This window comes from Anguilla anguilla, chromosome 10 (assembly GCF_013347855.1).
Source record: "Anguilla anguilla isolate fAngAng1 chromosome 10, fAngAng1.pri, whole genome shotgun sequence".
NCBI lineage: Eukaryota > Metazoa > Chordata > Actinopteri > Anguilliformes > Anguillidae > Anguilla > Anguilla anguilla.
Genome location: NC_049210.1, coordinates 31,199,917 through 31,321,812, shown reverse-complemented (window position 1 = coordinate 31,321,812; position 121,896 = coordinate 31,199,917). Strand labels below are relative to the sequence as shown.

The following is a 121,896-nucleotide window of genomic DNA, read 5'->3' as shown; positions in this document are numbered from 1 at the left end:
TGTGACAACTGCTGTAAAATACGCTATACAAATAAAATTTGATTGATTTGATTGATACACTGTTTACCAAAACAAATGTTGTTGAACCACAACATTTTCTATCATGTGTATTTAATATCCTTGACATCATATCAATGTAGTGAAGGGTTGTATGCAGTAAAATGTCCAGTGTTAATTCAACTCTTAACAGATGACATTTTGGTCTCACTCACATTTGGAATGTGGGACCAAATGTTATCTATTAAAGAGTTGAATAAACACTGCACATTTCAATGTGTACTTATTCAAAATACATCCATATCATTGGGACACTATGTCATGTATTCACTTTCACAAATTACTAATGGGTCCGTACCAATTTGATGCTTCATACAGGGGAAGCAAGAGACCAGTATATATTCGATGCATTTATCAAGCATTAGGGACTTAATTGTTATAATTTTCCTCCCATAGAATTGTTGAAACCCAGGCAACAATGGCAGATGTTTCTTTAATTTAACAATATAATATCTGATTTTCAACAATGTTCAATGTGGTAGAAAGTCTTAGGTAATCAGAATGCAGTTCTTCTGTATCCATAATCTTTTCAGATGATACAAGCATGATATACGTTTAATTTTCGTAGCACTAGGCAAAAATAGTACATTACTCATGCCCACTTTGACACTCCATTGTTAAACCCAAGCCACATAGCCTACCGGCTAATTGTTAAATGATACATTATCATATATAGAGTTGTTAGAACACCTCAGTAGTAATATGACCTGTTAATTATGACAAATATGTTGGAATCAGTTTTATATTCTCCAAAAACATGATGATGGTATTTCATATTTAGAGTTACTGCATTTCTAAGACACAACAGGGTAGAAAGTGTAGTAAAAAGCTTTAAAAAAATACATAGCCTTTACATGTTAACGTTACTCCAGAAACGTAATTGGCATTGTGATTATAACGAAGGAGTATTTTTAAATGTCAAAACGTCGCTAGATTTGAAAGCAAACTTTGAGCTGCGTGTTTTTCGCTTTCGCGCAAGCGGACTTTTATTTTGAACGATTTCCGAACAATCTGCCGTCCCGCTGTCTCTCACGGTCGGTCATTTCACGGTATTAGCTGAATTTCCTGCTGGACCATTCTTTGAAAATACAGTTGCAGCCACGGAACCATTATTCAGTTGCACCAAATCCTCTTCAACTACACACGTGTGTTTTTAAACATCAGAGGGTACGACAAGACACACTGGTTGCTTACCTTAGGTTTGAACAGTTTTTTATTTTACTTACTGCTAAAAGGCGGGATATGTCGAAAATGCGTTTTATGTAGGTTACATAATTCAACCGTAACGTTATTAAAAACTGAAACTTTTTGTTGTCGGTTGTTACCGAAACCTTAGATTGGTAGCTAGCTAGCCATCTCTAGAAATATTCAAGTGGTAGCCGTTTGATTAAAATGTTCAAGATACTAACTGTTGGCGTTTTATGTTTATATTTGAGTGCTTAAAACACACATAGCGTAATTCCGTGAGGTAAATTCACTTTAAATGGTGGGATACGCAGATTTGTTAGGCAGTCTGATTGCACAGTCTTATTGAATCTAGAGTATTTAGAGTTCGAGCACATATTATCGACCGGGTTCGTCGAAAGGCAGTGAAATGTAAATTTATTTGCATCGGTATAGGCGAAATCGATAACCACCTAGTTATGTAGTGAAAATGTCCTTGTTATCCTCCGGAGGTTATTTTTTCAGTACTTTCAAAGAGCTGGTGACAGTAAGATGGTTTCTTTTGTTGATAAAAATGTATTCCAGCCCTCAAGGACTAGAATCAAAACCAATGTAAGGAAAGTTAGGTGTGTGAAGCTATATCAGGACGGTGCACTAGTTAATTGTCGTAGGTCTAAAAGTTGTAAAGGTGGTATTAATATAAGCAAATGTTTATGTATTTAGTTGGAATTTTGTCATTTAGACTGTTTATTGTGTGTATTTTTACCCAACTTGCATTTTAATATATTACACTGTCTAGCCCTCTTGAATAAATATGAAATGAGTATTTTAACGTTTGAAGTAGTTGATACACGTCCCTCTCTCCCCAAAGCCAGTCGATAGTAGGTGCTCGAGTGCTAATCCATGACATTTGGAAGAAGATCTCCAAATTTAATGCAATACTGTTTTCATACAAGCATTGGCGCAGATGTAATCAGAAAATTATCTAATTCATCCATTTACAGAGACCGTTAAAACTGAATAAGTGTTATCAATTTTTTAATCTAGAGATATTACAATGGATAAACAGCATCGATTTCCTGGAATAAATTTTCACTTTAAATTAGATGAGTAATTTAAATGGGCGCTAAAACTCTGGAGAATTGGCACCCGTTATATACTTAGCCACTGTTGCTAACTATAAGGTTTTGTGGCTCTCCTGTGCGGCTGCACTTGCTGTACACTTATTCAGTTATCATGTACAACTGATGGGCAGTTCCATGCTAACTGACGTTACAACTGCAGGATATCTGTGTGGTGAAGTTACATATTAGAGACTGGTGGGGTTCTGTTCTCCTGATGGTTATAAGAGCATACATCGGTTTCTATTATGTCATTGCTGGATTGATTATAAGATATGTCATTTATCAAGGAGCACCATGATGCTGCATGTTGTAAAATTAAATGTGCGTTTTTCAGATTTGGCAGTGCATAGCCTGCTTGGGTTCCAGCGTGTGATACAGAGATGGGCAGGTTGAGGAAGAAACACAACTGGAAGGGAAGAACACAGAATGATGCACAGCCTCCACCAGAGGAACAGAAGAGCGAGGCGGTGTTGGTGGAGCTCAAAGGTGAGTCTATTACTTGTGCCAATACTCAGAGTGGACCTACCGTACAAGGAAAGATGCACGGGGCTACATACAGTATGTCATGGACTCAGTGACTGCTATTCCACATCCATATTCTTTAACAGTAGTATAACTGGTACCATGATAGTGCCCAGTATAGCATTGTGTGCTGTTAAATCTTTAATGATATTCAAAGATATTGAATTTCTTTAACTGGGAAAAAAGTGTAGGTTTTTGGCGCTACAAATCAGGATATGTTTTAGATACTGTCATGTACCTATCAGTCAATGGAATCTGTGGTTCTGTTTCATCTTTTTATCAGTGAAAAGTGGACACGTGGCAAGAGCGAATTTGGAATACGATGGTTTGGTTTTCTCAGCTTAGGTACCATTGCGTTTGTTTTATTGTGCTGCTTCCTTGCACACACTTCTCCCCTCAAAAACCTGTTGATTTCAGATGGATGCCAACACGTTGTATTGGGAAGGTGTACAGGTTCTCTTTAATGGACATGTTTTTCCATCAGTGGTTATAACAAAGACAATCTATGACTTAAAATAAGGTGCTTGAAAATGTGTAATTGCTTATGCAGCGTTTGGGATTCACATGCTGTTTGATTGACCTGTCAGTCCACAAATAATAGAGGTTCTGTTTATCAAGTGTTTTATGACTGCTTGTCATTACATTAATGAAGAATGCATATCAGATAGCAATCCTAAATTTCTCTGGGTATTTGGTTGTATAAGTTGCCCAGAACTGAGTCAAAAATGGTTAATCTCAAGACTAAGGAGAAAAGATTACATGTTCTTATTTTAGCACAGAAAGTTTTAACAGATTAGAGTCTCTCAGTCAAGGGGTTGGTGGGGTTCAGAACCTAGAGCGGGTGTAAAAGTACAGCACTCTCTGTATCTCAGGGATCTCAAACTCAAATCCTGGAGGGCTGCTGTGTCTGCTGGTTTTTGATGTGTTCCTACACTTAAGTGCTTAGTTTAAGCCATTGATTGGCTAAAGAGTCTGCACACCTTCTTCCCAAGGCCATGATTGGCTGCTGATTGAAAGGAATTCACAAAAACCAGCAGAGACTGCAGCCCACTGGGACTGGAGTTTGAGACCCCTGCTGTATCTAATAGTCCAAGATGATTGAAAATTCCTGATTCGGACTATCAACACAGAGACTTGATTAACCACAAATAGTTTATGGAAAACATTTATGTTTATACTGGCAGTAGAATTGCAATTGTAATTGATGTATTAGACCCAAGCTGTAAAAATGTGTCATTAAATATGAACTGATCAGAAAACCTAGTGATGGAAACACTTCATTTTTGACTGGTAGTACTGCAGACCCCACACTTCTATCTTTCTTCTGCTAAAGACAGGCAATATACAATGGCACAAAATGTGTGCGTAGTGGAGTGGCTATACATGAATGGCGTGCAGGAGACCATATTAACAAGTCCCCTCGTACCATTTCACTTTTCCCCTTATATAACCAGGGGTCAAAGAAAAAACCCCAAGTCATCAAATAAAGACACAATCATAGCATAACATAACAGTTCATCAATGATCCTGCTTTTGCTATCTTTGTAAGCCTATCACACCGGGTTAACCTTTATAGCTGGCTGGGCGCTGACCCATACATATCTTTAGTCAGCACCAAGACTTCACATTAACTCCCGCCACCCACCAAGTGCAGGTAGAACTTGGCAGTGGCATGTAACTTCATCATTTTGTCTTATATGTTAACAGTTATACCCAAAGCAACACATTTGTCAGAGAGTTTATTGAAATTTGGTCAGGTTTTATCCAATAGATGTATGTGGTGAACATGCCGATCTTGATGCCGTGTCTTTTGGTTAACCTTGTGTGGGTTAAGCTGACAGCCATACACCATACACCATTTCAAAGACAATGAATTTCAAAGAAAATAATACTTTATTGCAGTTAAACCTATAAGGTGACCTATACTGGAGAAAAGATGAATGAAAAATGTGGACCAGTAAATTAAGGATCATCTGGTTCCTTTTTCATAACTGCATACTTTTTGTTGCCTGTTTTAAAAAGAATGAGGCCTTTCTTTATAAATGCAGAGTGCGGAGTAATGAACTACGGCTTTGCTGGAGCTGAGTTTCGGCATCACGAGGTGTGGTTTTCACAGTCGCTGATTTGATTTGCAACCAAGCATTCAGTTGGATGCAAATTCATTAATGCAAAGCAACGACCATGAAAATCACAAAAAAACATTTCTTGTTAATTCAGTGCGCAATAATGAGAAACCCTGCAGGACTTTTGGCCACTGTGAGCAATGCTATGGTCTGAGTTCAGTGGAAACTGTATGACATGTTTGAATAATAGCTTCACTGGCTGTTCTATTCAGGAGCCCTATAGATTTGAAATCATTGTATATTATGGCTAATACCAGATAAAAGAGTGCAATCCCTTTTACACAGACAGTGACACCTTGAAGGGAGTTGATGAGAGCAACGTTCTGGTCCTCCCATCCACTAAAGTGAAGAAGAAAAAAGTCATTGAAAAACCCGTCACAAAAAAGCAGCCGCTGACCAAGAAGCAGAAGAAGCACCTACAGAAAGTTCTGGAGCTTAAAAAGAAGAAATCTCAGGTAATTTAATCCTTACTTCCCAACCTGTCCACCAAGCATACTACATAAAACAAAGGCAAGATCCTCTTTTTTGTTTTAGTTGTTTCACTGAATTTTCAGTCGTTAATATGGATAGAATACTGTATATGTGGGCAACACATTCTCAATGGTAAATGGAGTGCATTTATGAAATGTTTCTGGTTGTCTCACTCAATTCCAAGTGTGATGCTCTTCTGACAAACATTTTGATTGAAATAACTGTCTTTCCCTACAGCGTGCAGACATTCTGACCAAATTGGCGGAGGTGCAGCTGCCTGACTCTGAGATGAAGATGCTGTACACCACCTCTAAACTGGGCACTGGGGACAAACTGTACCAGGGCAAAAAGTATGGCCTATTCTACAGAGCTCTCAAATACTTCATGCTTTGCTAAACTCTGGTAAAGCATTGGTCATTGGAATTTACATTTCGAGTTTAGGCATGTGGCAGGTACTTGTAGCTGAATTGATGTGAAGACACATGTTTTGTATGTCCTGTAGGTAAAGCACATAATGTATTTCTGATTTGAATGCTACGCATGGTGTTATTACATCCTAAAATTTTGATCCAGGGGGTTGGGCACCTCCAAAACCTTACGCATTTGCACATCAAAGTGTCATTACTCTAAATTGCACAAAAAAGGTGGCCTTTCGTTGGCCGCGTTGGAGTTTTTGACACCGCTGGTTAAGAATAGGAGCGGGTCCAGTCCTGATACAAAGCAAAGATGTTTGCCCCTTTCATAAAGTTATGACTTTCAGAGCCGATGTAATGCGATTTAGTGAGATACCTCCTCCCTCCCTCCCTCCCCTGAGTCCCCCCTTATTCACTCCATCACCCACTGGTTATTGTTGCGGTTCCGCCTCAAGTTGGCAGCTCTCCATGCTTCTCTGTACTGAGGTGAATGGGATTGTAAAGCTGAGAAAGAGCAGCTTGTTTAATATATCTACACCTGAAATAAAACATTATGATGTTTTATGCATTATGAAGCGCTTAATGACATGGCGTAGTAGTCAGAAAGCTGATGGTAAGCTAGCCTACTGGCTAACACACAGTAGCATTCCAACTGTTAGGCAAACTTCTCTGTTCACCAGACACTAGTAGCATTACTACTAACTTGTAGTTGTTAATTTTCTGAAGGTTGACAGGTGAGGTGGATACGTGACAGATTGGATAAACCCGTTAAAATGAAAATAAGCATGACAGCTTATGCAATTTCAAAATGTGAATATGCAAAAATGAATTCATTCTACAAACCGTTTTGTAAAGGCTCAGAATTATCGAAATGTTTGATTTCACTGGGTACAGTATGAAATGTAATTTTTCAGTGTGAAACTTGCCATTAAGTGAACACTGACCAACAATAAATCAAATAATAGACAAATCTGTTTAACTGATCAATGGCAATGTTTTAGAATTTGCCTATGCGAAACGTAATGGACAGGAAACATTGCAGACTGTAAAGTTACAGTTGCAGAATACAAGGTGAAATTGTGCACTGGAAGTCACATTGGGGTACTGGAATGAGAAATAAATCAATCTTTGTCAATGTTTTTTTTGCATTAAGAGCGCAAGTAGGGACATACCTGTACTATACTGCGCTCACATAAGAGTTGGCACATCGCCAGGCTGTCAATTTCAATGAGAAATTTACATCGCCATTTAAATAAGGGCGTCACCGCTTTATGTGGGAAACAGTTATGCGGAGATTACAATATGATTGTAGTTTGCTTGTAGTCATATGAATACACACCAAGGTTATTGTAGTTTTGTCTTATCCATTAGCTGTTTTTTTCTGTACTTTGTCAAATTTTCATTTCCAATTTAGTTTCAGTTCAGGTCAGTGTTTTTATTTTGGAGATCCATGCCTATGTAGTTCTCATGTTATTTAGTTCTAGTTTTGGGGAGAATATATTTTCCATTGAAAGTGCTGAAAGAATCACAGACCTTTCCTTCAACAGTGAGTGATAACAACAGCAGATGGACTCATTAGAGACTGTAATTTGCACAAATGAATTACATATTTTTAAAACGTCTGGTACTATTCATAGACTGTTTGTAATAACGAAGGGGGGAGAAAATGTCCGCCCCCTGCCAAACAATATTATGAGGACACCCCCCCACCACCTCTTTGGCTTATGCTTCTGTGGTACAGGGCTGGCAAGTGTTGGGTTGGTTTGGTTTGGTTTGGTTGATTTCTTCAGAGATGAACTTTCTTAAGAGAAAATAATTGTCCATACTCACCTCATAGGGGAGAAAAGTTGATGTTTTTTTTTTTTGAAAGAATGTCAGAACCGAACAGCACTGCCATTACATTAACATTACATTTATTTAACAGACACTTTTATCCAAAGCGACGTACAAAGGTGCATATCATGGTCATTGGAACAACTACAAAACACAGGTTCGATAAGGTACAATACTCATTTCGTACAACTATTTATAGCCAAGAACACAGTTCAGTTCACGCAGTGAACATTATTTTGACCTAACTTATGTTAAGTCAAACTAGCAGGAAGAACAAGCTATAATATTAGGACGAAAATACAAATTACTATAAGTGCTGGAATGGGGATACGTTATCATATCTACCATTTGTGAGAAGCAATGTTGCAGGACTCCTGCTCACTTTTTCCCTCTCAAGCATGGCTTTTTGTCTTTAGGAATGTGGATGAGGTGGATGAAGGGGTACCAAGCATTGGGAAGATCAACAGTCTGAGTGGAGCCAACCGCAAAAGGAAGAGGTGGAAAGAGGAGGAGGAGGTAGAGGAAGAAGAAGAAGAGGCGCCTGAAGACAGTGACAGCACTGATTCATCCTCGGATGAAGAGGAACAGAAGGGTGGAGTGATGGAAGACTCCAAAATCCACACACCTGAGGTGCCAACTGGTCCTCCTCTGGAGAAAATGGCAAAGCCAGCCGAGAAGCTGGCAGCCGAAAAGGAGGCAGTTCCATCCCCATGCCCCAGGAAAGAGGACTCCCAGCCTGCAGTCTTCATACCTGTGGACAGGCTACCAGAGATTCAGGTGGGCACTCCTCATTCAGTGGGATTCTCCACTTCAATTTGGATGGTGTGGTTTGGGGTTGCTGAACAAAGCATTTTGGCCTCTATCATTTTGAGTCATATCCGGAAGAAAATTACTCAAATGTGTTTAGCTTTCTACATCACTACAGAATGACAGTAGGTACTTGGGGGGGGGGGGGGGGGGGGGGGGGTCAGGTATTGTCTTTGGATGTCAGACAATATATTTGGACCAATATATTTGGCTTTGTAGTTACTTATTTGGCCAAGTAAGGATATGTGGTCAGTAATGTCTACCTATGCTAGAATGGTAGTATACAGAGAATGTGTAGGAATTATTGTTTACTGTGGCAACTCCTCCATTGTTGGCTGTATGTTATTTCATGTTCAAGGGACAACGAGTATCTGTCACAGGTGGACCATGCGGTGGCTCATTCTGTACGGCACTGCTGTAGTGTATGGATTTTGTATTGAATCTGGAAAGTACCAGTGCTCACATTGACCAGTAGCTCTTGCGTCACCCAGGAGCGGGTGGGTTTCAGTCGGCCAGGATTGGCATTGCATGCTTATGGAGGTCACAGGCTTGTCTATACTCTCTCTGATCAATAGCATAGGTTGAGGCAGTGCATGCTGAATAATATGATTCCAAATTGAGGGGAAAAAAGCATCAGTCGCCGGATGCTGGCTCATGATGGGGTTGAGGGCTTGAGAACGTGAGGCTGGCGCTGTGTGTTCCAGGAAGCTCGTCTGAAGCTGCCAGTGCTGGCGGAGGAGCAGGTGATCATGGAGGCAGTGAGGGAGCATCCGTGCACGGTGCTGTGTGGTGAAACGGGTAGCGGAAAGACCACTCAGGTCCCGCAGTTCTTGTACGAGGCCGGCTATGCCAGGTAAACCAGACTGGTACACAATGTGCCACTACACGGGGCAAGTCTTTTATAAGAGCATCTGTTAAATGCCTGTGATGTGTTTTAATGAGTCCTGCTAATTGCTGCACTAGATAAGACAGTTAAGGCCAGCCCTTAAATATATGAGGATTTTTCATACAATCAGCTGGAGTATGTTGGGTAGCCATACTTAAAGGTGTAGCATGTCAATAGCAGATTCTCTTATGAAAGCTAAGTGTGTAAGACCCTGCAATGCGCAATTCACTGCTTCTTCCTTCCTCCCAATCGTTGGTTCTTTGTGAAGTGGGAGCGGCATCATTGGCATCACGGAGCCGAGACGAGTGGCTGCAGTCAGCATGTCTCAGCGAGTGGCCAAAGAGATGAACCTGTCTACAAGGTAAGCATTAAAAACTCGTCAGGCAAATGGGGTCTTGTCCAATTTATGGGGGATGACAAATCTGAATCCAGCTGTGGTCTACTGACACGGCTCCATTTTTAAATAGCTGCTACCGTGAGACTAAAGATGGCGTACACTTTTTTTTCTCCTTCCCATTATTAAGTAGCAAATATACTTCATTACTGGTAAGTTTTTAATTATGCAGTAAGTGATGTTATCTAGACTTGCTAGCTCATGTTGACATTTAATTATGGGCTGTTCACGATCAATCTGACTCATTTTTGTGACTTTATAAAATGGTTTCTGACAGGTTATCGGATGTACAGTAACACTTTAATGTCACGAATGGGGCAAGCACGTAGCTCCAGATAACGCATGTTATAGTCTGGTAGGCTATGGAAATCTTTGCCACCAGCTAACTGAACACATAGTCGTATGTTGAACCTCATTAAGTACAAAGTAGCTTCATTGTAGCTAGAGCTTTGAAGTTACATGTAGAGTAGCATTTCAGTGTAGTTAAGCTGCTTTTATGAAGAGTAGCTAGTAGTTTAGTTAGCTACATTTTTTAAGCAGCTTCCCCCATACAGGGAACTAGGTTAGTTAACAGGGTACTTTCTAACGTGCTTTACATACAACTTTGAGTAACATTTGCTGTTTGATAGCGAACAGTCGCTAACTAAACGTCAACATGATCTAGCTAGTTTGCTAACTTATGTTCATTTTGTTTAAAGAAAATACACGCAGCTGTAGCTGTCATCCTATGTATTTATATAGCTAGCTAGTTGATTAACATTAGTTAACTGGATAATTTAAAAAATCCCATTAATGAAGCGAGTGCTACAGACCCTGGAATTTACAGCTGGTTGTCCAACCACCACCGCGATTCACTGCAGCAATCCATGCAGCTCTCCAGTGCTTCTTTAGCTAGGCTTGTCACAGTGTTTGATTTAACGAGTGGCATGTAATGCACCAGCCTGCGCCAGGGTATTTGTCTGCACGCTGTCCATGCCAATATCTCAGCGTTATCTCCAATAACAATGAGGAAAAACACGTTTTCAACGTACAAAAATGCAAATTTACTCACAAATACAAAGCCCTATCTATAAGTCATTAATTCAGACTTGTGAAATCTAGGCCTGCCGTTGAAGTATTGATATCAAAATTATGCCAAGTTACAAGAAACAATAATCTTAAAGGTATCAAGATCTTTAGTGGGCACCCCACCACCAAAGACACCAACTTGTTACCCATGACATCAGCTTTCCAACGATACCAAACATGATTACACTGCATTATGGAGAACCTAAGGTTCACGTAATGGTGATCCAGAAGGATGTTTTGCAGCTGACCACTATCTCTTTATAACACCCTGCTGGCTCCCTGTCAACACAATTAAACAGTCTGTTTTTCTTGGGGATCTGATAAGGTGGACACTTCTTTAAACTGCCCTGCACTAACATTAGCTATGAAGCATGACAAAGAAATGGTTTCAGCAATTAGCTAATTTTATATTCAGTGTGAATGGCCAGATTGTGAATTATGGGTAATCTTGCTACAAAGGAGAGCCCAGCCTGTTATTTGTCAAAAAATTGAATGGAAGTCCATTGGGAACTTCATTAAGGGCGCTACTTAAACCCTGATAAGAATTATTTAAAATCTTCTATTCCCATTTTTTCTTCTTTATGCATGAAAGAAAAGTTTATCTTCCTCAATGATTGGTGAATCCAGAATCCTAATATTATCCATTGATAATACTGCTCCTGCTGTCTTATCAAACAATCTTTGATAAAAGGGAAGTTTGCTACTGGTAATACCACTATCAGTGGTGTTTTAGATGGGTGTAGCTAACACCAGTGTCAAACTAGTAGCATCGAGAAAAGCCTGTTATTTAGAGGAAACCAGTTCAGTTTAATTATCTGACAATAAGTTCGTTCCAGGTCACAGAGAGAAATCTACCACTAAACAATACGGCACTGGTGTTAAGACTTAATAGTTACAGATAACATTGCCTCTGAAAATACACAGACACCAAGTTGTTGTCCCAGTTCTTGGGTAACAGCTGAAGCAACTGTATATTCCCTCTATAGTCCCACATCAATGCTGTCAGGCTGAAAATAGTGAGAGGAAATGTACTCTTTGAAATCACATTCCTCTTTAAAGTCAATAATATGCCTGCCCTGCCATTTTTACCTGAAGTGATGGGTAATGTGCAAGCTAGCCAGTCAAATATATTGTTCTATTTGCTTCCCTGTTTCTGGGGGTGGGGAGAAGAGGTTTTTATGTCTTTGCATAGGCTTGTAATAATGGGTGTGGTACCCCCAGTGGTAGGAAAGTGGCATGTCTCTCAGACAGACATTTTCTCAAAAATGTGTTTTTTGTAAATGCAGAAATTTCCAGACCATTTTATTGGACGGATAGGTTTCTCACCAAAATATGATTTCAGGATGAAGTTTCCCTTTAAATGATTAACACTCCTGGCATTTGTTTGGGACAGTGAATCATCAAGCCATTTCTGTCTTTCGACAGGGTGGTATCGTACCAAATCAGATACGAGGGAAACGTGACAAGCAACACCAAGATCAAGTTCATGACAGACGGTGTACTGCTCAAAGAGATACAGAAGGTAACCCCTCCCCCTATCTCGGAGCTGCAGCCGTGGTTCAGGGGGGCGTGAGAACATGATATTGATGCAGGAAGTGTTCATTCCTGGTTGTGCCTGATTTGGCTGTCTGTGGTCTGGCCTCCCCCTAAGGATTTCCTGCTACAGAAGTATAGTGTGATCATCATTGATGAGGCCCACGAACGCAGCGTGTACACCGACATTTTGATAGGCCTTCTGTCTCGCATTGTGCCACTTCGGAACAAGGTGAGGGTGGGGCAGGTCATTTTAATCGCTAAGGTCTGGGGCAGATATGAGCTTTTGTGCAGCTGTGTAATTTCGTATTTTTTTTTTTTCTTCTGACATTTGAAGGAGATTTTTATGTAAATTATAGAAATGTATGGTAATGGTTTATATTTGCATGTTCTACAAACATGCATTTATTTGACAGTGTCCATTTCTGACTTGTGGGAGTTTAATTACTGATTGTAACTGGACATACAATGACTGGGTGTCCATTGATCCCGCTCTACAGAAAGGCCTCCCCATGAAGCTGCTGGTGATGTCGGCCACTCTGCGTGTTGAGGACTTCACGGAAAACCGGAAGCTGTTCCCTGTCCCCCCACCAGTGATCAAGGTCAAATATCAGTTAATTCTGTTTACCTCGGTATTCTGAAAGTGCTTTTTGTTGTATGTCAAACCAGAACAGGGTGTTGCCTTATAGCAGAAAGGGGGTTTGGTTGCCATAACCCACTGTACCTTTAGGACCCCAGCTTGAAGGGAGTCTGCTAAGATGCTGTGCTGCATGCGTAGACGAAAGCATGTGCTACCGGTAGAAGGGTATAAAGCCAGTCCCATTACATTACATTACAGGCATTTGGCAGACGCTCTTATCCAGAGCGACGTACAACAAAGTGTATAACCATAACCAGGAACAAGTATGACGAAAACCCTAGAGAGAAGTACCGGTCCAAGTGCAGGGAACAACCGCATAGTTCAGCTTGGACCCTGAAAGTTAAACTGATTAACACTAACACAAACGAGAACAGCAACAACGCAGTGTATGGAAAAATACAAGCAGTAGTTAAGACAGTTAATGCACCTAAGTCAGCTATGAAACAGCTACCTAGTTACAACCCTAAGCTTACAGTCATTTAAGAGATTACAGGGAGGTAGGGAGGGATGGGGAGAGGTGCAGCCTGAAGAGGTGAGTCTTCAGTCGTCGCTTGAAATGGGTCAGTGTCTCAGCTGTTCTGACTTCCACGGGGAGGTCATTCCACCATCGTGGGGCCAGAACAGACAGGAGACGTGTTCTGGAAGCGCAGGTGCGAAGAGGGGGAGGTGCCAGGCATCCTGAGGTAGCAGAACGGAGGGATCTGGCTGGCATGTAGGGTTTGAATATCTTGTGGAGGTATGCTGGGGCTGATCCCTTGACTGCCTGGTATGCTAGGACCAATGTTTTAAATTTGATGCGAGCTATAACAGGCAGCCAGTGGAGGGTAGTGAGCAGGGGAGTGACGTGGGAGTGTCTGGGGAGGTTGAAGATCAGATGAGCTGCAGCGTTCTGAATGAGTTGCAAGGGTCTGATGGCAGATGCCGGTAGTCCAGCCAGAAGAGAGTTGCAGTAGTCCAGGCGGGATAGAACCATTGCTTGGACCAGGAGCTGGGTTGAGTAGGTGGTGAGAAAGGGGCGGATTCTCCGGATGTTTTACAGGAAAAATCTGCATGCCCGGCTTACTGCTGCGATGTTCTTGGAGAGGGACAGCCTGTTGTCCATCACCACTCCAAGATTCTTGGCACAGGGTGATGATGTCACTAAGGTGTCCCCTAGGGAAATGGAAAAATCGAGGAGGGGAGAGGATAGAGCAGGAATAAAGATTAGGGTTAGGGTTGGGGTTGAGGGCCCTATTTAAGGTTGTCTGGGGGATCCAGACGATTAGTTTTCAAGAGGCCCTCGGCTTAACACGAGAGATAAAAACCTAGCATGTGATGCTAGGCTTAGGGTGATTTGGTCTGCTTTTTTATTTTGTTAATTTATTTTTGCAGTGGTTATGGTTCTGCGCTGGGAAGCCGTTCCTGATAGCATTTGTGTCACCCTTCAGGTGGATGCTCGTCAGTTTCCTGTCACCGTCCACTTTAACAAGCGCACCCCCGTGGAGGACTACACTGGGGAGGCCTTCCGCAAGGTCTGCAAGATCCACCGCATGTTACCCCCTGGTGAGCTGCACTCCAAGCCTGAAATGAGGGAGCATGAATAGGCTAGTCAAATGGGTTTCGCTCATTTTCATTTGTGCTTTTCAATTATGAATTAAATGTTTGTGACCCAAAGTATTAATGTACAACATCTATCTGGTTTTTGGCCGTAATTGCTGAAAAAGTGAAAAAAATTGTGAAAAGTTAAAACATCTAAATAGCACACTTTTCTCCATGCATTGAAAGAGTATTTTTAGGTGAGAAGCGCCAGCATGTTTTGGCCATACGCCTTCATCAGGGTGTAGAAATGGTATCAGTTCAACTGATCATTATATCACTAAAGGTGGAAGCCTAAAACACACCTGTAAGCAATCATCTCACCACTAAAACCAATTTTATTTAAACATGCTTATCCTTTAAGCAGATGATTAAAATTAAACATTTGTATGGAGACCAACCCAAAATAGCCTTTAAAGGCATGCTAAGCAGGATTTTAGTTTGAAAATGTTATAAACATGGTGTGTTCAGTTTAGATTTTTTCACTTCGATTAATGGGCCTTTCATCAGCACCTTGTTTTTGGTTGTGTTTTCTTACTACGTTATAAACTCACAATTACTGTCTTGCCTGTCTGAAGATACGGTAACCTTTGTGTTTTGTTACATGTTTATATTTGTATTATGCCGTTTTTTAAGTGTGAATTCTTGTCCTTTTTTTGTCGTTATTGTTTAACGAAGCCTGAAATATTTCTGTGTTCAGGGGGGATTTTGCTGTTTCTCACTGGCCAAGCAGAGGTTCATTCTGTCTGCTGGAGGCTGAGGAAAGCCTTTCCCTTCCGGCCCAACAGCACTGAGACAGGTCAGGCTGGCTCTGGCATCACCACTTCAGTTTGGGGGCCCGCAGTGAAAAGACATGCCTTTTATTCCTCCCTTTTTATAAAAAAACATTCAAAAATGTTTCCACTGGTTTATCTTTACTTAATATTGTGTTGTACATGAGGAATTCTAAATTGCAGGAGTGATTCTGAGTGCCTCCTTATATGCGAATGTGAACTGTCATTGTAAGAGCTAAGCAAAAAAACTTGTGAGGGGATATTGTAGTTCAACATTGTGATATATTGTTTTCTGTTCAGAGAAAAACGAGCAGGACAATTCTGAGGAGATGAGGCAGTTCAAGAAGGCCAAACAGAAGAAGACTGTGGTGTGTACTAGTATCTGGATGTCTTTTAAATGCCTGTGTAATGGCTTGCAGCATCAACCATTTGACATGGCTGAACTCTCTTGAGTGAGCTGCCTTGTATGGATGTTTTTCTTCTCTAGTCCCTGCCCCGTATTGACCTGGACAATTACTCGGCACTGCCAGTGGACGAGGGGGATGAGGATCGGCAAGCTGGGATTGGTGATGAGGAGGAAGGCTCCGACCTGGACCTGGAGTTGGGGGACGACCCAGGAGACTCAGGTGAGACAATACTGAAGGACATGTTGATGTTTTGGACAACACTCATTGAAACGATGGAACGGCTATTCCAAGTCCCTTAATTTGGGCAACAGAGGTTGAGAGTTGAAATTAATTTATTTTCTCGTTGTATTTCTCTTGGATATACCATTTACTCATCTGCCACTAGGGTAGCTATTTTACTCAGGGCTACCATTTTGATTATTAGTTCATTTCTTTCCAGTACTTGCCTGTAACAGGCATTTCAGCTTGCACTTGTGAATGAAGGACTGGGCAAGCTCAGTCAGTGAAGGTGCTCTCCACAGCCTGAGGCCTTGAAACTAGTATTTCAAAGCGGGTCATTTAAATACTTGGTGGGTTTGGATGCCAGGACGATTCATTTGGAGTGGGTTCATCAATAACACTGCTAGCGTGAGACAGGTAAAATAACCAAGACAAAAAATTTAAATACTTGGTGGGTTTGGATGCCAGGACGATTCATTTGGAGCGGGTTCATCAATAACACTGCTAGCGTGAGACAGGTAAAATAACCAAGACAAAAAATAGGACAGACAAAAATAAGGGAAAGGATCTAACAGAGTATTAGTTATTAATCCCTTTTCATCTTTGAGGGCTTTGTTGATTGATTGGCTGTTGTACGCTGTTAGTTTCATTAATAAGTTGGCTGATACACCCTCAGTTTCACTTTATTAAGTGCTTGTTGTTTCCCTTGTCTTGCCTTGTGGTCAGAAGAGAAACCCGACTCTTCACTTCCCCTCTACGTCCTCCCACTGTACTCTCTCCTGGCTCCTGAACAGCAGGCCAAGGTGAGTGTGGCATTGCTCTTTCCCGCCTATTAACATTAAAGCTTTTGTAGTTTGTGACATGGAATCGGACATCCTTTTCAGTTCAGAGAAGTTAGCTTTGAGCGCAGAACACACCATGCAATGCAATCTTAGAAAGCAACCAGTTGGTGTTGAAGTGGAGAGAACGGCTTCAAGCAAAGAGTTTGCACGCACAGGTCTTTCGTCCGCCACCGACCGGCACCCGACTGTGTGTGGTGTCCACCAACGTGGCCGAGACCTCCCTGACCATCCCAGGCATCAAGTACATAGTGGACTGCGGCCGCGTCAAGAAGCGTTACTACGACCGCGTCACCGGCGTCTCCTACTTCAAAGTCACCTGGACTTCCCAGGCCTCAGCCAATCAGAGAGCAGGGCGAGCAGGCCGCACGGAGCCTGGCCACTGCTACAGGTAAGGAGTCTAATGGTGTCACAGAGAGCTCTGTCACCGGCTGCGGCAGCACTCATATTTAACATGTACTCAGTCCACAAACACTCTTCCCCCTCTGGTAACAAGTTTTAGCAAGTCGCGTTAGCGGCTAACTATTCCCCTCATACACACCAACACAGCCACGTCAACATACTACAAATGTGCTGCGCATCCAAAAATAAAATATGTCACACACGCACACATAATTTTTCAGTTTAAAATTTTTATTTACATATGTGTCATGTCATGGTAGCGTGCTGTTTGTCATTCGGGGAAGGGATTTGGCAGACGTAAGGAATAGACCACCACACATTATGCACAAAAGGTCTAAATGGTTACTTTGACTGCTGATTTAAAAAATTTTAAAATAGGTAGACTGAATTGTTATGTAATCAGCAGTGGTTCTATGTTCGCCCAGTGGCTTTATGTGGTAATAAAATGCGAATGGGGTAATTAATTTGTTATTGATGAGGCTGTTTGTGTGTGTGTGTGTCTGTCTGTCTGTCTGTCTGTCTGCCCGCCCGTCTGTGCATTTGTGTGTCAGGCTGTACTCCTCTGCAGTTTTTGGGGATTTTGAGGAATTCTCTGCTGCAGAGATCACACGTCGACCCGTAGATGACCTGGTCCTGCAGATGAAAGATCTTAACATTGAAAAGGTGAATGTTGCTTTTTCCAATCGCTTTTTTAAAACAATCTAAATCTTCCGGATACGTGCTATTTGTCTTTAGGTCTATCTGATCCTTCCCTTTATTTTTCTATAAATTCAGACTTCTGAAGAGGCACATTACTGAAGCAAATTAAAACCAGCTGAATCCATTCATTCCTCATATTTTATATTGTCACATTTCAGATGAATTGTTCATCTAGCTCTTGATGGTTAATGAGCCAATAAGTCATTTTCAGCATTCAACTTAAACCTGTTAAAGTGGTGTTTGAAAAAGAAATTGAACCACGTGACATAATTTGATGGCTTTTATTGATAAGCTTTTCCTTATAAAATGAAAATTAGACTAGGCCAAATTTTTGCCAAGGGACTGAGATAATAGCAAGTAGGGATGTAAGTAAGTTGCTCGTTATTATTCGGATTTGGGAAAGAAAAAAAAAGTCAGCTCCATGTCGAGTTCTCATAGCCTCCATCTAACGTTATATGGAGGTAGGGAGGGAGGGTTGAGCGAGCGAGCGGCGGCGGCACCAGTTACACACACCAATAAACTTTGAGCCACTGCGCTGCAAAACGTGTAATAAATAAGTTCTATGCGTCAGCCATTATGTTTCTTCAAATCGATTCATGTCATTATGGATGGCCACTAGATAAAAATGCCCATTCTGTTTGCAACATAGGACTTTGATTTCACTAACTAGTTGTTTCATTTACTACACATTATTGAAAAGTGATCGGTATATTCTATAGTCGCCCCCACCAAGTCAGCGCACAGCAGGCAGCGGGCTGAGAGCTGACTGTTCCCGGGTATCACTCAGGGAAACTCTCGCATCGAGGAAGAGGTGTGGGAGCTAGCGAGACACAAGCCTGGTGTGGCAATGCCCGCAACCTATACATCAAAATCAAGCGTAGAACCTGTAGTTTTTAGCTGTATGTGTTCATTTCCTCCATTAAAAAAACCCAGTCGAAATATTGAAAAAAACAACGTTTTACCTTGTATTTCAGTCAATATTCATCCGTTTAAGATGTAACATGCTGTATGTATCAGTTATAGGTCTTGGCTATAATGAACATGAAATCCATTCATGGTAACAGAATTTTCCACCAAGGGAAAATATGAGGACATCAGATGGTTTTCAGTCTATCCAAACTTAGTTCAGTAGGGGAAATAAATAAATAAATAATAAAACACTGTTCATGTATGCTATTACTGTTACTGTCTCCCTAGCGAACTGCAGTAACGTTAACACAGAAATGCGAACGCAGCATCATTGAAATTTAAAATTATTCCCTTCAACTGAAGGATATGTTTCTATATATCTTTACTGTAAATAGTTTCGATTTCCAATGCAAAACAGAATCTTTCGATTTATAAAACATTTTTTCTTTTTCCGATTGTTCAATGTACCCCAGTTAAAGGGGGGGTGCTGTGGTTCAGACAGCTCATAAAACTTAGTTTAGTTAAAAATAAAAAGAGAGAGATGAAAAGTACAGTATGAGGATGTAGAAATATATTTCATAATTAATTATATGCCATTGCATTGCCAATGAATATTAGGTTAGGAAATACAACGTTTGCCTGATTTAACGTGACTTCCGGTATAAACCACGCCCACTTCCTGTCTTCTTTCCGAATACAGATACAGATAATTTTGTTGGTTGAACAGATACAGATACAGATAATGACGTCTCTGCACACCCCTAATAGCAAGAGTCTTGCAACATGTGCTGGTATCGTATTGCAGGTAAAGTTTTTGGTGTCATAATGCTTCGGCACAGTGTGTGTGATGTCGTGCTTCATTTCCGCTCAGGTGGTGAACTTTCCTTTTCCCACGCCTCCCTCTGGCGAGGCCCTGATTGCTGCGGAGCAGCTGCTGCTGGCCCTGGGTGCGCTGGAGGAGCCGCTGCAGACGGGACGGTGGGCTTGGGCTGGGAACCGTCCCTTTCGTTTCTCGTCGCCATTTTGCAGTTTTGTATTGACTCTTTGCGGATTCATAAATTGTCGATTCAGTCGAGGAATTGAACGAGACCGTCGGTCCACTGCTTTGTGGCTGTCAGGTCCGCATGTGATTATCTACAGACCCTTGTTTGCCTGTTTTCTGCACATTTAGGATTGCACTGCTTTGCAAAGCTTCAGACATCTAGTGCAGGGAAGCTCAAAATGTGGTCCAGGTCCTTAAAGATGCCCAATGTGATTCAAGCCAGCTTGATAAAAGCCAGCTGGCCCAAACTAAGGAACACTGGAGCACATGGAATAAGTCCAGTTAGGCTAATTCAGAACATGACTTTCTTTTAAAATAATAGATGTACTAGATAGAAGCTTCATACACCGGTGATATGGCCTTTCTGAAGCTGTGTTTACATTAGCCTAATTGGTTATGAAAGGCCACACTCAAACAGTATTCATTACATTACATTACAGGCATTTCATGCGCTAAGCATTGAAATATTTGTTGCAGAAGTACAGTATGTATTTTGCATCTGGGCATTTTAATGTTATATCGGTGGCTAAACACTCTCAAGCACAAAACCATGGGCATGCCTGCTGTAGTGACACCGCCATGAGAGTATCTGATCTCTCTTCTGCAGGCTGAAGGCAATGGAAAAGGCACGCCTCAGCTGTCCCATAACCCCTCTGGGCCGGGCCATGGCCTCCTTCCCCGTAGCGCCCCGCTACGCCAAAATGCTGGCGCTGGGGAAACAGCAGGACTGTCTGCCCTATGTCATCACCTTGGTGGCGGCCATGACGGTCAGGGAGCTCTTCGAGGACTTGGAGAGGTTGGTGGTGCTCAGGTTCTCGCTGAAGGGTTCATGCTGTAAAGAATGTAATGATGAATTTTTGTTAGCACTTACCGCTCTTCTCATTTCCTCTGTTCCTCTCCTCATTATTAAGAATTCTAAACTAGCCTCACTCTCTCCTCCTCTCTTCCTCTCCCCCCCCCCCCCAGGCCTGCAGGGAGCGAGGAGGAGAACTCCAAACTGGCCCAGAGGAGAGCTCGTCTGGCCCAGATGAGGCGGCTGTGGGCAGGGCAGGGGGCCTCGCTGCAGCTGGGGGACCTCATGGTCATGCTTGGTAAGATACTGGGACCAGAAGCCATGGGAAAGGTTTCCTACATCATCCATGGAATCCTCCGTGAAATTATTATGGAAAGCGTATTATTGTTGGTAACTGTCCACAGCAATTAAATACAACTTAATTTGTACAAGTTGTAAAATTTGTTAACTTAACTTGTACTAATTGCACTATAAATATGACAAATTGACCATGAATTTGTGTATTATGGTAATAATAGCTTGACATCCAGAATGCTGAACACTTAGAGGGGAGTATAGGTTCAAGGTGTGGCGTAATGGAGGGATGTGTCCCCCTGTCTGCACAGGTGCAGTAGGAGCCTGTGAGTTCTCTGGCTGCACCCCCAAGTTCTGCGAGCAGAACGGGCTACGCTACAAAGCCATGCTGGAGATCCGTCGCCTGAGGGGACAGCTCACCACAGCAGGTGACCACCCAGGCAAACCGTTTCACAACATTGCCAGTTATCTTTGGTTTTCTTCACTGTCACCCTTTCTCACAGTAAGGTGAAAAACAGGAAGCATACTGTTATGGTGGAACATTTAGTGTTGTTAGTGATTCAGTGCAACCACTTTTTAAAAGCCACACTCCTCCAGTGCAATGGAATTATTAAAAGCAGCTTATTTTCTCTGGAGAAGCTATTTGAGCTTTTGGATTAAGTCTTATGATTTATATGAATGTTATACACGATTCTATAAACTGCTTTGCAGAGGCAGAATTAACGGGGGTGTCGTGGGTGTGGCACACTCATATGAGCAGCCGTGGGGGTCGCCGAAGTGCCCAAACATAGCCACGAACTTAGGCCTAATTCATGAAAAACATTGTTCAATGAATGCTGACAGCATTGTGTATCCTCTCACATTAGATCCTGCATTAAAATTGTAGTTGTAATATGTAGTTGCAAGAAAAGGTTTGTTAACCCTTAGGACTTACTTGGATTTCTGCCTTAATTAGTCATACTGTGGTCTGATATTCATCTCAGTCACAATAATAGACAACAATCTGCTTACACTCATAGCAAGCAAATAATTGTACTTCTTGTTTAGTTTGGAAAAAGTATGTGAATCCCCAGTCTAATGACAAAGCTAATTGGAGTCTGATGGTTCCAACCAATGAGGTGAGGTTGGAGGTGCCTTGCTCTTTAAAAAGACCCACAAATTTTGCCTACTGACTGATTCTGCTGTTCTCAAGAAACATCTGTTCAAGTAAACCATGCCCTCAAAACATTTTTCACAGGACCTTTAAAGAAGAACAGTAAAGAATGCATAAAGCTGGCAAAGGCTACAAAAGTATTTCTGAAGGCCTGGGGGTCTTTATCAGTCCACAATAAGCAAGTTGTCTACAAATGGGGGAAATTCTGATACTCTCCCTAGTAGTGGGCATCCTGGAAAGATCACAGAAAGAGTGCAGTGTGTAATGCTGAAGGAGGTCAAAAAGAACCCTAGGGTAACAGCAGGACCTGCAGAAATTTCTTGAACTAGCTAAAGTCTCTGTTCATTTGTCCACTATAAGAAAAACTGAACAAGAATGGTATTGAAGGGAGGACTCTTCAGAGGAATCCTCTACTCTCCAAAAGGCCATTGCTGCAAGCCTCAAGTTTGCAAAACGTTCCACATCGCTTCTGGGACTTCTATGGATGGAGGAAACAAAAGTTAAACTTTTTTGCAGAAATGTACAACACTATGTTTGGAGGAGAAAAGCACTGCTAACCTACACTGAAACTTCATCCCAATTGTGAAGCATGATGGAGGGAGCATCATGGTTTGGGGCTGCTTAGCTGCCTCTGCGCCTGAACAGCTTGCAGTCATTGAGGGAACAAAGAATCCAAAATTGTACCCAGAAATTTGACTGGACTGTGTCAGGGTAGCAGTCCCTTCACCAAAAGCTTAATAGAAGTTAGGTGATACCACAAGACAGTGAACCAAAACACATGAGTAAATCAACAACAGAATGGTTTAAACATTCATGTTTAAGAATGGCCAAGTCAGAGTCCTGACCTTAATCCAAGTGAGATGCTGTGGAATGACCTGAAAGGGGCTGTTGCAAGAGATCCAAGAAGTATCAACTGAAGCAGTTTTGTAAAGAGGAATGGTCTGAAGTTTCTCCTAACCATTGTGCAAGTCTGATCAGCAGCTGTAGGAAACATTTGGTGGAGGTTATTGCTGCTAAAGAGATCCTACCAGTTACTAGATAAGAGGGTTCACATACTTTTTCAATAAAGACATGAAAAGTACAATTGATTGTGTGTTATTAGTTTAAGCAGAATGTGTTTGTCTATTATTGTTACTTAAATGAAGATCAGACCACATGTAATGAGTAATTAATGCAAAAATCCAGCTAATTCCAAAGGGTTCACAAATCAGAGTTGACGTTGAAACAGTTTATTGCATCTTTAAAAAAGACTTGTCTTCCTTTGCCTTGTTCTAAGTGTGATACTCTATTTCTCATTATGCCTCGCACCCGTATGTATGACAGGTTAGCTCTGCACCTGCTCCAGAGTCCAGTGAACTCCTGTGGTAACCGTCTCTCCCACCCATTATTTTTTAGTAAACGCTATTTGCCCCGAGGCAGCAGTGTTCCTGGATGCCAAAATGGCACCCCCTACAGAGGGGCAGGTGAGGTACCTGCGACAGATCGTGTTGGCTGGGCTTGGCGATCACCTAGCACGCCGGGTTCAAGTTGAAGAGCTGCTGGACCCTAAGTGGAGGAACGGGTACAAGGTGAGGGCAGCTAATCACATCCTGAGACAGGGCATTCTTTCACCTGGCAACCTCACTTTCAGCAAGCGGGAGAAATTCTATTGTCTGATCTTAAAACCATTATGAAACATTAAATTGTTGATTAGTTATCACTGTTGAACTAATAAAAGGGTATTTCAGCGCTAATAATAAACTCTGAAAATTAACCTTGTAGATTTTTTTTTAGATTCATCTATTTATATAACTTCAAACATGGCATCTCAAACTTGGGTTTAAAGGGGTATTCCACAGCAAGACAACCTTCATTTAACAGATCAAGGGTTAACTGATTAAGTCTGTCTTTGTGACTGCCCACAACAATCTCTGAACAGAGATTGGCAGCAAAAGTGAATGTGAATTTGCTTGAGGTATTCATCATAATAGCATGCACCTCTACCCTTTCTCATTTTTAAAGAACTAAAATTGGTGGTTAGATGTAGGAGAAGGGGGCACTAACCAAATTAACGTCAGAGTGATTTGGGGTGGCTGTTGTTCCAACTGTCAGCAGTATTAGCTTGCGATTGTGAGCTAGCTTGCTCTTATTATTAATTATATTTAAGTACTTATTATATAGCCTATAATGATTAAGAAATGATAATGACGTAGAGATAACTACGACGTGATATTGTTCAACAAGAAGGCCTACTGCATGTTTGGTTCAGCCATCTTTCTCAAATGCTTCTCTGTATTCAGACCCCACTATTGGACGAGCCAGTGTTCATTCACCCCTCATCAGCTCTGTTCAAGACTCTGCCAGAGTTTGTGGTGTACCAAGAAGTGATGGAGACCTCCAAGATGTACATGAGAGGTATCTGATTCTGATTCTGATGGCACACTGAAACACTCATTCCTTTGCTTTGAACTGGTGGATGGCCACTGCGGGAGTTTGTATGTTCCTTGAAAATTCTTATAAGTTAAAAAAAGAAGAAATTCTCCAATGAAAAGGTTCAGTTCTTGAAAATAACCATGTTTGGACAGTGATGTGAAGTGTATGTGACCTGTCTGTAATTTAGATAAGAATCCAGATATAGCTCAAAATGGTTGGAGTTTAGATTAGGACTGCAGGACCTGACACGGGGACAGCATTCCTTTTCAGGCATCTCAAAGCCATTTTTATTGATTTGCTGATGCAAACGACGCTAACAATATAGCCTTCTGCACAGTCTTCAGTGGTTCTTGAATTTGTTTACTTGACAGAATAAAGGGAGGAGGAAGGGATCCTAAAATGATGTGGTCGTGGAATTGGTGGCATAGATAATTGCTGGCATCCTGTGGAGCAAATTTGGTAAATTATTTGTCTTGTCCTGTTCAGTGGTGTCTGCGGTGGACCGTGACTGGATCCCTCAACTTCTGCCCATGTACTGCCATTTTGGGAAACCTCTGGAGACCCCTGCCCCAAGAATCTGCCCTGACAGTGGAAGAGTCCGGTGCCACCGTGAAAGCACCTTCTGTACGTTAGCACAGCCACAGCCATTTATTCTCAGCTGTGTTGCACTTATGACATCATCCCCGACGTATGGGTTGTCTGCATTGCAGTAGCTGTGACTCACGCAGCTGTCGATTTTTTTAAACCTAGTTTCACGTTAAAATGATATTAACTCACAATCTGAAATGCTGCAAACCCAGCATAGTAGTTTCCTTTTTATTTAAATAGTTGAAATGCATGAGATGTTGGAATCTTGGTGTGTGAGTCAGAGATTGCTCCACAGTGTGTGAGTTTAACATCTGATGCATGACACTTAAGGGCTCTGTGTTTTAAATGAACTATCCAGTTTAATCTCGGAGATATGGACCTCTGAATTATGGACTGAATGAGCAACCTAATTGCTATGAAATGGGTATTCATTATAACTTGATAAATGGATGCTTGCTATTTTCAATTGAGAGACATACTAGAAAACTTGTATGTCAAGTTTTCTGAAAGCAAAGAACCATTCTATGCCCTGTTTGGTGCATCCATGTTTTGTGAATTTAGCATATGATAATAGCGCTGCTATTAATGAGTTAACATGGCAGGTAACTGTCTTTGCCTGCACTGGTGGTTCATATTTTCAGTGACCGCCATGTTATTTGTATGTTGCCAACCCTTGAGACACTCAAACCTTTGTTTTCCATCCACAGTTCGAGTTGGCTGGCAGCTCCCTGCTGTAGAGGTGGATTACCCAGAAGGCCTTGAGCGCTACAAATTGTTTGCCAAGTTCCTGCTGGAGGGACAGGTACTGTAAAGGAATGGTGGTGCTAATTAATGTATGTATGGGCAACTGCTGATCTGTTCCTAACAAACAATGAATAATGCATTTGAATTTGAATTTTGGATACTAACCTGTCAAACCACTTGCTTGGTTATGGCATGAAATTGTGAAAGGATTTATGACAGGGTTCAAATTCCGTGTATAACACTAAGTAACTAATCTGACTAAAAATAATGGAATTGAATAGGCTTAACCATATAAGATACCAGCACAGGATGAGGTATTAACTTGTGCTGTTTGTTTTAGGTATGTCCAAAGCTGGGGTCTCATGCCAGTTGTTTGCTCTCGAGTCCCTCTACTATGCTGAAGACCTGGGCTAAGTAAGGATGCTCCCAGAAGTCAGAGATTTGTTTGTGCAGTACTCAGTGGACCCATTTCCTTGGCTCTGAGGCCCATCTGAACGCCAGCCCTGCCCTGACTGCAGTGTCCCTTGCTGTTTTTCAGGCTGCAGCCCCGTACTGAGGCCCTGCTGGGGGCACTGGTGTCTGAGAAGGCAGACTGCAAAGCAGCTCTGCTGTCAGCATGGAAGAAGAATGAGAAGTGTAAGTGACACCTTCTGTCACAGGTTTTAGTTTATGCTGCATCCCTACACCTTACAAGCTCTGAAGAGATTCTGTCTTCTATTCCCAAAGACTAAAGTGACTTGCCAGAGACTTCCGAATGTACAACTCGAAACCAGATGAAGAAATGTATCAAGTTACAACAAATATTCACGTCTAATCGAAAGACAAGGCTCAACTCCCTTAATGAAAATAACAAAGATTACAGACATGGACAAGTTGCAGTCACACAAGAAAGGAATGAAAGAAAACCAAACCACAGCGTGTGGGCGGCAGTGTAGTATAATGGTTAAGGAGTTGGTCTTGTAACCTAAAGGACACAGGTTTGATTCCCTGCTGTTGTACCCTTGAGCAAGGTGTCTTAACCTGCATTGCTCCAGTATATATCCAGCTGTACAACTGGATACGATGTAAGTCGCTCTGGATAAGAGCGTCTGCTAAATGCCTGTAAACTAAAATAAACAGCGTGTTTGTCCCAAAGTAATCCAAGGATATGTCAAGACCAAATTTCAAAAACCAAAAGCCAGCATAATATTCCAAAAGAACCAGAGGTGAAATGTAGAATGCCAGATCTAGATGGAAGACTCGGATGCCATCTTCCAGCTAACAGTTAACATCTGACTTGCCAAGTTGCTTAAACTAAAATAAAGGTGCACGTTTTATCTACTGAAAGAGAGGGGGACTCACAACCCCCTCTTCTCTTGGCTTGTGCATGCTTAATTAATGATCTGAGAGGATGTAAGTAGTACAGGTTTCTTCCCTTTTATATAAATTACTGGTTCGGGTCAATTTACAATACAGTACATCTTTTTAAGGTTATAGGTCAATGAACCCTCTCCCAGTGAGCATTATGTTGACGTTACTTATTAAGGATTTTCTAATCTTTTTGGGAAGGTCAACTTTGGCTATTATGGGAATGTTTGTGAGCCACTATGTGGAGACACGAAATCAAGCAATAATTAAACCACATTACAAATCAGCAGTGACCATGTGACTTCCACTCTGTTCTTGTATGGCCTACCAAGAATGCCCAACATAGTGACTGTAGGTATATTAACCAATTTTTAAGGTATAGAATTGTATGAGTATGAGGACTGCCAACATGGGGTTTCCCAGGCCCACACTCACACACACATTCACACTTCAAATGGCTACCCCCACAGTGCCTGCTTTGTGTCTTATCTCTAGGCCACTATAGCTGCTTTTCCACTGCATGGTACCGGCTCGACTCGACTCGACTCTACTCAATTTTTTTGGTTTTTCATTGGGCAAAAGTTGTGGATAGTACCTGGTACCTGGTACTTTTTTGGTATCACCTGTCGAGGTTCCAAGTGAGCTGAGGCGATACCAAAAGGTGATGTAAAAACACTGCAGACCACCGATTGATCAGAGCAACGCATTTCATGCGGCGCCGCCAATGACGACTAGCTACATTGACGGGGGTACTATCTGCAGTGGAAAACGAAGTACCTGGTACCAAAAGCGAGTAGAGTCGAGTCGAGTGGAGGCGAGCCAGTACCATGCGGTGGAAAAGCGGCTTATGGCTGACTGCTTTGAAGCTTCCCAGGGCTGAGAACAAGTCAAATGGTGAATTCAGTGTCTGATGTACATTCATTTAAAATACCCCCCATTCAAAACTATAAAGAGCAGCTCAGAATAATGAGCTCACTTGCATATTTGATCTCCAGGCTTTTTGTGGCTCATCATCACTGCTGTTAATGCCACCAACTAGCAGATGTTTAGAGTTGAAAGGAAGGCTTTGTCTCATTTGTCAGTTTGTATATCTGTGGATTACTGATCACCCTGAAGCATTGCTCTCATTTGTCTTTGCAGATTTGCTGGCACCTTACTGCCAATGGCTTCCTGAAGCCAAACACCAGGAAGTGGCTAAGAACTGGCCACCTGTCTGACCAGGTGGCTAACTGACCACGTCCAGCGAGTCACCTGCCGGCATCTCTTCAACTGCTCATCTCCCGAGTGGCCACACATCCTGTTGGGAAATGAGGCCAAAGTCGTCCATGCATTCTGGCTTTTTGTACTGTTGTTTTCAGCAGTTTGTGGGGGCTCAGTGTATAGAACTGTACTGCTGATCAGCTGGCTCCTTTTGCATTGTTGCCTGAAGGGTTTGTAGTATCGCTCTTTTGTTACTACCTTTTTAACCATTGAAAATTGCAATGATCCTGCCAGCACCATCTTAATGAGAATTTCTGAATGTTTGGTCTTTGTAAGACGTTTTACCATCTGTAAATAGAATGTATTCTGCTTAAAAATAATGATGAAATTTGCATTAAGTGCATTGATTTCAGGTTATACTAAAATAATGAGCATTTACATTCCAATTAGGAATTTATCAGATGCTCTTGTCCAGATCTACTTGCACAGCTTACATTTTTACATACAGTCCATTCATACAGCTTGATATTTAGTGGTGCATTTCAGGTTAAATTCCTTGTTCAAGAATACAACAGCAGTGCCCCATCTGGAAATGGAACATGCATGTTCACTTGCATGTTCCAGCTTGATATTAGAAAGTAAAACCGCTCAGTATGCGGAAGTCCTCATAAATTCACTTTACATAAACTGCTTTAGTTAGTGGATGATACAGAAGTTAACACATTGCATCATATTTTAATTAATCCATTGAAACAAAGTGTATTGCAGTTGTGTAAGCAGGGGATACGTTGGGCTAGAATCATCCACAACAGCTGTCCAACCTCTTCAGTAAATAAAATTGTCCTTGAATTTGACCAGTCGCTTTACAGATGATAAAAATTTGCAACATGACTTCCAAACTAATCTATTTGAATCTCCTGTCATTCTGTACTTTTTGGATACGTTGTTTCACCAAAACACTGAGTTGTATAAAGCAGTGCTTTAAGCAAGGAATTAGTCACACCGCTCCAGTTCCCAGGCATTACAGATTTCTGCCTTCTTAGGTGACACTAAGACACTTAGGTGTCTTCATTTCACAGATTTTGAGCCAGAATTCAATGTATCCTTATTTAAGACCATTCCATAAATCCGTGTGATCAAAAACGTCTTGGGTTGATTAAAAAGGGACACCAACTGAGAGATGCATTGGTGTTTGTGATTAAATGTAAGGGCAACCATTGTAAAGGTTTTCTTTTGTGGCTTTTTAATTGGCTAATTACGCAGTGACTAAATATTTAATTCACAAGATACTGAGCAAGCGGATCAAACGACCCATCACAAAACGACCACTGACTCCATAGGCAGTGCTACCTGGGTAACAAGGCAGCTGCCCAAGTTGGAGTCAAATGAATCCAGTTTTAAAACTTGTGGTCTCACTCTGTTGAAAGGGTAGTTCACTTTCTATATTTTTATTATTTCTGTTTTAGTGTAAATTTTCAGTTGGGCCAGACAGTTTGTGTGTGTGACAAAGGATATTTTAGATCAACTACATGGCCAAAAGTATATGGACACTCAGACATCATACCCATATGTGCTTGTTGAACATCTCATTCCAAAACCATGGGCATTAATATAGAGTTGGTCCCCACCTTTGCTGCTATAACTGCCTCCACTCTTCTAGGCTTTCCACCAAATTTTGGAGCATAGCTTTGGGGATTTACTTCCATTCAGCCACAAGGGCATTAGTGATGTTGGGCTTTAATATTATTACTATTCATTTATCCCTGTACTGTCCATGGGAGGGTTTAATTGGGAGGGGTGAGGGGAAATATATTTTGTGTTCAATGCATGTTTGCACAATTATTCATCCAGAAAACACAATACGAATATTGTTTAAACAAAGGGATCCCCTACCTCTCAAATTCCAGTTCAGTGTTGCTTAGAAGTGATGTCAGGATGTACACTGAAAAATGCTTCAACTACAATGCTGTCCTATGCATTTTTAGTTTGAAGGCCATTCATAAACTATAATCTTCACTTCTAGGATGGGGAATATCCTAATATTCCACACAATATTAAACATATTAAAAGCATCTTGCAATAAAGGGTCTCTTTTATTGAGAAAGTTGACAGCTAACGTGTTATTGATTGATGGCCTCCTCTATTTAATGACCCGTTTTAAATACCATTTATTTTATCCCAGTTATTTCCCCAGTTTGGACTGTCCAACTGCATTTGTAAGCCTGTTGCGTTGCAGATTGGTCTTTTCCCCCATAAATGTGGGAGAAAAAAAACCCATTTGCACATCCTTTGTTGGAAGTTGTTGCTGCTTTAATGTTTGCAGCCCGCCAGCTGACCTGTGCAGCCATTGCCACTGAAGGACTGTGTTTCTTTTATGCAACTGAAGCAGGAAGACTATCCTACAGCTAAGACCCTCCCTCCCAGTGCAACACAGGTCTCTGATATTTCTTGGTAGGACTGACCAGACTAAGCACTAGAGTGTCTGGATTTGTTTCCAGGCTGTGAGGTGAATCTCTGCAGCAAGTGGCAATGTTTTTGCTTGATATGCCGTCAAAAAGATCCCTCAGAACATTTGATTTGAGATTTGTTTTTTAAATTATATACCTATATGTTCAGATCAGATAAGACTATGGGAAAAAACAAGGTTTTCATGTGACAGTTGTTTAGGGTCATGACCACTCATTTATAGCAGGTAGTTTGAGGACAGTCACACTGAAAGATGTACCTTGAATTGTAGAAGCCATGTTTTACCCTTTATCATGACAATTATTTTCCCTTTTATAAGTTGGAGAACACGGGTACGCTTCTAGTTATGACATTTCCACGAACATGTTGTACTTAAGCAGCCTTTCATCCGTTTCTTCACTTTGTCCCAAGGGATTTGGTTTTGAAATATCGCCGCGTTTGCAATATCACTCGTAAATAACTCACTTTTGTGACCGTTGCCCTCATTTGCCTATTGCGCATCTGCATTCCAAACGAAAAGGCGATGAGCTAAGCGCATTCATTTAGGTCTAATATATGGAGTGGATATTCGATCGTACGATCAGATTCATAATCCCATGTACGTATATAAATATTTTGTACTAGTAGGCAAATGTGGTTTCTGATCAACTCTAGTGTAGGCTATTGCTGTACTGCCAGCTTATTTTTGCACTAGGTCTAACATACAGGCCTTTCAACTACATTGGCACATTTTCCTTGGTAACTCATTTATCTTATACTCGTAGTGAAATTCCACGTGTAGTATCCACGAGCCAACGACTTCCGTCAGTGAAGCGTAGAATATACTTATTAAAGGGAATTCTTTTAAAGGATAGTTCGATTTGTGAGATGTAAAACAAAACATTGTAGTTGTAATGTATGTTTTCGAATGATCCCGACTGTTTACAATGGTTGTAATTCCAAAGCAGCTCCAGGGGTTTTTTATGACTATTATGCGAGATTATTGTGCAGAAAAATTTGGCGAAGCGTGTGTTTTGCTACATCGAAGTATTAAACATGATTTCAACACGTAAGCAATCAGGAAGGGGATGTAGCTCAGTGGTAGAGCGCATGCTTTGCATGTATGAGGCCCCGGGTTCAATCCCCGGCATCTCCAGTGGACTGTTTTTTTCCCTCCAGTTGTGGGGGAGCGTTATATTGATTTAAAATTTCAGCAGTTGACGATAAAACCATAAGCACATTAGACCATAAGCATTTCCTCTAAATAGGAGGAACGATTTCTCTAAACTTGTTTCAGACCATTGGTAATCATTTTGAGTGAACATGTCATTTAAAGGCTGATCATTGCAAACCGTTTGGCATCTTTAAATTTATAACTAAAATTTATTGAAGTGTTAATGTAAAACCCAATATGTAATTATTATGTAATTGTGTAATTTGTAATGATTTAATCTGTATATGTTCAGTGTGCATTCAGCACGGTGTGGAACTCATTGTACGAGTGTGCACTCTATTCTGGGTGCCTCCCGTTACTTTTCACTCCTCAGCTCCTTTACTCTGTTACTGCAAAACCTGCTGCCCACTGCAATAACGCTTGCCTTCCTCTTCCGGTTGGTTCCGGAACTGGTGTCATGTGTACATATCAACATTTTATTGGAAACAACGCTAAGTATGTGGTTATTCTTGAAGGATCTGACATAGAACAGTAGTTGGTGTGAAAAGCTTGCATACAATGACCCTCTGGGAGCAGTTTGCTGTAAGGTGTTCTGGTTTTGAAGTAGAATTGGAGGCCCACCTACATTAGGTTGTGGTCCATAAAAAGTATTAACTCTCATCTCTCATTGATTTCTTATCAAAACACATCCCTGAAGTTATGGGAAACTACACCACCGGCATGCTAACCCTGAGCACTACCCACTGTGTATTTCCAAATGCGTCTGCACACCTGTTCGGATGTCCAAGGTTTTTCAGCCGTTTCCGGAATTTACTTTCTAATTTCAGTCACTCCATAAAAGGAGGTCTAGAGGTCAATGTTGCTGTAACTAAAATGTACAAGCTCTAATAGAGTAAGGTGTCTGCAGGTTACAGCAGGAGAGTAAATGTTTTACACTGTAGATTGTGTACATTTTTTCAGTGTTAAACATGGAGCTAATCTTTAGAATGTGTATCTATGGTAAAACTGTCACCTGTAGAACGTAATAATTGTTTTATAGAATTAACTTGCACTAAATGGCTGAAACTGAGGGGCGTCTTGTAAAAAATTTGATGTAGCACAATTAACATTTGGTGTAGAAATGTGTGTGTGCTATGTGTATAGCTTCTCTGCCCTCTGCCTTCCTTAATCAACTGAACAATAAATACAGCTATGGCAGCTAACCTTAACAGTCTTGAATACAGTCAGGAAACAGGTCATACAGTCAGTAAACAATAGTAAAAGCCTATAACAGCAACAAGAACTTGGAAGTTAATAGAAAAGCTATGCCTATCTTAACAGGCAAACAACTGTTTTATGAGTGCACTTGAATTGATTCAGTTGTTTATCTTTACAAACTTATGTTTAACCCTAAGTACATATTATTTCACTGAACATTTGTCCGGAATATTGGGAGGGACAGTGCCCCATTGTCCCCAGACCTGGTGCCAGTGCATGTGTATATGTATTCCCTTCACACCTGGTTTGTTTAGTTGCCACTTTAAAAATGTTTTTGTTGAAAATATTTGCACACTGTGCTTAACATAAAGATAACAACTTCAGTCTAATTTATTCTATGTATAGTGGTTTGGTAAATACAGGATTAAACAAAAGAAATGTCAGATATTCTTGTTCCGGTGTGTACAACTCTTCCCTGTTAGTGGCAGTAAATTGTGACATTTATGCCTGCTTTTATGCAGTTATAACTGTTGCACATGGATTCATTGCACTGCCGAATGTGTCATGTCTCCTAAGTAGAGTAGAGCAAAGTTTACCACATTTCACCACTGGAGTTGCTATCAAGCTGGGATTAGGGAAAGTGAAACATTATGTGTTGAGCCACACCCTACCTGCTCGGAGCTGAGAGTGAGAAGCGGGGGAGGGTAGTAAACAAACTGAACAGTACGAGGGGAGGGTACAAGAATAGGCTGGTGCGCCACGCCCAGTCCACAACCCAGGTGTGGCCGAGAGAGCTGCTGTGTAAAGCAGTCAGGCAGAAGGAGACAGAACACATTGAGCAAGAAGAAGGTGTGGTGGAGGCACACAAGAAAACAAGGCAGATATTTGGAGAGAGTCAGGGTCACAGCTAAGACAGCAACACCAGGAGCCAAATAACCAAGCCATTTCGGTCAATATCACGGACACACACACTGTAGCAGTGAGAGAGAGACAGAGAGAAAGAGAGAAGAGGAAAGACAACAAAAGTAGCTGACAGAGAGTGATGAAGGACAGAGCAAAAAGAGAAGGAGGGGACCTTGCTGCCAGGGGTAAGTTGTGTCCTTTTTATCGGAACTTAAGAGGGGCATTTAATGCCTTTTACTATCAGTTTATTCATGCACTTTGAGTTCTTTCAAGGCTACAGTACAGTGGATTTGGTCAGTTTCATAAAATCAGAATTTTAAAATCATAAAGTCAAATTAACCTTAGCCTAGCCTCTTTGCAATTGATTTTCAAAAAGCCTTGCAGAGTAAATAACACCGATTACAATTAAATGGAGAATAAGACAATCTTTATATTTTAAAGGTGAAGACGAGAGTTAAACTCATTGCATCTAAGTTAAAAAGCATGGTAAGCACAATGCTTTCAGAACTCCAGGAGCATAATTGTGCTTCTTCTCTGCCTTCCTTCTCTTGCTCCCTCTCCCCGTTTCACTGTTCTTGTCCTGTTCTGTACTTTGTACAACTACATACCAAATAATCAAATAATCTGCATTCATTGCATTCAAGGCTCTCATGATAGTGTCTCAGCTTGGCATTAAAGCATGCATCTAGAACCATAAGGTTCAAGACATCAATAGCATCTTGTTGATCTTCCTTATAATTGGATTAACAGTCAAATCACAGAAAGGGGGCTGGTAGGGGAAAGTTTAGATTTAAGATATGCTATGAACTAACCACAAAGAAATTTGTAAACCGTAAATAGCTTCTCAGTCACCAGATCTAAACCCAGACAGGCATTTGTGGAATTCTTTTTTTTTTTTTCTTCAGTGCTTGTGGAATTGGCCTTAACATACTCTGTAAAACACAAGGGGACTGTCTGGTTCCTGAGGCATTTGGTCTAGAAGAATTTTCAGCTCCCTTTAAATGGCATTCAAGTCTTACAGCTTTGGAAAGAGTCATTTTTTCATTTGAAACGGGTTATTTTAGAGCCTGACTGAAGCATATTTTGCATGTGCAACCGAACTCTTAAATGGCCCTTAAATGGCTACATGCGTTTGCTCCTGGGAGCAAATTCTCACATTTTCCTTTGTTCACTGTGTGAATATGACAGAGCAAGTGTAATTGCCAAACTCATTCAGTCAAAGGAGTGACTCATGCAGTATGTCAGTACAGCAGGTGAGAGGATGCTTCTCCTTGGTGAATACCCCATTGAATGGAATGGTGGTTTGCACTGGAGACATGGCAGGTGGCTGGCAGGAGCTGATGGAATTGGCGGTTAAATCGTTGTGTACCTCTGTACTTCTGCCAGAACAGGGTGGAGTTTGCTTTCAGTGCTTGGGGTGAGATCGCTGCCAGTAGGCAAATTCCCCAGGTGTCATGTTCAAACGGGTTCCCCACGGATTCAAGACGGGTCTTGTGCTGTTGGGGATTAATCCTGGTGACAGGATTTGCAGGAGAGAACAGGCCTTGCTGCTTACTTGATAACAGCCCTCATTGATTGTAAGGAAAACTTTGGGATGTTTCTTTACAATCTTGAATTCCTTGAATGTGAAAACAAAAAATAAAATATAAATATAATTTTTTTTCTGTGAGTACATTTTCAAGTGAATCATCAGGTTTTTGTCCAACCTGTGGCATGTTTTAACAGTGATCTTGTCTGCCATTTATGCAGGCTGTTCTTAAAAAAGAAGGTATTTTGGGTTGCGGACTGGAGCAATAAAATAATGAGGTTCTTCAGTGGTAAATGTTAGCTTGCAGAATTTGTATAATTCTCTCCCATCTCACCCTCAGGTGTGGTTAAATAACCAGCTGGATACCCTAAGGACTTTTCATTGCTCTATGTCAACCTGTTGAGCTCTATTTTTTATTATCCTTTTAGTTCTTCCTGGATTTGACTGGTTCAGCTACTAATTATTTTGCTCTGCTAATTCACCCTATGCAGTATTTCTCTGTTTATTTATTCCTGTTGTACACACTGTTTGCTCATGGGCACACAAACTGTGGCTTACTTTGATGTGGAATTTATGTTTGTTGTGATGTGAAAGTTCACCTTAAACCTCGTTTTGAAAAAATAAAAAATAAAAATCTGTCCATACTTTTTATCTATTTTCATACATTGTATCACTAGATCAAAGTCATTAATTCCCATGACCAGGTGTCCAACCCCTGATGAATGGAAAAAAAGCCGTAAACACAGCCATGGGAACGAAGGAAGATGCGGGGCAGTTGGAGGATACTTCATTTCCTGTGAAGATTCAAGGGGCAGGCATTGAGCCCTTTGAGCTAGAGGTGAAGAACTAGAAGTTAGCATTATCTAATCATGGTCAGGCTTTTTCAAATTCAGTCATTGCTCAACGTAATTATGATTTGTTAGATGGCTCATGCAATTCATTGGAGGAACTTTATTAGTTTAGTTCTCTCTATGAGTGTGGGAACACTACCGTTATAATGTGAATGTGATCCTGTTTTGCATAGTGTACAAGCATTCATTTGTAACACTGCAGCATGTGCTGTTCCATTGTGAGTGAGTATGCTTTGTGTGGGACTGCTCTGCCTGTACAGGTACATGGATTCTGGCTGGTCCAGGACACCATTCTGGCTGTGCTGGCAAGGGAGGAGGTGGTACCTCGGACTTCCCTCTCCCTGTCATTCTCTGGTATCATGTTGGACCCCCTCACTGAATTGCAGACTGTCAAGGGCCTAAAAGCAGGGGCCACACTCAGGCTGGTTGAGGGTAAGAATAATTTCCTAATCTTTCACCAACTGCAACACAATTTGAACATGATAATAGACCTGCAGTGAACTAAAACTGCTCACCATTTCATGAGCATATTAATTGAGTGAATGTAATGATATGTTTTTTATTCTCAGATTCTCAGATTATATTCATAGATGATATGAGTGGGGATTACTTGCCAATAAAAATTTTTATGAAGTTGAATGAATGGGTGATTTTATTCTTAATCACAATTTTTTGCTGAGGGATAAGCATGCAGTTTGAAGAATGTTTCTTCTTATTCCTGAATGGATTTGCAATATTCTCTCCCCCTTCCCCGCCCACAGAGCCCTACAACCCAAGAACAGCCCGTGCCCACCTGGCCCGACTGCAGGAGCTCCTCAGGGCCTCAGGGCCCCACGATGCCCTGAGAGAAGGCCTGTCACCCAGCCTGCTGGACACACTCTGTCCAACTCACAGTTCAGGTAGGAAATTGCGCTCAGTGGGCATCTCTGAAGGCAATTGCTCTTACGTGCTGTGGGGAGATGGGCGAATGCATGGTGGTGGCTGAAAATATGGAAATACCCCAGTGTGAGCACTCAAGAACTCTGAGTAAGAGTTTAAACTGAAGTTTACTCTTAGTCTATTTTCTTTCATCAGAATCCTCTTCAGGTGTTCCCAGTGGGAGAGGGACGAGGCGCTCAGTCAGTGACACAAAGCCAGATCAAACACCTTTGGAAGGCCCTCCACCTGACTTCATCCTTCCTGGTTCCCAAGAGCACCCCCTGTTGCCCCTGCTGCCCAATGGCACACACAGTGAGGTGTGAAACATAAAAAACCTATGAAAACAATGCATGGTTCTGGACAAGCACATGATAAAGCTCATGGATCTCTATACCCTAGGCCCCAAGCCTCCTCTTGGACCTGTCACTCAGCTGTTGGAACCCACCTCCTGGGCCCAGAAAGCTTCAAGGTGACTTCCTGTACATAAGTGTGTGCACCTTAGAGGGGCGCAACTGTGACATCACATCCAGTCCACGAGGATTCTATCTGAACAGGTTAAAATTTTGTTTTGTTTCTTACAAGTTTGCATTTACCCACTCACAAGCCAATCAGTCAATCATGGTGTGCCTATACAGATGCAGCTGACAGCCATTGAATAGCACATATACCTTTGAACAGAACCTGAACTGTATTATTTCTTTCTCTCAGGTCCACTGTGGATGTGTTTGACCCACGCCCTGCCACCACCCACCAAGTCTCTCACTGTCTGACAGACCTACTGTCTCAGATCAGCCCAGGATTCAAAATGGGTTTCACTGCACTCAGAAACCGGTAAAAAGTACTATAATATACCAAAGCAAACAAAAGGTTCATGCACATTAAATAGAAAACTTTGAACACTAAAAATATTTAACCGTCACATTGCAAATCATTAAATATGCTTTTGAACTGCCTAAGAATGCAATTTGTTCCTTCTGCATCCGCGTTAACTTTTTTTTGACGGTTTAAACAGTTGGCTGTTTCATGTAATGTCTCTCATTTGTGTCTTAAATGTGAACCATTTGTATCTCCTGTTTGTGGACCTATGTCCACGCCTGTACCCCTTGAGATCCTGAGAACTGTAGTGATCAAAGTTCATTGGCATGCATACATGATTTACAGAAATTGAATGGTTAATTAGACATTGAATATTTATTTTCTATTATTATTCATGCCACTTATGATGTGCATCGACTCAATTCTGAAAGGACAGAGTAGATTTTGTGGCATACGAAAAGGGGTCCTCTTGCTTCAAACAATATCACAGAAAACCCAATTTGATCGATGCGAAGCTACTGGTTAGTGTATCATGTTATCGGGGTTACATTTGTTGGAGAAATGTTTGTACCTGGGCGGTTGAGTGTGTATGTTGGTTTTACATGTTTTCTTACTGTGGCTATCAGTGCCCGGCCACCACCGCTAGAGTCTATGCCCACGCCCTACCGCACCCTGAGCTGGCTCGGTCCCTCCTCTGTGGTGCGCTCCCACCGGAACCCTTTCAACAGCCGGCTGGGCCTGGAGGAGCACGTTGGCTCACAGGTGGGCTGTTTGCGCTTTTGTGCTCCCATCAATTGCATACTTTATATGAAGTGAGAGTTCTGAGTCATACGTGTGCTTCTGCACAGCTACACACCTCTGCGTGTTGCTCTCGTGTCGGCGTGTGTCTGGACACGTCCGTTGTGGGGCTGTGCCCGGCGGTGCTCAGTCTCATGGTGTGGTTGTTCGTAGGCTCCTGACTGGAACGATGAACTGCAGGCAGCCAGGGATCTTCCCCAGGGCACTATAGAGGAGAGGTTACTGAGGGACAGAGCCTTACTGCAGGTACCCACCAGTAATAACTCTGACCTATGCAAAGGACCTTAAAAATGCTCTCTGTTTAGGTGGATTTTTGCAGTATTATCTTGTATTCTCAGGTGGTATTGCTGAATAGAGCATTGTGCTGAATGCTATTGCTTTTTAATTGGTTTAAATTGTACTGGTTGTATTTCCTCAATTTAATTTTCTCACATCTGCTCAAATAAAAACAACAATCATTATATGTTATTATCGAAGTATTTGTAAATTAGAAGACAGTTTTGAGTCTTAATTCTTGAATCTATGGCACCTAACTAGTCTTCATTTGTCAACAATTTGTCAAAAATGTAGAGCAGATGAATATTGAATGACTACATGTAAATATTATGTGAGTATGCAAACACAACCTCACAGCTTAATCATGTACATTCCCACGATAGTAAATCTCTGACAGATAGATGATTAATCATACCTGTGTGTGAATCTTTTCAGGTTAACAGTGCCTTTGTGTGGGCTGCCGCACAAGGAGCCGAATCTGTGATTGACGGGTGCGTGTCCCCAATCAATGGGGGGACAGAGGACCCCGCCTTTCTCTGGGGGGGGCTCTTCTTCAGTCGTGGGGGTGACGGAGGAGGAACCCAGGGCGGGGAGCGAGGCAAGAGGGCTGGCCAGCGGCTGGAGCTCAAGGGGGTACAGGCCTACAGTGATTTAGAGGGGCCGCTGCAGAACCTGCACACCCTACCCACTGCCGTGGTGGACTACCGAGGGGTCCGCCTCTCTGCCCAGGGGCTGGCTCCAGGACTGGAAGGGACCGACCGGGGGCCGGATAGTTTGGGCCCCTACAGGGGTCTCCTGTACGGCTACGCGGCCGGAGTGCAAGAGGGCCCACACCGTCGCAAGCTGCTGGAGCTGCTGGCCCAGGCCGCCAAGAGCCTGGCCATCCAGAGGCACGCTGTGCTGGGCCCCAACGGCCACCAGGTGCCGCTCTTCAGCTCCGTGGACGTCCAGGGCCTGCTGGGAGCCGACGGTCGCTTCTACCTGCTGGATCTCTTCCGCATACAGCCGGCCGACGCCAACTTCCATGTCGTGGAAAAGGAGGGCCAAGAGGACGAGGAGAGGGAGGAGGGCTGGCCCACCTCTTACTCTGCCTCCACAGGCCTCCCCAGGCCCTTCCCCCATGGGCTGTGCAGGCTGCGCTCTGAGCTTCTGCGGGCCTTCATCCAGCACAAGTGAGCCTGGGCCTGTTCGGCACACCTAAAGCCTGCAGCCTTTCCTGCCTACCGCTTGTCAGGTCTGTTCTTGAAATGGTGATCTTTTCCCTCTCTCTGCCCCTCCCAGGATGTCCCAGTTCTCTCAGCGAGTGAAGGAAAGAATGGAGGAGAGTGGAGGGGCAGAGGAGTGCATGAAGGATGGTGAGGAGGGGATGCAGATGTTTTAATTTGCTGAAGTTCTATTGCGTGAATGACCTATTTATGACCTGCCTATCTACTGTAACTGTCTGTGTGTGTGTGTTTGTGTGTGTGTGTGTGTGTGTGTGTGTGTGTCTTGTGTGCGGCACTGGCAGGAGATCCACGTGGGACAGACGCAGTAAGAGGGGCCTGCAAAGACGTGGGCTCTGTCAGCGACATCATCTTCGAGATGCGCTTCAATCCAGACATATTCTCCCAAGGTATGTGTCCTCGTCATCAGCAGTGGTGTATCTTTCTGTTTTAGATTTCCATCTGCATTTATTTCCAAGCCTGCAAACATCTCCTTATCTGTATGACTATCACTAAACACTTCCTGGGCCTTGATGCCTCGTTGTGCTAGAGCATGCATGCGGGTGTGTTAGTGTAGTGGTAGTGTGTTTCCATGTATAAGACTCATCTTATTGTTTGCTTGCGGGCATCACCACCGCTTGTCTCTCTCATGCCCCATGTTGTTTAGGTGTACAACACCCCAGCAGTGACAGCAGTGCCACGCGGCTGCACGAGAGAATCCTACGGGAGGCCGCTGCCTTCGTCGTCACCAAACAAATCCCAGCCTTTGTGAGTGTTTCAGCAGTTCATTCCTCAAGGCAGCTTGCACATTATTTCTTAATGGTCATGTTGTACAACCACTGTGTGTGTACATCAGGTGGAAGACTGCTTGCAGTTCACCGTATGTCCGATGGATGGTGCCACACTGAGGCATGCTCTTCACCAGAGGGGGATCAACCTTCGTTATTTGGGTCAGGTGGTTCACGTTCTCAGCCAGTCAGAGCAAAAAGAACGACTCAAGCACATAATGGTAAGCCCCCCCACTCGTGACTCTGTTAAAGTTAAAATGCATTTGCAAAAGTCATGCCTTTAAAATCAATCTTTCTCCCTCAAACAGAGACTGGTGTTTGGAGAGATTGTGATGCGTTCTGCACGACGGATTTTGAACACCTACCTGCAGGTAAAAGCCATCTGTTCTGTGTGTGTGTGTGTTTGTGTGTGTGTGTGTGAGCATCTGTTTATGCTGCATAGCAGGGTTACTGCTTGTGTGTATGACTATATTTTGTTTTTGGCTTCATCTTTAGGGTGTGGAGGTCTCCAGTCTATCAGCAGCTGTTAGTCATTTCCTGTGCTGCCTGCTGGTACCTCATTTTAGCTCTGCTTCTGTGGTGGAGGAGCCCAAAAAGAGGTCCAGGAGGCGGGGTCGGGGAGGGGGTGTGGCATCAGATAGTACGACATGGAGTGCCCTCAGTGGATCTGAGCTATGGAGCCTGGTGAACCAGGATGCCAAAGAAACCTACAATCTCACTGACAGTTTGGGGTGAGTGTAAACAGGTCAATACCCCTCAGTTCTACAGATAAATTGCTGGATGGATTACTCCTGCATTTATAAGCATACAATAACTGCGATGTTCTTGCAGTACAAGTGTCGACCATCTGGTGGAGCGGTATGGCCTGCAGAAGGTGTCCCTGTTGCGAGAATTGTGTCTGAAGGCTGGGATACAGGTAAGTCTTTTGTAATTTGTGATTGACTGTAGCAACCTGACTGACTACCGATGTGATTTCAAACATTCTCTGACTCACTTCTCTGCCTGGCTGTGCGTCTAAAGCTCCGCCTGAAGGAGTACACTTTGGACAACCGCAGCAAAGCCCCCATTGGCCCAGATGACATCCTTAACATCTTGCCTGTAGTCAAGCACGTGGAGATGAGGATGAGCGACGCCTCTAAGATATTCCGCTCTGCCCAGACCAACATGCAGAAGGGTATGTAGTGGGACAAGATGCATTTGGCCCTTGGAACATTGCTTCCTGGCGCGGCACAGACTGGAGCAGGACAGGGTTGTCTTCTGAGAGGCTGACATGTTACTCTCCCCTAGGGAACCTACAACAGGCCTACGAGCAGCTGAAGGAGGCGGCCTACATGTACACCCGCGTGTGTGATGATCTTCATCCGGAGGCCTGCTCCTGCCTCAGCTCTCTTGCCCGGCTAGCCTACCTACAGGGCCACAGCGGTGAGGTGAGTGTCTCTCTGACTCAGTTCAAACATTTATTTAAAACAACTTCCTTCAGTAATAATCGTCCACAGCTGACTAATAAACCATATAATTTATAACTGTAGAAGGAGCTTGAGACAGTCATCTGAATCGTTGAAATTTATATTTTCTTTTAAATGATAAGAAATGAAAGCAATTACTTTAAATATGTTTCTTTACCACAGTAAGCGAAAATAACATATAAGAGCTTATTTGAAATCCTTTTGTGGTTTTGTAACTACCTTCAAGCTATCTAGTGGTGATACAACAGCTGGGAATGTAAATTTTCACCTACTTCTCCTTCTCACTGAAGGGCAACAAACATTATCGTGTTGCATTGTTGTCATTCATTCCTTAACATTTTTTATTGCCAACATACACACAAGTGTATGTCATATTATAAGCAGTTATTTAAGGTATGGGACTACTCCTTCACCTAAAGGTGGTGTGTGATGTACTTTGTGGAATTCCAAATATACATAAAACAGAGCAATAGCTTCTTGCTTACAGGCAGAACTGGCCTGACAAGTTGCACAGTCACAATGCAAACCAGAAACAGACAAACACAGCGAGGTCACAAGCATTTGAATTCAGTTGCAATTCTATTTTCTTAATGCTACAAAAAAAAGTCCAAAATGTTGACAGCCACTTACATATTGTTACGACCTGGTCTTGGGCCAGACCGTAACAGGATGTAGGATAAAGGAAATGAGTGACGAATGGGTAACGAAAATGGTACTGCAGAAGAACAAGTTACTCCAGTCCCTACTGCATATCGAGCGTTACTTAAAAGCTGGCTAGTCTTCGAAGAGTTACTGGGCATGGGGCGCCTTTGAATGTTGAGCTTCAAGACAATCAGTCTGCAGTCTGAGAACCAAAAGCCTGAATAGCATACCCCATCAGAGATTTAAAACTCCACCCAGAGTACCTTCAATAGTAATAAAGGAAAAATAACAAAGGAAAATAACAAAGTAGTGTCCCAATGGAAGATTTCGTTGTCCAGCTGGGAACACACTTACTAACTCGAGTCACTATACGGCGAGCAGAGGGAAAAACAAGAGTTGAAGTTGTGAATGACCGAATGGTCAAACAAAATTGAAAATCCAACCAGCAAACAAGAGGCAGAGGGGCTTGGCAAGAATTTGAATCGGATACAAGCAAATGGTCTAACACAAAATCACAGGCTAACAAACTAGGTCTAAGGCAAGAATCAGAGTTAAAGATTCACTTACACACTCATACCTGGGGCAGACTCTGCATTTCTTTGGACTGTGGGAGGAAACACACATGACTCAGAAACTCCATTCAACATGCAAACTTCACACAGCGGGAACCAGGCCAAGAACCTTCTCGCTGTGAGGCAACAGTGCTACCCACTCACCCCCCGGGCCTCCCATATTTTCACTCCCAAGTAACAATAAGAGGGTGCTGAATTGCGACTTTGTTATTTTGCTTGGATGCCCACCATAGTCTGATACAAAATCTGGACTGTGCCAGTGATGACAATGGCCAGCAGCATCACAGGTTGACACACAATTCCAGCACTGACCAGGGATGGGAGGGTTTCAGTCAGCTGGGATGACATGGTCTCATTGCATGCTAGCGACCCCCACTGGTTTGTCAAGCACTCCACCTGCTGAAGTGTTTTCCTCTGACTGCATTCACCTAAATTGATAATAAAGGTTGCAGAAATGTGTACTCATAAAATAGTGTGCATTCCAAATTTGGGAGTAAAGGGGGTGGGGGGGGGGGGGTGATCATAACAAAAACATTTTAAAGTAACAATAAGTAATTCAGGTCTTACAATGATAACTTCTTATAATCTTGTACTCGGGTCAAACTAGGAATTATGACATGGTTCCATTATTACATAAATATTGCGTGTGGGTCTATAGCAGAATTATTACATTTTACTTTATATTTAATTTTACCTAGAACCCGTGGGAATGTAATTTGACTAATAATTTGTGACCCAGTGGTTCTCCTTTTTTCACTATGGGAGAACTCAACTCTTTTCCTTCCTCAGGCAAGGAGTGTGCAGCTGAGAGTGGTGGTAATCAGTGAGAGAGTGCTTGGGTTCGACCATCCCAACACCATCCAGGAATACGTGAGTGACAATGTTGAGAGGAAGCAGAGAATAGCCACACAGGGAGTGCATTGAAGACTACTTGAATCAATACTTGTGTGTACTATTTATACTATTGAATTGGCAATACTGAAGTAATGGTACAAATGTATTGCCCTCCAAAGAAAACTGTGATTGACTCAGTGAGTCGTTTACCACACAGGATAACTTGTCTTATTAGATTGGTTGTCCATAAAGGTTGGCTTACTGTGATCAGTTGAAATCAACCATTTTAAATTATATACATTGTTACTGAATATACTACATTGACTTTCTGGATAAAAAGCCAGCTAGCTTTATAGGAAATATTTCCCTTACCTTTCACTACATGCAACTAAATTGCAATTACTGTATAGTCCAAATAAAATGTTCAAGTCTTGGGATGATTTGTTTTTGCTTGATTAAGTTTTGTAATTCAGGGTTATCTCAGTCCTGTGGGCCCGCCATGTTAACTAGTTTTTAGTTAATCCAAATGCAACTCCAGAATTGTAACAAGCTGTTAATTGTTACAAAATAGCTACTTTTAATCTATTGAGGCACAATTAACCCAGTTAAGGCCTCATGTCAGAAATAGCTGTGCTTGCCATTAAGAATAAATGTGCCATGTGTATAAACTGTAATGTGGTATATGGGAAATTATATTTTAAAAAGACATTTTAGAATTTTGTGAATGATTAAATTATAAACGGACAAATGACATCAGTGTGGACCTTCCCACACTCAGTTTGGCAAGTTACTTCTAGTACTTGCTGAATATTGCAAACTCTGCAAACTTTTCACAAAAAGTGTTGATTAGTATTTAATTGTAAGCCAAAGTTAAGGACAACTGTTTATTAAATCCAGGCCAGAGTTAAACGTGTGTCGCGTTAAAATATGTTTAAAGTAAAATAAGACGTTTCAACAACTTTCATTGATCAAGTGATTGGCTATAGCAAAACCAGCATACACAGATGGCCACCAGAACTTTTTCTATTTCTATTTCAGACCCTCTGCTGTAACTGACTGTAGAAAGCATGTAGTTTATTGTCTGGTTTTATTTATTTTATTTTGGAAGAATACTCACGTGGTCCAAGATCACAGCAGTGGAGATACAAGAACTTGAGAGTTTGACTTTGTCTTTGTCTGGTTTCCTTGAATCCGCGAGGTATTTTGGTATAACCCTGGCTCTGTTCCTTAGGCTGTGCTGGCCGTGTACATGTTTGCCGGTGGGGAGCTGGGCCTGGCACAGCGCTGCCTGTACCGCGCCAAACTGCTGATGCTCCTGGTCCACGGGGAAGAGCACCCCTTCACCGCCACACTGGACGTGAGTCCCACAAGAAGTCACACTTTCCATCGATAACATACTGGAAATATACCTTTTCCTATGTAACTGTGTTGAGGTCCATCCAAAAATAAAGAGTTTGAGGGCAGCAAGTGTCCAAGGGAGTGGCATAAATGAAACAAATCAAGGGTACTTATGTTGTATGATAAAGGACACATGCATTTAGGGCCGAATGAATCCTGAACTGAGGAATTTGTGTTCCTATCCAGGCAGAATTTGAGATACATGCATCCTTACTTATGATGCACACGATAGATGGTCAATATTGCAATGGTTGGTTAAATGTCAGGTTGCCTGGCCAGTTGTGCAAAGTACTTTGTTGACATTTTATCTTGTTAGGCAGAGTAAGAATCCCTGTCTTCCCTGGCCAGCTCACACACTTTTATCTCCTCTACTCCCTCTCCATCCCATTCAAGGTCTGAGGGGTGGGGCAGAAAAACAACCTTAGAACAAAGGCTTCTTTAATAAGCAATGGATAAGAATGAAGGGGGCGGGGGGTGGGAAAAAGGGCACTGCCAAAGAATTGCAAAATATAATTCAGGGAATACAATAACAAAAGTTAGCAATCGTGTGTGTTGTATTAGTAAAGTGGGTGTTCAGTGATTAGCAAATTGAATATTTCATGATATGCATAGGTGTGTTTATGTGTGAACGTTCAAAGATCCTGACCCTGTCCCTGTGCCTGTGTGTGTGTGTGTATGTGTCTGTGTGTGTATGAAGGAATGTATGGACTGTATTAATTTTCCAGCATTCTTGCATCGAGGTCTGCCAGGCACAGAGAGTTAGACCACTCAGTGTAACCAGTAGATATCATATGTCTATCACACCAAATTATTTATATGAGCAGCAGTGAAGGGTTAATATGTACCAAACATGGACATCATAAGATGCTTAATATAAACATTTCTGAGTGGTGGATAGATAGTAGAAAATACAATCATTAGTCAGAGCGAGTATACAGGGGAGATACAAATCCATATGTGTGTGTGTGTGTGTGTGTGTATATATATATATATATATATTATTGGAGGTCTAGCCAATCATTTTGCAAAATGGGGGGTGGAGGGGTGGGAGGGAGATGGAAGGGTAGTTAAGTTCACTGAAATCTTATCTGTCTCAAGTTTTTTTTTCTAAAACCCCAGGTAGCATAATACCTTTAGCCTATAGTGCAAGTAAAATAGGCACTAAAGTTTCAAGAAATATGGCAAAGAAAGAGTTAGGCTTAGATGTGTGGGGCCTAGTAAAGATTGTGGCAGTATCAAAACTAGATACTGAAAGCTATCTTATACTTGCAGTAAAGAAGCAATTGAACACAACCAACTAATCAGAAACACCTGTGAAGCCATTTGTCCCAAACATTATGCTGCTCAGAAATGGGGAGGCTATATATAAAAAGTGCTATTGGTTCTACACTGTTAAACCAAAATGTATTAAAATAAAAGCTGAGAATCTGCACTTCAATGTTCACAGCCAGCACTGAGGGATTTGTCCTTTTTCTCCTCTCAGAGCTCTCTAGGTTTGGTTCTGCAGGGGGAGCAATCTGTTAAGTACCTACAGAGTGCACTGAAACTCAACACCCTCTTCCACGGCAGTGACAACCTACAGACTGCGCTCAAGTAACCATTTTAATCCATGGCATGACACAGGCCATTCTGTAACAGTGTGTATTTGTATTGTATTTGTATTTGTGAAGGCAGAATATCATACTCATCTAAATACTGAACAGTACTCTAAATTTATGTTCCTTGACACTCATATCATTATCTAAAAGTTCTCCAGAACAGATAATCAGGCTGCAAGTTCAAATTTCTTCAAGCTGTGCTTCTTGTCAAAGGGTGCCACTTTTGTTGCCATTGCTTTAGAACATTCAACTCGAATTAGAAATGAGTTTTGAGTTCCTTCAAGGATTAAGTTTATTTTTGCTCAAATGAAAGTTTAGTGTGTTCAGTTTAATGCAAACATTGGATATAGATGAATAAAGACCACTGCATGGTTGAGTTTGTGAATTTTTCAGGAGCAACCCAACGTGAAGCTTGCTAATTCCCTCTCTGCTCTTCTGCAGTCAACACTTGCTGGCCCAGCGGCTGTGCACTGTGGGCGACTACCGCGGAGCCATGACCCACGAGAGGGAGGCGCTGGCTGTGTTTCAAAGCCAGGTTAGAACTGCATGCGTTGGGCCAAACCTTACAAAACACTCAATTTTTACGTATTATAGAGGAACAATGTGTGAGAAAGTTACGCTTCCTTAAAATGTTTATTTTCATAAAACGTTTGTGTCCTGTCGAAGCCAAATTGCTAAGCAAGATAACTCAATTCCATTTGTCAGGAAGCCTGTCTGAGTTTGCATATGCTTATCCATAGTGTGGTGAAGATCACCCGCAGACCAGGTGCAGCACAGAATTCCTTGGGGCCATTACCCAGCAGGCTGTGCAGGTGGAACGCTCCCTGCGGCAGGGCGGGGCACACTCAGCAGACGCAGCTACCCCTGATGTGAGTGAACATCGGGTTCCTTCATTAATCATTCCACCTCTGAGCATACTGCGCTATAATAAATCTGTATGTCATGTGCATGTATGCCACGTTTGATTTCTAAATGAGGGAGCCAAATTTATGTGTGACAATTCTGGTTTGCAAATGTACCAAATTATCATATGAAGGATCACTTTTCTTTAGATAACTATCATTTCATTCCCGCAGCCAAGTTGGATGCCATGCTGGGAGAAAGGGCCAGGCTAGTCAAAGCCTTTTGTGTGTTCAGCAAAACTAATTTTTGTTTATTCATTACAGAGTTTAGCTCCATCAATGGACACCACATTAGAACAACTTGCCTTGGTTAATGGTATCCTCAAACCGACTATCAGGTAGGAGTCAGATTTGGGTTGATTGTGGACTGTTACAGGGAATCCCCAAGAAACAAATTGTGATTCAGGGGCAACGGGGATCATTCAGAACTCTGAAATATCTTTTCAATATCTCTCTGAAAACACCTTTCAAAGTGATTTCATTACATAAATTTAATTTTGATCCTTTATTAAATGTTACTTATGTTACTGAAGCTTTATTTTTTTACAAGCTACTCTCAATTTGTAGAGCAACAAAATCATATGGGTATATTTTAAAATCATATGTCATATATCATTTAAATCTCAGATTAATTTAATGATCAATAATGAAATAAGACGTAACCAGGCTCTCAAAGGAAAATAACCCCCCCCCCCCCCCAACTTCTAAGCCATTGCCTTTTCTCTGTATAGGCTATATGTAGCACTATTTCAGGCCTCTTCTGCAAAACGTGTGATTAAATTTTGGTATTTTTTTAACATGAAATACTGCAGACATCCCCACATTGTATTCTTAAGCAATAGCAATAGCAAAACATGCCCCTTGTCTTACAAGGTTGAAACGGCATATTTGCTAATGCTCCTTCCGAGGTCATACCCTGTTCGGTTGGCCCATTAACTGGTTGGTTCGTGACTCCGATTTTACAGTTCAGTTTTACAGTTCGGTATGATTTGCTAGTACCCAAAACATTTATTTTTAAATGAAATTAATGCAATGCCTCTTGGACACTGCTTATAAGACAAAATGATGAAAAAATGTGACTGCTACATTGTTTCTCTTTTAGCAACAAGATTGAGGTACTGAAGGAGAAATTCAAAGAAATGAAAGCATCTGCTATCGTGGCCAATGAGAAATCAGAGCTAGCAGCGGCTGTGAATGGTGGAGTCAGGGAGGAAAACCCAGCCAATGGGGTAGAGGTTGCTGGGGAAGATGCGCTGAATGAAGGCCTGGAGGACCAAGTCTCTGAAGCCTCAGCTGAAAATGAAGAGAAAGCCAAGGCAGAATGCTACCAAGAGGAAATTAATTCCAGTGAGAAGACAGAGGCAGAAAGCAAAGCCAGTGAACATGAGCCAAAATCTGAAAGTGTTCTAGAGGAGAAAGGGGATCAAGTAAGCAATGAAGAACCACAATCAGGTGGGACAGACCCAGCGGACGCTTCCCTGGTGACAAATGGTGAAACAGAATCAGCAGCAAATGGTACAGATGAGGAAGTAGTGACAAAAGACCAGCTGCAAAAAGATGAGATCACTGGAGGAGAAAACATAGAAGAAAATGTTGAATTGGGATCCAAAATGAAAGTCTTGGAGCAAAAGGCAATGACAACGGATGACCAGTCAGGAAAATCAACGACTGACGAAGAGAACAGGATGCTGACCAATGAGGGCTCAGAATCAGCAGAGGTCAATGGCGAGGGAGGCAGTCATGTTGAAGTTACTGGATAGTTCAGGAGCTCAGGAGGTGAATCATTTTTACCGGCAAGGACTGATGGAAGAAGGGGCTGTTTAACAGCCAGCCAGCATGTCTAGAAGTCTATGTTGGGCTGGAAATTCAGTTAAATACATTACTGGGCGGTGGAGGGAAGGGGCGGTGCTTCTGTGTTGTACTTAAAAAGTTTCACAATAAAGACGCTGATTTTGCCAAATGTGGCACTGACATTTTTTTTCTGTTAAATACCACAGAAACCAAACTATGCACTAAATGCACTATTTATTTTTGCAATTATGTGTTCAGATGAAGTGGATTTACCAGTGTATGGAGATGTCAGTCACTGAATTATACTAGAGTAGGCAAAGTGAACTTTATGCCCACAATCTAAATTATACTTCAGTAGTTTAACTGAATAACTGCTTTGGTGTGACTGAGTTCCAAGAGAGAATAAAAAGTTAAGGCTAGATACAAAACTGAATGACCAAAATTCAATTTTCAACAATAAACATATTTTAACATAATAAACATAAACACACAAGACTTCTCTAAATCCTCTGTCCACCTTGTTTCACCTCCAGACTCATCCACAAACAGTGAGCCAAGAGTTTCTGTATGAAACATGACAGGCGATAGTATTTGGTTGTCATTCATACTGCTAAAAAAACCTGGCTCACAAAACATCGAACAGCCTGATAAGGGTAATTGTCCTGTTCTCTGTTCTCCTCTCACCCCATTGGGTTCTTCTTGCTTTCCCTCCCGTCACCCGTCACCCGCACTCCTCTCAGCTGCCCTGGTCCCTCTGTATGATCTCTAGGTCCTCACAGTGCAGGTACTCAGGTTCAGAGGGCTGTGTCCAGGTGTGCGGGGGCAGGCTGGCCAGGCGCTCATGTGGGAACCGTAGTAACACAGTATCGTTGAACACGTCCAGAAAGCGTGGCGAGCAAGGGAGGGCCGTCTCCTCACAAGCACAGATCACCTGGCAACACTGTTAAAGGATCACGCACTCCTCAAATAGATCAACCTTCTTTGATTGGAACCAACCTAGTCAACATTGCCCAATAACGCAGGCAAAGGACAAACTACACATTGTTCAAATAGAACTGGTCTTTCACAGTACATGAGGAAACTGTCTTAGTTCATATTACTTAGCAGCAGTGGTGCAGGACCAATTTAATTTTGTTCGGAATGCAGTGGCCCTGTTAAAACACAAAAGAGATCCCAACAGTAACACAAAGTCCCACCACACTGCTTCAGTCAAGAGTTCAACTTTAGTTTGAATATTGGGTGGTTGAAATGTATAGACCCTGATAACTGCAAACCTCTAGGGGGGTCTTGGGGCATGTAAGAACTAAAAAAAAATAACACCTGTGATCTGGTGAATTCTAAAGGGCAAATACTTCAGACTACTGATCCCAATCACACACCATCTTTATTATAAGAAATTACATTGTGCTATATTATTGTATGGGGGGGGGGTATTTTGCCTGTTTTGTAATACTGGGGGGTGTTGTAACTCCCCCCCCCCAAATAAATTATGCCCTTGGCTGTAGTGTTTACTAGGAATTGTTCATTGAAGTGAGAGATGACTCAGACAAATTTCTGACTCACAATATGATAAAAATTCAAATCAGGTCTTCAATGCTGGTGCATATAGGCGAGAGGCACAACTGGAGCTGACTTCAGTGATATGAAGGATACATCGGAAATGAAGCTGTAGTCTCTCTGAAGGTCCCGTTGCACCATCCTGAAATGAAGCCATACATTACCATGGTTTTAAATCACGTGGTCTGCCTGTTATGACCCTAGCTACTAATACAGCCAGAGCTTAACTTAGCAACTCAAACTGGAGCAACATCTGTAGGGCATGAATTCAGATATACCCATCGGAAAGGGCACAAGGTATAAGGGCAGAACTCTACACTCAAATTAGGTACCTCTTTCCTCAGACTGAATTCAAACCCCAACCTAACTTTTTAAAATTATAATCACAAAGCCACTGTGTTTTAATGTTTTATGACAATACATTTTTCAATTTTTAGGACTTTGCTTCAGTAAGCTGTAATTAAACTACAGACTTGTGGAATTTGCAAGTCTGTAACCCCTTCAGCCAAAGCTGCACAGATTAATGGGCTTAATATGGGAATCAGCCCAATGCGGTTGATCAACCAATAGAATGTATGATCAGCTGTTGGCCATTGACAGTCAATTATACAACCGATGTTATGATGTTTTATTGTGAGCTGAACTTGAATAGGACATATGAACAGGCATGGGAAACATGGCCGGCGGTGACTTTGGGCAGGGGTGGGCTCAGCCCACCCAAACGTGCGTCTTGCCCACCCAATCAAAAGTTAAGAAAAAATAAAATAAAATTAAAAAAATAGCACAGAAAATACCAGTACCGTTTCTAACTTCTGATTTGGTGGCCAGCCTACAGCTCGCCTCGTGTTGAAACAGCTAGTTTTTCTGATGCAGTGTACTGCCGGTTGATTTAATTAGCGGTGTTACTGTGACGATAAGCGCTCTGTCATTTGAATGCATAACACGCAATTCCTCGCACCAGCGCCCACACCCACCAGCACCCCCCCCCCCCACCCCCCACCCCCCGCCCCGGTCGACCGCACTGGCTGACACCAAAGTCAGGTATTAAGTAAATACCTTCTCTCTATTTACTTAATATAGAAATACATATTAAAGCTGAAACCTACTAAATGCATTAAACCATGTTTAAAAGAGTTATGCAAAGCTGACTTAAAGTTATGCAGAGAAATTGTTGCTTTATTTAAATGTTATACATATTTATAACATTTATAACTTGTTGGCTTACGATAACAATAGTCATTTCAGGAATGCACAATGTCCAGCGCCTACCCTTCTGTCTTCTCTGCTTGACTTTCAAAGTGCCTTGTCTAAACCAAAACCCGTAGATATCTTACATTTCAAGGTGATCCAGATATGAAAGACCCGACAAAACATACCTGCATGTTACTACCGTAGGGTGTCCATCTTTGAGCTTAGCGTAAGTAAAGAACACAGCACATGCAGAGGGTCCTCACCTCTCCTGGATGCCATGGAAGCTGTTCCCCACAATGGTGAGCCAAGGCAGGGCCTGGGGGCTCCAGTTCCTCCACAGCAGGTTATTGTACAGGGCCTTGCCACAATGGATCAGGTAAAACAGCGTGGGTCTGGACACGGGCCTCTTGCCCTCCTGGCACGGTCGAACACACAAAGCGGGACGCTGTCAAGGGGTGGCACAGCCACTGTCGCCAGGTACCCGTGTACTGCATCACAAACGCTGCCTACCTCGTTTTCCGTCAACACGGTGAAGCCTAGAGCCTGCAGCACCTCATGCTCCGCTGGGGAGAAGACTGGATCAAACACACTGCACTGCACTGGAGGTATCTACAAAAGAGGGCGACATTAACTCTCGCATTATTCTGGGTGCATTGATTGATTGAGAACACTAACCAGAAGCACCCTATCAAGATTATGAGTAACAGGGTGGCTTACATTTACATATAGGCATGTAGCAATGGTCTTACACAGTGTGACTTACATAAGTTATGTTATTTAAGACAGACACAAGTTATATACAGACATGTTTAAGCGACAAACAGTGCTCAGGGTCACCTCCAATTGTAGTACTAGTCAGCATATAATCTTATAACAAAGTCAGATGCCATAGTAGGGGAAAAAGGGAAATAGAGAACATAGTATTATAAAGAATACTATGGGTTACGGAATACAGTACAAGATTTCGCTCAGGTACGGCTTGTAAAGCCATGCCAAATGTTCTGATTTCAGCATTTTAAGTGAGTGCAGGTGCAGTTTAATTTTCAGTCTGTCAAGGAAGATGGGTAGTCCTGATTGTAGTGGGGAGCTTCTTCTACTACTGGTGGGCCAGGATAGAGAAACTGTATTGGCAATAAGCATACTGTTTAACATGAGGACAGAGCACTTTAATGTATGTTCACTTACCCTCAGCGTGTCCAGCAGCAGTATAAGCATGGCCAGCTGGTATCGAGACGAAATGCAGGTAGAGAAGCTGCCCAGTCCGTAACACACACAGTCAAGCTTACCACTGTAGAGGCTAGAGTCATTCTCCAAGGTCCCCATGATCTCTGAGGCCAGAGAGCCTGACAGCAGCTCTGTCAAAAATAACAATGAGATGCACATGCATTTTGAGTCAGAGGAATGTATACAGTCAGTTTCAATAATCAATTAATCAATTAATAATCAGTTTCAAAGTCAATGGACATGAATTTTAACGCATTCATACATATTCTGTTACATTCAGTAACACATTCTCATGATTTTGTGCATCGTGTTTTTAATGGCCCCCACATCAAGGTTATTTTCTATGAAATGTCTTCTGAAAATACTATTATGGTCAAAGAGGTTGGTCTGTTTATGACCCAGTTCATTTGACAGTGCTTGCAGAAAAGTGCAATCCAAGGAAATCAAAGTACTGTCATAGTCATCACTATTTGCATATGCAGACATAACTGTTTCTAGTTTGTTCGGTAAAAGTGTTGGTTTACCCTTCCATTCCAGCCAGAACTCTTCACCCCTCAGCTCAGCTCTAAGAATGGGAAACAAAATCTGAGACATTTGATTTAGACAAACACAAAAACATTCTTCATCAATGTTTTTCTTATTACTCGCATTCAGGAAAATGTCAAGCAAATCTCAATAAGAGAGATATTTTAACTTAAATAGCTGTCCTATGTGAAACGTAAAATATTAGTGTGTAACCAGCTGGACGTGGGCTGTATTGTTTACACTGTCACGCTGCTTAACATTTGTGTGCTAAGCAGTTTTACTATACTCCCTATTCGTCAAAACTTAGCTGGACCTGGGGAGGAGTAACTGACGATACTGTAATTCAGTGGAATAAATAACTGATTCTCACATAGCCTCTGTGATTCTCCTCTGGATTCGGGACTTGTCCTCTGCATTCCCAAAATCTCTGTCAGCCGCTTGACACTGCTTCTCTCTCCTTGCTGCCCCCTTGCGACGGCGCGCCTGCTGCCACTCACCGCCGCTCCCGGCCATGTTACAACGACTGCAAGCCTGCATAATTGAAACTAGCATGAAACGTAATGTCGTATTTCCGGCACTTGCTAAATATCACCTAGACCTTATGGCTAATATTATGTATGTTAGGTATCTACCTAGCTAGCTAACGCCGGAATCACTGTACAACCATGATACCAAGACGGCTTGAAAGTAAAAACACGTGGCGTTAATTCATAGACATTTTCCCACACTGTACCTTGCGGTTTGTTTAGGAAAAGTGAACGGCATACTTAAGATTTCGTAAAATTTATTCTTACCGTGAACAACCCCTGATTTGTTTACATTCTGGACACACGTTACCTGAGTGCAAGCGAATCTATCGCTGCAGTGTCAAGCTAACGACAATAACGACTTACGCGAGGGGGTGAAGGTCAGAAAATTTCAGAATAAAAGTACCAACGCATCGGGTGAGAGGCAAGAATACATCCATCGCAGGCCACGCACAGCATTCACTCACACACTCATACCTGGGAGCAATTTAGACTCTCCAGTTAACCTAACCTGCATGTCGTTGGACTGTGGAAGGAAACCGGAGTACCCAGAGGAAACCCACACTGACAGGGGAACCTGTGGGGACTGTGGAAGGAAACCGGAGTACCCAGAGGAAACCCACACTGACAGGGGAACCTGTAAACTCCTCACAGAAAGGACTCATTTGGGATTCAAACCAAGTATCTTCTTGCTTGTGAGGTAACAGTTCATGGTGGTTCAGTGCTCATACGTTCAACATAATGAAATTAATGAACCTCTTTGTGCAAATGCCAAATCTGGCCAATCCTTACCCCTTTAGGTAGTGTTCTATTTAAGCCATTTTCAAGTCTCTGTGTTGCTCATATCTGGAGTTATAATCCTAATATGAGTGACGCAGAGACTTGAAAAAGGCTTAAATGAGGCAAGACACTTGTAACATTTACAGTACTACCTTAGATTTGTTTATATTCATAAATTAGGTTTGAAAAAATGGTACAAATGCAATTATCTTGGCGAAAATGCAAACAAACAAAATGTTGTTCTCCTTTAGTTTGCAATGAAACACATATATGAACCAAGTAAAACTATTGTCCTGATCATAAATTCAGGACTTGACCAAAGGTGTGCAAAATCTGAAGGCGATATGCATAACTACTAAAGAAGCAAAGAGTATGCTGTGTACCCTGGTGTCCCTTAGTGTCTCCAAATCTATTCAAAATGTCTAAACTGTGCATTACTGTAAATCATAGCATAATCACATATTTCACAAAAAATCTACAGTTTAACTCATGTAACTTAATTTTGCATCATTTTCAAGTGGGAACCATATTCATGACTCAGCTACATGATTATTCGGTAGGCCCTAAAACCTTGGACTACAATTGCAGATTTCACCCAGCCAGGAGTTTTGTGTGCTAGCATTTTTCTTTGTCATAAAACTCTGTAGCATTTAAATTAACTATGACATCCAAAATGATAGGGAAAAGGGGGACCTTTATATGGGCATGAAGTCCTGATTCATTCACAAAATATTGCAATCTTGTCCAAATAACACAATGCCTTAACAAATTGGGACACGGGGAAACTATTGTTCCTGGCTCCACCCATTGAAGGAAAGCAAGGGAAGGATGCAAGGATGGAGGAATTAAGGAAATGAGGCAAATGGAAAGTCCTTACTCTTTCAAGTGTCAGATTGAAGCAATTTCAGATGTGGAAAATGGGGAGAGGTGAATCCACAGGTCAATCATTTATATGTCACTCCAAAAAAAATACTTCCTTCCACAAAGGTTGCACTTGTGTTTCCTTGCTTAAGAATCCTTTGGAAGCCTTCTAGCTCCTAGCTCCTTGAAGGAGCATTTAACAGGTTGGAGTGTGCTTAATTATGGTGAAACTTGATAAATTTCTGGGTCAGTCAAGGACCTACGAAACAGTTCAGTGACAAGGGTGAATAAAATGAGCGATTGGAATGAGCCCCATATGTGAATTTCATTTAATTTTGACCCATTTGGCCTCCATAGTAGGAAAGGATGCAAGGAAAGGAAGCAAAGAGGTAAAATAAAAAGGGATTGGAATGCACCCATTAAACTCTTCAGTGGGAGGAAATGAGTTTGAAGCCGCTTCACCAATAGAGAGGTGAAGCGGAAGTTACTGTAACAATAGATCTGGTATACTTCTCCATATCAAACATCATGGCAAAAGCTAAATATAAGTAAAGTATGCAGCATTTAAGTCTGGGTTTAAAGTATGTGTTTCAGGGTTTAAATATATTGCTATATGCTGAATACGATTGAATATCAATTATTAAAATGGCTTGTTCTGTGTTTTTAGATCACCAAAGTAGGGACTGTTGTAATGCCACTGGTACGGGTGTCTGTACTGATCCCAAACCACGCAATTTTTGCATCGGGAGTTGTGATGATTGCAGTCTGGTGCAAAGCACAACATTTTAACTTATTAACTTGATCACACAGATGTATCCTCTCTGTCATCTGTAGCCTATCAAAGATAACCTGCAATCGTTGTCAAGTGCAAAGAGAAAAAAATCTAAATTTTCCGATTAAAACAACGGACAGGATATCTGTGGTCACAGACAATGAACAGATAGGACAGTAAATTATGTTTTATATATTTTTTATTAAAAGATTATTTTAAAGAAATCAAGGGGCATCAAGTAATGCTTAGGTGATTTTAAAGATGGTTTTTTAAATGTCATTTCTTTAAAACTGAAAAATGTGTGGCCACTGTCACTGAAGTTTTTAAAACATTGTCCAAGATGGAAAATGCACAACACGGTGCATTCAGAACGCGGTTACAGAGCAACATTCTTCTGTGTCAATAAAAACTCCCCCTCAATCGTGCAAAACCAGATAGGGCAGTTAATATTTGGAATTGGCAAAGAACACTGCAAAGATTAAACATAGAGCCTGTGAACCCCTTTGAACCTTTTCCACATTTTATTGCATCAGTGCCGGGTTGTTTATGTAACTTGTCTACACCAGCGCTACTCAACTCCAGGTCCTGCAGACAGCAGTGTCTACAGGTATATGCTCATACCATGCACTACACTCCCTCATTTCCCAAAATGGCAGACTATTTTGTCAGATGAAAAGACAGATTTTTCTGAGCCAAGTCACAACTCATGGTATGAATGAATAAATTAATGAATATGAATGAATGTAGTTTATTTCGGTCATACATTATAAGGAACAAAATTTGACAATTTGTTTGTACAGGGTACAGTGAAACATACTAGCACTTAAAATATCTTAGCAATTACAACTTTTCCTGACTGCTCTTGACTTTCAGCGATTTCCTGTCCTCTTCAAAACTAAATTGCACTTGAAAGATATTTAGAAAACATTTATTTGTACTATTAAAACAGTAAGTGGGATACAGCGCAATGCAAGATTAGTATTGATTATATTTTTTTATATTTGTGCTTATTTACAAACTGCATCAGAGTAAATTTGGTTAGTCAACATGTAGAACCTTTTTCCAAGATACTATGCCAGTAATATAATCCTTAAGATTTGGGTCTTATTAGTAGCAATTCCAACCTTGGTCAACCATCTTATATTCATAGTGCAATTCATATATTAATGTCCTACTGGAGTCACCTAAGCATTATACACAGTAAAATTGAAAATATGAACCTGATGAACAGAGTAGCCTTTGTTCAGCATTACTCCAGGAACTAGTCAATAAAAAAAAAAGAAAATGAGACCAACCACATTTTTTCTGAAAAAGATTTACTGCAAAAAATGTCTTATGTGTGAGACAAGATGTCAAACATTTTAAAAGTTCTGAGCTCTCAGGAAAACACTCACCTTCTTTGATGTGACGGTAGTCTAGTGCCTCAGCTCTTCCAGCTAAAGGTATGTTTTTAGAATGACAATGCTCTGGAGTACCACTCCTCATGTTTTGTTCACCTCCAAACTGAACATGGGCAGATTCCGGCACATAAATATTTTGGTAGCTGTACTTCCACAGAAAATATGAAACCGAATCTTACTCAGGCTCGCACGTTTACAAATAAAACGTTCTAATACCAATTCAGTCTTCTTAAAATGAATTAATATATGTACCATATACATTATTACTGAGCATATATCCAAAATATGGAGCTTGGTTTTCACCACTTTATACTGCAGATTTTAAACATCACATGTACAAAAGTGTATCAAAACAGGCAATCACTTTATTTATTCCCATTTAAAAAGCAACCAAAACAACATTTTTTTAAACCTGTAATTACTTCTCTTCCTCTATTTCTCTAGTCATTCTCAAGAAACTTTCTGCATTATGGATGGGAATCAGGAATTACACTGGGATGAACCAGCCAGCGGTATTTAGAGTAATGGTGGACTTGTCTTTTAGCTACAGGTACATTCCTACCAGTTTATTTAACCGAGAGTTCCCCATCCCAGCAGCTGATGACATTCTGTCCCCGAGGATAAAACAGGTGTTCCTGTAAATAACTAGGAGGAAGTTGGTACACTATAAATAGGTGAAATGAAATATTCCTTACCCACAAAAAGATATCTACATACACAAAATAAATACATCTGTAATCTATTGGGTATCCATTTCGTATAAGCGATCAGAGACCTGAAAATGTGGGGAAATACTAAAGCAAGTCTGCTTCTTGCTGACTAGCTGAACAGCTCTATGCTAGTGGAGTATTTCTTAATTCACAACCACTGTTGGGTGGGGATGGGTTTGCTCTCAGTCAATGTGCCATTTCACACACATCATTCAACATGCCAGACAGGATATTTTGACCACAGTACCCAGAGAAGAAGAGCTCTTCAACTACATTTCCCAGGAGGCCACATTTGACTACTGTCCCATTCTTGATGATAATAAAAAAACAGGAAAAACAAAAAATAACAAAGACAGTTTTATTTTTGTACACTGGTGTTTATGGTCTGTGGACCACATCACTTGGCCATATCGATGAGGCTCTGCAGCGAAGTCGGCACCCAGGTCTTCTCCCCCTGCACAAACACCACCCCGCGGTCGATGTAGATGACAATGCGGCCAAAGGTGTATAGCTGCTTGCCCTCGTGTCGCTTTGCCACCAGAGGCATGAAGACGATGTTGTTCTCCTCTGCTTTGGCTTGGATGAGGTCCTTGAAGTTGGTCGGCACGCCTGCTGCACCAATGGCGCGCTGGGCAACACTCTCTGCCTCCCGACGCTCCTGCAGGGCCTCGTACTGGAAGTCCTTGCGCCTTTCCGTGTGCGTCAGGTAGGCAATGTTCTCCCGCGCACCCGGCTGAAGGTACACGCCTGGCCAGGAGGAAAGAAAGAGTGTGAAATATTCCCCTAGCTGGCTACACTACCGATGGAGGTCCCTGGTCCTTGGGCAGAGACCGTTTGCCTGAAAATGTCTATGTAACTGTGCTGTTTTAATGTCTCCACCTGTTAGTCTGACCCTAAACCAGCTCATAACTAGTTCAGTGAAGTCCTTTCTGGCTCATAACTGGCTATCTAGTCACTATACTTCCCCCGGACTCCAGTAAATGGGTGCAGTACTATTAAAATAACACATATAATGCTACGCCATTGGACTTGAAAATTCTAATTCTTGTTATGTTAAAATGATCCTATCTGCTCACAGAACTCAATTGTAAATTTAACAACTGGACTGTCATCTGGACATTTTTATACAGACCTGACCACAGAAGTCTCATTACCATATTATAATAGCATTAATATTGTGCCTTATGAACATTACAGTATGCCACTAAGGGTGCAAAGGCTTGCAAGGCCACTTCTGGGTTCTATTTCCGGTTACTGTTGTATGTTTAGTGATGTATGTCACCCTCCTGCAGACCAACACATTATTCCAAACACTTGAATTTTTGCAGTTTACAAAACAGATTCACTAAGTACAAAATTATACACATTATAACTTATTTTCTACATACGTTATGATGATATACATATATACAACTGTATTTGAGAAACCACAAGTTGCTGTCTAAATCATTCATTCTCCCCATACTTATGTTATGTACTAGCATTGGCCCGAGCCCAAATTATTGTTCCAGAGAGAGAGAGAGAGAGAGCGAGTTGGAGGTGCATGTGAGGCATGGGGAGTGAGCAAAACTACTACAAGACAGACAGTACTGACCGATTCCAGACGACACTGCGCGATTCATGATGTCCAATGCTTCATTGAACTTCTCCTTGACCAGGGGGTGGGCCAGCACTGTGTCAGAGAACATGGACTTCCAGCCCAGGTACCACTTAGTGATCTCCTCATAGTTTGGGCTGTTACTGAGCCAGGAGCACAGAACCTGCAAATTAAGACAGGTACACTGAAACTCTCCAAAACTCACTCGCTCACACACAAAAACACTAACACTCGCTCACACACATGCATATACTTCATGTAGATCACACACGCACATGCACACAGAAACATGCACACACACACCTGCAGCCATTTGGGGAAGAAATTCTTGTCCAGCAGCCCGACCAGACTAGACAGGGACAACATGCCTTCCCAGTCCATGACCCAGTGAAAAGGGTCCATGTGCTGCTGATGGGGGTTCACCACCAGCTCTCCCAGACACAGCGCTGGAAAGGAGAGGGAGAGGTTAACGCTCATGACCTCTGGGGTCATCCGCAATACAGCCAAGCTCAGCCAAAACCTTACTGCTGAATCACAACAGCACAGAGAAACAAACTAAATATAATGTAAACCTCGAAACAGTGTAAACAACTAGGGAATAGGCCTGAACTACGAAAAGCAATGTCATTTGATAACTTTTATGAAAGGGGAGGAGTTAATGATGACGGACAGAAAAACCGTAGGGATTGGTGAATGGGGGGAGGCTCACCCAGCTTGGGCACAATGTTCTTGACCATGAAGGCCTCCCAGGCACCCGGGGTGAAGACCTCCTTCCAGGGCTGCAGAATGAGGCGGGCAGAGCCGTCGCTGGGGTGCCAGCGCTGCAGGGCGTGGGCCAGTTTGCTGCGGATGGGCGGGTAGAGGGGCTCCAGTCGCCCCTGCAGCAGCGGCAGCCAGGGGTGCAGCCAGGAGTGGATCGGGACCGTGTCCGTCAGAGGGTTCCAGTTCTCCACCTGAGGGGAGGGCGGGAAGGGGATGGGACACATTCACGTGTCACATCAATTTGGCAGCCTGCTTTGAGTAACCAGCATCAGATGTTCTGTTGAATCTGATCAAAATAAAACGATTATCCCAGAGAAAAGGAGCATGGCATCTAACAGCATAAGGGTTATGCAGTCTGTACTTGCCCATGCACAGTATGTGAAGTTTGATCGTCAGTGCGTACGTGTGGCCGTTTGCACTGAACGGGAAACAGCATTTTTTTAGCACAGGTGTCGAGTGGCTAATGGCATGCAGTAGCATGAGCGCTGAGTGGCGGTGTTGCTCTCAGCACTATGGGCGGTCGCATCCTTTCGTATAGCACGTATGGCGTGCTGTGACTTAGCCACCTCTCTCTGTAGTCTGGGGAAGATGAGCTGCTCCAGCAGATGGTCCAGAATCCAGAGGGGCAGCAGTGGGGCCCAGCTCTCCACACAGTCCACCATAGGACCCACGTTCCTGGGCTGCCACTGAGATACCGCGGTCCTCATCACTGGGATCCACACCTCCCACAGCAGCCTACATGCCCACACACAGCCACACAATCACGCACATGCGCGAAAAACACGCACACACACAGCAGATAAGGTTTTGAATCAAAAGACAACAGTTGGTAGTTCTGAACAGTTAGAATGTTTTGAAACACTGATGAAGAATACCAGTTCATATGCATATGGAGTCATACATAGGTGAAACCAATGAATCAAAACTTAATTGAATCATTAGGGACAGCTGTTTTCGGGCGCACTTTTTCACAGCATTGATTGAATGACGCTTACTCACAATGCTTTATTTTCTTGCTTGGCTTGACTCAAACCTATATATCCTATGATGATATCCTATGAGTATATAAAATGAATGCTTCAGATATCATGCCATATCCAGTATGTTTCTTATAAATGCATATACTGGCATATATACGGTCACCTGCAGAAAATTATTTTCAAAATGTGCTAAAACTGATAACGATGTCTACTCTTCAGAATGCACACCATACCTCTACTCTTCAGGAAGTACACCGGCTAATTTGCAGACTAAGTGGTATCTACATTCTCTATTGAATGAGAATGGTCTTACAATATCTATGCTTGACTATTGACACTTTGGTTTCACTCCAACGATCTCTGAATACAAGTGCCGCAATAGGACCTATACCTGAATGAACCAGTTAAGGTTAATTCAGGTATAGGCCAGACAGTACCTGTGGTATGGGTCCATGTGGGAGCTGTCAGGGTTGCTATGGTGAAGCTGGCCAGATTCTAGAATGGCTCGCCACTGCCCCACCTCCTCCAGTTTGTATGTACTGTCCTATGAGAAGTAAGTAAGGAAGACAGCTTTATCAAACCCTGCCACATAAACCTACATGAACTAAAGTGCCACCAGGCTAAGGATGAGCAACTGCGATTTGCAGCTTGTGATCAAATGAATATTTTTAACCCAATGGCTGCATTTAAGTTACCCCTTAAGCCCTCAAGCCCTTAGGGATGGCTCTCATCGTGGTTACGTGCCATGATGTCATCAAGCATCATTTCCAGTGACTAAGGGGCAGTAAAAAGAGGAATTCTGTAATGAGCCTTAAAATCAACATATTTTTTAACATATTCTGCTGCCCTCACCTATATCAGTGAATGACACAAGTACCATGTGTCTCAAAAGAACTGATGTGTGGGAACTGAAGTTTCCGAGATAGAAATTGTATTTAATCAAATCGGTAGGCCAATAAAGATGTAATACAAAATTCACATTTTGGCCACATAATTATTTTAAAACAAAACTAAAATTGAAAGAATGATCTGTATTCACTAGCTAGACAAGTATACCAAGCTAGTGATGGGCATTTGCCTAAAAATAAATCTGCTACAGTTATTCAAGTGCTCACTTGGATTGTTGAATAGAAATGGTGTATTTCTGATTTTAACTCAAAAACCCTGCTCATAGGTGAACCCACGTTGTCTCAAAAAGATACACATATAGTGCCATGGTGCATTGACTGTTGGCCTGATTTACGAAGACCTTTAGCACGAGCAAAACTTTAAAGACACGCAAAAATAATAACACAACCAATGACTGGTGTAAATCAAATACCATGACCAACCATTGGTCATGTTATTGATTTTGCCTGTGCTAAAAAGATTGCACGTGCTAAACGTCTCAGTAAATGAGGCCCTGTGTTAGTACGCTACTGCACGTGCGTGCGTATTTGTGTGTGTAAACCAGCCGAGGTACTGGGTGTCTCAGGGGACTCTGACCTTCAGAGGGTCCCAGCCCCGAAGCTGGTCCCGCAGAAGGGGGTGCACCACCGCCACGGCAAGGTCACCCAGGCCGAGGGACTTGTACTCCTCGTAATAGTCATTCTGCAGCGTCTCGAAGATGTTGGCGCATTCCTGCAGGGTCAGAGGCGGCGCCCCCTGGTCACTCGCGACTCCGGACTCGGCTGCCTCAAACCGCTCCACCAGCTCCATCACCCCCTCCAGGCGACTCAGAGCGTCCTGCTCCTCCGCCATCTTCTCCTGCAGGACGCTGCTCTCGTGCGACAGGGACACCACCAAGTCACGCTCGTGCTGCAGCCTCCTTGCGCTCTGGACCGCAGCAGAAACAGAAAGAGGAAAAAAAGACGGTGAGAAAGACTCCAAAATGGAGAGATGTACATCTCAACAAAAACATGTTTTTAATGTACAAAAATGCCAAGTTACTCAGGCATACAAAGTGCTGTCTAAAAGTCATTCATTAAAACTTGCAAAATCTAGGCCAGCCATTAAAAGTATTGATTAGAATGAGGCCAAGATTCAACAAACAATATTGCCTATTTTATCTCACACAAATTAAACAAGCTCTATTCCAAAGCACTGCTACCTAATGTTTCCTAAATCATTTAATGTAACTTGTCCCTGTTTTTTTTATCTTACCATCTGAAGAGAATGGTAATTCAAACATTGTGTTTCAAACAACATTAGATAGCCTATATAACACTACACCCTAGTGGTTGCACGCAATATTATTAAGTGCTGAAAAAATGAATCATTGGATTTTTGTTGGATTGACTAAATAAAATTGTAGACAGTGGTTGCAATGACGTATAGGTGACGCCTTCAACTTAATCAGCTTGTCACAGCCTACTTAATAAATACTGCATGCAACCACTGTCCAAAGATTTTTTTTGTGTAAATATGGGATAGTGAAAAGCTACGTTCAGTTTGCTATTTACAGACGCTTAGTTAGCAAGTTATGGCTTATGCCAAAAGCGAAACTGGTGGTTTAGGAGGGAGGATGATGCCGTGTTCCAGTTATGGGATTGCGGGGGGGGGGGGGGGGGGGGGGGGGGGGGTCAGAGTCTTACCTGCAGGATGTCCTGCTCGGTTAAGTCAATCAGCAACTGCAGGTTGTGCCCCAGCTCAGGCAGGGCGAAGCCGGAGGGCTTCTGGTCACGCGCAGCCACACTGAGAGGGGCCTCCTCTGGCACACTGTGCTTCTTGCTTAGCTGGCTGTAACTGTAGTAAACCTTCTGCTCCCGGCCAGTCATGTCAATCACCTGCAAAAAAACCCATGCTTACACCATGTAAGATCAACGTCATTGTGCACTGCTTCCATGCTCAGTGTGAAGAACTTTGTGGGTTCTAAGCATTTTGCTTTTTAAAATTGTATTTGGACTTTATTTTAACCAGGCAGATCAAGTGAGAACTCAATTCACTTTTGTGGTAATGGTCTAGCGAATCAGTGGGTAGGAAATAAAAGGGATTGTGAGTAGCTAGTCAGATATAAGGGGTGATTAGATGGACTTTTAGAGAGCGTTTTGTGAGAATTTGCCCAGAACTTAAGATTTCCAAGGGATCTGAGTCAGGACCACAGTTCAATGTCCCAGCCAAAGCACCTTTTTACCTGTGCAGTGCCCCCATCACTGTGCTGGGGATTTGGATTTATATTTGGTACAGAGAGAAGAGTGCCCCATATACTGGCCCAACTGGCTTACCTTCTGCAGTTTGTTAATTCCTTAACAAATTCTCTAACCAAGCAGGTGTGAAAAACCTTAACGTGAACCCTGATATGCTATAATTCCAATACCGGTCCTATATAATCCAAGTGCATACCCTATGTACTGGCCAGCGTCCTGAGAACATCTGCAATCACCAGGTCGAATGTGGAGCATGAGACAACTTGCTTATAAATCGTGTTATACAAAAAGACTAATTGACTGAATACATGTACTGACCTTGTGAGCATACTTTAATGAATGTTTCGCATTGTGGAATCTGAGAGGTCTACACCAAGACATTTAAAGACATGCACAGCCCCACAGGAGTAAAACTCACTGAAAGAAATGTGCCCTCACCTTGACCTGGGCCAGTTCTCCCGCTGGGGTAGTCACACTTCTGCCTGCCAGCTTGCCTCGAGCCTTCAGCTCATCCACCGTCCTGTAGGAGTATTTGGGCTTCTTTTTCCCTGTGCCCGGCTCTCGCCGCCATTGCCCCAACTCTCGCTGAAATTCCTGGACACAGCGAGATGGAGACAACTATAAGGACGAATTTCAGTGAGGCACATAATTTTAGCCAATGAGGACTTCTTTCCATGGGTCATCAAAATAAGAAATTTCTGGTAATGATGACATACAGTGACATATGTTAAGCAACTGAACAGGACATCAATGGCATATAAAAGTTTTTCCTCCCAAGAAATTAACGCATATATTCCAAAGTTAGGATAGGTGCCCCGTAGCTTTGATATTAAATGAATAACACGTTTATTTATGAAAGTTCAATATTTTTTTTCATGAAAAGATATCAGCCACTACCATTCATATGTAGTGATTACCTGATATGAAAATACAGTAACAGAAGAAGATCCAAATTTGGAGAGAATTTATCCTAAACAGTCAATTATGGATATTGCTGCCAGAATTACAGGTAAGTATAATTTGAATAGATGTGCATGTCATTTGTTACCCAAACCAGGTAATACTCAACTAAATAATAACACTGCTGGTAATTGTGCTGAGTTCTGTGCAGTGAATGTTACTGCACAAATGTGAAGTTGCAGCAAGTGCTGAAGCAGTTAGGAGCTGGCCTTTACCTTTTCCTCATCCTCCTCGGAGTCGACCACAGGAAAATCCTGCAGTGACTGCTGTGTCCTCTCATTGCCATATGCCCCAACTGCGCCCTTACCCTTCCGTACTTTGGCTTCAATCGGATTCACAATACCTGTGAAACAGAATCAGACAGCCATATGATGCCCTGCCATACTGACCTGTTCTCATCACACCCGATGATGCATGTCACAAGATGTCTGATTTCATGATAACACTTCACGATGCAAACCATTTTCAAACATGATTTGTCCCCAGCTTTTACCCTGTGCATTCTTTCCCAGGCCTTTTCCTGGCACATAGCCCATCTTCTGCAGCAACTTTTGGCCAATCCCACGAGTGTGTTTCTCCCAGTTCCCCAGATCCTGCCCGGCTCGGATACCACCAGCAAATGTCTTCTGGGAACTTTTGAAGTTCCCACCCTAGAGAGCCCACACAAGTACACACGGAGACACCAGTAGCTATAAGTAAAAAGGGAACGATAGTCGATGTCAAATTTATGTGAAAGTGAGAAAATGGGGACACTTCTACCGTTTGCAATTTCTTGGGTGCAGTTTCTCGAGGCGGGGGTGGAGGGCCATCTCCTTCGGTCTCAGAATCATCGGAATCACGTTGCTGCTGTTTCTCCTCTGCAGCAGTCTTCCGGAGACCTGCACTCACAAAATTCACTGGTGCCGAGTAATCCTTGGACCTGAAAACAGAGATGATCATTCTTTAACACCGATTCATTCCACGACTGTATGACCTGCCTAGCAAATGCTCATTTGATGTGGCGATTAAATCTCTTCGTTTAATTTTAGAAGAACGATGCAACTAGCTGAACTAAATAACGGCAACTTACCTCTTCCCTCCGAAGCTGGGTCTCTCGTCGTCCGAGTCGTGTTCAGCCCATATTCCATAAGTGGCTTCCTCCTTGGTCTGTCGATGTCGGCGGCGGTCGGGGTTGAATTCATTTGCCAGATCCCATTCTGTCACTTCAAATTTTTCAATCTCCACCCCATCATTATCCTGCTCGTCAGTCCGCCCGTACAGGTGGGACATAGACATATTGTTGGACCTGATGGCGAGACAGAAACGCACAAACATGAGCTAACCAGCATGCCGATTGAGAGACAAAAAAAATTAGAATAAAACATGACTTTGTTAACCTTCGTTATAAAAGGTAATAATTCCAATTGGATATACAGCTAACCAGCTAAATTAGCTAACATAACATCAGTCTGATATATGGTTAACAGATCAGTTAAGATCATTGTCAAAAGCTAGCTAATGGGTTAGCTTCAGGTTTATTTATATAAGTATATATAAGTACATTACCTCGCAAGTGGTTCCTTGTGGATTACGCTACACGGTTTCTCTGAAAATTGCAACCAATGTCTTCAAAAACATTCAACTGTCGTAAACACAATGCACTTCCTGTAGAGCCAACATCAATCGAATCCCACCTTTGCACTAACGAAGACAAATAGTTCCGTATTTATGTTCAGAGGATTTAGTAAACGTCTCTATTCTATAAAAAAATACACGACTTATCCTAAATTAATTGATTTATTGAGATGTGGGTGTGGGCAATCAATGTTTGTAGGAAATAAATACAGTCATAAATATCTCGATGGGGACAGCTGGATGGAACTTATTTTTGATCAGCGGAGGTTTAACAGCACAACACTAGAGGTTTCAGTTCGGCTTTGCGTGGACCAAGCGTGACAGAAGTGCCCACGGTAAAAAAAAAAAAAAATAAAATAAAAAAATTTTTTCAAAGCAAACGTAGCTAATTGTGCAGGGTGCACTTGTCACGTTAGTATTTATTGTATTCTGTTGCGGTTTTGTGTACAGACAAATAGTGGACACGGAACAAAGATTTTCTTTTTGCCCCCCTCCCCGGCTCCCCCCACTCTTGTCCTAATAAGCAGCACAGTATATTGATGACCTTCTTACATTTCTTTCTGATTTTATTTATACGCTCATTCCAAGTGAGCTTTTGCTCAAAACAGACTCCAATAAATCTAACTACTTTCCCGTGCTCTAATGGTTGTCCATACATTTTTAAAGAGATAGGTCTGACATTTTGTCTCGAAAAACATATAATTTTGCTATTGATAATTTAAATCCCCAATTGTTTGCCCATTTCTCTATGTAAATTGCATCTTGTATTTTCTTTATCACATAAAGGACATTTCATCCTCTTATCCAGAGAGCCCCATCATTGGCATGCAAATATTTTCCCTTCTTGTGTTATATGAGAGATGTCATTAATCATTATATTGAATAATAATGGACTGCACACACCACCCTGTGGAGTTCCATTCTTTACTAAATATACATTTATCTGAATTATCGACACTCACCCTTACTTGTATTTCTCTTCCAAACAAGAAGTCCAAAACCAAATTGTACATTTTACCATTAACACCTAATGATTTTAGAATACTATATGCTTTTTCCACATCAAAAAATACAGTTGATCTGAGCTTTCAGAATATCTGTCTCCAAACACCATACAGAATCCATAGTGTTTTGTCTCTTACAGAATCCATCCACACTGCATTAAACAGCTTCAAAACTACTGCAAGTCTTTTTTCATTTATGGAAACTTAATCTTTCCCAGGTCCGGTCATATGTGCATTAGTGATGGCTGTTTTCAGTTCAGATAGGTTAAACAATAAATCTAATGAATCTCCTTGCGATACACTTTTTTCCAATATTACAGGATTTTCTGTTATGATTTTCTGCATTGTCTGGCTTCCAATGTAAGGTTTCCAGAACTATGGACCTTTCTGAACATTTCAGCCAGAAGTTAATCTTTTTCCCTGTTACTAACTGCAGTTTTGTTCATACTGCTTAGTACTGGTAGCTCATAATTTCTTCTTCTCCCACCCATTCTTCTAATCATGCCCCATACATCTCTCTCCCGATGCTATTACAAAATTACCGCCAATATGTGTGCTTTGTGCTCTTATAATTTTCCTGACTACTGCTCAAGCCTTTTTGTACTGGATTAATGGCCGAAATGAGTGATGAATTTTCACTTGTCTAAATGCCATATTCCTTGTTTTTATGGCTTCCTTACATCTATCATTCCACCATGGCACACTCTTACACAACTACCTCATTTATTCTTTGGTATCATGTCCCCCATCTAAAAGGTGGGGGAATATTAGGTCTCACATCGTACCTTATATATCCAGTATATAGGTTTGCTGGCAACCTTTCCTCATCAAAGTTGATCATTACCGTCAAGTTACGGCTTTTCTCCCCATTTCTGTCTTCAGTCATTTAGCCTTTGTAACTTCTGCATTGGTTTTCTTTCATTCCATCCACTAACATCTTTATTAGTATATCTTTAATATCTCCTCTAACCTACTTTCTTCAGCCAAGCTGTCAAAACTGTTCATTCTTCCCTTTTCAGCTTATTCATTCTTAATGCTTTTTCTTGTTATCCATCATCTCAATGTATAATCAGCAAAGATCCATTTCTTAAGGTCCTAGCGCTCTTTACCTCCCCAACTACTTCAATTGATTTTGTTAGCTATATTGGGTTCCATTTGTCAAATGTCAAAGTTTAACCTTGTACTCCTTTTTCATTACAACTTTTCTTTCCTCTTCCAAAGTTGTTTCTGATTTTTACATTTATTCTTTTAGCTATACTCCATTCCTCTTCATTCCCACCATACTTCCATCCCTCCTCTCACTTCCTGATCCGTCACTTCCTTCTGCCATCTCCTATCCAGTCACAGTCCACTGTTGCCAATCACCCTCCTCTACTGCTACTAGTCGTTTAAGATTAATACCGCCACCAAATTCATTGCACCACCGCTCATGCACATTCCAACAATGGCGAGTCAGCGACTCACAGAGTAAGTCAGCCCCTCAGTAAGAGACATTCACTGTTCTTGGCTGGCCCTCTGGGTCCAGCAAAAAATGAGTTTTTGTGCAGTGTACTTGTGTAGCAGGTGGATAACTTTGCACTCATTCATTCAGACGTGCTTCTCATAGTGTGTTCACTTCCTCTCATTCTCACCATTTTAAGCAAACTGTGTTTATAGTCACTTCACTGTGCCTTTTGAGTTCCTACAGTGACCCTTTGAGGATAAAAATTTAAATCCCCGTGGGTCACATGATCATGACAAGCTGGTAGCCCTGTAGTCTCTGCGTGGAGTTTGCATGTTCTTCCAGTGTTCACGTGGGTTTACTCCGGGTACTCCGGTTTCCTCCCACACGCAAAGACATGCATGTTAGGTGCGCTCCTGCAGTTGCCCTTGACCAAGGCACTGGCCTCAGAACTGGAGTTGGTCACAAATAACAGCATATGAAAAGAATGGGGTGGATTTCTGCTTTATGGTAAAACTCCAGTATCACTGCAGGAATTCAAATCTGTTTCTATACAAACCTGCCTCCAAATCTACTATTGCACACTTTTGCCATTGTTGTAAAAAGGGCACGCGAATGTGCCTGCAATTCCAGAGACAAGGTGTTGAATTTCACAGCCTCCAGCAAATCGCACCAGTCTGCCAATTTTGGTGTTCACAGGAGAGATGAGTGGAATTGTTCAATGCTCTGAAGGATATAAAAATTAAGTACATTATGGTCATCATCGGAATACAAAAACTCAGGAACAAGAATCCTCCAGAATTTCAAACGTTTAATCACCAGTTGATTACAGCAGTTTTTCCAAACCACGGTCCCACAGATACAGAGGAGAAAAAGAACAGGAAGATCAGGAAGTGTGGCAGCATTTTCACTATGCAGATGTGTGAGGAAAACAGAGGCTGTTTAAGTTTTACCTGATAGAGGAAAGAAAATTCTGTTCAGCTCTACATAGGTCCTGACATCAAACAACAATTAAAAATTTGTCAAAATAAAGCACCATAAATAAAGACACTACAACTCAAAGCAAGACGTACACTCACAGACATGGCCTTCACAGACAACACTCAACTATTGATCCTAATGATCCTCTGGACATCAATAAGTTACAGCATGGAGAGGACTTCCATTGCCATGCAGTCTGGGCCCATAATAGATTTTACAGCTGGGTAACACAGTAATTCACCTTTAAAACAAACTCAAATTCTTTGCCATCTTAGCCAATGGGCATAAGCAGTACAGGCGTATGATTTAACTGTCATTTAGAATATTATCTTGTCAACCTTTTTATATACCAGGACACAATATAGCCATTCAAATATTAATAATCTGGGTCAGTATGTTTTCTTTCTAAACTCTAAACTAAGAGTTTGCTTTAAGTGAAGGCAATGCATCACAGAGCAGTAAAATCAGAACATAAACACAAATCAGAAGGCTATAATGACAGCCAGCTTACATCTCTGAGCTAACCCCAATTGCTGCACAATAGAAGTCCTTATACTGCCGCATCTCAAGGGCAAGGGGAATGTCCTATCCGGCCACACGGTAGTTGGCGTGGATCTCAGGTTTAATGTCGCACACCATTTTAAGCAGGTTCCCCAGCACTGCTTCTCGGTTCACCTGGTAGCTTTTCTGGATGCCACCCATCTTGTCCTCGGTCTCCTTATCCACCTCCACTGCTGAGTTCCCATGGGAGCCAAGAGCCTGGGGAACGAGACATCATCAACAGCCTTCTCTGGTTTCACACTTTTAACAGGCAGAAATGCTAAAATGGTAAGGCTGAAACTTTCTGTGTGTCTCTGAAAGCAAAATATGAACTAAAATATGCTCTCGCCATATCCGTTACCAAGCTGCTGGTTCAAACAATCTCACCTGGACATACACATCTCCCTGCTTACTGAGCCACCAGTGACTGACCACTTCAACTCACCCTGAGCTTGACTGTTCCATCTGGCCTACCTCTTTCGTCTCCCTCCATTGGTTGCACGTTGCAACTACAAGACTCAGCCTTCTGCCCCTTTACCAGCCTTTACCAACAGCATCATCACTTCCTAACAATCTCTTTCACACTGGGAAAACTTTCAGGTGCATTTTCTGAACAAAATGACAATTAACCCAAAGTCTGTAGGAAGAATTTGACATTGAACCAATTCTGTAATTATTAAATTGTATTGCCCCCTGTTCTTTTGGTGTCTTTCTCCATTTAGACCAGCGGTGAGAAAAAAGAACTGTATCTGTTCCTGGGTTTCATGACAACCATAGTAATCCCAATATGGCGTTTCAGCTGACATTTGATAAATTCATGAATGACAAGGTGATAACTCTGTTTTGTTTCATCAAACGAGACACTTTCATTAGGTTTAATATAAGAGAGCTGGTGTAGGTGTAAGGAACCAATTAACTATAATTAGGCCAGAGTAACTGGAATGGAATGGAATTGCCCAGCCCTGGTCTAGAGTTCATTCCTGTCCTGATTTCATATAGGACATAATGTGACACACTTTTGTCATAGATTTTTAAAAATCCTTTTTTGCAATTGACTAATCTACATTTAAAACGATTGTAGATTAGTCACATACAAAAGCACCAGTGGTCAATTTAATACAGGATTCAGCATTTCTTATGCTGAAAAAAACAGCCAAAATGCAAGGGAAAAAGCAGACAATGACCCAAAATTGAGCCATAACAAAATAATTACTCCTGCTTCTTTGAGCAAATCATCTATTGGTGTCTAACGTTTGTGTTCATTGATCATAATATTTATACAGCAATTGGTAGCATTAAGAGATTCAAAGAGAAAACACAATGAGAAAATTAAAACAGAAATCACTCCTAAGTTTTTAAAAATATTATTAGCCTCACTTGTGACGTCCACAACAATACTGTGCAAGTTTTAATCCATCATAATGGTCACTCCTTTCCAACCACAAATGAATTGTGCACTTCTCTTTTCCCCTTGTACCCTTATATATAGCTCCATTTGCAGGTTGAAATGTTGTTGGGACTATCTAACTTGTTGGGGAGTATTTAATACAGGTATTTATTTCCTAACTAAATCACATAACATCAACTTTGTCCACCAGACTCACTGCGGCTTCTTTCGTCTTGAACTCCTTCTCCCTCTGTAGACGGTACTGTTCAATCTCTGCCTGGGCCTCCTCTTTTGCCTGCTTCAGACGACGATTCTTACCTATGTGGACATACGTGACAATGAAACAGTATATTACAATATATTATGTATCACAAATGTTTCACTGCAAGTTTGCATGACTCAATCATATGTGCCAGGAAAACTTGACATGGATGGGACTGCTGGGTGATTATCAACGCTACTCATAGCAAAACAGGAAGTGGAGATATCCAAACTGGGAACCTGAACATATTTTTAAAGAGAGGAAACAGAAGTGAAGCTAGAGGGATTGCAAACTGTCATTAGTCCTATGGAAGGGCAAAATGGGCAAAAATAAGTCATGGGAAAATAAGTGGATTGAACATAAAGGATGTGTCCATACACTGTGACTCAGTTTCATTTGACTATACCAGTCGGGGCCTTAGGGGTACTAAAACAAAGCACACCACAGTCAAGAGTTCAATGTTCACATCGACATTAGAGCTCACCCAAACATCAACAACCAGCTGCTTTTAGGGACACATTCATTTTAACCTCGTCACGGATGTGCAACCAGGGACATCAGGGAAAACAACTGACTAGCTCAAATTAGGATTATAAATATGTGTGTGTGTGTGTGTGGGTGTGTGCGTAAAACGCTACATTTATTGACAGCTAGATACCTAGCACTAGCTTGTCTTGTTTTTAGTGATGCCATTTTTGCGATATGAGAGGACAATTTTGAACTCTAGCTCAGTTATCACAATAACATTTTAACGTCCAACTTATTTGCTAGCTAGTTGCCTTGGACTCGGAACAATCTAAAACGACATCTAAACATATTTTAACTCATACAATTTACAGATAAATATTCCCAGGCAACGTATCTGACACAGCTAGCAAGTGTACCAACTAATCTATTAGCTATTCTAGCCAGCCTGCAAACGTATCGATAACACATTAAAAGAGAAGACACCAGTATATTGTTCGCTGGTTAGCTTTTTTATATACAGTTACATAAACAGTAACGTATGCTACATGACGTTAATATTTTCTGCATAATAACGTTACAGTTAACGTAATTTATTCTGGCTCCAAGAAAACAAGATCCGTTTAACTCGTCGCTGGTAAACACTATAACAGGGAAAATGACAACCATATTAAAACTTACGTTTCCGGGCCTCCGCAACCTTTTCAGCTGCGCGTTTTTCGGCCTGTAATAGCTGCTGAATTCCTTGAGACTGGCTGGCCATGTTTGGCTGAGGTATCGTTAAAGGCGTTGGAACAGGAGAGGAAAATGATTTTGACTAGACGCTTGAGCGTTTGGATGGCGGAGGTCGGCAAAGAGGACAGGCAAACTGAGCTTGCTGACATCACGCGCCGTGCACATCATGTGACTTCAGCGTGACGATCAGTGGGTAGGGCGCACCCATCTGCGCATGTGGCAGGCCCTCTTAGCGTCGCCTGACTATTCATAATTAGGGGTCCAAGCAGCGAAGCTGGTGGAACCCTATTGTATCTGTTAGGATTATTATTATTAGGGGTCCAAGCAGCGAAGCTGGTGGAACCCTATTGTATCTGTTAGGATTATTAGGGGTCCAAGCAGCGAAGCTGGTGGAACCCTATTGTATCTGTTAGGATTATTATTCTTATTTTTCTCCGCTAAAAGTGTCTGAGGCTCAGCAACCATAAGTCCTGGAGCAACCAAATTTGGCAGGTGGGTTTCTATGTGCCCCCACTACTCAGGCACTAAAAATCACGTACGTCGGCCAGATGGTGGCGCTATAACAAAGGGTTTTGCGTAAAAGGCCATAACTCCCACACCATAAGTCCGATCAACACAAAACTTCATCAACATATGCATGTGAAAGTGCTCTATACCTTTGCCATTGGGACCACCTGTGTCCACCATATTGTTTGCCCGCCATTTTGACTTTTTTGTTGGGGTGTGGCAGTTTTCTCCGCTAAAATGTCTGAGGCTCAGCAACCATAAGTTGTAGACCAACCAAATTTGGTAGGTGCGTTCCTGTGGCCCCCCACTACTCAGGCACGAAAAATCACCTATGTCGGCCTGATGGTGGCGCTATAACAAAGGATCATACTTTAAAAGGTCATAACTCCCACACCGTAAGTCAGATCAACACAAAACTTCATCGACTGATGCATCTGAATGTGCTCTACAACTTTCATATTGGGAGCACCTATGTCTGCCATATGGTTTGCACACCATTTGGACTTTTTCATTAGGTGGGGTGCGGAAAAGCTGGAGCTCCAAATCCAAACGATTACGACATCGAGTAAACTTCTTTACGGCAAGCGACAACCATGGCGACGCAAGCAATCCGACACCGTAGGGTCTAGTTTTTATCAGTGAAAAGACGGTCTGACACTGCCACCTAGCGTGCATGCTAGGATAGGCTACCAAAAGTTTTTCAGTAAAAGCTTTCTGAGAGGATGAATAATTACTTTTATTTGGCATGGATCCATTTGAAGACAGTATCGGGTGAGTTCGTTTAGTCTTTGAGTCTGTCATTATGCTGAGAAACAGCTAAACCATTTTATTTATAGGTTCTGAGTTTCTGTGCAAACTCGCGAAAACACGCCGGTCTAATGAAACAATGACGGTAGCCTAATACATATATTGTCCGCTTCGTTCCGTTGCTACCATAACATAATGAGCTACAGCTGCAGTTTCTCGCTGCATTTACTAATATTGAATGTAAACAAAAGACGCAATTTATGCTGTAGTCTGCCAGTGTCTAAATAAATAATACGGTCCATTTGAAGACAATATCGGGTGAGTTCGTTAAGTCTTTAAATCTGTCATTATGGTGAGAAAAAGCTAAACCATTTTATTGGTAGGTTTTGAGTTTCTGTCCAAACGCGCGAAAACACGCTGGTATAATAAAACAATGACGGTAATACATGCATAGTCCGCTTAGTTCCGTTGCTACCATAACATAACAGACTATCTTGTGTCTACAGCTGCAGTTTCTCGCTGCAATTTCTAACATTGAATATTCACAAAAGACGCAATTTATACTGTACTCTGCCAATGTCTACATAAATAATACGCTACGGTAAAGCTTTGAGAGGATGAATCATTACTTTTCTTTGACATGGATCCATTTGAAGACAATAACAGGTGAGTTCGTTTACTCTTTAAATCCGTCATTATGCTGAGAAACAGCTAAACCATTTTATTTATGGGTTCTTAGTTTGTGTGCAAACGCGCGAAAACATGCTGGTATAATGAAATAATAACGGTAGCCTAATACATATATAGTCCGCTTCGTTCCGTTGCTACCATAACATAACGACCTAGAGCTGCAGTTTCTCGCTGCAATTACTAATATTGAATATAAACAAAAGACGCAATTTATGCTGTAGTCTGCCAATGTCTAGATAAATAATACGGTCCGTTTGAAGACAATATCGGGTGAGTTCGTTTAGTCTTTAAATCCGTCATTATGCTGAGAGAAATCGTATTCTCAATTTAATCTCTAAGTTGACTGTAAGCTTAGGGTTGTAACTATGTAGTTGTTTCGTAGGTGACTTAACTCGTCTTAACTATTGCTTGTATTTGTGCATGGACTGCGTTGTTGCTGTTCTTGTCTGTGTTAGTGTTAATCAGTGTAACCTACAGGGTTTAAGTTGATCAATGCGGTTGTTCCCTGCACTTAGAACGGTAGGCTACTGCCCTCTAGGGTTTTCGACACACTTGTTCCAGGTTATGGTTATACATTTTGTTGTACATCGCTCTGGATAAGAGCGTCTGCCAAATGCCTGTAATGTAATGCAATATTCCGTAGCAACAAGATGAACCCGACATTAGCCCTAACATATGCCAATACAGCAGTGAAAACGCTGCTAACTGAATGACGAAATAAGCGAGACTAACTTAAAAAAAAAAATTACCACGTCATTCTACAGTCAATATCTGGGACTACACATTGAATAAATATACAATCTTACCATTGGTTTTACGCGTAGAGATGTCCCTTTTGCGAATGAGTGGCCATATATTGTCTTGGATAATCCGTTTGTGAAATGTCGGATTTTTTCAAAAATATCTGTGCGTAATACCACACCTGTTGCGTACGGCGTTGTCGTTCTTCTTAGTCCAATTCGGCTTGATTGACAGTTCATTTATTCAGTAGGTGAGATTATAAGCTTTCTAACGATGTATAACATGTCTGATTTTGCTTTTGGAATAGCGTTTTATAGGTCAGCGTTACTGAAACTCTTCTCATCTGCCAATGTCTAAATAAATAAATTAAACGGTAGGCTTCTTTGCGAGCAGCACGCAATTCGCGAGTTGATATTCAGTCTTTCTTCCGTTTTTTCTCAATGTCGTATTTATTATTTGAAATGTGCATTCATGTGTTATTTTTCTATCTGTCTCTGTGGCGCTCTGAAATGTGCATTCTCTGCTAAACTGAGCAATGGATTGGAATATGTGTCTGAGGTAGTGTTGCACGGTATACCAAAACTTCAGCACTTTCTCGGTACTTAAAAAAAAAAAAACAAAACGGTTTCGTATTTGCATTTTCCGACGTTCGGTAGTTCTGCGTCAAATGTAAAAGCCAGGGAAATGTGTCTCCCGCATTACTGATTTAGAGGATGAAAAGTGTAGTTTGTCAGAATCTTCGCTAGATGGCAGTAGCAACTAAGGTTGCCAAGTGAGGTGACCTGCGCTTGTGCATTCTCTTTCCTGATACAGCGCAAGCTTTGACTCAGTTCACTTCAGTAGCAATAGGTGTTCCAATTTGGAAATATTTTCTTATAGATAGATGCTGTAATGTTATTACAATATGCTGTTTTTAAGTATATTTAAAGGTTAAAGACCTGTTTTAAAGATTGTTTAGTTTACAACTGTTCAATTTCAGAAAAATATTTAACATATTTCTCCGTTGTTCAGTGTTGTAACACTATAGGCCTATGCATATTCATATGTTGCAGAGGCTTCAACTTAAAGGTTGTTAATGAACCAGGTTGTTCATAAACCATGAATTTGAAAATGAGGTCAGCCCTTGTGGACATTACGTTCCTGATCTATTAAGGTAATTTCAGTATCGTTAGGTACCGAGTATTTTATCAGTATCGAGTATCGTGATACTAAACCTGGTATCGGTATCAAAGTCAAAATTTTGGTATCGTGACAACACTAGTGTGGCGCTTTTTTTAGTTACGGCAGGGAAGCGCTGCAGCTGTACATACATGCTCGGCCATCTAAGTGTTACGACATGCCATCTAAATGTTACGACATAGTCAAGGCCTTGACGGGAAGCTGTCAGGACTCATCCATGGCGACGCAACTAAGTCATCAGCCAGCGTCTCAGCACAAAATTGGTCATAAGTCATCTATTTTTTATACGATCATCACAATATTCAGTACATATGTTGGGTGAAGGCGTATGACCATGAGGACACAGCCATTTTAAAATCGCTCCATAGGGGGCGCGATGGTGCCAATGCTTGGACCCCTCCCAACGCCGCTTGCGGCTTTAATTATTCTTATTTTTCTCCGCTAAAAGTGTCTGTGGCTCAGCAACCATAAGTCCTGGAGCAACCAAATTTGGCAGGTGGGTTCCTATGGCCCCCCACTACTCAGGCACTAAAAAGCACGTAAGTCAGCCAGATGGTGGCGCTATAACAAAGGGTAACGCGTAAAAGCCCATAACGCCCACACCATAAGTTAGATGAACACAAAACTTCATCGACCTATGCATCTGAACGTGCTCTATAACTTTGCCATTGGCCCCACCTATGTCCGCCATATTGTTTGCCTGCCATTTAGACTTTTTAGTTGGGGCGTGGCAGTTTTCTCCGCAAAAATGTCTGAGGCTCAGCAACCATAAGTTGTAGACCAACCAAATTTGGTAGGTGGGTTCCTATGGCACCCCACTACCCAGGCACTAAAAATCACCTATGTCGGCCAGATGGTGGCGCTATAACAAAGGATCATAGTTTAAAAGGTCATAACTCCCACACCGTAAGTCAGATCAACACAAAACTTCATCGACTGATGCATCTGAATGTGCTCTACAACTTTCCTATTGGGAGCACCTATGTCCGCCATATGGTTTGCACACCATTTGGACTTTTTCATTAGGTGGGGTGCGGAAAAGCTGGAGCTCCAAATCCAAACGATTACGACATCGAGTAAACTTCTTTACGGCAAGCGACAACCATGGCGACGCTAGTTTTTATCAGTGAAAGCACGGTCTGACACTGCCACCTAGCGTGCATGCTAGGATAGGCGACCAAAAGTTTTTCAGTAAAAGCTTTCTGAGAGGATGAATAATTACTTTTCTTTGGCATGGATCCATTTGAAGACAGTATCGGGTGAGTTCGTTTAGTCTTTGAATCTGTCATTATGCTGAGAAATAGTTAAACCATTTTATTGATAGGTTCTGAGTTTCTGTGCACACGCGCGAAAACACGCTGGTATAATAAAACAATGACGGTAATACATATATAGTCCGCTTCGTTCCGTTGCTACCATAACATAACAGACTATCTTATGTCTACAGCTGCAGTTCTCGCTGCAATTTCAAACATTGAATATTCACAAAAGACGCAATTTATGCTGTACTTTGCCAATGTCTAAATAAATAATACGCTACGGTAAAGCTTTGAGAGGATGAATCATTACTTTTCTTTGGCATGGATCCATTTGAAGACAATATCGGATGAGTTCGTTCAGTCTTTAAATCTGTCATTATGGTGAGAAATAGCTAAACCATTGTATTGATAGGTTCTGAGTTTCTGTGCACACGCGCGAAAACACGCTGATATAATGAAACAATGACGGTAGCCTAATACATATATGGTCCGCTTTGTTCCGTTGCTACCATAACATAACGACCTACAGCTGCAGTTTCTCGCTGCAATTACTAATATTGAATATAAACAAAAGACGCATTTTACGCTGTAGTCTGCCAATGTCTAAAATAATACGGTCCATTTGAAGACAACATCGGGTGAGTTCGTTTAGTCTTTAAATCCGTCATTGTGCTGAGAAATCGTATTCTCAATTTAATTTCTAAATTGACTGTAAGCTTAGGGTTGTAACTAGGTAGTTGTTCCGTAGGTGACTTAGTCTTAACTCGTCTTAACTATTGCTTGAATGTTCTCATAGACTGCGTTGTTGCTGTTCTTGTTTGTGTTAGCGTTAATCAGTTTCACCTACTGGGTCCAAGTTGAACTATGCGGATGTTTCCTGCACTTGGAACGGTATTTCTCTCTAGGGTTTTCGGCACACTAATTCCTGGTTATGGTTATACATTTTGTTGTACGTCGCTCTGGATAAGAGCGTCTGCCAAATGCCTGTAATGTAATGTAATGTAATGCAATATTCCGTAGCAACAAGATAAACCCGACATTAGCCCTAAAATATGCCAATACAGCAGTGAAAAGGCTGCTCACTGAATAACGAAATAAACGAGACAATTAAAAAAAAATTATACCATGTCATTCTACAGTCAATATCTGGGACTAAACATTTAATAAATATACAATCTTACCATCGGTTTTACGCGTAGAGATGTCCCTTTTGCGAATGAGTGGTTATATATTGTCTTGGATAATCCGTTTGTGAAATGTCGGATATTTTCAAAAATAGCTGTGCGTAATACCACACCTGTTGCTTACGGCGTTGTCGTTCTTCTTAGTCCAATTTGGCTTGATTGACAATTCATTTATTCAGTAGGTGAGAGTATAAGCTTTCTAACGATGTATAACATGTCTGATTTGGCTTTTGGAATAGCGTTTTATAGGTCATCTTAACCGAAAATTTTCTGATCTGCCAATGTCTACATAAATAAACCGGTAGGCTGCTCTGCGGTCAGCACGCGGGTCGCGAGTTGATATTAAGTCCTTTTTTTAGTTTTTTCTCAATGTCGTCTTTATTATTTGAAATGTGCATTTAGTGCCATTATTCTATCTGTCTCTGTGGCGCTCTGAAATGTGCATTCTCTGCTAAACTGAGCAATGGATTGGAATATGTGTCTGACGTAGTGTTGCACGGTATGCCAAAACTTCAGCACTTTCTGGGTACTTAAAAAAAAAAAAAAAAAAACGGTTTCGTATTTGAATTTCCCGACGTTCGGTAGTTCTGTGTCAAATGTAAAAGCCAGGGAAATGTGTCTCCCGCATTACTGATTTAGAGGATGAAAAGTGTAGTTTGTCAGAATCTTCGCTAGATGGCAGTAGCAACTAAGGTTGCCAAGTGAGGTGACCTGCGCTTGTGCATTCACTTCCCTGAAACAGCGCAAGCTTTGACTCAGTTCACTTCAGTAGCAATAGGTGTTCCAATTTGGAAATATTTTATTATAGATAGATGCTTTATTGTTATTAAAATATGCTGTTTTAAAATCTATTTAAAGGTGAAAGACCTGTTTTAAAGATTATTTACTTTACAACTGTTTAATTTTTGAAATATATTTAACATATTTTTCTATTGTTCAGTGTTGTAACACTATAGGCTTATGCATATTAATATGTTGAAGAGACTTCAACTTACAGGTTGTTAATGAACCAGGTTGTTAATAAACCATGAATTCGAAAATGAGGTCAACCCTTGTCGACATTATGTTTCTGATCTATTAAGGTAATTTCAGTATCGTTAGGTACCGAGTATCTAATTAGCATCGTTTAAGTTTCAAATATCATTTCAGTATTGAGTATCGTAATACTAAACCTGGTATCACTATCAAAGTCAAAATTTTGGTATCGTGACAACACTAGTGTGACACCTTTTTTATTTGCTGCGCAGAAACGCTGCAGCTGTGCATACACGCCGGACCATCAAAGTGTTACGACATGCCATCTAAGTGTTACGACATAGTAAAGGCCTTGACGGGAAGCGGCCCGGACACATCCATGGCGACGTAACTAAGTCATCCGACAGCGTCTCTTAGCTCAAAATTGGCCGCAAGTCATCAATATTTTATACAATCATCGTGATATTCAGTAGATATGTTGGGTGAAGGCATATGATCATGAGGACAAAGCCATTTTTAAATCGCTCCATAGGGGGCCCGATGCTGCCAATGCTTGGACCCCTCCCAACGCCGCTTGCGGCTTTAATTAGGGGTCCAAGCAGCGAAGCTGGTGGAACCCTATTGTATCTGTTAGGATTATTAGGGGTCCAAGCAGCGAAGCTGGTGGAACCCTATTGTATCTGTTAGGATTATTCTTATTATTTTTCTCCGCTAAAAGTGTCTGAGGCTCAGCACCCATAAGTCCTGGAGCAACCAAATTTGGCAGGTGGGTTCCTATGGCCCCCCACTACTCAGGCACTAAAAAGCACGTAAGTCAGCCAGATGGTGGCGCTATAACAAAGGGTAACGCGTAAAAGCCCATAACGCCCACACCATAAGTTAGATGACCACAAAACTTCATCGACCTATGCATCTGAACGTGCTCTACAACTTTGCCATTGGCCCCACCTATGTCCGCCATATTGTTTGCCTGCCATTTAGACTTTTTAGTTGGGGCGTGGCAGTTTTCTCCGCAAAAATGTCTGAGGCTCAGCAACCATACGTTGTAGACCAACCAAATTTGGTAGGTGGGTTCCTATGGCACCCCACTACCCAGGCACTAAAAATCACCTATGTCGGCCAGATGGTGGCGCTGTAACAAAGGATCATAGTTTAAAAGGTCATAACTCCCACACCGTAAGTCAGATCAACACAAAACTTCATCGACTGATGCATCTGAATGTGCTCTACAACTTTCCTATTGGGAGCACCTATGTCCGCCATATGGTTTGCACACCATTTGGACTTTTTCATTAGGTGGGGTGCGGAAAAGCTGGAGCTCCAAATCCAAACGATTACGACATCGAGTAAACTTCTTTACGGCAAGCGACAACCATGGCGACGCTAGTTTTTATCAGTGAAAGCACGGTCTGACACTGCCACCTAGCGTGCATGCTAGGATAGGCGACCAAAAGTTTTTCAGTAAAAGCTTTCTGAGAGGATGAAAAATTACTTTTCTTTGGCATGGATCCATTTGAAGACAGTATCGGGTGAGTTCGTTTAGTCTTTGAATCTGTCGTTATGCTGAGAAATAGTTAAACCATTTTATTGATAGGTTCTGAGTTTCTGTGCACACGCGCGAAAACACGCTGGTATAATAAAACAATGACGGTAATACATACATAGTCCGCTTCGTTCCGTTGCTACCATAACATAACAGACTATCTTATGTCTACAGCTGCAGTTCTCGCTGCAATTTCAAACATTGAATATTCACAAAAGACGCAATTTATGCTGTACTTTGCCAATGTCTAAATAAATAATACGCTACGGTAAAGCTTTGAGAGGATGAATCATTACTTTTCTTTGGCATGGATCCATTTGAAGACAATATCGGATGAGTTCGTTCAGTCTTTAAATCTGTCATTATGGTGAGAAACAGCTAAACCATTGTATTGATAGGTTCTGAGTTTCTGTGCAAACGCGCGAAAACACGCTGGTATAATGAAATAATAACGGTAGCCTAATACATATATAGTCCGCTTCGTTCCGTTGCTACCATCACATAACGACCTAGAGCTGCAGTTTCTCGCTGCAATTACTAATATTGAATATAAACAAAAGACGCAATGTATGCTGTAGTCTGCCAATGTCTAGATAAATAATACGGTCCGTTTGAAGACTATCGGGTCAGTTCGTTTAGTCTTTAAATCCGTCATTATGCTGAGAGAAATCGTATTCTCAATTTAATCTCTAAATTGACAGTAAGCTTAGGGTTGTAACTATGTAGTTGTTTCGTAGGTGACTTAACTCGTCTTAACTATTGCTTGTATTTGTGCATGGACTGCGTTGTTGCTGTTCTTGTCTGTGTTAGTGTTAATCAGTGTAACCTACAGGGTTTAAATTGAACAATGCGGTTGTTCCCTGCATTTAGAACGGTAGGCTACTGCCCTCTAGGGTTTTCGACACACTTGTTCCTGGTTATGGTTATACATTTTGTTGTACATCGCTCTGGATAAGAGCGTCTGCCAAATGCCTGTAATGTAATGCAATATTCCGTAGCAACAAGATGAACCCGACATTAGCCCTAAAATATGCCAATACAGCAGTGAAAACGCTAACTGAATGACGCAATAAGCGAGACTAACTTTTTTTTTTTTAATTACCACGTCATTCTACAGTCAATATCTGGGACTAAACTTTGAATAATTATACAATCTTACCACCGGTTTCACGCGTAGAGATGTCCCTTTTGCGACTGAGTGGTCATATATTGTCGTGGACAATCCGTTTGTGATTCCTGTTGCTTAAGGCGTTGTCGCCGTTTTTCGTACGATTTGGCTTCATTGACAGTTCATTTATTCAGTAGGTGAGAGTATAAGCTTTCTAACGATGTATAACATGTATGATTTTTCATTTGGAATAGCGTTTTATAGTTCAGCGCAACGGAATATTTTCTTATCGCATTCACTTGCGCATTGTGGCGTAGCATAAAAGACGATTCACCTAACTAAACGTTGTCAACGATTTTCATAATTTCTTGTAGAGTACTATTATTACTGAGGACTTAAGGGCTTAGCTAAGCCATTTCTTTGCTGATAGACCTATCTGAAATCGTTTTCTGACGCAAAACAGAAGCGGATAGGACTTTGTAATTGATTTTCTGTCTCTATACTAGGCTACTAAACACAGATAAAATGTCATGTTGCTATGTAAGTATTACTGCTCAAAATATTTCGGTTATATACGTTCTTTTCGTTATATACGTTCTTTTTGAAATTGGGTGTCTTTAAATAGGTTAGTGGTATTATATAATGTAGATTTTTCACACTGCAATGTAAGCGTTAGTGTAATAGTTTTTGTGACCCATGGAACAGTGATGACGAGAGTGTTGTAACGTTGCTAATATGTGGTGGACGGTTGAAAATTATTTTAGTCCCATCTCCATCCGTCATTAGGCTACGCTGGGAATTAGCTAAACCATTTTTATTGATAGTAATTGAGTTTCTCTGCAAACGCGCGAAAACACGCTGGTATAATAAAACAATGACGGTAAATATAGCCTATATATATAGTCCGCCTCATTCCGTTGTTACCATAATATAACAAACTTTCTTGTGTCTACAGCTGCAGTTTCTCGCTGCAATTACTATTGAATATAAACAAAAGTCGCAAATGCTGTAGTCTGCCAATGGCTAAATAAATAATAAGGTATTCTTCGCGCAGCACGCATGCTAGCAGGAATGTCCAGTTGATTTTTCGTTTCGTTTTTTTTATGTCGTATTTATTAGGCTATATGAAATATGTATTATTATCCTATCTGTCTCTGAGGCGCTCTGAAATGTGCATTCTCTGCTAAGTTGAGCAATGGATTGGTATATGTGTCTGACGTACTGTTGCACAGTACACCGACACTTCAGCACTTTTTCGGTACTTAAAAAAAAAAAAAAAAAGAAACGGTTCCGTATTAGAATTTTCCGACGTTCGGTAGTTTTGCGTCAAATGTAAAAGCCAGGGACATGTGTCTCCCGCATTACCGATTGAGAGGATGAAAAGTTATGATTTGTCAGAATCTTCGCTAGATGGCAGTAGCAACTAAGGTTGGCAAGTGAGGTGACCTGCGCTTGTGGATTTTTTCGTGGTTGATACAGCGCAAGCTTAGACTCAGTTCACTTCAGTAGCAATAGCTGTTCTAATTTGTAAATATTTTATTATAGGAAGATGCTGTATTGTTATTGAAATGTGCTGTTTTTAGATATATTTTAAAGTGAAAGACCTGTTTACAGATAATTTACTTTACAATTGTTTAATTTTTGAAATATATTTTATATAGTTTTCTATGGTTTAGTGCTGTAACACTATAGTCCTATGCTTATTGATATGTTGAACAGGCTTCAACTTAAAGGTTGTTAATAAACCGGGTTTTTAATAAACCGTGAATTCGAAAATGAGGTCATCCCTTGTGGACATTATGTTTCTGATCTATTAAGGTAATTTCAGTGTCGTTAGGTACCGAGTATTGAATCAGTATCGTTTCAGTATCAATTATCGTGATACTACACCTGGTATCGGTATCAAAGTCAAAATTTTGGTATTGTGACAACACTAGTGTGACGCCTTTTTTAGTTGCGGCGCAGAAACACTGCAGCTGTGCATACACGCCGGACCATCTAAGTGTTACGACATAGTAAAGGCCTTTACGGGAAGCGGCCAGGGCACATCCGTGGCGACGTAACTAAGTCATCCAACAGCGTCTCTTAGCACAAAATTGGCCATAAGTCATCAATATTTAATACGATCATCATGATATTCAGTAGATATGTTGGGTGAAGGCATATGATCATGAGGACAGAGCCATTTTAAAATCGTTCCATAGGGGGCGCGATGCTGCCAATGCTTGGACCCCTCCCAACGCCGCTTGCGGCTTTAATTATTCTTATTTTTCTCCGCTAAAAGTGTCTGAGGCTCAGCATCCATAAGTCCTGGAGCAACCAAATTTGGCAGGTGGGTTCCTATGGCCCCCCACTACTCAGGCACTAAAAACCACGTACGTCGGCCAGATGGTGGCGCTATAACAAAGGGTTTTGCGTAAAAGGCCATAACTCCCACACCATAAGTCAGATCAACACAAAACTTCATCGACATATGCATCTGAACGTGCTCTACAACTTTGCCATTGGCCCCACTTTTGTCCGCCATATTGTTTGCCTGTCATTTAGACTTTTTAGTTGAGGCGTGGCAGTTTTCTCCGCAAAAATGTCTGAGGCTCAGCAACCATAAGTTGTAGACCAACCAAATTTGGTAGGTGGGTTCCTATGGCACCCCACTAACCAGGCACTAAAAATCACCTATGTCGGCCAGATGGTGGCGCTATAACAAAGGATCATAATTTAAAAGGCCATAACTCCCACACCGTAGGTCAGATCAACACAAAACTTCATCGACTGATGCATCTGAATGTGCTCTACAACTTTCCTATTGGGAGCACCTATGTCCGCCATATGGTTTGCACAGCATTTGGACTTTTTCATTAGGTGGGGTGCGGAAAAGCTGGAGCTCCAAATCCAAACGATTACGACATCGAGTAAACTTCTTTACGGCAAGCGACAACCATGGCGACGCAAGTAATCCGACAGCGTAGGGTCTAGTTTTTATCAGTGAAAGGGCGGTCTTACACTGCCACCTAGCGTGCATGCTAGGATAGGCTACCAAAAGTAAAAGCTTTCTGAGATGATGAATAATTACTTTTCTTTGGCATGGATCCATTTGACGACAGTATCGGGCGAGTTCGTTTAGTCTTTGAATCTGTCATTATGCTGAGAAAAAGCTAAACCATTTTATTGGTAGTTTTTCAGTTTCTGTGCAAACGCGCGAAAACACGCTGGTATAATAAAACAATGACGGTAATACATATATAGTCCGCTTCGTTCCGTTGCTAACGTAACATAACAGACTGTGTTGTGTCTACAGCTGCAGTTTCTCGCTGCAATTTCAAACATTGAATATTCACAAAAGACGCAATTTATGCTATACTCTGCCAATGTCTAAATGTATAATACGCTACGGTAAAGCTTTGAGAGGATGAATCATTACTTTTCTTTGACGTGGATCCATTTGAAGACAATAACGGGTTCGTTTACTCATTATGCTGAGAGAAATCGTATTCTCAATTTAATCTTAGAATTGACTGTAAGGTTAGGGTTGTAACTAGTTAGCTGTTTCGTAGGTGACTTAGTTAATGCACTCGTGCACTGTAATACGCTACGGTAAAGCTTTGAGAGGATGAATCATTACTTTTCTTTGACGTGGATCCATTTGAAGACAATAACGGGTTCGTTTACTCATTATGCTGAGAGAAATCGTATTCTCAATTTAATCTTAGAATTGACTGTAAGGTTAGGGTTGTAACTAGTTAGCTGTTTCGTAGGTGACTTAGTTAATGCACTCGTGCACTGTAATGTAATGCAATATTCCGTAGCAACAAGATGAACCCGACATTAGCCCTAAAATATGCCAATACAGTAGTGACAACGCTGCTCACTGAATAACGAAATAAACTAGACAATTCTTTTTTTAATTATACCATGTCATTCTACAGTCAATATCTGGGACTAAACATTGAATAAATATACAATCTTACCATTGGGTTTAAGCGTAGAGATGTCCCTTTTGCGAATGAGTGGCCATATATTGTCTTGGATAATCCGTTTGTGAAATGTCGGATTTTTTCAAAAATAGCTGTGCGTAATACCACACCTGTTGCGTACGGCGTTGTCGCCCTTTTTAGTTAAATTTGGCTTCATTGACAATTCATTTATTCAGTAGGTGAGAGTATAAGCTTTCTAACGATGTATAACATGTCTGATTTTTCTTTTGGAATAGCGTTTTATAGGTCAGCGTAACCGGAATATTTCTTATTTGCCAATGTCTAAATAAATAAACCGGTAGGCTGCTCTGCGGTCAGCACGCGGGTCGCGAGTTGATATTACATAATTTTTGTCGATTTTTCTCAATGTCGTCTTTATTATTTGAAATGTGCATTTAGTGTCATTATTCTATCTGTCTCTGTGGCGCTCTGAAATGTGCATTCTGGATGACGCACGAACAGCGTTTCATATCTGTCATCCTCAGTCAGACAGGAGAGCACAGTGGCCAGCATCACTACATTACATTAGATTCAGCTTTATTGTCATTGCAAAGAGTACAAGTTCTGGGAGAATGAAATGCAGTTAGCATGTCACCTGAAGTGCAAAAGAAGCAGCAAAGTCCAATGCAGCGTATGGACATATGTATTCTATATATAGCCTATATAGAAAATGAAAGGTATCAAAAGGAAAGGTCTATAAGGACGGAGTGTAGCACAGTGGGTAAGGAACTGGGCTTGTAATATATATATATATATATATATATATATATATATATATATATATATATATTTATTATTATTTTTCTCCGCTAAAAGTGTCTGAGGCTCAGAAACCATAAGTCCTGGAGCAACCAAATTTGGCAGGTGGGTTCCTATGGGCCCCCACTACTCAGGCACTAAAAATCACGTACGTCAGCCAGATGGTGGCGCTATAACAAAGGGTAACGCGTACAAGGCCATAACTCCCACACCATAAGTTAGATCAACACAGAATTTCATCGACATATGTATCTGAACGTGTTCTACAACTTTGCCATTGGCCCCACCTATGTCCGCCATATTGTTTGCCCACCATTTAGACTTTTTAGTTGGGGCGTGGCAGTTTTCTCCGCTAAAATGTCTGAGGCTCAGCAACCATAAGTTGTAGACCAACCAAATTTGGCAGGTGTGTTCCTATGGCCCCCCACTACTCAGGCACTAAAAATCACCTATGTCGGCCAGATGGTGGCGCTATAACACGAGGGTCATACTTTAAAAGGCCATAACTCCCACACCGTAAGTCAGATCAACACAAAACTTCATCGACTGATGCATCTGAATGTGCTCTCCAACTTTCCTATTGGGAGCACATATGTCCGCCATATGGTTTGCACACCATTTGGACTCTTTCATTAGGTGGGGTGCGGAAAAGCTTGGAGCTCCAAATCCAAACGATTACGACATCGAGTAAACTTCTTTACGGCAAGCGACAACCATGGCGACGCAAGTAAATCCGACACCGTAGGGTCTAGTTTTTATCAGTGAAAAGACGGTCTGACACTGCCACCTGGCGTGCATGCTAGGATAGGCTACCCAAAGTTTCTTAGTAAAAGCTTTCTGAGAGGATGAATAATTACTTTTCTTTGGCATGGATCCATTTGAAGACAGTATCAGGTGAGTTCGTTTAGTCTTTGAATCTGTCATTATGCTGAGAAATAGTTAAACCATTTTATTGATAGGTTCTGAGTTTCTGTGCACACGCTCGAAAACACGCTGGTATAATAAAACAATGACTTTATTGATAGGTTCTGAGTTTCTGTGCACACGCGCGAAAACACGCTGGTATAATAAAACAATGACGGTAATACATATATAGTCCGCTTCGTTCCGTTGCTACCATAACATAACAGACTATCTTATGTCTACAGCTGCAATTCTCGCTGCAATTTCTAACATTGAATATTCACAAAAAACGCAATTTATGCTGTACTCTGCCAATGTCTAAATAAATAATACGCTACGGTAAATCTTTTAGAGGATGAATCATTACTTTTCTTTGGCATGGATCCATTTGAAGACAGTAGCCTATCGGGTGAGTTCGTTAAGTCTTTAAATCTGTCATTATGCTGAGAAACAGCTAAACCATTTTATTGATAGGTTCTGAGTTTCTGTGCAAACGCGCGAAAACACGCTGGTATAATGAAACAATGACGGTAGCCTCATAGTCCGCTTCATTCCGTTGCTACCATAACATAACGACCTACAGCTGCAGTTTCTCACTGCAATTACTAATATTGAATATAAACAAAAGAAGCAATTTATGCTGTAGTCTGCCAATGTCTACATAAATAATACGGTCCATTTGAAGACAATATCGAGTGAGTTCGTTTAGTCTTTAAATCCGTCATTATGCTGAGAGAAATCGTATTCTCAATTTAATCTCTAAATTGACTGTAAGATTAGGGTTGTAACTAGGTAGTTGTTTCGTAGGGGACTTAACTCGTCTTAACTATTGCATAGACTGCGTTGTTGCTGTTCTTGTTTGTGTTAGTGTTAATCAGTTTAACCTACAGGGTCCAAGTTGAACCATACGGTTGGTCCCTGCACTTAAAACGGTAGGCTGCTGCCCTCTAGGGTTTTCGATATACTTGTCCCTGGTTATGGTTATACATTTTGTTGTACGTCGCTCTGGATAAGAGCGTCTGCCAAATGCCTGTAATGTAATTTAATGTTCCGTAGCAACAAGATAAACCCCACGTTAGCCCTAAAATATGCCAATACAGCAGTGAAAACGCTGCTCACTGAATAACGACATAAACGAGACAAAGTTTTTTTTCAAAATTATGCCATGTCATTTTACATTCAATATCTGGGACTAAACATTGAATAAATATACAATCTTACCATTGGTTTTACGCGTAGAGATGTCCCTTTTGCGACTGAGTGGTCATATATTGTCTTGGACAATCTGTTTGTGATTCCTGTTGCTTACGGCGTTTTCGCCGTTTTTCGTACAATCTGGCTTGAATGACAGTTCATTTATTCAGTAGGTGAGAGTATAAGCTTTCTAACGATGTATAACATGCATGATTTTTCATTTGGAATAGCGTTTTATAGTTCAGCGCAACGGAATATTTTCTTATCGCATTCACTGTGGCGTAGCATAAAAGACGATTCACCTAACTAAACGTTGTCAACGATTTTCATAATTTCTTGTAGAGTACTATTATTATTGAGGACTTCAGGGTTTAGCTAAGCAATTTCTTTGCTGATAGACCTATCTGAAATCGTTTTCTGACGCAAAACAGAAGCGGATAGGACTTTGTCACTGATTTTCTGTCTTTATACTAGGCTACTAAACACAGATAAAATGTCATGTTGCTATGTAAGTATTACTGCTCAAAATATTTCGGTTATATACGTTCTTTTCGTTATATACGTTCTTTTTGAAATTGGGTGTCTTTAAATAGGTTAGTGGTATTATATAATGTGGATTTTTCACACTGCAATGTAAGTGTTAGTGTAATAGTTTTTGTGACCCATGGAACAGTGATGACGAGAGTGTTGGAACGTTGCTAAAATGTGGTGGACGGTTGAAAATTATTTTCGTCCCATCTCCATCCGTCATTAGGCTATGCTGAGAAATAGCTAAACCATTTCTATTGATAGTAATTGAGTTTCTCTGCAAACGCGCGAAAACACGCTGGTATAATAAAACAATGACGGTAAATATAGCCTATATATGTAGTCCGCCTCATTCCGTTGTTACCATAATATAACAAACTTTCTTGTGTCTACAGCTGCAGTTTCTCGCTGCAATTACTATTGAATATAAACAAAAGACGCAAATGCTGTAGTCTGTCAATGTCTAAATAAATAACAAGGGATTCTTCGCGCAGCACGCATGCTAGCAGGAATGTCCAGTTGATTTTTCGTTTCGTTTTTTTTTAATGTCGTATTTATTAGGCTATATGAAATATGTATTATTATCCTATCTGTCTCTGAGGCGCTCTGAAATGTGCATTCTCTGCTAAGCTGAGCAATGGATTGGTATATGTGTCTGACATAGTGTTGCACAGTACACCGACACTTCAGCACTTAAAAAAAACTTCAGCACTTTTTCGGTACTTAAAAAAAAAAAAAAAAAAAAGAAACGGTTCGGTATTAGAATTTTCCGACGTTCGGTAGTTTTGCGTCAAATGTAAAAGCCAGGGACATGTGTCTCCCGCATTACCGATTGAGAGGATGAAAAGTTATGATTTGTCAGAATCTTCGCTAGATGGCAGTAGCAACTAAGGGTGGCAAGTGAGGTGACCTGTGCTTGTGCATTTTTCGTGGTTGATTCAGCGCAAGCTTCGACTCAGTTCACTTCAGTAGCAATACCTGTTCTTATTTGTAAATATTTTATTATAGGAAGATGCTGTATTGTTATTGAAATGTGCTGTTTTTAGATATATTTTAAAGTGAAAGACCTGTTTACAGATAATTCACTTTACAATTGTTTGATTTTTGAAATATATTTAATATAGTTTTCTATGGTTTAGTGCTGTAACACTATAGTCCTATGCTTATTGATATGTTGAACAGGCTTCAACTTAAAGGTTGTTAATAAACAGGGTTTTTAATAAACCGTGAATTCGAAAATGAGGTCATCCCTTGTGGACATTATGTTTCTGATCTATTAAGGTATTTTCAGTATCGTTAGGTACCGAGTATTGAATCAGTATCGTTTCAGTATCAATTATCGTGATACTACACCTGGTATCGGTATCAAAGTCAAAATTTTGGTATCGTGACAACACTAGTGACGCCTTTTTTAGTAGCGGCGCAGAAACACTGCAGCTGTGCATACACGCCGGACCATCTAAGTGTTACGACATGCCATCTAAGTGTTACGACATAGTAAAAGCCTTTACAGGAAGCGGCCAGGACACATCCATGGGGACGTAACCAAGTCATCCGACAGCGTCTCTTAGCACAAAATTGGCCATAAGTCATCAATATTTCATACGATCATCATGATATTCAGTAGATATGTTGGGTGAAGGCATATGATCGTGAGGACAAAGCCATTTTAAAATCGCTCCATAGGGGGCGCGATGCTGCCAATGCTTGGACCCCTTCCAACGCCGCTTGCGGCTTTAATTAGGGGTCCAAGCAGCGAAGCTGGTGGAACCCTATTGTATCTGTTAGGATTATTATTAGGGGTCCAAGCAGCGAAGCTGGTGGAACCCTATTGTATCTGTTAGGATTATTATTCTTATTATTATTATTTTTCTCCGGTAAAAGTGTCTGAGGCTCAGCACCCATAAGTCCTGGAGCAACCAAATTTGGCAGGTGGGTTCCTATGGGCCCCCACTACTCAGGCACTAAAAACCACGTACGTCAGCCAGATGGTGGCGCTATAACAAAGGGTAACGCGTAAAAGCCCATAACACCCACACCATAAGTTAGATGAACACAAAACTTCCTCAACATATGCATCTGAACGTGCTCTATACCTTTGCCATTGGGACCACCTGTGTCCGCCATATTGTTTGCCCGCCATTTTGACTTTTTAGTTGGGGCGTGGCAGTTTTCTCTGCTAAAATGTCTGAGGCTCAGCAACCATAAGTTGTAGACCAACCAAATTTGGTAGGTGCGTTCCTGTGGCCCCCCACTACTCAGGCACTAAAAATCACCCATGTCGGCCAGATGGTGGCGCTATAACAAAGGATCATAGTTGAAAAGGTCATAACTCCCACACCGTAAGTCAGATCAACACAAAACTTCATCGACTGATGCATCTGAATGTGCTCTACAACTTTCCTATTGGGAGCACCTATGTCCGCCATATGGTTTGCACACCATTTGGCCTTTTTCATTAGGTGGGGTGCGGAAAAAGCTGGAGCTCCAAATCTAAACGGTTACGACATCGAGTAAACTTCTTTACGGCAAGCGACAACCATGGCGACGCTAGTTTTTATCAGTGAAAGCACGGTCTGACACTGCCACCTAGCGTGCATGCTAGGATAGGCGACCAAAAGTTTTTCAGTAAAAGCTTTCTGAGAGGATGAATAATTACTTTTCTTTGGCATGGATCCATTTGAAGACAGTATCGGGTGAGTTCGTTTAGTCTTTGAATCTGTCATTATGCTGAGAAATAGTTAAACCATTTTATTGATAGGTTCTGAGTTTCTGTGCACACGCGCGAAAACACGCTGGTATAATAAAACAATGACGGTAATACATATATAGTCCGCTTCGTTCCGTTGCTACCATAACATAACAGACTATCTTATGTCTACAGCTGCAGTTCTCGCTGCAATTTCAAACATTGAATATTCACAAAAGACGCAATTTATGCTGTACTTTGCCAATGTCTAAATAAATAATACGCTACGGTAAAGCTTTGAGAGGATGAAACAGCTAAACAGCTAAACCATTTTATTTATGGGTTCTGAGTTTCTGTGCAAACGCGCGAAAACACGCTGGTATAATGAAACAATGACGGTAGCCTAATACATATATAGTCCGCTTCGTTCCGTTGCTACCATAACATAACGACCTACAGCTGCAGTATCTCACTGCAATTACTAATATTGAATATAAACAAAAGACGCAATTTATGCTGTAGTCTGCCAATGTCAAAATAAATAATACGGTCAATTTGAAGACAATATCGAGTGAGTTCGTTTAGTCTTTAAATCCGTCATTATGCTGACAGAAATCGTATTCTCAATTTAATCTCTAAATTGACTGTAAGCTTAGGGTTGTAACTAGGTAGTTGTTTCGTAGGTGACTTAGTTTTAACTCGTCTTAACTATTGCTTGAATTTTTTCATAGACTGCGTTGTTGCTGTTCTTGTCTGTGTTAGTGTTAATCAGTGTAACCTACAGGGTTTAAGTTGAACAATGCGGTTGTTCCCTGCACTTAGAACGGTAGGCTTCTACCCTCTAGGGTTTTCGACACACTTGTTCCTGGTTATGGTTATACATTTTGTTGTACATCGCTCTGGATAAGAGCGTCTGCCAAATGCCTGTAATGTAATGCAATATTCCGTAGCAACAAGATGAACCCGACATTAGCCCTAAAATATGCTAAAAAAAACTCTGCTAACTGAATGACGAAATAAGCGAGACTAACTTTTTTTTAAAAAATTACCACGTCATTCTACAGTCAGAATCTGGGACTAAACATTGAATAAATATACAATCTTACCATTGGTTTTACGCGTAGAGATGTCCCTTTTGCGAATGAGTGGCCATATATTGTCTTGGATAATCCGTTTGTGAAATGTCGGATTTTTTCAAAAATAGCTGTGCGTAATACCACACCTGTTGCGTACGGCGTTGTCGTTCTTCTTAGTCCAATTTGGCTTGATTGACAGTTCATTTATTCAGTAGGTGAGATTATAAGATTTCTAACGATGTATAACATGTCTGATTTTGCTTTTTGAATAGCGTTTTATAGGTCAGCGTTACTAAAACTCTTCTCATCTGCCAATGTCTAAATAAATAAATAAAACGGTAGGCTTCTTTGCGAGCAGCACAAAATTCGCGAGTTGATATTCAGTCTTTCTTCCGTTTTTTCTCAATGTCGTATTTATTATTTGAAATGTGCATTCATGTGTTATTATTCTATCTGTCTCTGTGGCGCTCTGAAATGTGCATTCTCTGCTAAGCTGAGCAATGGATTGGAATATGTGTCTGCCGTAGTGTTGCACGGTATACCAAAACTTCTGCACTTTCTCGGTACTTAAAAAAAAAAAAAAAAAAAAACGGTTTCGTATTTGAATTTTCCGACGTTCGGTAGCTCTGCCTCAAATGTACAAGCCAGGGAAATGTGTCTCCCGCATTACTGATTTAGAGGATGAAAAGTGTAGTTTGTCAGAATCTTCGCTAGATGGCAGTAGCAACTAAGGTTGCCAAGTGAGGTGACCTGCGCTTGTACATTCACTTCCCTCATACAGCGCAAGCTTTGACTCAGTTCACTTCAGTAGCAATAGGTGTTCCAATTTGGAAATATTTTATTATAGATAGATGCTATATTGTTATTAAAATATGCTGTTTTTAAATCTATTTAAAGGTGAAAGACCTGTTTTAAAGATTATTTACTTTACAACTGTTAAATTTTTGAAATATATTTAACATATTTTTCTGTTGTTCAGTGTTGTAACACTATAGGCCTATGCATATTAATATGTTGACGAGACTTCAACTTACAGGTTGTTAATGAACCAGGTTGTTAATTAACCATGAATTCAAAAATGAGGTCAACCCTTGTGGACATTACGTTTCTGATCTATTAAGGTAATTTTAGTATCGTTAGCTACCGAGTATCGAATTAGCACCGTTTAAGTTTCAAGTATCATTTCAGTATTGAGTATCGTAATACTAAACGTGGTATCAGTATCAAAGTCAAAATTTCGGTATCGTGACAACACTAGTGTGACGCCTTTTTTAGTTGCGGCGCAGAAACACTGCAGCTGTGCATGCACACCGGACCATGTAAGTGTTACGACATGCCATCTAAGTGTTACGACATAGTAAAGGCCTTGACGGGAAGCGGCCAGGACACATCCATGGCAACGTAACTAAGTCATCCGACAGCGTCTCTTAGCTCAAAATTGGCCATAAGTCATCAATATATCATACGATCATCATGATATTCAGTAGATATGTTGGGTGAAGGCGTATGACCATGAGGACACAGCCATTTTAAAATCGCTCCATAGGGGGCGCGATGGTGCCAATGCTTGGACCCCTCCCAACGCCGCTTGCGGCTTTAATTCTTATTATTATTATTATTATTTTTCTCCGCTAAAAGTGTCTGAAGCTCAGCACCCATAAGTCCTGGAGCAACCAAATTTGGCAGGTGGGTTCCTATGGCCCCCCACTACTCAGGCACTAAAAAGCACGTACGTCAGCCAGATGGTGGCGCTATAACAAAGGGTAACGCGTAAAAGCCCATAACTCCCACACCATGAGTTAGATCAACACAAAACTTCTTCGACCTATGCATCTCAACGTGATCTACAACTTTGCCATTGGCCTCACCTTTGTCCGCCATATTGTTTGCCCGCCATTTACACTTTTTAGTTGGGGCGTGGCAGTTTTCTCCGCTAAAATGTCTGAGGCTCAGCAACCATAAGTCCTAGAGCAACCAAATTTGGCAGGTGGGTTCCTATGGCCCCCCACTACTCAGGCACTAAAAATCACCTATGTCGGCCAGATGGTGGCGCTATAACAAAGGATCATACTTTAAAAGGCCATAACTCCCACACCGTAAGTCTGATCAACACAAAACTTCATCAACTGATGCATCTGAATGTGCTCTACAACTTTCCTATTGGGAGCACCTACGTCCGCCGTAAGGTTTGCACACCATTTGGCCTTTTTCATTAGGTGGGGTGCGGAAAAGCCGGAGCTCCAAATCTAAACGATTACGACATCGAGTAAACTTCTTTACGGCAAGCGACAACCATGGCGAGGCAAGTAATCCAACATCGTAGGTCTAGTTTTTAGCAGTGAAAAGACGGTCTGACAGTGCCACCTAGCGTGCATGCTAGGATAGGCTACCCAAAGTTTTTCAGTAAAACCTTTCTGAGAGGACGAATAATTACTTTTCTTTGGCATGGATCCATTTGAAGACAGTATCGGGTGAGTTCGTTAAGTCTTTAAATCTGTCATTATGGTGAGAAAAAGCTAAACCATTTTAATGGTAGTTTTTGAGTTTCTGTGCAAACGCGCGAAAACACGCTGGTATAATAAAACAATGACGGTAATACATACATAGTCCGCTTCGTTCCGTTGCTACCATAACATAACAGACTATCTTGTGTCTACAGCTGCAGTTTCTCGCTGCAATTTCTAACATTGAATATTCACAAAAGACGCAATTTATACTGTACTCTGCCAATGTCTACATAAATAATACGCTACGGTAAAGCTTTGAGAGGATGAAACATTACTTTTCTTTGACATGGATCCATTTGAAGACAATAACAGGTGAGTTCGTTTACTCTTTAAATCCGTCATTATGCTGAGAAACAGCTAAACCATTTTATTTATGGGTTCTGAGTTTCTGTGCAAACGCGCGAAAACACACTGGTATAATGAAATAATAACGGTAGCCTAATACATATATAGTCCGCTTCGTTCCGTTGCTACCATAACATAACGACCTACAGCTGCAGTTTCTCACTGCAATTACTAATATTGAATATAAACAAAAGACGCAATTTATGCTGTAGTCTGCCAATGTCAAAATAAATAATACGGTCAATTTGAAGACAATATCGAGTGAGTTCGTTTAGTCTTTAAATCCGTCATTATGCTGAGAGAAATCGTATTCTCAATTTAATCTCTAAATTGACTGTAAGCTTAGGGTTGTAACTAGGTAGTTGTTTCGTAGGTGACTTAGTTTTAACTCGTCTTAACTATTGCTTGAATTTTTTCATAGACTGCGTTGTTGCTGTTCTTGTCTGTGTTAGTGTTAATCAGTGTAACCTACAGGGTTTAAGTTGAACAATGCGGTTGTTCCCTGCACTTAGAACGGTAGGCTACTGCCCTCTCGGGTTTTCGACACACTTGTTCCTGGTTATGGTTATACATTTTGTTGTACATCGCTCTGGATAAGAGCGTCTGCCAAATGCCTGTAATGTAATGCAATATTCCGTAGCAACAAGATGAACCCGACATTAGCCCTAAAATATGCCAATACAGCAGTGAAAGCGCTGCTAACTGAATGACGAAATAAGCGAGACTAAATTTTTTTTTTTAATTACCACGTCATTCTACAGTCAATATCTGGGACTAAACATTGAATAAATATACAATCTTACCATTGGTTTTACGCGTAGAGATGTCCCTTTTGCGAATGAGTGGCCATATATTGTCTTGGATAATCCGTTTGTGAAATGTCGGATTTTTTCAAAAATAGCTGTGCGTAATACCACACCTGTTGCGTACGGCGTTGTCGTTCTTCTTAGTCCAATTTGGCTTGATTGACAGTTCATTTATTCAGTAGGTGAGATTATAAGCTTTCTAACGATGTATAACATGTCTGATTTTGCTTTTTGAATAGCGTTTTATAGGTCAGCGTTACTAAAACTCTTCTCATCTGCCAATGTCTAAATAAATAAATAAAACGGTAGGCTTCTTTGCGAGCAGCACAAAATTCGCGAGTTGATATTCAGTCTTTCTTCCGTTTTTTCTCAATGTCGTATTTATTATTTGAAATGTGCATTCATGTGTTATTATTCTATCTGTCTCTGTGGCGCTCTGAAATGTGCATTCTCTGCTAAGCTGAGCAATGGATTGGAATATGTGTCTGACGTAGTGTTGCACGGTATACCAAAACTTCAGCACTTTCTCGGTACTTAAAAAAAAAAAAAAAAACGGTTTCGTATTTGAATTTTCCGACGTTCGGTAGTTCTGCCTCAAATGTAAAAGCCAGGGAAATGTGTCTCCCGCATTACTGATTTAGAGGATGAAAAGTGTAGTTTGTCAGAATCTTCGCTAGATGGCAGTAGCAACTAAGGTTGCCAAGTGAGGTGACCTGCGCTTGTACATTTACTTCCCTGATACAGCGCAAGCTTTGACTCAGTTCACTTCAGTAGCAATAGGTGTTCCAGTTTGGAAATATTTTATTACAGATAGATGCTGTATTGTTATTAAAATATGCTGTTTTTAAATCTATTTAAAGGTGAAAGACCTGTTTTAAAGATTATTTAGTTCACAACTGTTTAATTTTTGCTATATATTTAACATGTTTTTCTATTGTTCAATGTTGTAACACTATAGGCCTATGCATATTAATATGTTGAAGAGGCTTCAACTTAAAGGTTGCTAATAAATCATGAATTCGAAAATGAGGTCAACCCTTGTGGACATTATGTTTCTCATCTATTATGGTCATTTCAGTATCGTTAGGTACCAAGTATCTAATTAGCATCGTTTAAGTTTCAAATATCATTTCAGTATTGAGTATCGTAATACTAAACCTGGTATCAGTATCAAAGTCACAATTTTGGTATCGTGACAACACTAGTGTGACGCCTTTTTTAGTTGCGGCGCAGAGACACTGCAGCTGTGCATGCACACCGGACCATCTAAGTGTTACGACATGCCATCTAAGTGTTACGACATAGTACAGGCCTTGACGGGAAGCGGCCAGGACACATCCGTGGCGACGTAACTAAGTCATCCGACAGCGTCTCTTAGCACAACATTGGCCATAAGTCATCAATATTTCATACGATCATCATGATATTCAGTAGATATGTTGGGTGAAGGCGTATGATCATGAGGACAGAGCCATTTTAAAATCGCTCCATAGGGGGCGCGATGCTGCCAATGCTTGGACCCCTTCCAACGCCGCTTGCGGCTTTAATTAGGGGTCCAAGCAGCGAAGCTGGTGGAACCCTATTGTATCTGTTAGGATTATTAGGGGTCCAAGCAGCGAAGCTGGTGGAACCCTATTGTATCTGTTAGGATTATTAGGGGTCCAAGCAGCGAAGCTGGTGGAACCCTATTGTATCTGTTAGGATTATTCTTATTATTATTTTTCTCCGCTAAAAGTGTCTGAGGCTCAGCAACCATAAGTCCTGGAGCAACCAAATTTGGCAGGTGGGTTCCTATGGCCCCCCACTACTCAGGCACTAAAAGTCACCTATATAGGCCAGATGGTGGCGCTATAACAAAGGGTAACGCGTAAAAGGCCATAACTCCCACACCATAAGTCCGATCACCACAGAACTTCATCAACATATGCATGTCAACGTGCTCTATACCTTTGCCATTGGGACCACCTATGTCCGCCATATTGTTTGCCCGCCATTTTGACTTTTTAGTTGGGGCGTGGCAGTTTTCTCGGCTAAAATGTCTGAGGCTCAGCAACCATAAGTTGTAGACCAACCAAATTTGGTAGGTGCGTTCCTGTGGCCCCCCACTACTCAGGCACTAAAAATCACCCATGTCGGCCAGATGGTGGCGCTATAACAAAGGATCATACTTTAAAAGGTCATAACTCCCACACCATAAGTCAGATCAACACAAAACTTCATCGACCGATGCATCTGAATGTGCTCTACAACTTTCTTATTGGAAGCACCTATGTCCGCCGTATGGTTTGCACACCATTTGAACTTTTTCATTAGGTGGGGTGCGGAAAAGCTGGAGCTCCAAATCTAAACGGTTACGACATAGAGTAAACTTCTTTACGGCAAGGGACAACCATGGCGACGCAAGTGATCCGACGCCGTAGGGTCTAGTTTTTAGCAGTGAAAGCACGGTCTGACAGTGCCACCTAGCGTGCATGCTAGGATAGGCTACCCAAAGTTTTTCAGTAAAACCTTTCTGAGAGGATGAATAATTACTTTTCTTTGGCATGGATCCATTTGAAGACAGTATCGGGTGAGTTCGTTAAGTCTTTAAATCTGTCATTATGGTGAGAAAAAGCTAAACCATTATATTGGTAGTTTTTGAGTTTCTGTGCAAATGCGCGAAAACACGCTGGTATAATAAAACAATGACGGTAATACATACATAGTCCACTTCGTTACGTTGCTACCACAACATAACAGACTATCTTGTGTCTACAGCTGCAGTTTCTCGCTGCAATTTCTAACATTGAATATTCACAAAAGACGCAATTTATACTGTACTCTGCCAATGTCTGCATAAATAATACGCTACGGTAAAGCTTTGAGAGGATGAATCATTACTTTTCTTTGACATGGATCCATTTGAAGACAATAACAGGTGAGTTCGTTTACTCTTTAAATCCGTCATTATGCTGAGAAACAGCTAAACCATTTTATTTATGGGTTCTGAGTTTCTGTGCAAACGCGCGAAAACACGCTGGTATAATGAAATAATAACGGTAGCCTAATACATATATAGTCCGCTTCGTTCCGTTGCTACCATCACATAACGACCTAGAGCTGCAGTTTCTCGCTGCAATTACTAATATTGAATATAAACAAAAGACGCAATGTATGCTGTAGTCTGCCAATGTCTAGATAAATAATACGGTCCGTTTGAAGACAATATCGGGTGAGTTCGTTTAGTCTTTAAATCCGTCATTATGCTGAGAGAAATCGTATTCTCAATTTAATCTCTAAATTGACAGTAAGCTTAGGGTTGTAACTATGTAGTTGTTTCGTAGGTGACTTAACTCGTCTTAACTATTGCTTGTATTTGTGCATGGACTGCGTTGTTGCTGTTCTTGTCTGTGTTAGTGTTAATCAGTGTAACCTACAGGGTTTAAATTGAACAATGCGGTTGTTCCCTGCACTTAGAACGGTAGGCTACTGCCCTCTAGGGTTTTCGACACACTTGTTCCTGGTTATGGTTATACATTTTGTTGTACATCGCTCTGGATAAGAGCGTCTGCCAAATGCCTGTAATGTAATGCAATATTCCGTAGCAACAAGATGAACCCGACATTAGCCCTAAAATATGCCAATACAGCAGTGAAAACGCTGCTAACTGAATGACGCAATAAGCGAGACTAACTTTTTTTAAAAAATTACCACGTCATTCTACAGTCAATATCTGGGACTAAACTTTGAATAATTATACAATCTTACCACCGGTTTCACGCGTAGAGATGTCCCTTTTGCGACTGAGTGGTCATATATTGTCGTGGACAATCCGTTTGTGATTCCTGTTGCTTAAGGCGTTGTCGCCGTTTTTCGTACGATTTGGCTTCATTGACAGTTCATTTATTCAGTAGGTGAGAGTATAAGCTTTCTAACGATGTATAACATGTATGATTTTTCATTTGGAATAGCGTTTTATAGTTCAGCGCAACGGAATATTTTCTTATCGCATTCACTTGCGCATTGTGGCGTAGCATAAAAGACGATTCACCTAACTAAACGTTGTCAACGATTTTCATAATTTCTTGTAGAGTACTATTATTACTGAGGACTTAAGGGCTTAGCTAAGCCATTTCTTTGCTGATAGACCTATCTGACATCGTTTTCTGACGCAAAACAGAAGCGGATAGGACTTTGTAATTGATTTTCTGTCTCTATACTAGGCTACTAAACACAGATAAAATGTCATGTTGCTATGTAAGTATTACTGCTCAAAATATTTCGGTTATATACGTTATTTTCGTTATATACGTTCTTTTTGAAATTGGGTGTCTTTAAATAGGTTAGTGGTATTATATAATGTAGATTTTTCACACTGCAATGTAAGCGTTAGTGTAATAGTTTTTGTGACCCATGGAACAGTGATGACGAGAGTGTTGGAACGTTGCTGAAATGTGGTGGACGGTTGAAAATTATTTTAGTCCCATCTCCATCCGTCATTAGGCTACGCTGGGAATTAGCTAAACCATTTTTATTGATAGTAATTGAGTTTCTCTGCAAACGCGCGAAAACACGCTGGTATAATAAAACAATGACGGTAAATATAGCCTATATATATAGTCCGCCTCATTCCGTTGTTACCATAATATAACAAACTTTCTTGTGTCTACAGCTGCAGTTTCTCGCTGCAATTACTATTGAATATAAACAAAAGTCGCAAATGCTGTAGTCTGCCAATGTCTAAATAAATAATAAGGTATTCTTCGCGCAGCACGCATGCTAGCAGGAATGTCCAGTTGATTTTTCGTTTCGTTTTTTTTATGTCGTATTTATTAGGCTATATGAAATATGTATTATTATCCTATCTGTCTCTGAGGCGCTCTGAAATGTGCATTCTCTGCTAAGTTGAGCAATGGATTGGTATATGTGTCTGACGTACTGTTGCACAGTACACCGACACTTCAGCACTTTTTCGGTACTTAAAAACAAAAAAAAAAAAAAAAGAAACGGTTTGGTATTAGAATTTTCCGACGTTCGGTAGTTTTGCGTCAAATGTAAAAGCCAGGGACATGTGTCTCCCGCATTACCGATTGAGAGGATGAAAAGTTATGATTTGTCAGAATCTTCGCTAGATGGCAGTAGCAACTAAGGTTGGCAAGTGAGGTGACCTGCGCTTGTGTATTTTTTCGTGGTTGATACAGCGCAAGCTTAGACTCAGTTCACTTCAGTAGCAATAGCTGTTCTAATTTGTAAATATTTTATTATAGGAAGATGCTGTATTGTTATTGAAATGTGCTGTTTTTAGATATATTTTAAAGTGAAAGACCTGTTTACAGATAATTTACTTTACAATTGTTTAATTTTTGAAATATATTTAATATAGTTTTCTGTGGTTTAGTGCTGTAACACTATAGTCCTATGCTTATTGATATGTTGAACAGGCTTCAACTTAAAGGTTGTTAATAAACCGGGTTTTTAATAAACCGTGAATTCGAAAATGAGGTCATCCCTTGTGGACATTATGTTTCTGATCTATTAAGGTAATTTCAGTGTCGTTAGGTACCGAGTATTGAATCAGTATCGTTTCAGTATCAATTATCGTGATACTACACCTGGTATCGGTATCAAAGTCAAAATTTTGGTATCGTGACAACACTAGTGTGACGCCTTTTTTAGTTGCGGCGCAGAAACACTGCAGCTGTGCATACACGCCGGACCATCTAAGTGTTACGACATAGTAAAGGCCTTTACGCGAAGCGGCCAGGGCACATCCATGGCGACATAACTAAGTCATCCGACAGCGTCTCTTAGCACAAAATTGGCCATAAGTCATCAATATTTCATACGATCATCATGATATTCAGTAGATATGTTGGATGAAGGCATATGATCATGAGGACAAAGCCATTTTAAAATCGCTCCATAGGGGGCGCGATGCTGCCAATGCTTGGACCCCTTCCAACGCCGCTTGCGGCTTTAATTAGGGGTCCAAGCAGCGAAGCTGGTGGAACCCTATTGTATCTGTTAGGATTATTAGGGGTCCAAGCAGCGAAGCTGGTGGAACCCTATTGTATCTGTTAGGATTATTATTATTATTATTATTATTCTTATTTTTCTCCGCTAAAAGTGTCTGAGGCTCAGCAACCATAAGTCCTGGAGCAACCAAATTTGGCAGGTAGGTTCCTATGGCCCCCCACTACTCAGGCACTAAAAATCACGTACGTCGGCCAGATGGTGGCGCTATAACAAAGGGTTATGCGTAAAAGGCCATAACTCCCACACCATAAGTTAGATCAACACAAAACTTCATCGACCTATGCATCTCAACGTGATCTACAACTTTGCCATTGGCCTCACCTTTGTCCGCCATATTGTTTGCCCGCCATTTAGACTTTTTAGTTGGGGCGTGGCAGTTTTCTCCGCTAAAATGTCTGAGGCTCAGCAACCATAAGTCCTAGAGCAACCAAATTTGGCAGGTGGGTTCCTATGGCCCCCCACTACTCAGACACTAAAAATCACCTATGTTGGCCAGATGGTGGCGCTATAACAAGAGGGTCATACTTTAAAAGGCCATAACTCCCACACCATAAGTCAGATCAACACAAAACTTCATCGACTGATGCATCTGAATGTGCTCTACAACTTTCCTATTGGGAGCACCTATGTCCGCCATATGGTTTGCACACCATTTGGCCTTTTTCATTAGGTGGGGTGCGGAAAAAGCTGGAGCTCCAAATCTAAACGGTTACGACATCGAGTAAACTTCTTTACGGCAAGCGACAACCATGGCGACGCAAGTAAGCCGACACTGTAGGTCTAGTTTTTATCAGTGAAAGCACGGTCTGACAGTGCCACCTAGCGTGCATGCTAGGATAGGCTACCCAAAGTTTTTCAGTAAAACCTTTCTGAGAGGACGAATAATTACTTTTCTTTGGCATGGATCCATTTGAAGACAGTATCGGGTGAGTTCGTTAAGTCTTTAAATCTGTCATTATGGTGAGAAAAAGCTAAACCATTTTATTGGTAGTTTTTGAGTTTCTGTGCAAACGCGCGAAAACACGCTGGTATAATAAAACAATGACGGTAATACATACATAGTCCGCTTCGTTCCGTTGCTACCATAACATAACAGACTATCTTGTGTCTACAGCTGCAGTTTCTCGCTGCAATTTCTAACATTGAATATTCACAAAAGACGCAATTTATACTGTACTCTGCCAATGTCTACATAAATAATACGCTACGGTAAAGCTTTGAGAGGATGAATCATTACTTTTCTTTGACATGGATCCATTTGAAGACAATAACAGGTGAGTTCGTTTACTCTTTAAATCCGTCATTATGCTGAGAAACAGCTAAACCATTTTATTTATGGGTTCTGAGTTTGTGTGCAAACGCGCGAAAACACGCTGGTATAATGAAATAATAACGGTAGCCTAATACATATATAGTCCGCTTCGTTCCGTTGCTACCATAACATAACGACCTAGAGCTGCAGTTTCTCGCTGCAATTACTAATATTGAATATAAACAAAAGACGCAATTTATGCTGTAGTCTGCCAATGTCTAGATAAATAATACGGTCCGTTGGAAGACAATATCGGGTGAGTTCGTTTAGTCTTTAAATCCGTCATTATGCTGAGAGAAATCGTATTCTCAATTTAATCTCTAAATTGACTGTAAGCTTAGGGTTGTAACTATGTAGTTGTTTCGTAGGTGACTTAACTCGTCTTAACTATTGCTTGTATTTGTGCCTGGACTGCGTTGTTGCTGTTCTTGTCTGTGTTAGTGTTAATCGGTGTAACCTACAGGGTTTAAGTTGAACAATGCGGTTGTTCCCTGCACTTAGAACGGTAGGCTACTGCCCTCTAGGGTTTTCGACACACTTGTTCCTGGTTATGGTTATACATTTTGTTGTACATCGCTCTGGATAAGAGCGTCTGCCAAATGCCTGTAATGTAATGCAATATTCCGTAGCAACAAGATGAACCCGACATTAGCCCTAAAATATGCCAATACAGCAGTGAAAACGCTGCTAACTGAATGACGAAATAAGCGAGACTAACTTTTTTTTAAAAATGACCACGTCATTCTACAGTCAATATCTGGGACTACACATTGAATAAATATACAATCTTACCATTGGTTTTACGCGTAGAGATGTCCCTTTTGCGAATGAGTGGCCATATATTGTCTTGGATAATCCGTTTGTGAAATGTCGGATTTTTTCAAAAATAGCTGTGCGTAATACCACACCTGTTGCGTTCGGTGTTGTCGTTCTTCTTAGTCCAATTTGGCTTGATTGACAGTTCATTTATTCAGTAGGTGAGATTATAAGCTTTCTAACGATGTATAACATGTCTGGTTTTCCTTTTGGAATAGCGCTTTATAGGTCAACGCAACTAAAACTTTTCTTCTCTACCAATGTCTAAATAAATAAAACGGTAGGCTACTTTGCGCGAAGCACGCAGATGGCGAGTTGACATTAGTTCTTTTATTTCCGTTTTTTCTCAATGTCGTATTTATTATTTGAAATGTGCATTCATGTGTTATTATTCTATCTGTCTCTGTGGCGCTCTGAAATGTGCATTCTCTGCTAAGCTGAGCAATGGATTGGAATATGTGTCTGAGGTAGTGTTGCACGGTATACCAAAACTTCAGCACTTTCTCGGTACTTAAAAAAAAAAAAAAAAAAAAAAAACGGTTTCGTATTTGAATTTTCCGACGTTCGGTAGTTCTGCGTCAGATGTAAAAGCCAGGGAAATGTGTCTCCCGCATTACTGATTTAGAGGATGAAAAGTGTAGTTTGTCAGAATCTTCGCTAGATGGCAGTAGCAACTAAGGTTGCCAAGTGAGGTGACCTGCGCTTGTGCATTCTCTTCCCTGATACAGCGCAAGCTTTGACTCAGTTCACTTCAGTAGCAATAGGTGTTCCAATTTGGAAATATTTTATTATAGATAGATGCTTTATTGTTATTACAATATGCTGTTTTTAAATCTATTTAAAGGTGAAAGACCTGTTTAAAAGAGTATTTACTTTACAACTGTTTAATTTTTGAAATATATTTAACATATTTTTCTATTGTTCAGTGTTGTAACACTATAGGCCTATGCATATTAATATGTTGAAGAGACTTCAACTTACAGGTTGTTAATGAACCAGGTTGTTCATAAACCATGAATTCGAAAATGAGATCAACCCTTGTGGACATTACGTTCCTGATCTATTAAGGTAATTTCAGTATCGTTAGGTACCGAGTATCGAATTAGCACCGTTTAAGTTTCAAGTATCATTTCAGTATTGAGTATCGTAATACTAAACCTGGTATCAGTATCAAAGTCAAAATTTCGGTATCGTGACAACAATAGTGTGACGCCTTTTTTAGTTGCGGCGCAGAAGCACTGCAGCTGTGCATGCACACCGGACCATCTAAGTGTTATGACATCCCATCTAAGTGTTACGACATATTAAAGGCCTTGACGGGAAGTGGCCAGGACACATCCATGGCGACGTAACTAAGTCATCCGACAGAGTCTCTTAGCTCAAAAATGGCCATAAGTCATCAATATATCATACGATCATCGTGATATTCAGTAGATATGTTGGGTGAAGGCGTATGATCGTGAGGACAAAGCCATTTTAATATCGCTCCATAGGGGGCGCGATGCTGCCACTGCTTGGACCCCTTCCAACGCCGCTTGCGGCTTTAATTATTCTTATTTTTCTCCGCTAAAAGTGTCTGAGGCTCAGCAACCATAAGTCCTGGAGCAACCAAATTTGGCAGGTGGGTTCCTATGGCCCCCCACTACTCAGGCACTAAAAACCACGTACGTCGGCCAGATGGTGGCGCTGTAACAAAGGGTTTTGCGTAAAAGGCCATAACTCCCACACCATAAGTCAGATCAACACAAAACTTCATCGACATATGCATCTGAACGTGCTCTACAACTTTGCCATTGGCCCCACTTTTGTCCGCCATATTGTTTGCCTGCCATTTAGACTTTTTAGTTGAGGCGTGGCAGTTTTCTCCGCAAAAATGTCTGAGGCTCAGCAACCATAAGTTGTAGACCAACCAAATTTGGTAGGTGGGTTCCTATGGCATCCCACTAACCAGGCACTAAAAATCACCTATGTCGTCAAGATGGTGGCGCTATAACAAAGGATCATGGTTTAAAAGGCCATAACTCCCACACCGTAGGTCAGATCAACACAAAACTTAATCGACTGATGCATCTGAATGTGCTCTACAACTTTCCTATTGGGAGCACCTATGTCCGCCATATGGTTTGCACACCATTTGGACTTTTTCATTAGGTGGGGTGCGGAAAAGCTGGAGCTCCAAATCCAAACGATTACGACATCGAGTAAACTTCTTTACGGCAAGCGACAACCATGGCGACGCTAGTTTTTATCAGTGAAAGCACGGTCTGACACTGCCACCTAGCGTGCATGCTAAGATCGGCTACCCAAAGTTTCTTAGTAAAAGCTTTCTGAGAGGATGAATAATTACTTTTCTTTGGCATGGATCCATTTGAAGACAGTATCGGGTGAGTTCGTTAAGTCTTTAAATCTGTCATTATGGTGAGAAAAAGCTAAACAATTTTATTGGTATGTTTTGAGTTTCTGTGCAAACGCGCGAAAACATGCTGGTATAATAAAACAATGACGGTAATACATATATAGTCCGCTTCGTTCCGTTGCTACCATAACATAACGACATACAGCTGCAGTTTCTCGCTGCATTTAATAATATTGAATATAAACAAAATACGCAATTTATACTGTAAATCGTATGCTCAATTTAATCTCTAAATCGACTGTAAGCTCAGGGTTGTAACTAGGTAGTTGTTTCGTAGGTGACTTAACTCTTCTTAACTATTGCCGTAGGGTCTAGTTTATATCAGTGAGGGGACGGTCAGACGGGAAGCATTGGAAGACAGTGCCGGGTGAGTTCGTTTAATTTTTAAATCAGTCATTATGCTGAGAAATAGCTAAACCATTTTATTGATAGGTTCTGAGTTTCTGTGTAAACGCGCGAAAACACGCTGGTATAATGAAACAATGACGGTAGTCCAATACATATAGGCCTATAGTCCGCTTCGTTCCGTTGCTACCATAACATAACAACCTACAGCTGCATTTTCTCGCTGCATTTACTAATATTGAATATAAACAAAAGACGCATTTTACGCTGTAGTCTGCCAATGTCTAAATAAATAATACGGTCCATTTGAAGACAATATCGGGTGAGTTCGTTTAATCTTTAAATCCGTCATTGTGCTGAGAGAAATCGTAATCTCAATTTAATCTCTACATTGACTGTAAGCTTAGGGTTGTAACTAGGTAGTTGTTCCGTAGGTGACTTAGTCTGAACTCGTCTTAACTATTGCTTGAATGTTTTCATAGACTGCGTTGTTGCTGTTCTTGTTTGTGTTAGCGTTAATCAGTTTAACCTACTGGGTCCAAGTTGAACTATGCGGTTGTTCCCTGCACTTGGAACGGTATTTCTCTCTACGGTTTTCGGCACACTTATTCCTGGTTATGTTTATACACTTTGTTGTACGTCGCTCTGGATAAGAGCGTCTGCCAAATGCCTGTAATGTAGGCTACTGTAATATTCCGTAGCAACAAGATAAACCCGGCGTTAGCCCTGAAATATGCCAATACAGCAGTGAAAACGCTGCTCACTGAATAACGAAATAAACGAGACAAGGTTTTTTTTTTTTATTATGCCATGTCATTCTACATTCAATATCTGCGACTAAACTTTGAATAATTATACAATCTTACCACTGGTTTCACGCGTAGAGATGTCCCTTTTGCGACTGAGTGGTCATATATTGTCTTGGACAATCCGTTTGTGATTCCTGTTGCTTACGGCCATGTCGCGGTTTTTAGTACAATTTGGCTTGAATGACAGTTCATTTATTCAGTAGGTGAGAGTATAAGCTTTATAACGATGTATAACATGTCTGATTTTGCATTTGGAACGGCGTTTTATAGTTCTGTATAACAGAATGTTTTCTTATCGCATTCACTGTGGCGTAGCATTAAAGACGATGCACTTAACAAAACGCTGTCAACGATTTTCATAATTTCTTGGAGAGTACTATTATTATTGATGACTTCGGGGCATAGCTAAGCCATTTCTTTGCTGATAAACCTATCTGACATCGTTTTCTGACGCAAAACAGAAGCGGATAGGATAGGACAATATCTGGGACTAAACATTGAATAAATATACAATCTTACCATTGGTTTTACACGTAGAGATGTCCCTTTTGCGACTGAGTGGTCATATATTGTCTTGGACAATCCGTTTGTGATTCCTGTTGCTTCTCATCTGCTAATAAATAAATAAAACGGTCGGCTGCTCTGCGCGTAGGTTGCGACTTGATAACTCGTTTTTTTGTTTCGTTTTTTCTCAATGTCGTATTTATTATTTGAAATGTGTATTTGTGTGTTATCATTCTATCTGTCTCTGGGGCGCTCTGAAATGTGCATTCTCTGCTAAACTGAGCAATGGATTGGAATATGTTTTGGCGTAGTGTTGCACGGTATAACAAAACTTCAGCACTTCCTCGGTACATTAAAAAAAAAAAAAAAAAACGGTTTCGTATTTGAATTTTCCAATGTTCCGTAGTTCTGCGTCAAATGTAAAAGCCAGGGAAATGTGTCTCCCGCATTACTGATTTAGAGGATGAAAAGTGTAGTTTGTCAGAATCTTCGCTAGATGGCAGTAGCAACTAAGGTTGCCAAGTGAGGTGACCTGCGCTTGTGCATTCCCTTCCCTGATACAGCGCAAGCTTTGACTCAGTTCACTTCAGTAGCAATAGGTGTTCCAATTTGGAAATATTTTATTATAGATAGATGCTTTATTGTTATTAAAATATGCTGTTTTTAAATCTATTTAAAGGTGAAAGACCTGTTTTAAAGAGTATTTACTTTACAACTGTTTAATTTTTTAAATATATTTAACATATTTTTCTATTGTTCAGTGTTGTAACACTATAGGCCTATGCATATTAATATGTTGAAGAGACTTCAACTTACAGGTTGTTAATGAACCAGGTTGTTAATAAACCATGAATTCGAAAATGAGGTCAACCCTTGTGGACATTACGTTTCTGATCTATTAAGGTTATTTCAGTATTGTTAGGTACCGAGTATCGAATTAGCACCGTTTAAGTTTCAAGTATCATTTCAGTATTGAGTATCGTAATACTAAACCTGGTACCAGTATCAAAGTCAAAATTTCGGTATCGTGACAACACTAGTGTGACGCCTTTTTTAGTTGCGGCGCAGAAACACTGCAGCTGTGCATGCACACCGGACCATCTAAGTGTTATGACATGCCATCTAAGTGTTACGACATAGTAAAGGCCTTGACAGGAAGCGGCCAGGACACATCCGTGGCGACGTAACTAAGTCATCCGACAGCGTCTCTTAGCTCAAAATTGGCCATAACTCATCAATATATCATACGATCATCATGATATTCAGTAGATATGTTGGGTGAAGGCATATGATCGTGAGGACAAAGCCTTTTTAAAATCGCTCCATAGGGGGCGCGATGCTGCCACTGCTTGGACCCCTTCCAACGCCGCTTGCGGCTTTAATTATTCTTATTATTATTATTTTTCTCCGGTAAAAGTGTCTGAGGCTCAGCACCCATAAGTCCTGGAGCAACCAAATTTGGCAGGTGGGTTCCTATGGGCCCCCACTACTCAGGCACTAAAAACCACGTACGTCAGCCAGATGGTGGCGCTATAACAAAGGGTAACGCGTAAAAGCCCATAACACCCACACCATAAGTTAGATGAACACAAAACTTCCTCAACATATGCATCTGAACGTGCTCTATACCTTTGCCATTGGGACCACCTGTGTCCGCCATATTGTTTGCCCGCCATTTTGACTTTTTAGTTGGGGCGTGGCAGTTTCCTCAGCTAAAATGTCTGAGGCTCAGCAACCATAAGTCCTGGAGCGACCAAATTTGACAGGTAGGTTCCTATGGGCCCCCACTACTCAAGCACTAAAAATCACCCATGTCGGCCAGATGGTGGCGCTATAACAAAGGGTCATAGTTTAAAAGGTCATAACTCCCACACCGTAAGTCAGATCAACACAAAACTTCATCGACTGATGCATCTGAATGTGCTCTACAACTTTTCTATTGGGAGCACCTACGTCCGCCGTATGGTTTGCACACCATTTGGCCTTTTTCATTAGGTGGGGTGCGGAAAAGCCGGAGCTCCAAATCTAAACGGTTACGACATCGAGTAAACTTCTTTACGGCAAGCGACAACCATGGCGACGCAAGTAATCCGACATCGTAGGTCTAGTTTTTATCAGTGAAAGGACGGTCTTACACTGCCACCTAGCGTGCATGCTAGGATAGGCTACCAAAAGTAAAAGCCTTCTGAGAGGATGAATAATTACTTTTCTTTGGCATGGATCCATTTGAAGACAGTATCGGGTGAGTTCGTTAAGTCTTTAAATCTGTCATTTTGGTGAGAAAAAGCTAAACCATTTTATTGGTAGGTTTTGAGTTTCTGTGCAAACACGAATATTGAATATTCAATATTGAATATAAACAAAAGACGCAATTTATGCTGTAAATCGTATCCTCAATTTAATCTCTAAATCGACTGTAAGCTCAGGGTTGTAACTAGGTAGTTGTTTCGTAGGTGACTTAACTCTTCTTAACTATTGCCGTAGGGTCTAGTTTATATCAGTGAGGGGACGGTCTGACCGTCGTGAAGCATTGGAAGACAGTGACCGTGAGTTCGTTTAATTTGTATAATTTTTAAAAAAATAATTTTTTAGGTTCTGAGTTTCTGTGTAAACGCGCGAAAACACGCTGGTATAATGAAACAATGACGGTAGTCCAATACATATATAGTCCGCTTCGTTCCGTTGCTACCATAACATAACGACCTACAGCTGCAGTTTCTCGCTGCAATTACTAATATTGAATATAAACAAAAGACGCAATTTACGCTGTAGTCTGCCAGTGTCTAAATAAATAATACGGTCCATTTGAAGACAATATCGGGTGAGTTCGTTTAGTCTTTAAATCCGTCATTGTGCTGAGAGAAATCGTATTCTCAATTTAATCTCTAAATTGACTGTAGGCTTAGGGTTGTAACTAGGTAGTTGTTCCGTAGGTGACTTAGTCTGAACTCGTCTTAACTATTGCTTGAATGTTTTCATAGACTGCGTTGTTGCTGTTCTTGTTTGTGTTAGCGTTAATCAGTTTAACCTACTGGGTCCAAGTTGAACTATGCGGTTGTTCCCTGCACTTGGAACGGTATTTCTCTCTACGGTTTTCGGCACACTTATTCCTGGTTATGTTTATACACTTTGTTGTACGTCGCTCTGGATAAGAGCGTCTGCCAAATGCCTGTAATGTAGGCTACTGTAATATTCCGTAGCAACAAGATTAACCCGGCGTTAGCCCTGAAATATGCCAATACAGCAGTGAAAACGCTGCTCACTGAATAACGAAATAAACGAGACAAAGTTTTTTTTTTATTATGCCATGTCATTCTACATTCAATATCTGGGACTAAACTTTGAATAATTATACAATCTTACCACTGGTTTCACGCGTAGAGATGTCCCTTTTGCGACTGAGTGGTCATATATTGTCTTGGACAATCCGCTTGTGATTCCTGTTGCTTACGGCCATGTCGCGGTTTTTAGTACAATTTGGCTTGAATGACAGTTCATTTATTTAGTAGGTGAGAGTATAAGCTTTCTAACGATGTATAACATGTCTGATTTTGCATTTGGAACGGCGTTTTATAGTTCAGCATAACAGAATGTTTTCTTATCGCATTCACTGTGGCGTAGCATTAAAGACGATGCACTTAACAAAACGCTGTCAACGATTTTCATAATTTCTTGGAGAGTACTATTATTATTGATGACTTCGGGGCATAGCTAAGCCATTTCTTTGCTGATAAACCTATCTGACATCGTTTTCTGACGCAAAACAGAAGCGGATAGGATAGGACAATATCTGGGACTAAACATTGAATAAATATACAATCTTACCATTGGTTTTACACGTAGAGATGTCCCTATTGCGACTGAGTGGTCATATATTGTCTTGGACAATCCGTTTGTGATTCCTGTTGCTTCTCGTCTGCTAATAAATAAATAAAACGGCGACTTAATAACTCGTTTTTTTGTTTCGTTTTTTCTCAATGTCGTATTTATTATTTGAAATGTGTCTTTATGTGTTATCATTCTATCTGTCTCTGGGGCGCTCTGAAATGTGCATTCTCTGCTAAACTGAGCAATGGATTGGAATATGTGTCTGAGGTAGTGTTGCACGGTATACCAAAACTTCAGCTCATTCTCGGTACTTAAAAAAAAAAAAAACGGTTTCGTATTTGAATTTTCCGACGTTCGGTAGTTCTGCGTCAGATGTAAAAGCCAGGGAAATGTGTCTCCCGCATTACTGATTTAGAGGATGAAAAGTGTAGTTTGTCAGAATCTTCGCTAGATGGCAGTAGCAACTAAGGTTGCCAAGTGAGGTGACCTGCGCTTGTGCATTCTCTTCCCTGATACAGCGCAAGCTTTGACTCAGTTCACTTCAGTAGCAATAGGTGTTCCAATTTGGAAATATTTTATTATAGATAGATGCTGTATTGTTATTAAAATATGCTGTTTTTAAATCTATTTAAAGGTGAAAGACCTGTTTTAAAGATTATTTAGTTTACAACTGTTCAATTTCAGAAATATATTTAACATGTTTTTCTATTGTTCAGTGTTGTAACACTATAGGCCTATGCATATTAATATGTTGAAGAGGCTTCAACTTAAAGGTTGTTAATAAACCATGAATTAGAAAATGAGGTCAACCCTTGTGGACATTACGTTTCTGATCTATTAAGGTAATTACAGTATCGTTAGGTACCGAGTATCGAATTAGCACCGTTTAAGTTTCAAGTATCATTTCAGTATTGAGTATCGTAATACTAAACCTGGTATCAGTATCAAAGTCAAAATTTCGGTATCGTGACAACACTAGTGTGACGCCTTTTTTAGTTGCGGCGCAGAAACACTGCAGCTGTGCATGCACACCGGACCATCTAAGTGTTACGACATGCCATCTAAGTGTTACGACATATTAAAGGCCTTGACGGGAAGCAGCCAGGACACATCCATGGCGACGTAACTAAGTCATCCGACAGCGTCTCTTAGCTCAAAATTGGCCATAAGTCATCGATATATCATACGATCATCGTGATCTTCAGTAGATATGTTGGGTGAAGGCGTATGATCATGAGGACAAAGCCATTTTAAAATCGCTCCATAGGGGGCGCGATGCTGCCACTGCTTGGACCCCTTCCAACGCCGCTTGCGGCTTTAATTATTCTTATTATTATTATTATTATTTTTCTCCGCTAAAAGTGTCTGAGGCTCAGCACCCATAAGTCCTGGAGCAACCAAATTTGGCAGGTGGGTTCCTATGGCCCCCCACTACTCAGGCACTAAAAAGCACGTACGTCAGCCAGATGGTGGCGCTATAACAAAGGGTAACGCGTAAAAGCCCATAACTCCCACACCATGAGTTAGATCAACACAAAACTTCTTCGACCTATGCATCTCAACGTGATCTACAACTTTGCCATTGGCCTCACCTTTGTCCGCCATATTGTTTGCCCGCCATTTAGACTTTTTAGTTGGGGCGTGGCAGTTTTCTCCGCTAAAATGTCTGAGGCTCAGCAACCATAAGTCCTAGAGCAACCACATTTGGCAGGTGGGTTCCTATGGCCCCCCACTACTCAGGCACTAAAAATCACCTATGTTGGCCAGATGGTGGCGCTATAACAAGAGGGTCATACTTTAAAAGGCCATAACTCCCACACCATAAGTCAGATCAACACAAAACTTCATCGACTGATGCATCTGAATGTGCTCTACAACTTTCCTATTGGGAGCACCTATGTCCGCCGTATGGTTTGCACACCATTTGGACTTCTTCATTAGGTGGGGTGCGGAAAAGCTGGAGCTCCAAATCTAAACGGTTACGACATCGAGTAAACTTCTTTACGGCAAGCGACAACCATGGCGACGCTAGTTTTTATCAGTGAAAGCACGGTCTGACACTGCCACCTAGCGTGCATGCTAGGATAGGCGACCAAAAGTTTTTCAGTAAAAGCTTTCTGAGAGGATGAATAATTACTTTTCTTTGGCATGGATCCATTTGAAGACAGTATCGGGTGAGTTCGTTTAGTCTTTGAATCTGTCATTATGCTGAGAAATAGTTAAACCATTTTATTGATAGGTTCTGAGTTTCTGTGCACACGCGCGAAAACACGCTGGTATAATAAAACAATGACGGTAATACATATATAGTCCGCTTCGTTCCGTTGCTACCATAACATAACAGACTATCTTATGTCTACAGCTGCAGTTCTCGCTGCAATTTCAAACATTGAATATTCACAAAAGACGCAATTTATGCTGTACTTTGCCAATGTCTAAATAAATAATACGCTACGGTAAAGCTTTGAGAGGATGAATCATTACTTTTCTTTGGCATGGATCCATTTGAAGACAATATCGGATGAGTTCGTTCAGTCTTTAAATCTGTCATTATGGTGAGAAATAGCTAAACCATTGTATTGATAGGTTCTGAGTTTCTGTGCACACGCGCGAAAACACGCTGGTATAATGAAACAATGACGGTAGCCTAATACATATATAGTCCGCTTCGTTCCGTTGCTACCATAACATAACAGACTATCTTGTGTCTACAGCTGCAGTTTCTCGCTGCAATTTCAAACATTGAATATTCACAAAAGACGCAATTTATGCTGTTCTTTGCCAATGTCTAAATAAATAATACGCTCCGATAAAGCTTTGAGAGGATGAATAATTACTTTTCTTTGGCATGGATCCATTTGAAGACAGTATCGGGTGAGTTCGTTAAGTCTTTAAATCTGTCATTATGCTGAGAAATAGCTAAACCATTTCATTGATAGGTTCCGAGTTTCTGTGCAAACGCGCGAAAACACGCTGGTATAATGAATCAATGACGGTAGCCTAATACATATATGGTCCGCTTTGTTCCGTTGCTACCATAACATAACGACCTACAGCTGCAGTTTCTCGCTGCAATTACTAATATTGAATATAAACAAAAGACGCATTTTACGCTGTAGTCTGCCAATGTCTAAAATAATACGGTCCATTTGAAGACAACATCGGGTGAGTTCGTTTAGTCTTTAAATCCGTCATTGTGCTGAGAAATCGTATTCTCAATTTAATTTCTAAATTGACTGTAAGTTTAGGGTTGTAACTAGGTAGTTGTTCCGTAGGTGACTTAGTCTTAACTCGTCTTAACTATTGCTTGAATGTTCTCATAGACTGCGTTGTTGCTGTTCTTGTTTGTGTTAGCGTTAATCAGTTTAACCAGCTGGGTCCAAGTTGAACTATGCGGATGTTTCCTGCACTTGGAACGGTATTTCTCTCTAGGGTTTTCGGCACACTAATTCCTGGTTATCGTTATACATTTTGTTGTACGTCGCTCTGGATAAGAGCGTCTGCCAAATGCCTGTAATGTAATGTAATGTAATGCAATATTCCGTAGCAACAAGATAAACCCGACATTAGCCCTAAAATATGCCAATACAGCAGTGAAAAGGCTGCTCACTGAATAACGAAATAAACGAGACAATTGAAAACAAAAATTATACCATGTCATTCTACAGTCAATATCTGGGACTAAACATTTAATAAATATACCATCTTACCATCGGTTTTACGCGTAGAGATGTCCCTTTTGCGAATGAGTGGTTATATATTGTCTTGGATAATCCGTTTGTGAAATGTCGGATATTTTCAAAAATAGCTGTGCGTAATACCACACCTGTTGCTTACGGCGTTGTCGTTCTTCTTAGTCCAATTTGGCTTGATTGACAATTCATTTATTCAGTAGGTGAGAGTATAAGCTTTCTAACGATGTATAACATGTCTGATTTGGCTTTTGGAATAGCGTTTTATAGGTCAGCTTAACCGAAAATTTTCTGATCTGCCAATGTCTTCATAAATAAACCGGTAGGCTGCCCTGCGGTCAGCACGCGGGTCGCGAGTTGATATTAAGTCCTTTTTTTAGTTTTTTCTCAATGTCGTCTTTATTATTTGAAATGTGCATTTAGTGTCATTATTCTATCTGTCTCTGTGGCGCTCTGAAATGTGCATTCTCTGCTAAACTGAGCAATGGATTGGAATATGTGTCTGACGTAGTGTTGCACGGTATGCCAAAACTTCAGCACTTTCTGGGTACTTAAAAAAAAAAAAAAACAGAAAAAAAAACACGGTTTCGTATTTGAATTGCCCGATGTTCGGTAGTTCTGTGTCAAATGTAAAAGCCAGGGAAATGTGTCTCCCGCATTACTGATTTAGAGGATGAAAAGTGTAGTTTGTCAGAATTTTCGCTAGATGGCAGTAGCAACTAAGGTTGCCAAGTGAGGTGACCTGCGCTTGTGCATTCACTTCCCTGATACAGCGCAAGCTTTGACTCAGTTCACTTCAGTAGCAATAGGTGTTCCAATTTGGAAATATTTTATTATAGATAGATGCTGTATTGTTATTAAAATATGCTGTTTTTCAATCTATTTAAAGGTGAAAGACCTGTTTTAAAGATTATTTACTTTACAACTGTTTAATTTTTGAAATATTTTTAACATTTTTCTATTGTTCAGTGTTGTAACACTATAGGCCTATGCATATTAATATGTTGAAGAGGCTTCAACTTAAAGGTTGTTAATGAACCAGGTTGTTCATAAACCATGAATTCGAAAATGAGGTCAACCCTTGTGGACATTATGTTTCTGATCTATTAAGGTAATTTCAGTATCGTTAGGTACCGAGTATCGAATTAGCACCGTTTAAGTTTCAAGTATCATTTCAGTATTGAGTATCGTAATACTAAACCTGGTATCAGTATCAAAGTCAAAATTTTGGTATCGTGACAACACTACTGTGACGCCTTTTTTAGTTGCGGCGCAGAAACACTGCAGCTGTGCATGCACGCCGGACCATCTAAGTGTTACGACATGCCATCTAAGTGTTACGACATAGTAAAGGCCTTGACGGGAAGCGGCCAGGACACATCCATGGCGACGTAACTAAGTCATCTGACAGCGTCTCTTAGCTCAAAATTGGCCATAAGTCATCAATATTTCATACGATCATCGTGATATTCAGTAGATATGTTGGGTCAAGGCGTATGATCATGAGGGCAAAGC

General features: G+C 41.2%; 5 protein-coding genes and 1 non-coding gene across 10 annotated transcripts; 3 read left to right on the top strand and 3 right to left on the bottom strand.

The window, feature by feature from the left end:
- The first annotated feature begins 1,142 nt into the window (after positions 1-1,142).
- dhx37 (DEAH (Asp-Glu-Ala-His) box polypeptide 37) lies at positions 1,143-29,608 on the top strand. 3 transcript variants are annotated; one of them, XM_035379970.1, is made up of 28 exons: positions 1,143-1,256; positions 2,680-2,831; positions 5,276-5,445; positions 5,699-5,811; positions 8,124-8,484; positions 9,219-9,367; positions 9,669-9,761; positions 12,288-12,384; positions 12,514-12,627; positions 12,896-12,997; positions 14,463-14,577; positions 15,311-15,409; positions 15,684-15,751; positions 15,871-16,009; positions 16,736-16,812; positions 17,007-17,239; positions 17,802-17,913; positions 19,730-19,836; positions 20,508-20,696; positions 20,867-20,991; positions 21,299-21,415; positions 23,536-23,708; positions 24,420-24,534; positions 25,039-25,176; positions 25,848-25,942; positions 26,225-26,298; positions 26,423-26,520; positions 28,372-29,608. In XM_035379970.1, exons 2-28 carry the CDS (start codon positions 2,726-2,728, stop codon positions 28,446-28,448), a joined length of 3,456 nt encoding a protein of 1,151 aa, XP_035235861.1. In that variant the 5' UTR covers positions 1,143-1,256; positions 2,680-2,725; the 3' UTR covers positions 28,449-29,608. The 3 variants fall into 3 exon arrangements, with proteins under 3 accessions (XP_035235861.1, XP_035235864.1, XP_035235863.1); XM_035379973.1 differs by having other exon boundaries at positions 1,145-1,224; XM_035379972.1 differs by having other exon boundaries at positions 1,170-1,319.
- A 1,786-nt stretch (positions 29,609-31,394) lies between these two features.
- Positions 31,395-50,699, top strand: si:ch211-166a6.5 (clustered mitochondria protein homolog). Of its 3 annotated transcripts, none has more exons than XM_035379776.1 (26): positions 31,395-31,495; positions 36,383-36,516; positions 36,790-36,961; positions 37,291-37,428; positions 37,604-37,764; positions 37,847-38,001; positions 38,156-38,278; positions 38,890-39,025; positions 39,215-39,307; positions 39,773-40,509; positions 40,619-40,692; positions 40,845-40,949; positions 41,207-41,307; positions 41,396-41,548; positions 41,636-41,698; positions 41,823-42,058; positions 42,159-42,243; positions 42,348-42,501; positions 42,615-42,754; positions 44,797-44,877; positions 46,073-46,198; positions 47,723-47,832; positions 48,279-48,372; positions 48,578-48,706; positions 49,004-49,077; positions 49,842-50,699. In XM_035379776.1, exons 1-26 carry the CDS (start codon positions 31,453-31,455, stop codon positions 50,497-50,499), a joined length of 4,275 nt encoding a protein of 1,424 aa, XP_035235667.1. In that variant the 5' UTR covers positions 31,395-31,452; the 3' UTR covers positions 50,500-50,699. The 3 variants fall into 3 exon arrangements, with proteins under 3 accessions (XP_035235667.1, XP_035235666.1, XP_035235668.1); XM_035379775.1 differs by lacking the exon at positions 31,395-31,495 and adding an exon at positions 33,972-34,335; XM_035379777.1 differs by lacking the exon at positions 31,395-31,495 and adding an exon at positions 34,602-34,636.
- trnaa-ugc lies at positions 31,961-32,032 on the top strand. The gene has a single exon. It is a non-coding gene; the product is annotated as a tRNA-Ala (tRNA).
- Positions 50,700-50,745: 46 nt separating the features above from the next.
- srrd (SRR1 domain containing) lies at positions 50,746-55,930 on the bottom strand. Its single transcript, XM_035379778.1, has 8 exons — positions 55,822-55,930; positions 55,398-55,558; positions 55,027-55,067; positions 54,464-54,633; positions 53,789-53,887; positions 53,542-53,693; positions 52,184-52,229; positions 50,746-51,461 (listed from the first exon to the last, which is right to left on the bottom strand). The coding sequence occupies exons 2-8, from the start codon at positions 55,538-55,540 to the stop codon at positions 51,267-51,269; spliced, it is 846 nt and encodes a 281-aa protein (XP_035235669.1). The 5' UTR covers positions 55,541-55,558; positions 55,822-55,930; the 3' UTR covers positions 50,746-51,266.
- A 3,782-nt stretch (positions 55,931-59,712) lies between these two features.
- On the bottom strand, positions 59,713-69,188 carry tfip11 (tuftelin interacting protein 11). The gene is made up of 14 exons (XM_035378949.1): positions 69,047-69,188; positions 68,571-68,786; positions 68,261-68,420; positions 67,995-68,151; positions 67,717-67,844; positions 66,980-67,135; positions 65,990-66,181; positions 64,902-65,231; positions 63,854-63,960; positions 63,003-63,171; positions 62,384-62,627; positions 61,978-62,120; positions 61,672-61,837; positions 59,713-60,824 (listed from the first exon to the last, which is right to left on the bottom strand). The coding sequence occupies exons 2-14, from the start codon at positions 68,774-68,776 to the stop codon at positions 60,475-60,477; spliced, it is 2,508 nt and encodes an 835-aa protein (XP_035234840.1). The 5' UTR covers positions 68,777-68,786; positions 69,047-69,188; the 3' UTR covers positions 59,713-60,474.
- Positions 69,189-72,353: 3,165 nt separating this feature from the next.
- Positions 72,354-76,096, bottom strand: LOC118206345 (V-type proton ATPase subunit G 1-like). Its single transcript, XM_035378948.1, has 3 exons — positions 75,877-76,096; positions 74,686-74,786; positions 72,354-73,300 (listed from the first exon to the last, which is right to left on the bottom strand). The coding sequence occupies exons 1-3, from the start codon at positions 75,956-75,958 to the stop codon at positions 73,127-73,129; spliced, it is 357 nt and encodes a 118-aa protein (XP_035234839.1). The 5' UTR covers positions 75,959-76,096; the 3' UTR covers positions 72,354-73,126.
- Between the last annotated feature and the right edge of the window lie 45,800 nt (positions 76,097-121,896).

Coding starts and splice junctions, on each gene's coding strand:
- dhx37 (XM_035379970.1), top strand. CDS start 2,726: ATGGGCAGGTTGAGGAAGAAACACAACTGGAAGGGAAGAACACAGAAT. Junction 16,010..16,735: donor GGACGACCCAGGAGACTCAG/GTGAGACAATAC, acceptor CCTTGTGGTCAG/AAGAGAAACCCGACTCTTCA. Junction 25,177..25,847: donor CCACCGTGAAAGCACCTTCT/GTACGTTAGCAC, acceptor TTCCATCCACAG/TTCGAGTTGGCTGGCAGCTC.
- LOC118206345 (XM_035378948.1), bottom strand. CDS start 75,958: ATGGCCAGCCAGTCTCAAGGAATTCAGCAGCTATTACAGGCCGAAAAA. Junction 74,787..75,876: donor GGTTGCGGAGGCCCGGAAAC/GTAAGTTTTAAT, acceptor ATGTCCACATAG/GTAAGAATCGTCGTCTGAAG. Junction 73,301..74,685: donor TCAAGACGAAAGAAGCCGCA/GTGAGTCTGGTG, acceptor CTCGTTCCCCAG/GCTCTTGGCTCCCATGGGAA.
- si:ch211-166a6.5 (XM_035379775.1), top strand. CDS start 34,290: ATGAAGGACAGAGCAAAAAGAGAAGGAGGGGACCTTGCTGCCAGGG. Junction 36,962..37,290: donor CACACTCAGGCTGGTTGAGG/GTAAGAATAATT, acceptor CCCCGCCCACAG/AGCCCTACAACCCAAGAACA. Junction 38,002..38,155: donor CGAGGATTCTATCTGAACAG/GTTAAAATTTTG, acceptor TCTTTCTCTCAG/GTCCACTGTGGATGTGTTTG.
- srrd (XM_035379778.1), bottom strand. CDS start 55,540: ATGGCCGGGAGCGGCGGTGAGTGGCAGCAGGCGCGCCGTCGCAAGGGG. Junction 53,888..54,463: donor TGCTGCTGGACACGCTGAGG/GTAAGTGAACAT, acceptor CCTCTTTTGTAG/ATACCTCCAGTGCAGTGCAG. Junction 52,230..53,541: donor TTCCATGGCATCCAGGAGAG/GTGAGGACCCTC, acceptor GCTTCATTTCAG/GATGGTGCAACGGGACCTTC.
- tfip11 (XM_035378949.1), bottom strand. CDS start 68,776: ATGTCTATGTCCCACCTGTACGGGCGGACTGACGAGCAGGATAATGAT. Junction 66,182..66,979: donor GAGAACTGGCCCAGGTCAAG/GTGAGGGCACAT, acceptor GTTTTTTTGCAG/GTGATTGACATGACTGGCCG. Junction 62,121..62,383: donor GAACATTGTGCCCAAGCTGG/GTGAGCCTCCCC, acceptor TCTCCTTTCCAG/CGCTGTGTCTGGGAGAGCTG.